At 40.3% G+C, this 131,030-nt stretch overlaps 2 protein-coding genes across 5 annotated transcripts; one reads left to right on the top strand and one right to left on the bottom strand.

Annotated features, from left to right (window-relative positions):
* The first annotated feature begins 19,053 nt into the window (after positions 1–19,053).
* LOC139629109 (A-type potassium channel modulatory protein DPP6-like) lies at positions 19,054–93,173 on the top strand. Of its 4 annotated transcripts, XM_071491498.1 has the most exons (27): positions 19,054–19,407; positions 19,707–19,782; positions 69,078–69,192; positions 71,432–71,530; positions 75,818–75,912; positions 76,006–76,080; positions 76,172–76,224; positions 76,701–76,782; positions 80,804–80,924; positions 85,236–85,390; positions 85,856–85,953; positions 86,074–86,200; positions 86,923–86,961; positions 87,149–87,256; positions 87,347–87,438; positions 87,519–87,566; positions 87,663–87,775; positions 88,587–88,634; positions 88,755–88,853; positions 88,939–89,008; positions 89,475–89,669; positions 89,758–89,812; positions 89,974–90,076; positions 90,190–90,242; positions 90,383–90,455; positions 90,571–90,644; positions 91,818–93,173. In XM_071491498.1, the coding sequence occupies exons 2-27, from the start codon at positions 19,726–19,728 to the stop codon at positions 91,962–91,964; spliced, it is 2,394 nt and encodes a 797-aa protein (XP_071347599.1). In that variant the 5' UTR covers positions 19,054–19,407; positions 19,707–19,725; the 3' UTR covers positions 91,965–93,173. The 4 variants fall into 4 exon arrangements, with proteins under 4 accessions (XP_071347599.1, XP_071347600.1, XP_071347597.1 ...); XM_071491499.1 differs by lacking the exons at positions 19,054–19,407; positions 19,707–19,782 and adding an exon at positions 27,042–27,113; XM_071491496.1 differs by lacking the exons at positions 19,054–19,407; positions 19,707–19,782 and adding an exon at positions 32,210–33,160.
* A 123-nt stretch (positions 93,174–93,296) lies between these two features.
* Positions 93,297–130,830, bottom strand: arhgap21b (Rho GTPase activating protein 21b). The gene is made up of 24 exons (XM_071491495.1): positions 130,587–130,830; positions 129,359–129,563; positions 121,959–122,141; positions 121,764–121,785; positions 116,117–116,209; positions 115,512–115,590; positions 115,365–115,419; positions 108,840–110,400; positions 105,042–105,188; positions 104,476–104,578; positions 104,300–104,345; positions 103,799–103,924; positions 103,399–103,698; positions 102,057–102,118; positions 101,777–101,922; positions 101,546–101,688; positions 101,113–101,271; positions 100,908–100,986; positions 100,735–100,808; positions 100,551–100,640; positions 100,264–100,431; positions 99,649–99,754; positions 96,473–96,504; positions 93,297–96,354 (listed from the first exon to the last, which is right to left on the bottom strand). The coding sequence occupies exons 2-24, from the start codon at positions 129,428–129,430 to the stop codon at positions 94,777–94,779; spliced, it is 5,424 nt and encodes a 1,807-aa protein (XP_071347596.1). The 5' UTR covers positions 129,431–129,563; positions 130,587–130,830; the 3' UTR covers positions 93,297–94,776.
* Between the last annotated feature and the right edge of the window lie 200 nt (positions 130,831–131,030).

The following is a 131,030-nucleotide window of genomic DNA, read 5'->3' as shown; positions in this document are numbered from 1 at the left end:
GTCGGTACTACGTGTGTTTACGTGTATTTTGCTTTTTTAGGTGCTTCTCGTCACAACTTGCTGTTTCTCTCCGAGTGAAACCCTCTGAAAATTAACTGGAAATAAACACAGCCCTATTCCTTTAAATGGTAAACCTGGCAAACCTTGGCACCTCTTTCCTATAGACTATGAGCTCCCCCTGCTGGCTCATAAAACGCAAGACATACAAGTGTTTGCATTAAATAAATAAATAAATAAATAAATAGGCGACAATTTAAACAAATCAAAAAGCAGTATACAAATTAAAGGGAATATCTGAATAAGTGCGGAAATATAACCTATGCAGATGCTTCCACAAAGGCCTCAAGGAGTCACTGTTATGATAAGTATGAAAATGAATATGAATCTTATGCTATGGCCTTCAAGGTGATCAGATTAGATCAGATCAGCAGCGCTCATCAATACATCAATATGAAAGAATATCTTTTGGAAGAATAGTCCTCATCCCTTCAGAGAATATTTTTCAAAGGAGCACTTTTGTTCTGTTAACAACATTTTAAACAATAATATATAGCAGCAAATAACTATTTTCTATGCGACAGCGTCCTGAGCAGAGAACAAAGTCACACCTCCTGGGAATGTGTTGTAATCTGAATTTCTCTGTTCATTGTTTATGCTTTCTGGTCTGGTGGTGTGTGCATGTTAGTGCATGTGAGTCCCTCCTGTTAAAGTTGATGTTCTCCATGTTTATAAACACAGGGACCACCCACATGCAAGATGGCAGTGTGGTACACCACACTCAGGTGAAACTGACCAGTTTTTCTGCCAAAAAGGCCAGAGACAAAGAAAGAGATAAGACCAGAGCACAGGAAGACTGGCCATAGCTCAAAACTCGGTCTGCCAGTGGCCTGTCAAAACATCCATAAAGTGTAAAATTTTTACCACGGTGCAAGGCTCAATTTCTTTCCCAGTCTGACCATGGAGCCATTATTGGTCTGGCCTTAACTAGATGGAGAGCCCTTTGAGCTGCGTAAGGGTCCAACTTGATTCGGAACTGGCTTTTCTTCCCCTCACTTTGTAAGTAACTTGATAGCCACATAGTGTTACATGTTTGTTTTCATTAGTGACCGGCTACAGAGGGCAATGGTAATGGTAGCTAACTTGCTATTACCAGCATGCATTGGGCAAATGTTGCTAGCGCTAGCTGGCTTATCATGGCAATGCTAGCGTGGGCTAATTGCTGAGGCTGGATTGTTTTTGTTGGCTCCTGTGTACACAGGGTCACTGTGTGTAATTATGCTTCTTGCTCAAGTGGCAACCCACCGTGACGTCACCCATTGGCTTGCAAATTGCCGTTTTGAAGCCTTGAGTTTGCAATTTGGCCGCCGCCATCTTGATTTTTTGAAACCAGAAGAAACCATATTTGGAGAAGAGGGTGGAGCTGAGGAGGAGCGAGGGGTGGGGCTGACCTGAGAGCCGAGGTCACTGTGCCCGCCCACCTGAACTGTCGACCTGACAACGGCATCAATCTTTCATTCAAGTCATTTTCCATAAGTGAAGGTGAACTTTATTAGGAAGTGTTAACGTACTTTTAATAGTTAAGAGTTAAAAGGGACTGCTCTAGATTGACAAGCCAAAATGTGTCAATCATACGTTAGCCACGGCCCGATGCATACCCTACTTTATCGTCTATTTTAAATTAAATGGGACTATAATTTAAAAAATGAATATCATGTTGTATGGAAGAAGACTTGAAACTAGCGATTGAGACCATAAACTCGTTATGAAAACGTTTACTGGGGTCATAAACCAAATGAGAAGTAGGGTCATTTTCTCATAGACTTCCATGCAATCGGACTTCTTTTTGCAACCAGTGGTCTCGCCCCCTGATGGTCATTCGATAGAATGCAGGTTTAAGGCACTTCTGCATTGGCTTCATTTTCTGGAGCCGGCGTCAACGTCCATTTTTATATACAGTCTATGTTCTTGCTGTGTGTTTAGTGGCACTTTCAATGGGCTTCCTAACACTTGAATGTGAAGGGTCCGGCCAAAGCATTTGTTATGGTCTGAGTGGCTGGTGGTCTAGTGCGACATCTAGTGGCAATTACAATCACCTACACAACCTTTAAGTTGTTCTGGCAAGTTGTGTTGGACCAATAACACCTTAATATTAATGTGAAAAATAAAATATGGAAAAGAAAAAGGGATAGAAGTTATATGCAGTACAATCTTTAAAGAAGTGTATACAAGTAAATCATATAAGTGCTGTTCACAGTGAAATCATACATTCACACATAATTTCCAAGCACTGAAATGAGAACTGAGAGAGAAAATGTCCCACAAGTCAATGAAATTTTATTTTTAGATACATCATAAACATATATATATGTAAAACATTTGTCTGTCTTTTACAGTAAGCACAATTGAGTTTTGGATGGTCAGAATATTTATCTTGTAGCACAACCCAGAGTTTAGAGTAGAAATTTCTAGTTTTGCTTTAAAATCCATGGATGAAGCAAAAAATGTTTTTCATCACCAAATTCTTTCTCAGCATTGTCTCATGATATGGAGAGAACGTGTACAGCAACTTTAGACTTAATAGATGTATTTAAGTGATCAATTGCAGTTGAATTAATAAGAATACTGTTTGTTGTTGGTTCAGGAGTTATGGTTGTTAAACATACATTCATAAACACTTGACAAATGTCCTTAGTATAATAATGCTGCTTATACCTACATTTTAGTTTGTTCTAAATCATACTTTAAACTTATACTAATACTAAGTCGTCAGTATTGCCTGGTGTCAGCGAAGTGTGAGACACAGCGTGGACAGGAGTCACTTTCTAAATTATGACCTTTGAGCAGGTGTACATTTACACCACTAACCACCATTGACCTAATTATCTTGAAACACACCAAGCTGCTGCTTAGTGATGTATAAGTGATACTCTTGTGAGCCTAATTCTGAGCCTAAAGCTGCTGTAGACCTACTGACCTAGACTCAAGACTGTAGTTACTATCAAAGGTGGTCAATACTTACAATTGAGTTGAAGAGACTGAATACTTATGCAATAAATTATCTGATGTTTATACTGGAACTCAATTTAGACCAATTTATAGAGATTTGCTTCACTTCAATGTATAAATGTTTTACATTTTGTTAAAAATCCTTGTAAGTTTTTTTCATACATGACATTTCAACATTTCGTCTTAATAGTACAAGCAGAGGTGTTAACGTTATTGATGGCTCCATGGTTCTATTCAAGTGTCTTATTAAATTATGACAGTATGACAATGAGGCAGCATGAACAACAAACAGCTAAATGGAAGTTAATTAATTTGATCATTTACAACTGTGCTTTTCTTACTGTGAAATGTCAAAATGGCTTTTTAAACCTAAAAAACCTCCATAAAGGCATTGTACTATATTCGTATTTCCACTTTGTATTTACTGGTGACTGTAGATTAAACATTAGTCCTTTACATTATAAGGCACACATCACTGCATAAAACATATAAATTACACTGTAAGATTTAACAGCATATCATTTAATTTACATGTGGGAAAACAGACTAGAGCAGAGGTCTCTCCTCAAATAACATCAAAATTGTTTATTTGTTCAGAGGTAGAGATGTAGTTTGGTAAATTATAGATAGAGGGCAGCATGACTCTATTTTATACAACACTGGGTACAACAAACCTGCCAAGTACAGCTCAACATAAAAAAAAACCCAAAACAAAACACCCTCTCTGTCTAAGACCATTTTTAAGTCTTTTTTTTGCCTTTGTTTATCTAAACTTTAAGGTGATAAACAGTATTTGTACCCAGTTTGTAGTGTTTTTTTCTACACTTGGGAGGCATTCTGTCCATGAGTGAGACATTTCTTTATTGTGAGATATTTGACTGTTAGAGATGAGCAGCTGGTTGAGCAACAATAAGCCACGTGGAAGGTTTTATGATGTGTCTCACCAAAGCCATATCACCATATTCCACAAAGTTTTGCACTTGTTGAGTGATGTTCAGACATTTAGTGGAAGGTAAACCCATCTGAACACATTTTTACTGACACATTTCTGTATAGCACTCTCTGCACCACCTCATGCTCATCTGAATCTCTATGTACATTTATAATGTAGGTTTATATAATTATTAGCAGACAAATGTGTTTTATTACAATAAGTCATTTCAGCAAAAATAAAACATAATTACATGCTGAATTGATAAATGCTTGAGGATCTCTTTTTTAGCCGTTGAGTTTAATTGATGCCCTTTGGCTATCAGCATAGAGGACTAATTTTCAAGAGAATACCAAGGCACTGTATGAGATAAAATAGGCGTTTTCGAGGCTAATGACCTACACTTTACTAGCCATGCAAGTCGTTGTGTGGGTGTAAAGCCTTGAAATGCAATGGATCTGCTATGCTGTTCTTTCTAAATAATTGCCATGTGTTTATGTTTGTGGATGTTTTCCTGATGGTGATTTTGAATTCATGCCATACATGCAATTTACTGATCATTATACGCAACCCTGACATTTGCAAAGCATACCGTAATGCAGGATAATCAACATGTATAAAAGATGTCTAAAATACACCATTACTGAAAAGTGATGCACAAAATTGTCTTCAGAAATATCAGGTCATTATTTTGCTTCTGCAGCAAGAATGAAACTGCTGAAAACATCAGAGTGTCAGGGTAACAAATATCTTACCATTCAGTTCCCTGCATATTTCTTATAGGAGGCTTTTAGAGACAAAGCACTGACGCTGCTCGAGGTAGGGCAAAAGGCAGCTGCAGAGGCAGTTGCAGAATAACAGGACAGACAGCTACCAGGTGAGTAGATGGATCATATTAACATAATAGGAGAGACAAGAAACATGAAACCAGATGCTGGCTGCGCTCTTTGTCTGCAGAAGAGCAGGTATTGTAGTAGCTCATATGAATTCACTGCACACCCAGATAATAATTTTCTATAATTACATGCAGAGCACACTTCAAAACTTTAGTATGTTGTAAAAATTAGGCTCAGTGTGAGTGCCGAAAACCACAGAGAGTACACAAACTTCAAAAAGCTCCAGGAAAGGGAATCTGTTTTAATCTTTAATTTCAAAGAGATAAAATGTTTAAATATTTCAGAAACAAATCTGCATCATAATTTCTTCTGACGACTGGGAGTTTAAACTCAGTGTGGAATGACTGTTACTTACCTTTAAATAGAGAGGGGTTTTAATCACACTCTAATTAAAGAACAAAAATGTGAACTTTTAAGAACAAAACTTTCAGAGGGACTTTGTTTAATTGGGCTACATTAAACAGGCAAAATTGGTAGAGTAGATGTGAGAGAGAGAGAGAGAGAGAATGAAAGAAGGAAAGAGTGTCTCTTCTTCTGGCCATATCTCAGATATCAAAAGCCTTTGGTCTTGACAAGCTTTGACTAAGTGGAAAGAAGTCGGGATTTAAAGTTTTAGGTCTCAGTGAAATAACAGTGTGTATCAAATGTGCTTAGATGTTATGAACAGATATTATTACTGTATAGACATTGCTAAGTTACGGAAGGCATCAAGAAGCAATGTATCAATTATCAGCCAATCAGTGTAGAGAAACTGGGTGTGTTGATGGTCAAGCACTGACACTCATTATAGTGGAGTAAAGGTTTATAATATAACTGACTGCATTTATTTTTAAATTTTAAAACTGTAACGCCATTACTTCGTGCCACAACACTGTCCTCTGATTTTATGTGACTTTGAGTCATAAGGTTTAGTTGACCTTTCTTTGTCCTTTTCAACCATGAGGGAAATTGATTGCAGTGCAGAATTATTTGTGAACTGATAAAATATAGGATAATTAATCCCTGCTTTGCAGAAAAAATTAAATTCAGGCAGAGGGGATTTGCTATTCTTCTGACTTTTGCACAAGCTTTAATGTATAAAGGCTTCTGAGTGCAGTCCCCACTTGATGAACAATTCTATTGCCCATGGCTGGAGGAGCTAATTAGAATCTATTTATAATCATAGGGGAATATATCCAAAGAGCTAACAGAGAGAGAGGATAGAGAAAGAGAGAAGGGGCTAAAGGGGAGGGTGGGTGTCATAAAATCAGTCTGCATGCTGTGATATCTGAAACCAAGAAGTACGCATTCAAGGAGCTAACCAAATTAACAGGTTCTCACAGATAACACAGTTTCTTTTCTTCTGTAGGACCTGAGCAGCAGTTTACAAGGCATTCTTGCATAGCACAAGGGGCGTAAGTGCATTGATGAAGGGGAATCACTTGATTGCTTTAAAGTTACAAGTTTTAGAAACTTCTCATAGCAGCTTTCACTAGTCAAGTCTTATGTGAAAAGAGAGGCCTTTCTCACGAGGACAAGAAGAAGAAAACATTAAGAAGCAAAATGTGTTGGCCCTCATTATCAACCTATCACAACGCATTTGCCAAGATAATGTTACGATACTTTTGCATATCAAACAGATAATATTGTAATTCTGTATATCTCTCGGACTAACCTTCATTTGCACTCAGCAGTTGCATCATCAAAGAGCCAGGAACAGACGCAGCTTCACTGCTTTGTGCAAAAAACATGACCGTGCTGTCGGCTCTCTGCAGCCAGCCACTTGTGTTTATGTTTGATATGACCCAGAGCAGATGCAAAGCAGCGAGTTCAATGTGGCCCACCCATCATCCACTTAGATGGGGGCATTAATAGTCTGACTGGACTTGTCAATCGCTAAAACTAAAACTCGGTCACATGAGCACAGACAAAGTGGGACACAAGCATGAGCAGACAGGTCAATACACTATGCTTTAGTTGCTGTCATGAGTTGTTCATGTCACATTAATATAGATGAAAAACATATAGGTCCCTCTCTCAGCCAGTGCTTTTTTTTTAACCCTCTCAAGTCATCAGCGAATACGCTTAACATGTTTTATTTACAGTAACATAGCTTTATTTATATATCATCAATATGTCAATTGCTGACATGGCGCTTTCACACGTTACGTGATTTATCTCTGTGGTCAATGAATTTTACAGGCATGAAGTCAATGAAAAGGGCACAAAAATGAGGAATTGGAATAAAATCACTTAACATGTAAATAGACTGTATTATGATTTTATTTCTTCCTGTTGAATTTGTGTGCATAAATAGTAAAGCAATATTTTTTTACAACCCAGACCTAACCTAATTTTCGAAAGATTATGACAAAAGTTTTTAATTTTCACAGACGCCTGTGTCATTTTTCTTGCATATTGGGTTCCAGGGAGCTTTATACTTTGATAAATTGACAAAATGAGAAGTCAGAATAAGTTTGTGCTGAAAAAAAGGGATCCCATGTATGTGGGGTGAGGACAGTTTAGGTGCAAAACTGAGACAAACACATTCATGCACAAAAAAGTTAGAAAAAAAATGAACAAAAGTCTTTTTTAGAAGGTTTATTTAAAGGCAGGGATACACAAATAGTACAAACTGAAATAGCCTCTGATCCACTTTTAACATCCTGATTTGCTCTGACATTCATTCATTGATAGACAGAGTGAAAGCCAGTTTATAAAAATGGCTTTTTTGTCTGTCAAAGGTTCTTAATCATTCCTCCTTGTCACATCTCTCCATGTTTTCATCTTCTCTCTCTCTTACTTGAAGTGTCCCTCTGTTCCACTGAGGAGAGACTCAGCCCCTGTCCACTTTCTCTTTTGGAAAAGAACCAAAGGGTTGGTAGACAGTGGGCTCCCTTGCAGGCACACCCAAGAGACCTTATTAGAGCCAAGGTTAAATCCCACTCTGTCTTACATTTCATACTGGTATCCACTCAAAGAGTTCTCTAATATACTGGATTCTCTGCTGCACTTGAACTCCCCAGAGACACAGAGAGAGTACTGTACAGGATGATACAGTAATCCTGGTGGTGTTACAATGAGCTGAGGTGAGATGCTTCTCTGTTTTTGCTCTGAATACCCACAGGAAAGGAAAACAACAGGCCATCTTAAACTTGTCTGGCTTGGATCAGAGAATATTTCACCTAATTCTGCATTATGAGAAGTTGTTTTTAGAGAAAGGGAGCAAACAATATTCTTGCAATCCCAGGCCAACTTTCAAAATTGTCACCTTTCCTATAATGATTTGCAAACTCGTGAAAAACTGCAACAGAACTCTTCCCTGCGAAATTCTCTTGTTCTAGCATTATCTCATGTACTATATCTCCAGAAAATTTCATTTGGTCATATGGCTCCATAAAGCAGCCTCTGTGCTGCATAAATCAGTTGTCTGACTCAGATAATGCCTTGTGGAATTTCTCGAGCCAGTAGAGATGAATTCATAGGGCTCAAGCTCCCATATAAACCCGGGAGAAAGGGTAGTGGGCCGTGAGACACCAGAACTGATGCTCTGTCCTCAAGCCGAGTGAATGTGACAGAGAATATTGAAGTGGGCTTTGCTCTGAGATCCAAGGCCTGTTGACAGCACAGGGCTCTCACTCACTCATCAGAGGAGTGTAGAGGGGGCTGAGGAGGGGTGAGGGCGTGGGTTGTCTGGGGCACCAGATAGTATCCTATTATTCACCCTTTTATGTCTCTTAGACGCTGAGGATTTTTACGCATCAGCATATAAAAGTAAAATATTTTTTGTTTATTTTTGAGTTGTTTTACGTGTTAATTCCCAGCACCAGTACAGTCAGTGAGCTTTACAAGTGCTGGACAAAGCGGGGCTAGCTGCTCCTCTTGGCTGCAGTCTTTATGCTAGGCTAGGCTAATTGCCTCTTTAGTTATCCGTAGTTGTGAGAGTGGTACATGTATCTATCTCTCTTCTTTTTCTTTTCTTTTCTTTTTTTTACCGTTGAGCTGTCATGAATTCCTGAACATCTGCGCTCTTCAGGCTTACCTTTAAAAATGTAGTTAAAGTTCTAAACAACACCCCTGCCTGTTGAAATTTTAGATAATTTCAACCCTTACAGTCTGTTATGACAGCCACCTGATGTGTTTTCATAAATAACCAAAAACATCAAAGGGAAATTGGATGTATCTGTGTTTACAGTTTCTTTTTTTCCATGATGACGAGAGTCCAAATGCATTGAATATTCACTGCACAGATGCTTGTCAAACCTTTTGGAACAATGCTATAACATTACAGCACAGATCACACTTATGCCAATATCAGTGTGCCACAAAATGTCAGACCATCCCTCAATTTGCTTCTGTTATATTCCATTTTTTCTCTCCCCAGAAATATGAATCCTGGTAATAGGCTTGTCCTGAAGGGAGAAATCTATGACAGTTTGCTGCAAGTGTGATACCGAATACTTGACAGGAAATACAGCATCTCACGCTTTGTGTTATCAAGCTGTCATGTTGTTTGTTTACATAGCAATGAGCTATGATGAAGTGTGGGTATTGTTTTGGAAGTGATTTACCGACATTCGTATTTCTTCTCATCACTGTTCTAGACTGGGAACAATGTCAGAAATGATAGAGAAGAGATTGATAACTGTTAAAGCTTGGTAGGACAGAGAAAACCGAGGTGTTTAATATATGTCGCTTTGTCCTATGCTCCTGTACCTTATACTGTAACTGTCATTGTTGTTTGGATATAACTGATAGGTCAACATGACTTATGTCTAATAGATTTTGGTATTGTGTAGAGAAAGTTGAATTTTTTTGGAAAGGACAAGCAGCCTAAAAGAAAATACCAGTATCCATCTAGCCATCTGCTTATGGAGCCTTTCCCAGCACACACTGGGTGAGAGATGAGGTACATCCTGGGCAGGCTGCCAGTCTACCACAGGGCTAACACAGACCTCAGTAGAGCCAATTAAATGCTGTGTGTTTCAGTGGTTCACCAAATCTCCATTGAGAGCAGTAGCCACAGTATTAGATGATGGTCTTTTTGCATTTGAATAATTTGCAATTGTCCACACAGCTTTGGGTTTCATTCTGTTATTTGATGAAGTGCTTTTCTTAAATTATGGGTTGTAATAAACTCTGACTGAATGTTCAGAGTAATAAAATATCAGACACCAGCTGATGCATTAACAACATTCAGCCACATTAGAGAATGTAGGCTATAAAATGGTTCACATTGCAGTAAGATACATAAAACCAGGCAATGATATGACTCCTATGTGATATCATCTTATAGGCTAGAGGGATGGGGAACACCATATCATGAACCATCATGGTTTTTACCCATCAAATTCTTTTCAGTCATGTCCCTCTCAGGATTAAATGTAATCTTTGGTGATCCCTTAACCTTTCCTTGTGCACCTATTTGTCCCACACCTTGGTTTTATACTTGCTAAACTAATGACATTCCTATTAGCCTCAACTGTACTTTGTGTTTAGTACTAATTAACAAATGTTAGCACACAATCATGCTAAACTGAGATAGTGAATTCGACAAACATGACACCAGCTTAAGCATTTAGCTCATTATAGCACCCTACAATTGTAGCCTTGCAGAGCTGCTAGCATGGCCGTTGACACTCAGCCTTTTCATACACTACAGCAAGTTCAGTGAATAGTTCCTGTTGTTGACAATGTGCGAATCAGTGAACGACAACAGATCCACAGATCCTCACATAGCTGTGGCGTGACTCCCTGTCCTTCCCGCAGGTTAGTGGTGCAGCTTGTGCATGATCAAACGTTTCTGTTTGTGCCAGCGAAATGAAGAAAGGCATACATTTTGAGGGCGTTTCATTAAGTTTTGATATCAGTGCTCAGTCTAGCCAGTTAGTAACTGATATCCCTATTCCTGTTCGACTGTGGGTCAGGGCACACTAATTAATCCAACCTTTCAGTGACAAGCTGACAGTTGTACGACCATTTGGGTCATGAGTGTTAGATTATGTTTTCATCAATCTCCATCTTGTTAAATTTGCCTCCCCTTTACTGTCTGATCTAAGGGTCCAAATGGATTATTTCCAAGGGGAACAAAGCCACCCTTCAAAATAGGCCAGTTTCTTGAACCAGTAGATGCATCTGTCCTAGATATCTCAGCTGAGAAAGGGAGTGAGGATTCTATCTGTCAATAATGTGTGTACCCATAAGAAATGAAGTTTGCAGGTAGTATTTAGGTTGCTTAAGGGTTGAAAACATCCTTGCTTTTACTGTAATCTATCTGAAAAAAAAGCAAAAATCACAGGCGATTCAATTTATGCACTACCAAAAATAATTTAGCAAGTTTAGTGCACTCCCAGCCAACTATTTGGTAATAGGGAGAAAGTGCAGCCCAACTCAGAAATCCTTATGAAAAAGAACAGGCACTGCTTTATCGTTCCTGCTGGCCCCTAGATATAAATCATTAATCAGTGTCTGTATTTGTTTTAAAATTTATATCTAAATATGTCTGTGAAGGTAAATAGAATTATCAAAGAGACTAATTAGGATAATGTACAAGCTTTTTAAATTAGGTCACTTGAGTTATTTGCACAACTCTCTCAGCAAACTGTCAGAAGTCCATACTACAAACCTACATGTTTTCATGTATTTTAGAACAGGCTCTTTGACAGTCCAGGGAAAGATGCAGTGAACCAACATGAAATGGGTGAAAACTATCCCAAATTCAGGTGCTGGGCTGAATGTGAGACTGCTGAATAAGTCATGGTGTCCAAGTCCATTAGGGAATTGCCAGAATTCTCTTTGCTGGCTACTGAGGGATCACTTCAAAGTTTGATGAGGCAGGCGATGAGACTGCACACGACACAAACCCGATAAAAGTTTTTTCAGGTGTTTCGAAGTCGTCTGAGATGGAAAGTAAAAAAGTGTAATGATTGTTTTCAGTTCTGCTTTCATAAATGTATTCACCTCTTGTGTTGACTGACATAGCTAGAGTTAGATGTAATAAAGAAGGTGTTGATAAAGACAGGTTGGTCCCTATGTGTGCAGCAGTAACACACTGACAGAAGGAGAAAGAGAGAGACACCTCTTCAGATTCTCCTGCTAAGGTTCTGCATGATGTCTGGAAACAGCCAAAAGAAAGCCCTGCAGTTTGGCAGATTCTGGGCTCTTTGAAATGTTAAATATAATCTCAGACATAAAACAGTAATGGTTTCTCTAATCCTCAGACAAACAGTGTGGTTATCAGGCCAAAAATAGTGCAAGAACAGTGTAAGATATAAACCGTCTGCAGCTGGGGTATATGCAAAACCCCAACTGATTCGAATTAAACTTTCTTCAACCAGCCATTATTTTACGTTTGAACAGAAGAATAGAGGTTCCCAACCTTTTTCACTCATGACCAGTTAAAGTAAAACCACATCTGCTTACCATTTGTCACTGTTTCAGTCAAAGAGTGATTATGCTAGCAGCTTGGCTCCATGGATGGCAGTGTTGGTCTGCTTGTTGGCTGACCAGCTGATCAGTCCATTGCTTTGGTCTGAAATATATTTTTCTATGTCTTGTCGATATCGTCTTCTATATTTTTGGATGGATTTCTATGAAAGTTAGTACAGACATCCCTGGTCCCTACTGAATGAAGCCCTACTGGTTTTATCCTGTGAAATATCTTAACATCCACTTGACAGAATGGTGAAATGTTGCAGATGTTCCCAGAGAAAAAATCGTAATGTCTTTCGTGAGCCCATGTTTTTTTTCTCTAGCACCACCATGATGTTGCCATTTGTGGTTCTGAATAAAATGTCTTGACAACTATTGGATGGATTGCCATGAAATATGGTACAGACAGCCATGTCCCCCTCAGGATAAAATATAATTATTTACTTTGACCAAATACTTGCAAAAGTAATAATCCTGTCAGCATCTGCTGATCTTGTGTTTAGTGCTAATTAGCAAATGTTTGCATGCTAACACACTAAACTATGATATTAAACATGGTGAAGAAGATATCTGCTAAACATCAGAATGTTATCCTAAGGCCTCAATTATACTCCCTTACTGACATACACATGGACAGCTGAGTATAATTGTTATTATACTGTAGTCCACTTGAAATCTGCATGGAAGAGTGCTTTTATAATTGCTGCCCTTGTAGTAGTGGCCATGTGGACTCAACGAATTGGAGGGTACACTGACATTCACACAGAGCCTAGCGTATACCCACTGATGAAGAAATTTATGTCATGCTGATCTTCACGTACTCACAGATGCGGAAAGTATAATAGTAGCTTTACTTGAACTTTGTCGTACTACATCACTTAACTTCCTCCTTTGCTCCTGTCATAATTACTATGGCTGCTAGAGGTTGCCTGACAATAAAACGTTAACTATGGGTCGTAATAAGCTGCTTGTACAAACGACCTACGGGATTGTTTTTTGGAGGAGAGGACAAGTCTTCAACATTGTCACTGTGATGCTTTCAGCTTTAAGAATCTCTCATGTCTGTGGACTTGTTAGGATTGCTAAAAAATAAGATTACCTAGTAATGACAAGAAACAAAGCAAACATATATTCTTTCTAATTTCTGTTCCTGTTAATTATCTCAAGACCCATCAGAATTATCTTACAACCTCTTGTGGTGGTTTGATTGTGATGATAGTATTGTAACAGGAGTAATGTGAATAGCTACAGACCAGGTGTGGTGCCCCTGACCTGTTCATCTTACCTCACCTTACAGAGTACCAGCTTTTTTAAGAGTGAAATATTTACCCATTCAGGACAGGTTTGTTTTCTGAACCCAAAGAATCATAAATCGTAAACCACAAATCACCACCATCGAGCCAAAGATCCGGCAGCACTGACTGTGGCTGAATATTCTGAAGTAAGGTACAGTAAAAATTCAGTGTCTCCCTCCATTCATAGTGATGAATGGTCCCCCTCTTTTTGTCAAAACAACAAAGCACACAGAGACAAAAGGTTTTGATGATGAGTAATTGTTTTTGAGCTGGAATATAACCTTTGTGTGTGCAGCATATTTCTGTTAACGTGAGGTATTTGGCTCACCCTTTTTAATTTCGCTTTATAAAGCGCACAAAGCTTAATGTGCTGCCAAGGTGATGCATGAGGGTGGGTGTCCACAGAATAATGTGATAGAGCAACAGTATCAGAGTGATACTTTCCTTTCTGCAAGGATCGGATTGGAGTGCAGCTACCATCTTGACCTCTTGACACCTGTAATTGAGAGCATTTTAGAAGCATTGTAGCAATGGCAAATGACTGGGGATGCAGCTCAGATGAGAAAATGGAGAGATTTATCCGTGCCGCATGTACCTTACATGACAGCCACTTACTCAGTGTGTGTGTGCGCACATAACGTTGTTTGCCTTAGCTCTTTGGTACAGAACACAATGCTCTGATCCCACACAAATGTGTCCAAATCAAATCTCTAGCAGGCTCATTTTGTGTACTATCTTTCTCTTCTCATCCTCATGTTGACAAATTCTATAATAAAATATGACAGTTTGCACATAGACCGTGGAGATTATTGAATTGTTGGCTCATTTTGAAGATTAATCTGGGCCAACATATTCCTTGTGGCGTTGTGAAACAGCATAGCCACTAATGGCATGATTTATCCCTCTAATACAACCACAACACTGACTCTGGGTTGAGAATTCCTCACACCGATGTAAGATTGTCATATTAAACACGATTTGATGAATGTGTACCGTACAGAACAACCATGAAAGCTCTGACAAAATCCCATAAACAAATTTGACTGTGCCTCACAACAAATGGCCATACTGCATGTGATTGAGCATCGCGAAGACTCTCCGGTGGCACAGACACACTTCCACCTGAGCTTTAGCTTTTCCTACTCTAGACTGTTTCTAGCATAGGCAAAGAGTGCGTATTTGTATCTCCCAATGGCTAATCTTCTCATCTACTCTGCAACAAGCAGATCAGGAGAAGTTTCACTATCCGCCAGGCGCCAGAGGAAGATGAAGATGCACATTTCAAATTGAATATACAGACAGGATATATGGACTCGCTCCTGCACAGCCTGCGTGCAGTATGTACATTTCATTTCAATGTAAATTCTGAGAATGTTGCCCTTTTGGGGTCAGTTGTAATTACTGTATGGATGTCAGTGGAGTGGTAATCAGGTGCTGCGTGGAAATGCTCGACTGAAAGGAAATACGGCAGGAAGGCTACATGTCACTCTTGACCACAGCCTGAGATAAAGTGGCTGGAAGTCTGAGACCTGGCCCTGAAAGCTGATGCAGGCTGTGGGTCTTTGTAATGGTGTGCATGTGTATGTGTATGTGTGTGTGTGTGTGTGTGTGTGTGTGTGTGTGTGTGTGTGTGTGTGCTCTTGTCTGTCTATCTTTGTGAGTCATTCAAAGGACTGTTGTAGGGTTAAGACATAGTTTTAGGGTTAGAATTAGGTTGAGTTTTAAGTTTAATTAAGTTTTGTAAGTTAAGAGTTGGTTGTTCTTTTAAATATGATATTTAAGGTTACGGGTTGGAGATGCATTGTGGCATTATGTCAATTACTCGTTTTTTTTATTACTGATTAAAGGAATAGTTTGGCATTTTGGGAGATATGAGTACTTGCCTTCTTGGCGGGGGGCAGTGATTTCCTGGAGTCTTAGCTTCACTGTAAGGTTGCTACAGTACTAAGAGAGTCACTGGTGCCTCCCAAGAAATAGTCCAGCACACAATCCCCTATAAAGAGCACAACATGCTGTTTTACAAATTGAACAAACAAGATGTAGAATGCTAATTAATAAGCTTTAGAGGTGCTGGTCGCTGGATTTTATTACCTTCAGACAGAGTCAGGCTAGCTGTTTCATGCTCTTTCTGGTCTTTATGCTAAGCTAAGCTAACCATATCCAGGCTCCAGCATCGTACTGAACAGACAGAGATTCCCATGATAAAAATTACTTTAGATGATAACTCAGGTTATATTCTATGAAAAGACCAAAATCAACAATGAATTTATCCTACTAACGAGTGTTACCTCTACTTCCAAAACTCTTATTCCTCTGTGCTATTGAGCTCCACTTTTGTCCAGAAACCATGAGAACACATCATTGCCTAGTGTCCTGCTGTTTTAGGGAATTGTTTAGCCTTTTTTGTAAAATAAATCTGTGACCTTTTCTTCTGTAGGAACAAATGGGCTTGTTGCTGAGAGCATTGAGACTGACATACGACCGACTGTCGTATGTTTGGTTTTGGTCTTTCTGTAGGTTTTGCTGACAATAAATAAAATCCATAGAATATGAACATTTTTTTCCCTTTTTTCCTACAAGTAGAGCACTTTTGAACTTTTACAGTAATACAGCTCTTTTGTCTTTTTGGTTGTTCTGCTCCTCTGTTACAAGTAGGTTTTTGGAAAGTGGCTCGCCCTCTAAAGTGCTCCTCACCAAGTCAGGCGCTACAAATGGATTTTAGTGGCATCATATGACCCATGTTCCTGCAGGCAAATGTATTAAGTAATTTCAGGCAAAGTGGAGGAGTGGAATTGAATGTCAAGGGCAGGGGTGTTGCTATTGCTTTCTGAATTCAGCCTTGTGTCAGTCCAAACTCATGTCAGCCCTTCAGCATCCCACACATCATTAAGTGGAGGAGCTTTTTAAGATGATAGCGCTGCTTCCCCTGGTCATTGGGTTCATTATCACTATGGGGCCTGGCTTTCCACATGATGCCAGTGATCCCCAAAACGTACACTTCCAACCCCTGAGTTCCTCAGGTTCATTAAATCAGTGGTGCTTAAAACAGAGATGTATGTATCGCCCCACAGCTCATGTGGTCACTTGTTGATATTCTAATGAGAACGGGGGAATGCCAACTGAGAGAAAAAATGTATTTTCAGCAAGAAGTCTATGATTTACTCAGCGTCTAGACTGCTGTTTCAGAGGTGATGATGGAATAAATAAGTCATATGCAAATCCATGAAACTCATTTTCAAAATACACTCACTTTAGCAGATATTTTTGTGTCTTATCTTGCCAGTATCAAAACTGTAGGATCTTTGGATGCTTCTTCCAAAAGATGAAATCTTATCAAAGATTTTAAAATTTTGAATGTTTTCGAACTGAGCTGACAAAAACACTGATCACTGCTGATTGTTTTGAAAAGAACCCTCAGGATGACCTATATCTTGCTGTGCTAGAGGTCTATTTTTTCATGTCTGAAGCATATTTAGCTTCGTCCAGTGCTTGTAGACCACAGGGACTGCAACAAGATCTGAAAATGCAGCACAGGATTCACAGCTCTCTGACAGGAAATGTCTTATTGATAACAGGATGTTGGGAACAGTGATACTTTGTAATAGTCAGCTTATTTCTTGATGTAAAGATGTAATTCAGTACAGATAATCCTTCAGCTGACATAATGGCACAAGAAACAGACAGTGCACAGTAACTGTAAATGAAGTCTTCTTAGAGATGTAGTGATTATTATCAACACACTTCTGCCCTACAGTGTTGTGAGTTTTTCTGAGAAATTATGTAAACAAACAAATAAACTATGAATATATAAATGCAGGATTTGATTTGTTATTTTAGCGAGACCATCTTAGCTGGAGAGAGAATCATAAAATTACCACATTTTGAATGAGCTTTTGCTCCAACCTTCGATCATGAGTTCTTGAACATTTCATTATCTTCCAAAGTATTTGACCCAAGTTTAGATTACTTAAGTAATACTGGGCTCTGGTGAATATGCTCTGAAAGCTGTCTCCTGAGCTTCAATTATACTTTTACGGTGTTTATCTGCTGGTGATAAAACAAAGCTGGTCCATTAACTCACAAAGAGAAAGACAAAAAGAGGGGGTCATCACGAGGCACGTTTCTTATGCAGATTTCCTCCATTCAACCTCCTCCCACCCTGTTTCATTTGGCTGATTTCCAGTTTATCTGCATTCAGTGTGTAATTCACTTCCTGGTCTAAAACCTCCTCTGCACTCGAACATTTCCACAACAGTATAACAACTGTAATTGGTCTCCTGCGGCTTTAGCGCCCCTTGCCTGTTCTTCCATTAACACCACCACAGAGCTGCCTGGCTGCTGTCCATGGTGGTGATCTGTAAATGATGGCTTTGTGATGGAGGATGCCTCCATGCTGTTCAGCCCTCTGTCACACACACTTCTTCCTACTTTCTCCCTCTCATTCATGATTGTTATAAAGTGATATTGTGCCATATTATAATAGCATCATAAAATGTAGTGTGGTTTTGTACTGGTATGGTTTCCATATTTGAAATTAAATGAATCTGCATCTGGCACTTGGAGGCTGCCACTGCCAAAACAAGACCACAATTTGTACATTTGTTGTTTTCTTCTTTAGGCGGGAGGACACATGAGTGCGCTGTGTGTTGCCTTGTTGCTATTTTGCCAACGCAGCCCAACTGGGAATTGTCATACCTATGCTGTCTCTTTGGGTATTATATACAACATTTCACTGTTCAATTATTTATGTTCCAACACCAGTGCAGTGCGGCAAAGAAATAACAGAAGAGGGAGAAAGTTGAGGGTTGCAGCACAGACTTTATTGTTCTCTCTACACTTCTTCAAAGCTCCACTGAGAGCAGAATCAAGGTTGTCTTTACTGGCCACCCACTGTAATCGGTCATGTGCTTCAGTGTGATTTCAGCCTGCCTATATGTGTTGGCAGAGGGAAAAGGAAGAGGAAAAACAGGCCTATCCTTTACTGGATTCGCACAAATACCCATCACTAAATATCAATCATATATTTCTTGTTAACAAAAGAAAACTCTGTCCTTTGTTCCTTCTAATTAGCTGCAGCTGAAGTTGGAAGAAATCCCTGCCACTTAGCTCCCTGTGGTTTCACTAAATTCACACTTGACTCTCTTTAATGAACCATTTTGCATCCCCTTCCTCATCAGGCCTTTGGAAAAAATATTAAGGGGTCAGAGGGTGCCGTATTATCACCTCTGACCACCACCCACCCGCTACGCTGTTCATCCAGCTCACAACTAGATCAGAGAAACCAACGATTCATAAACGAGATGTGAGGGCAGAGTCTTAACCTCTCCAGAGAAGCAGCGGCCACTGAATCTGGCCTGAATTGATTATTTGCCCCACAAAAGCGTCCAAAGATGTTCTGACAGACTAGATGGGGCGTGAACATTTGAACAGAGGTGGTGATGAGATGGCCAGTAAAGACTCCTGTTCAGCTAAGCAGGATTCAGATTCACAGTTAAACGTGGATTCTTTGAGGTCTGCAGTGGAGACCCCGCTGCGTGGGGCTGAAACGCGTGTGCAATGTGCTGATAAAGCGGCTGCTTCCCTTCTCATCGGCTCTTTGTCTCTGTGAATGCACATCCAGATCTGGAGCGCCAAAAACTGGCCGGGGATCAGCTCATTTTGAGCAACACGTCTGCACGAAACTACAAGGGAAACTTCACTTGCGGAGTTGAAATCGCAGCGACTTGACATCGTGCGGAAACTTTCTGCTCACCGCAGCTGCAGGCAGACAGAGCACGGTGCCGCCGGTGCGCAGCATCTCCGGAGAGAGGCTGCGCCTATAGCGCTTTGATTGGCCACTGGACAACTCTCTTAAATAGCGTTACTACAGGTGGGTGGCGTTCAATCCCTCTGGAATAGCTGGAGCTCAACTGCATTCAATTTTCAGAGAGCGACTGTCGCCACATGAAGCTTTCCAACTTGCAGGTTTCGAGAAAAAAAAACAAAAAAAAAAAGACGCAGGCACTCTCCTGGTTATTGGCTCTGAGAGTGCGTGTGTGCGTTCGTGTGTGTGTGTGTGTGTGTGTGTGTGAGAGAGAGAGAGAGAGAGAGAGAGAGACAGTGAGAGAGAGAGATTGATATCAAAGTTGTTTGTTCGGGCGGCTTCAGGTGAATATTTTTGTATTGCAGACTATTGCTATATGGGACCATGAACTCATCAGCAGGTGCGGGAAACTACCGTAGGGGATCCGCCAAGGGAGAGAAGGTAAATTACATTTTAAACCTCCTCTTTCCACTTCTTGTTCCCATTCACCTGGCGTTTCTTTTCCTTGCCATTGGGCTTAAAATGCATAAAATGTCAAAGCATTATTGGAGTATCAGTTCTGAAGATGCACTGATGCGCAAGGAGACAATTTTATTTCCTTTGCTGTGGATGTAGGTGTTATTGAGATGTCGAGGTGATCCGTTGCTCAGTTTTTTAATTTTGATATTAACTTTAGGTACTTTTTCAGATCAGATTCAGAGATTCCGTGTGTCAAAGTGTCATTCCAGTATCATACCTGACAAAAATGTATTTCCAGTGTAGGATCATTTGTACAATGAGTTTTCTGGAAACATGAAGTGTCACTATTATGAAACAAACCCCTCTGCTGGTATGTACTAAGGGAGAGACACTCGATTTCAGAAGCTGTCACCTCACTGGTAGTTTTACTCTAGATCAAATCATTTGATGAGATTCTTGTTTGTTAAGTTCATGGCCTAAATGGAGTGTCTGTTCACAGCTTCTCCATGTGCAAACAAAATTAGGTTGTCCTGATTAGAATCTGCTTATCATTTTCTATTCCCTTACAGCTCTGATTTGCTGTGTACTTCTGCCAGATTGTGTGCTGCCTACTTTGTTTAGCTGAAGAGATTGTGCCTTTTTTATGTTCTCACAAAGAAAACATCAACATAAACCAACACGGGGGGGGGGGGGGCAGCTTATTTTATCTAGTCTGCTCAGTAATACCCCAGCAATAGCACTCCCATAATGCCATTTCCGAGCAACACTCACAGGAACGATCCAAAGTTAACTTGAATTACACAGGGGGATGTATTGATTGTGCTTTCAATAATGGACAAAAATATATTCTGGTGTGAATCAGCATGTCCCCATGTGTTACTCTGAGGAGGAGCTGTGAAATATTTAAATTGTGACAAATGTGTCTGCCTCTAGAGGGTACGTCATCCCAAAAAATGTTTTCTGATCACAGGCTGTAATAGGCTATTTTTAGATGTTTCTAAAAGGTGAGTCAGGCTTATAGTGCCACAAACAAGATTTCATTTGTTTAAAGATATGGTCTTTTAAGCATTAGACTAATTTATCTAACTTGTCATCAATCTACAACAGTCCACATACATTAGCCCCATGAAGTCAATGTATCAATGCAATGTAGTTGTAATGTAATGTAATTACATTTCTGTGTGCTGTGTTATAATAGTGTGTAATTCAGCGTTGTCAATTATGGAAGTATGGCTGCTTTTCGTGAGCATTCACTCCTCCGTCAGTGCTGCTGTATGGCCATAGGTTAGACTGAGACTGGCTCTCTGAAAGACTGATACTCAATATGTTCAGGTCAACCCATGCTGGAGTTAGTTTGCCCTCTGCTGGAAGCTCAAAGTCACATACTCACTCAAGATCAGATTTCCCTGCCAAGCTTTTCCAATTTGTCGGCAACTTGACAGATTTTTCTCTCACTGCTTTATAGGCTTTACAAGCCTCCAGTCTGTTCCTTTCAAACAAATTTTCACCACTGAGAAGAGAAGCCCTACTGCTGTATGTCACATATTTCCGCTGACACCATATACTCTACAGCTGAGTATTGTAAAAGCTTGCACCCTAAAGTCATGAAGTCTTAAGTTTCTGTGACCAGATTTTTGACTCTTTATGGACTCCCAGGCACAGCCTATTAAATTCTGCCATAATCTGTGGTCAATTTGCATAGAAAAGAAATCATTAAGTCTGGCTGTGGATATCCGAGCTGCCTACCCTTCTCTGGGGGCAGAACAAATTTGGAGGAAATGCAGACATGTCTTCACTAAAACTCATTATGTCTGATGTGGTTGTTATGATCCTGCCCTGAGAATGAGAGAGCACTGAGTTACCGTGACATACAGAGTCTACTGAATCATAGTTTTCTACTTGTTCTTTTCTTCTTGCCCTATTTTTTTCTCCCTTTGTTTTTTTTTTTTTTTTTTTTGATAGATGTATTGAGTAATTACAGCAATCATCAGTATTATAGTTACAGCCAAGAATAAACCTGCTGCTCTTGACAAAGACTTGTCAGAATCCCAGGTCGTCAGTGACTGTGTTTCAAGCTTTTAATCCCATCAATTCTTTTATGTTTTTACATATCACTTGTAATCAAACCCTTTTCAGTAAGGTTATCTGTAGTTTTTATTAAAAAGTTGAAACTTTTTGCAATGTATGTAAGAAATTTATATGAGAAAGATAACATAGATGTTGATGGGAATTGGAATAACCAGAACACAAACATAATTATTTTTACCATAACATTGTGATTAGGGGCTTTTATCATGCAGCATGTGCTAAAATGCATGTGTTTTACATGCTAACTATTTCCAAACCTTAATTTTGAGCCACTTGAGTGTCTCCGCATTGGGGTGTGAATTGGTGTTGTTCATAACCATGTTGCATAAAGCTTTTTGCAGTGTTTGTTCTTCTGCAGTCAAGTGTTTTAGATGCGTTCGGTGAAGATTATGCCCATGACAGCTTTCGTAATGAAACATCACCCAAGAGGATACACAAATCCAAAATAGCCAAGAATGCTATGTGGAAACCAGACCGTCACATGAACCTGGGTATTGAAAGTTTCTAGTATCTTGCTGTGTTTTAGGACACCAAATGTCACAGAGTCCAATTAACAACCAGAATTCAAAGTGCATAGTAGAGCCACGATTATGGAAATGCATTTAAATCAGGTCAAATGGTTACTCGGCATCATTTAATCATATTGAGACCTGGCCTTCATCCGCATTCATTTGTACTTCACATACCATGGAGCTGAAAATACGCTTCATATTTTTGCCTCACGGTGTCTTGTCTCATCTGTTGCGCTGGCTGCTTCTGGTGTTGATGATGCCTGACGTTCTCAAGGCCAGTACCTTTCTCCAGAGTCTAGACTTCCATGATTTGCATTTTCTGAGAGACTGAGAGGCAGTCAGTCAGCCGTCAGTGCTCTCTGTTTCCAAGATACGAGCGGCATTGTTTCACCCTCTGCAAAGACATTAAAGCTGTAGAACTGTTTAAAACGTTCAGGCACACAAGAGTTTGTAAAATGTTTTATAGATTTGTTTGTATGGTCATGTTGCATGTTATTTATTCAAGTGTATTTTTGTGTTGGTGGGGAACATGATCATAACTTTAATCTGGTTGATATGGTTAGTCTGGAGAGAATCTGTATCAGGGCTGTGTGTCACATTGACTGGTACCTTGAGCTGAATGTTAAGGTTTCCCGGAGTAGGCAAACTTTCACCGGAGCGATTTGTATGCAGCTGGAATATGTACGGATGGATTGCCTTTCAAAAGCATTCTGTATTCATCTGGTGGGTCCTCTGTATTTCTGCACTGAACCATTGCACTTTGAATCGCCTGCTTAAAATGTTTGTATTGCTGCCCACAGCCACTATTAGCTGTTACAAAATGACTTTCATTTTCCTGATCCGCGCATACAAACGCAAACTCCGTTCGCATTTTGATACCATCTGTTTATTTTATCCAATGACCGTATTGAGAGTGATAATGCAGTGGTGAACAATAGCACATTGTTCAACGAAATGAAATTCGGAGACAGAGAAACAACCAGGGACGCCCAGCAGCCAGGGACAACAGCATTCAACAGCAGTCATTTGTCACCGCTAACTGCTGTGCTGAGGTTTGGCTCTCCAGGGAAGGTTTGCTGTAGATGAGAACCATGTTTATGAAAGCTGTACAGGTTTTGCAGCTCCTGGCCACCCTTGAGCACCTAAAGCTCTTCATCCTGGACCCAATCATGTATCTTGCATTTCTCCCTTGGGTGCAGGGTTCATCTGTACCTGTCACTTGTGACAGATGACCTGATAGAGCTCTGTCTGTTGCAAACCCCCGCTTGCATCTTGCTGATAAAGACACATCGTCACCCGATATGCACATATTCCTGGACTCATTCCTATTCTGACAAACAGCGTTGTGTTCTCTATTCATATCCTTGCACCACTGCCCTTCCCTGAGCTCTAAGAGGAGCTGTTCTGAGAAGCATACCAAGTACAGCGGTATGCATCTATGGGATCCACAGGGAGGAGCGCCGGAGGAGGAGTGTTGGGGGCCTTTGAGTCACTTTGCCAGGGACAGGTAGACGTCTGGCTGAAGGTCAAGATCAGAGCTGGGCTATGGACATAAAGGTTTGATGGCATCATGGGACGAGGTTGTGAACTGAGTTTAGATTGTACGCCCGCACTGCACAGAAGCGCACACAAAGAAACACTAATGCACATCTGCTCACATGCTCACTTGCACACAGTCACATAAATCCTGTGAATGTGTCTGTTCGGGTTTAGACCTCTGTTCTATGATGTTGTCAAGCCTAATCTTTGTTGCAAAGTGCTCCTCACAGAAAAAAAAGCAATAACAACACACTATCTGGGATTATTTGCTCCTTGCAATCCACATAGAGATGTCTGGAATTTACTTTATTTATTGATCAGTTTATGATTGATCAATTTAATTCAGGAGGTAGGGACACTGGTTAGGCAGGCACTCTTAGATAAGCCAAAACCTAAACTGATGCTTTCATTATCTCCACAGTATTGAATAATAAATCCAGCTTTCTCTACACAACAAGAGAACTATATATGCTTTAGGCAATTACCCTGAAAATGCTGATGTGTCTGCTTTTGAAAGACCAAAATGCACACTATCATTGGGATTTTTAAATTCTGATATTAACCAGTGTCCCTTTCACTTTGTCTGTGCCATAAATCTTAGACTTAATTAGTGATTTTGTTTTGACATCAGCTCTTGAAATGCTTTAATGGCAGCTCACGTTCTCAATGTTGCCAAATCAGCAAGAGGTGACAAACGGAGGAAATTTGTAAATGGATGTAAACAGTGCTCTACAGGAAAGTAAATAAGTAAAGAAATTCGTGCATTGTTAAGCTTCTGCCAGTATGATAAAACACTGCATCACCTCTGTGCTCTACAGCAATAACAGTGCTGACCTTCTACACTAATTGCAATTACTGTGACTTACTGTGAGCCAGCAATGTCCATGATCATAGGAGTGTATGTCATGGCTGTAAATGTGACAAAAATGAATGCAGAAGATGACCAATCAGGGGCCTGTTTAAAGGACCCAGGGGAAATGTCATGGCACAAAATCAGCTTGTTAACAGCAGTGGCTATAACTACAACCAGCATGTATTGTGTTAGCTCAAAAGACTTTATTATTCCCCAGTTTGGTCACCCAAGCAATTATTCTCTCAGATGAAACGTTATCTCCTGTTGTGTGCCTGGAAATATTAACTGTATTTCATCTCTAACCTCACTTTAGAGTATGGCTACACATGTTGGCCTGATTAACACAGTAAAATCCTGTATGTGCAGCTGTTCTCATTTGTTCTTGTGTTTTTTAATTAGCTTTTTAAAAAATTTTTTTTATCTTTTTATTGTCTCATCTTCTGACTTTACTGCCTACCTTTAACGAAGTGCAGCTCTTTATCAACTCTTGCTGTCGCTGTGGGTTTGTTGTCTGCGTGCAAATCAAACGTAAAATATGAGCTGAAGCCTGGCAGCCATTAGTGATAAACTGCTGCAGCTGCAGGGGGGAAGACTTACTTTAAACGGGTCCATGAGTCACAGTTGAAAAGAAATTCTGCTGACTTTAAATATAAGTATTTATGAATCGCTGTGAAACCTCAAACCACTTCCTTCCACAGGGTATAAAACATACCGCTGTCCATGAAATAATAGGCATCCCAACTTTACTTTATTCACTTTCCCCATGAATAATTGGCAAGGTCATATTGAAATAGTGCACATTTTGCTCATGAATGTTAAATTAAATCCCAACTTCCATAGCTGTGAAGTGTAAAATGTGAGGCGCTGTTCTGCAATATGATAGTGCCTTGATGACCTTGCACTGCATATGTCTTCCATGCTCACACCGCCTGAGCATCTCGATTTCACACATAAGCCAAATGCTGGACAGCAGCATCAATACAAGCCATGATTCAGCTCCTGAGTCCATAACTGACTGGGGATTGACTGTGGCTCGGCTTGTGATTCACTGCTCTTGGAGCCCTCCGTGAACCATTTTTAATGAATGAGTTATGAATGTTTTGCTGTTGGTGCTGTCTGTGCCGGTCTTCTGGAGCTACGCTGCCTCTTTCCTCTGGCTTGTGTTGTATTCAGTTGAGCAGATGAGATTAAGGAGGGAGAAATATCACTGCTCCTAAAACCATTTTATTCCCTCTTTCACATGACTCCATGCTGTGGTTTGGTTAAACAAACTGGTTACTCAGTTTCAGCCTTGGGGTTCAATACACGAGGCACAAACTCTACATAAATAAAGCAGCAGTGTTGCCCATGCCAGGCTTCTGTCCTGTTAGCATGGCTTGGTAGGCGTGTGTGTGTGTGTGTGTGTGTGTGTGTGTGTGTATGTGTGTGTGTGTGTGTGTGTGTGTGTGTGTGTGTGTGTGTGTGTGTGTGTGTGTGTGTAGCAGAGGGGTTGTATTTTATGATGTGGAAGACAGGCAGCATAAATATTACTTGGGCTTAATCACAACCCAACTGCAAAGCCGGCTTGAATTGATCCATTTCTTGGTAATATGTGCACGCACTCCAATTGGGAAAACACACACCTACTTACACACACACACACACACACACACACACACACTCAAAAGAAAAAAATGCCTAATAGGCAGTATTGGTACTGATGTGCTGAGGAGAAATTTGTGTTTATTGTTTATATATACAGTGTGTGTGCATCTGTGTGTGTGTGTGTGAGTATGTGTGCTTTTGTGTGTGTGTGTGTGTGTGTGTGTGTGTCTAATCCACTTACACTATTGGACTCTCCACCTTTGCTGAGAAAAGTCTTGTTGAGAGTTTACGTGTGTGAGAGAGGGAGTAAATGAGCAAGGGAGCGAGCCAGGGAGGGAGGGATAAGTAGTGTTTGGAGCAGCCTGCACTGCCCCCCTCCCCCCGACCCTCCCATCCCACCCTGTCCCCCCCTGTGGAGGCGATGCCAGTGCCTGTGTGATTGATTCACCCTGGAGAGGAGAGAGGGAGGCGTTCTGGTCGGGCTCCTGGACCCCTGGTTCATCCTCTCCCTTAGCTGTAGGGGAGGGAGGGAGAGGAGAGGAGGAGGAGGAGGGGGGAGTGGGGGGGGTGGGTGGGTGGGTGGGTGGGGGGGAACTTCTCAGACACCTCCAGCAGCCCCAACTTCACAGCACAAAGGTGTGAGCACAGCGAAGGGGGGAAGGCAAGTGGCACTTTTCACCATGTCTGTCCTCATAGCCACCCAGCTGAAGATAGACACCAGCACTCCTTCCAGAAGGGTAAGGGGCCCCTTTTTAGCATGCACGGCACGCTGTGGGGGGATGTCTGTGTTTATGGGTGAGCCTCCTGCTCCTGACAGAAAAGGCTGCTGGCTGTTTCTGATAGCAGCTGGACAGGCAGGGAGGGAGTGGCAGGTCCCGATGCCCCCTCTGAGGATCTTGATGGACAAACGCTTCGTCCGTTTAATTTCCTTTCAAGCGCTGACTTCTAATGAATGGTTGGTAACATATGTTGTGCTGAATGCTTAGTGTCTCATTGTAATTCTTTGTGATGTGTTGCCATCTAATGACTTCAGTGAGAACTGACCATCGTGGGGAAAAGTTGGATAGAAGTACGCATGCACTGTGTTATGAGAGATATGGATATTTCTAAATGATTGGTTTGTATTCCTCGCTGGCATGTTCTGCATTTAAACATTTGTTCATGTGAAAATCCATAAGATGGCTCTGAGGTCAGCTAATTGCTCAGCTTTGACTAAATGCTGACTTGATGCTGTTCTCATGCTTGCATGCAAATGGACTGTGAGGGGGATTGATGAAGAGTAGAAGTTTAGGATAACTTTTGTTGATCTCAAGCAATTAAAGTGATAAAGTATAAAAACAGACACAATTATTTGAAGTTTCTTGTTATTAGATAAAGGAAAGGCTGAATCTGTCTCCAGCAGAGAAACACTTACATGTACAATGTTCTCTGCGATTGAGAGGGTCTTTGCTGCACTTAAGATCACAACAGTGCATGTGAATGATGCTGTAAGGAATATTAATGGCCAAAGAGGTTTTACAGTGCATTTTGAGGCAACAGAAAAACCATGCAACCAATAACTGAAAAAAAAGAGCGGGAGAGGCAGAGTAGTTTAGATCATTTCTCATGTGATAAGCTCTTTTCTCATTTCATTCACCACATCCCCTTTTCAGTCCTTGTTTTGCCCCACACACCACACGCAAACACACATGCGACAATAAATTTTTTGAGACACGCTCCCTGGTTCAGTTTCTCCGCTGCCTATCTCCCTACTTCCTTCTTCCTCCTCCTCCTCCTCCTCTTCCTCATCATCTGCTGCAAACACAATCCACAATTGTAGTCTGCTGCTCCCCTCAAACGTAGCCACAGTCTATTCTGCCACATCAGCTGACATAAAACTCCATTTCCTCAGTGACTTATCTGCTGCCATTTCAATTACTGCTCACTACATGGCTTCCCTTCATCTGTAATGTACTGGAAGATTCAGCACTCATTCTCTGTAGAAGATAATATGCCAGCTCCAATGGGCAACATGCTCAGCTAGTTTGAGTCATGGAAAGCAGAAGTTGAAATTTACACAGTGAAAAATGGGTTTCGAGTGAGGAAAAACTGAGAACCTACTAGAATATTAACATTTTTGTGAATTTATGGGAGGATTTTCATAAAAAATTCATATCTATCTATCTATCCATCTATCTTATCTTATCTTTCTTATCACTATTTGAGGTTCCCATGTTTAGAAACTACAGTTCCCATAATTTGGGGGCTCTAAACAGGAAGTATTCTACAGTATAATATCACCAGTGAGTCAGATGCGGGTCACAATTTGAACCTCATTTTTTAGATAATTGTTTTTACACTTAGGCAAACTGGCACTGTTGAAAGTATGCTGAGTTAGCTATCAGCAGTTTGTGTTTGCAGTGTAGCTCTGGATGTACAGAATGGACATCAACAATGGACATCAGAGGTGATACCACATCTGAAAGTGTAAGTTACACTGAATCAAAAATTATTTGTAGTATGTCTGCGTGCTCAGATTTGACTGAGAAGTGAGATTTCCAACGATAAGTGAACCAGACGGGCGCTACTGATTGTAACGTAACTTAAATGCCTCCATGAATTATGTGCATCACAGCCGCTGCTGCTGGTGTTGACCATGTTGGTAAGAGGGGCAAATCAGTGTGGACACAAAATAACAAAATCCTATTGTTTTATAGAAGATAGCCTGCAGCTATCTCTTTCACCTCATGCTCTCACATCTCTTTCCCGCGTCCTCCTTCGACTCGCCCGTGCTCCCATGTGGAAGTGCTTTGAAAACCTCAGGTCCAGAAGTGTTATGATGATTTATATTGTATAATTCCTGCTTTAAGGCTAGTTCTGATAATTGAACAAATTCAATGCACACGACTAATTTTAAATGGACCTATGATTATTTCAATTCCATACAAGAGCAGAATACTCACAGCCCAGTAATGGACTGGCTCGAGAAACATCCTTAAGATAAAATACACGTGTCCAGTCCACAGCAGAGCTGGGCACGTAATCCAACACAAGCAGCAGGGTGATAAAGAAACTTGTTGCCATGGTTGGCAATTCTCAGCATCAAGGGAAATCATTAATGTCCAGCTAATACCAAATGGAAAATTGTGCAAAAATGCGATTATGCTGGACTGTAACTAAATCCATTCTGTTACATGCATGTAGAGAGGCGCAGTCGTTACCTTGTTCAGCTGAGTGATGTCTAGAGGAAATTAGATATTACTGCGCTCCCACTACACATTGATTGATCTGTTTGCTCTTCCATCCAATTAATTTCATTGTGGTATGTAGCATGCTGATGGAAACAAGTCGACTTGTAGTGACATTTCGCTTAATGCAAATGCATTAATGTGTGCATTTAAAGTGAATTACATGATATTATGAATCATGTACAAATGTGGCTGTAGTGTGACACAGAACTGCACCTCAAGCCATTCACCCCCCTTATACGTCTGTTTTAAATGTTCTTAAACAAGAAAATAGCATAAATTGGCTCAATAATACTTTATACATTTTCTCAAGGTCAACAGTTACTTTATTTGTTAAAGCTTAAGCAGAAAAGAGCACCACTTTCTTTTGCATGCCGCATGACAGCTTTCTTGATTTCAGTCTTTCCTGCTAACAGAACTGACAGAAAGTTACTGTATCTTTTACACAGAGGTGGGATTTTACCTGCAGGCTGCCTCAGAGTATGCCAGCTCTCCATGTAGCACACACCGATCATTAGTATTTTGGCATTATTTCATGTCGGCAATGAGGAGAAAGTAAATGGCTTCCCTCTGGGTCTCAAATAATAAAATAACATCCGTGCATTTTCAGGTTGTAAATTTTCTGGTAACTTTTGTGCATAAATCCCTCATGAACATCAAAAGTAAACTCACCCTTGGGAGTGTATTGCATAGCAGAGCCTAATGGGCATCATGTCATTTGGATTATAATGCATCTGTTATGTCCCATATCACACCCGAAGTAAGTTTTAACTTGTACTAGCTCCAGCAGCTCCATCAGCTACCCGCAGAGGTATTATGTATGCTCCAACTATCATCACCATTATAGCTGTTATTAAACGCCTCTCCGAATTTGTACCACCTATAATGCAGGGCTTGACTGCAGCAATGTTTGCGAAAGGCGTAGCTCCAGTCAGCTGTTGTATCTGCAAGGAGGCGATATGGGGAGTCAAGCTGAGCCCAGGCTCCCCGGCAGGGTCCTGAGGGGAGCGTTAAAGCAGCCAGGCAGTTCACAATAGCTCCCCAACAAGGTGAGGGAGATTAGAAAACATCTATCAGACAGGCTGAGATGGATGTCAAGTGACTTGGACCTATTTCCCCTGGGGTGTGCAGACCCGGGAAAGGCATTTATGAACTAGAGAAACAAATGATGACAGGGACGGAAACGAGCCACTGTGGAAGAGGAGGCCGCTGGAAGCCCAGATGTTCAACCCACAACATAAATCTCTGCTGAAAGTCCAATTAACAAGCATGCAAAAGCATCAAACCAAGTTGTGATTCAATTAATTTATGAACAGTATTCACAGTCAAAGAAAAATTGATTTTACAACAAGAAGCGAAGGAGGGATGTGGATTAACTTTAATTAGGTAAAGGCAGTGATCTCCTATGTCCTTGTTTTTGAATAAATGACCAAACCTTTTGAAATCAATGTTCTGTATTCCAAATACATATCCTATTATAAAGGTTACATTCATAATTCAGGCCATGAATCAATGAGCCTCCGGCAGCACTTTCAGAGTTAAGATGACTCACCATTTGGAAAAAAATTTAATTGAAACCTACTCTTTGTTCAGAGTTGAATACAGAATATTTCCATTTCTGCTGTTGTAGTCACTGACCTTGATTACTCTTACACTGTAAATCATTATGAAATGAACTTGATTTCACTACTTGACATATGCAAAGAAGTGGCGCTCAGCAGAATATGTAGGGGGCTGTTTTGAGCTATGCTGTAGTGCTGCTTTGAAGTTGTACTACCCCTGTGAAGATGACCTATTTCCCAGAAATACAGCTCAGGCCCTGGCGGAGTGATAGTTTGAGCTGTCACGGTGGGAGGCTGAGGGGTGTTCGCCTGTGGCATTCATGACAGGGATGGCACTTTCACTCAAGACCCCCTTTTTCCACCCTCGCCACCACATATAAGCCAATATTCTGCATTTACCAGAGAGCAGCATTGCTGTGGCCTTATATGAGCACTTCAAGCTTGAAATCACTTGCAATGTAGTGTATGAGCTGAATACCACTTGTGAGTGTGAACTGACTGATAATGTGCGATAGAAGGAGGGAAGACGCATAAATTAAGGGGAGGAACAGACACTGTGGTGGTTTGGATTATTGCTGTTAGATGGGATTTAAAGAAAAGTATTTATGAGGCTTGAAAATGCTGAAGGGGGGTTTATGTCAGTTAGCATAAACATCAAAGATAATTTTCCTTTCATTTTATCCTGTTGTGGGAGTAAAACATTCGCAAAATATTTGTGAGTGCATTTTCTGGATGTTTTGAGAGAAATGGAAAGAATCTATCGGGTTATTGATCTCTACTTAAGCTTCGCGTCATTCACTCGATTTGAGAGATCTGAGGCTTTGAGCAACAAGAGCAAAAACACAAGAATATCTGTTGTTTCACATGCGGAGCAGAGTTCTCTGGAGGTGTGTGGTCAGCCTGCCCTAATGCAGTGCGCCACGGAGAGGCACTCGAGATCCGTCCTGGGACCGTGTGCGATCATTTATAAATGTATGGCCCCGTTCATGAAATCATAAATGAGTGCGACTTGTCGGCGCAGTGGTCCCAGGTGAAGGTGAATTCAGGTGAAACCTGTGCAGTGATGGCGCATGTTTGCGCGTAAAACGGCACAGACTCACACATGGAGAGGGGTGCTGCATGACAGTAAGCGCTAGAGTACAGCTCCTCTCAGTGCTGGTCACTTCTCATGCAGAGCGCGTCTGCGGAGAGTACACCGCCGGGCTCTCTGCGTCCTCCACACTCTCCATGCGTGAGGAAGGAGGAAAACACAGAGGCGAAAGTGTGGACACGTTATCTATTGCTCTTTTGTTTAGTGGACAATCGCTGCGGGAGGGGGGTCTGGTGGGGAATCGAATATTTTGATCGGAGACTCGGCGCATCCGCCTGCTATCTTGGCTGTGAGGAGGCATCGGGAAACTGAAGAGGGCAGACAACGTGTTGTGAATACAGAAGAGAGCAACTATTGACACCTACAGTCCACCAGTCTGCTGTGCGCCTGGACAGAGCGAAAAGGACATCGGCGCGAAAGGACTCCGCTTTATATCGGTCTATCACTTCAGGCTGTGACTCATCCACTATCCATCTATCCATAGAGGCTTATTTACTTAGTATCTTCACCCCATCTTTTTTTTTTTTTTTTTTTTTTTGTGCTCCATCCCGGAGGTGAAAGCTGGCTGTCTGCCATCGGCTCGCTTCGAAGCGCACAGAAAACCAATAGATCTGCCAAAAAAAAAACCAACAAAAAAACAAAAACAAATCAGGCGATATCCGTCTGTGGCTCTGTCATGCTGTAAGTTGTTCCACCTGGACTGGACCTATATTATGGCTTCGTTGTATCAGAGATTCACAGGGAAGATCAATACGACCAATTCCTTCCCGCACCCACCTGAGGCCAGCCATCTCCTCGGTGGACAGGTCGCAGACGAGGAAAACGCAGCGAAGACCACTCAGCAACTCGTCGATGGCAGACCTCACGTCCAGTATCGCAAAAAATGCTTGAGGGAGGATGAGGATGTAAGACACTTATTCTTTACTTGCCAACACCCCCCCCCCCTCCCCCACCACCACCACCACCACCACCCCTTTATGAAAAATATCCAGATGTGTAGTTTGGATAATTCCCTTAGAAAGAACACACTCAGACAAATGCACACTTGCACAGGCCTGTATAGTCTATCCCTGGGGGATGTGGAAGCTCTCTCATTGGTTTCACTTTTACAGGTTGTCCAAGAAAGTTTTGCAAGGCTGATTCTTATTCAAACTCAGCTGCATGTTTGCTTGAATTGATGTTGTGTGTGGCTGGATTGCAATGTTTTTTTTTTTGTTTTTTGTTTTTTATGTCAACCTGTTTTTAAATACACCTAAAAGTGGCTTGGCGTGGTCGCTGTCTGTATGTTTTGTCCAACATGAACATCGCCATCTGATTTTGCAGAGCTGATGATGGGATACTCTGGAGTTTTTTGTGTGTCTGTCTGCAGGGAGACCGTTGCTTTTACTGTGGCGCTGTCTGTGGTGCTGAAATTGCAAAGATCACACACATTGTGGCAAGACCGGGATGTAATGTCTGTCACATCACTCGGAGGTTCACAAAGCGACCTTCTGTAGCATTGATTTTAGTTTAATGCTGGTCACCATCTTGGCTGTAAGACTATTGGAGCCAGAAAATAAAAATCTGGTTGAGACAGAGGGAAGAAACCCGTGTGGCAGAGTAGGCCTCTTCCTCTTGGAAGAGTGTTAACATCCTCAAGACCAAACACCAACTCCAGAAGCCTTTGTCTTGATACTTCTAGTTGTCTGGTGTGTATATTTTTTGGAAAGAAATCCTATTTTCTATTTTTTTTTTTTTTTCATTGCTAGAATCAAGCAACAATGAGGAGACTGGGCGTTCCTACCTAGCCCAGCTGGATTGTGCTCAGCTTTGGTTCATTGTGTTTTCAGGATTTGTCATTGGTACGTTATCGCTGTTGTAATTATTCTCATGCTGTATAAAGCAAAATGTGTTACTGAAAACCTTATACTTTAGACCAGTCAGCAGCAGATTCTCTGAGCCAAAGAGAAATAACCAACACATGAAATCAGTTGCTTTTTTTGCGGTTGATTCGCCCGGAAACTTGTATCCTCTCTGCCTCCCTACAGGCCTGGTGAAGCGACTTGTTTACACATGTGTTGCTTGTTGCAGATGACACCAGTTCAAACCTCCAGCAAACACCAGTATACTTCAATGGCCTTTTATCTTCAAAGGGCTGCCAACACTGCGATGATCCTCTGAATTATTGATATCTGTCACATTGAGAATCAAGCGATAAGTTTGGCAAGAGCCTGAGCGCTCACACTGCCTGGGCTGTCAACAACAACACCAAGCCTCTGTGTTCATTTTATGAGGCACTTGTTATGAGGAAAAATACAAAATCATGACAGTTAAACCTTGGGGTTGCATTTTTAGAGTGTTACCAGCTGTTATTGTACTGCTGGATATCCAACATATTTATTAGCTTTGCACTGTTAACCTTGAGGTCACCTTTCATCCTGATGTCCCCCTGAGTCGTGCTGAAGCATGAAATTGCCTTTTGCCTCAGGAGAAGGGCAGACCATTTCAAGGAATGTTATTTCCAACCCCTCCCTCCTCCAGTAAAAGTTTGAATGAGCTATTGTTGTGTGCATTTATTTTACAGAGGAAAAGGGTAAAAAATTGACTTGGAGATAGGCATGTGTTTATTTTCAATCATCCACATATTTACCTGCACAGTTTTTCAGCGTGTTTCTAAAATCCTACAGTTCCAGGTGCAGGCTGATAAAAAAAAATGGAGAGGATTAGATATTTTTTGTAAACAACTGTTTAATTTGTTTACTGCGGCATTTTTCTGAGCCCACAAAATGCAGGCGCTGCATCTTTGTTTGTAGAAGAGGTGAGTGTGTTGTAGGATTGATTAATTATTCCTGTGCTCTGTGTGCAAGCATCAGTATTTTGTGGTGTAGTTTGAGTCACAGAGGGGGATATCATCCTCGCTAGCCTTTACTGCAAATTGAAACCCTCATTTCCCTAATTGTTGTTTCATGTAAATATTCAATTTGTTGTGATTTTACCTTGAGACTGGTGCCTAACGACATCTTCATGACCTCCCCTGTATTGATTTTTCCTGTATGGACAGATAGCAGCAGAGAAAACGTAAACACTTATCTTTTTTTTTCATGTTGTGGTAATGAAAAATGACACGTGACTCTGCAGCAGTCATAGTCAACACACTGTATGTCCAGTGACAAAATATTGATTCATGCAGTTTTTCTTTGAACTGTGAAACATGGCTGAAAACATAAATATAACCCTAACCCTAACTTCCAGTTCGATTAAATTTTTGTAATTCAAAAAAATTTTAGTAGCTTTTTCAACAGATTGTGATGCAACAGCCAACGACATCTCAAAGAACAGATAACAGAACAAATCTCTGGGGATAGCAGCTAATATCAATAAAATAAGACAAACCAGTGAACATAAAAAATACAAATGAAATGTGATGTAAATACAACACTGTACTTTTTACAATAAAACAGTAGGGATATTAGCTGTTTCATTTCCTTCTTTATTTCAATAACAAAAAAAAAATTAGACCTAACTTGAAACTTGAAATTTCCTTTAAAATTATTAGAGATTTAAAGTAGGCACTGTCTGTCATTTATTTTAACCATTCTGTAAAAGCAGTCTGTCTGACTTTTCTAGTTGCAGAGAACAATAAAGAAAATAAGACTTAGACTCCCTGTTTTTCAAACTTTGTTCATTTCAAAGTGAAATTCCTCATCATCCTCCATTGTGGAGTCTTATATTTCTAGGATTTGATTAATTAAAAAGTCTCTGCTAAGGGAGGCTGTGTTTCTAGATGTATGATCTTGTCAGTTTTTTAAATGAGTTTAACATTTTACTGATTACAGTATAGCTAATTAAGGCAAATAACAGCTCCCTCCCTCAAGCTACATCTCAAAGCGTTCAACACCTACTTTACTTTTAATCACTGATTTCAGCTACAGGCTCATATCAGTTGATATGTTTATACTTGATTATATAATATTGATTTTTATCCTGGCATTTAGTATATATCATGAGCAAACATAACATTTTTACTCAACATGGCTAAAATTTGCTACTTGCTTATTATGATGTGAGTGATAGCAACTGTGAATTCATATGTAACTATAAGCAGGAGACTGTAGCGATAACCTCATTTCCCACAGCGGCAGCATAATCTGAGACATGCATGCTGCTCTTTAATGCAGCAGTCATTTTCTCTCCTCCTAGGCAACAGATTTTTTGATTAAAAACGCGCTGGAAAAAAATGTTTTAATTTTACTCTTGATCGGCTGTTTCTGCGTAAAATTTCCTAAGCCTGTACACCAGTGTTCTTATAACATAGAAAGAGTGTGATACGCTCCCTGAGGATGCTGGTGGCAAAGAAATGGTTTTGAAACAGCTAGGTTACACAAGCTTTATCTCTGGGGAGGAACACAAAGATCTATGAGCTCCATGATTTCTTTTTAGAGATTACTGGAGTGTTTTTTTCAGTGTAACCCTTGCATTTTATGATGTATTTCCAGCCTTTAAAGCATTATTATACCTGCATGTTTGTCATCTTTTAATTAACTTAAGTTTCATGTTAGTAAAACTGTACTTTATCAAAGGTAAATTCCCTGTCTGCATAATTTTGTTATCCCGGTTTGGATCTTGGGGAATTAGAGTTCAAAAGAAGTACATCATAAATCACCCAGACTGTGTGACTTAAGTGTAAAATTTAATTCACATTAGTACACTTTTGCTGACACATACACACACACACACACACACACACACACCGTCTATGCTGATATGCACTTAACTGTGCCTTCTACTTAGAGATACTCCAGATCTGAGTTAGACAGTTTGGCCCGGTTCCCAAGTCTTAGTTTAGCTCTGTGCTACAGCCTTTGTCTTTAAGGTCCGGTGCTTGTATAAATCAGCCAGACGGAGCTCAACAGGAACAGCCAGATAAAAGAAAGAGAGCAGCAAGATATTATAGGCTGTCCTCATTATCTCTGTGGCCAGGCTAATTGTATGCTCCAGGTGATGGCTGCTTACTGAGGGCTGCCTCTGGCCTTATTACCTGCTGCAATCAAATGATGATGTGTCCTGAGATAACCCCTCCCCTCTTATAACACAGGCGGTGCAAAAAGCCAGAATGTGCACTTTAAGTGCATGTGCTCTATGGACATAAGATGCTGTTCAGTTTTTTGGGGGGATCTTTATGGCTTTGTTTGCATTTGGACGATCACAGGAAGTCAGGGGAAAGAGAGAGGAGGAATGATGTACAACAGATGTCCTTGGTAAGATTCAAACCACCAGTGTAGCCGTTCAAGATTTGAGTGTGGCAGTCATAAGGAAGGTGCTGTGGTCCCATTTTACCTATTGTTTTATCTGACAATTTCACTTGTGTCTTTTGTCCTACCTTACTCACACAAACACACACAGCAGGGAAAACAAGGTGCAAACACAACATTAGCATATCATCACTCTAAATTGATATGGGGAAATTGTTAGCAAACAGTTGCATATTAACACATCCAGCAGCATTAGAATTTATTTTGTGCCATATTTGTGTCGATATGCACATATACACGAGTCGTATATTCACTCTCCTTTTAGCTCTGCTTTGGTCTTCACCAACTCCTGAGGGAAATATCTGGTCCTTTAGCTTCTAAACGCTCCACTGTTTTCACCAGCTCGTTGCTAACTGTGTGTATGTTAATGGTTCGGGGCGGGTTGTGTGATGAGAGGTGTGAGACTGAACCATAACAGTAAAGCTGCAGGACATCACACCTAAGCAATAAGCTGAAAGACTGTAAAATGCTTCATAGACCTAAGAGGAACTGCAGCGTCAAGCGCAAACTCTCCTCAGGTTCGTTAATATGAGCGTTAATAAAAAACATATAGACTGCAGCAGGTTGAAGGACCTGGATCATAAAGCTAATCTCAGAACGGAATAATCTGGGCTGAAATGCAAGATGCAAATGATGCTTCATACAAGGCAGCAAATTAAAAACCAAACCTTAAAGGCTATATAAAGGTAAAGAAAAGACAAAGTGGGTATTATTAAACATAAAGTAAATCAAATAAATTACATTTAAAGAGAATTAAGGAAAAAAGCCCAGTGCAAGTCACTGACCATTCAAACCAGTATAAAGCAAAGGCCACACAAGGCAAATCTGCTGTCACCCAGTGCAGCTCCTCCCCTCAGGACAGCACAGCATCCTCAGCAGGACCTCTTGCTCGGCGTTACCATGGTTGCAAAGGTGGAGAGGGTAAGGCAGTAAGCTCTGGGAGCGCGCACACATACACACACACACACACACACACACACTGCTGCTGCTCGCTGGTGGCTCTGTCTGCCATCTGGAGATGACGCAGGTCTCACACTGCACACTGAGCGTCCTCAGTTGCCGGTGTCACGCAGTACGCTACGTCCACCGCAACAGGCATGACGTGTTTGTTTTTTCCCTTTCAATCAGAAAACAGTTGCTTCCCTTCGGCTCCTGATGAATATGAGCTTCTATTCTTGTCTCGGTGTCACGGTTGGCTGCTGCTGACAGACCTCTTCACTATTGACCCGTTATTATTTATTTATTTATTTATTTATTTTTTGCTCCTCTGTTCCCAAAGGGCTTCTCAACAGGTCATCCATCCCCCGCCCAGCACCTCAACCCTCTGTTGACACACCATCGATCATCCTCATCCCTCTCTTCACGCTGCCCTACCCCCCTCCATGCGAATCCACAGACCTGTCAACAGCACGTCAGCAGGCCGCCTCTGCTGCCTTGCTGTGAGACTGTCCCTCTTCCTCTTGATGATTTACTGTATTATTACACAAGCTGACAGTGGTATTAGTCAGTGCTTAAATACAGAGAAGCTTTATTACCCCATGATGAGATGAGGATCCTACTGAACAGCTGATGCTGAGCTACAGTCTCTTGCGGTAGCTTTATTTGCTCTGAAGATTTAAACACAACTTCTGCTGCCATTAAGCCTCCATTTGGGCATTTTGATTTTCAGTTTTATTCACATTGCGCTTTTAATCCTTTACACTTTTAACAGAAATTTACATTTTAACAGCCACTATAATCTGTGTGGTCAAAATTTTGCTGATTAAATATACATGCGGCAAAAAAAAAAAAAAAAAAAAAAATCTACCCCTTTTGTCAGCCTTTGTTTTTGATCTTCTGCTTCTGGATGGGAATCACATCCTCACTAGCTCAAGAGCAGCACTCCACAGATGTAACTTCACTGTGAATCTTAAAGATTTCTGCTGCTTTTAACAAGTTTATGAGTGTGCAGCTAAATATAACTGTCTCTTAACCCAGCTTGTTCCCATTTTCTTTTTTCCTTGTGTTCGTGTCTCTGTTTTTTGTTTTGTTTTTTTTTATTTTTTATTTATAACTTCATTTTTTATTTTCAGTGTTTTCCTTTTGAGAATTAGCTTTACTCGTTGCATGGATGATGATCAGCAGTGCAGCTCCTGTTAAGACAGGAGGAAAGAGCAAGGTATGGTACATCAAGCATTAGTTCATTTCACTGTCTGCTATTTGTCAAAACTACAAAGTTTTTATTCAGTGTCATTTCATTGATGTTTTAAACACCAAAGATGCAGGAAAACATTTTTTTAATCATATTTCCATGCACTGTGTCTGTTTTGCCACTAGAGACTGTTGTGTTCCAGTCATTGTGCCAACTCTACACTGTACAGTACTGTACACATATGTGAGCTGAGGCTTTAGTTCTTGTGAAAATACCATATTAATAAGGGAATGTGCCATCTGTACCAAAACAGCAAAAAAGGACAAACACAACCTCTGTAGTGATAACCAACCAACTGGCACAGCTAAAAATGTCTCATCCACATCCAAGAAGAGGAAGATAAAAGTCACCTCTCATTAGGATTGGAAAGGTTATACGGTCACCTAGCAACATCAGCCACATTGAGGGATTGCTCTGACCTGTAAAGACCTTTTTCTGATGGAGAAAGATCAAGAAAAGAATCATCAGTGGCGATGCCTAATTGCAACATTTAATTCAAGAGAGCGGAAAAGATCGCATTATCATGTTGGTTGCACAGGGTATGTAGTGAAACCACAGGGTGCATTTCAGCGGCCAGCGGCTGCGGTGTGCTCTGTTGATGTGCCTTTGAGCAAGGCACCAGAGCCTCCCCTTTACACGACTGCGTGCTAAAATCTAGACTCTCGTCTTCTGCTATTGTGCAGCAGCACGTCACACTCACAGATGTTAGTTCTTCTAATGAAAAAAGAAAATTACTCCAAAATAAATCATCAATAATGGAAACAGATCTTTAAAGCAAGTGAAGGAAATTTCTGCTACAACCTTTCTGTCAGTTGGAATTAGAGCAACAGAGTGGAGCTACCATCTCTCCCGAGTCCTCTCGCAGTCTTTTTCTGGGCTGAGACCAGGCAGCAGTAATCTGTTGTGTCACACGGGCAGATTCTCTTATCGACCCTGCCATGATACAGCAGCGACACACCCATGGGAGACACATGCACACAGACACACAACCACGTAATTTAACTGCTACGTAAAACACACGCAGAATTTGAAAAGAAAGGCAACCCTGCAGAGTCAACAGGGTCATATTACAGCATAGAAGCAACAAGTTAGCGTGTGTACATTTGATGCAACAGTGTCACTCCAGAGAAATATAAAGTTTTTGATTCTGTTAGATCTCTGTCCTGATGCGGTGACTGTGCTTCAATTCAAAATCTTGAGGCTGAGAATGAGCTGTTGAGCCATGTCAACATTTTTTGTCTTTGCAGCAATACCCTTGGCCCCATTGGCTCATGCACATAGAGAGATAGTGGAGCTGTGAAAGAATACAATCTAAGCTAACAAGCTGCTGGTAGTGGTTTCATATTAACTGTACAGACTTGCATTTGTCTTCTCATCTAACTGTTGGCAAGAAAATACATACACGTAATTCTGAAAATGTCCAACTATTCCATAAAGCACCGCTCTGTGAATGATTTAATAGTCCATATAACTGCAACAAAATGACATTAATCATGAATGAAATGAGTATAATGAGGACTATACTCTGAATATATGCAACATGTACACGCAAATGCTGTACACTTGTGCAGCTCTAGTAGATACCGTATGATGATATCTTGTAGACCTTGTCACTACATAAAAAGGCACAGATGTAACTAATAACATTGACAAGGGCTGTGTTGCATCAAGACATGCCAGTGATCCATGCCATTGAGTCAACATGCACAATACCAGGACCCTGGAGCTTTAACGCTTGACTGAAAGGCAGCCATCATGATTGTAGTTAGTTACACCTGTGTTTGACAAGCCAAAAATGTCTGCTGTGACACAGCTCTGCCAGTATTGGTTCACTCACAAAATGTTGCCTCGACTAAGCAGGCCTTCTCCTGCCTCCGGGCTCTGGTTTAGTCTTCTGATGAATAACACATGAGATAGGTTTTCACGTTGCATCCTTGCCAGACCTCCTGTGTGCATTCTAGTCTGGCAGCCAGCGACAGAAGAGAAAAGTTTTGTCCCTGCAGTCATGAAGGTGAGGTTTCTAGCTTGTTACTTCTGCTCAGCATGAAGTTGGCTTCAGCACAGAGTAACAAGTTGTTTGCTGCGTCTCAGCTCTGAATTAGTGGTGTATTGTGTGTGTGAGTGTGTATATCCACTGACTTACTTCTTGTGTACAGGCACATGTAGGTCGTTGTCACTCTGGAAGGCTTTCTCTGTCAGGCACATTCAGTATTGCAGAGCTTTCTCTGCATGTACATCATCATCATCTCCAGTCAATATTTCTTTCCTGTTCCTCTAAGCCAGGAGTCAGGAGTCTGAATGAACCCAGAGCTCTGGGAACGCGGGGAAGAACATTGCTTTTCCCCGAGCTGAGAGTCGAGTGCTGACTTCTCTGATGATGTTCAGTGTGGAGCTCACATGGAGCAGAACAGAGATGGGGGAGATAATGATTGTTTGATGTAGCAGAGGTGGAGAGAACGGGAAGCGCTATTGAGTGATTTGCTATTCTGAAGCTGGCAGCCTGTCAAATACTGTACCCCACCAAAGACAGGAAAGCCAAAGCGTGATGATTGATGTTGCTCCTCTCACCAGAATGGCTGTTGCATCATGGGAATACAGAGACTTTATTGCTGGATGTGTTTAAGAAGGCATCTGGCTGTGCTCACATTATGGTTGATGCTTTGAGACAAACATACTCATTTTATTGGCTTCAATCTGAATAACAGCTGATTTGATTTTGGTGGGGATCTGATTCTGGACATTGTTTGTGTGACCTCTAATTCTTTAGAGCAAAGAAACTTACATATAAACCTACTTAATAGATTTCTTGGCCTCTTGGGGGCAGCAGAACAGGCTATGAACACAACAGTGACATCTTATCATTTTATAAAGTTAAGTTGCTAACATGTTAACAAACATGCAATATTCATTCTCTTTTTAGCTGTGTTTAGGTCTCGACCAACTCCTGAGGGAAATATCTGGTCCTTTCAACTTTGATGAAATTGGTGGAACCAAACCAAAACAGTATATTGTGGGCTGAAAAGCCAAAACAATGAGCTGAAAGATGCTAAAAATGTTGAGTGATAATTCACTATGGATGACATCTTTCACATTCCACAAAGAATATTTATGTTATAAATCTAAAAATATTGATTTGTGCAGCTTTAAGTTATCAGCATGACATCTGTGAGTGCAACATCATTTGTAGAAGTTCGCGCTTATTAAGTGATTTTTACTTCACCGAGGCCAGTGTCTTTCTGCCTGCATCACTCACAAGTAAAAGAAACTCAACACGGAGAATACAGCAGCTCACATCTCACAATTCATTTAACATTCCTGCGAAGCCTTGAAGACACAGATAGTATGTGCATTTAATGATGCCTTACAGGTGTTAGCTTCGTTGGGTCACGGTTATTCATCCATTTGACCTCCCAAAACTTAAAAGAAATTCTAGCCTGCTTCAGCCTGTAGCTGTCCGAGCAGCACTTTTATCAATCTAGAAAGGTGGTGTTGTGGTTAAATTGCTCCGGGGAGAAAAGTAGAAGGGAGGCAGGATAAACAACCCTGGGTAAAAAGCGCCATAAAGTGGCCCAGCTCTGCATGCAGTGTGTAATGCTGATCTGTGCTGAACGGCGAGATTGCAGCTAATGGCCCAGGTAAGTGGTTCAGTGCTGATTGTTGTGAAGGGGGCTGGTCGCTCTGGCTTCATCCCTTCTCCCTCTCTTGTGGGGTTGTTTTCCAGAGATTAGTGTGCCCGTCAGTGGCTGTAAGACACCATGTTCTGTAAGATTCTCCCTCAGTGACCTTACCTCACCTCCTCTGGTGTGACGGCAGCGGTGTCAGGTTCTTGAAGGCCTTCTGGGGTCTCCATGATGACTTGGTCTTTACTTGAGGAAGCAGGGCAGTGTTTCAGTTGGAAAATGCCCATGCCAGCATCCACAGCCACACACACACACACACACACACACACACACACACACACACACTCACAGGGGCATTCGCTTCAACTATAGTGCTGAGATGCTGACCATGGGATTATTCTTACTGAGAGCTGAGGTGTGTCTCGTTTATGGCCAGGTCATTATTCACCGTCTCTCTCTGCATCCACATCCCTCCTCGCTCTCTTTCTAACATTGACACTCATATGCAGCCGCTCCGTCACAATGAAAACACGCAAGTTGTCCCGGGTGGAGAGACTGTGGAAGGTGAGTGTGTTAAATCTTTTTTTAGGGACACACATAACTCGTGTTTGCATTTGTCTAATCTTGAAGCATGTTAGCATCTCTATTCTTTCTAATTATGCTTTTAATCAATCTGTTACTGAGCACTTGAAGGACATTCTCAAAAGAAATTACAAGCTGTTTCAAGGTTTGAGGAAGTGTCAGCACTGTTTATTTATTTATTTAGCTTTCAAATTGTCTGATGAGCACTTCAGATGACAGCCACTGTTGTAAGTTGTTGTTGTTAAGACTTTGCGGCAAAATCATAGTCATTATATACAGAAACTTGTCAGCTGGTAAACTTAATCACCAGTCTGTCTCTAGGGACAGACTGACGGTCAATTCGGTGCTATAAACGTATATTAAATAGCACTGCATTACAGTTTATATAAAATGTCATGATGTGAAATTAATTTTTGATTGAGTCAGTATCAAACTCGCTTTTTTTTTTTTTTTTTTACTGCATATGCATCTCCACCTGTGTGTATAAATGTTATTTGACATGTTTTTTTTTTTCCTGAATGTCATTCTTTATCACTGCAGTGAGATGTAAAATCTAAAACCAGACAAACAGGATCCACTTTAATGCACTTTCCTTAAAGGCATTAACTGTGGTTAAGCAAAGGTTACAGTGTAATGCACAGAGTGCTTCCTCATTCCTATCATGCATCATCAGCTTTTTTACTAAGATACATATTTAATATACACCCTGTAAGACAAAGATGGACCGCAGCTAGGCAAAGATGGATCTCAACCACACAAACACTTGGTATGAAACAACAATTGATGGAATGAGTTAATTAGACTTGCTGATGTTTGTAATCAAGATAAACCTCTCTCGCAAATTTTGCTGAATGTTAAAGCAAAATCAATTTCTTCTCAAAATCAATTTCTTACTTGTGACAAACTCTGCCTCAGTTCAGGATGTACTGAATCTAGTGACTGAATAGACTTGTGTAACTGAAGTGGAAAAAACCTTAAATATTTCACCAAACCGCAAACCTTTTGTACTTATTTAATTACATTTTGGTGAGTCCTGGTTGCCTAGTAGTTTAAGAAACATTCCTGGTTTGAGTTTGACCAAGGACCTTTAAAGTATGTTATTCCCCATCTCATTTTCTTTGTTTCCTGTCACCTCTAGGCTGTCCTCTCTCTAAGAAAGAGAGAGGGCAGCCAATAAAAGTAAAAACAATAATATTCATTAAAAGTAAAAAAAAAAAAAAAAAATCTTACAGATGAAATATTTTTGCAGTGCATTTTTGTGCATTTGTGGTGCATTTACCATTCCTTGGTGTTGGTACACACACTTTGCAGCTCAGCAGGGCATGATGTTTCACTTGATGCTATCAGCGTCACACAGGGAGCGGGAGGCAATATAATGAAACACTGTCTGGCTTTGATAGACTCAGGCTACAGCTTAGCAGCTGATACTGATCTAGTTGGGCGTCATGTCCTGGGGTTTTGTTTTTGTGGCTGCCTTGATGCCTGAAATATGCATTTGCTTTGACATGATACGGGTTTGACATGAGTGTTTCAAAACTGCATCCAAATCCCCTGAGAGCCTGAGCTCTGGCAGAGAGCTGACAGTGCACAAGCTGTCACAATATTTTCACATTTTCTGTGTTTCAAGGATACTGCTATTACTATCACTTGCTGCTACAACCACTGCAACTATTGCTGCTAAGAATAATATAATATTCATTTACAGTTTGCAGCCACTCTAGTGGAGTGGCCACAGACATGGCAACGTCAGTTTGTTGATCCACCACTTTGGTCCAGAACTATCAGATCAGATGTATTGCCATGGAACTTTGTACAGGTGTCCATGTTTGCCTGATGTAGTTTCCTACTGACAATAGCGACCCCCTGCCTTTTCCTCTTTCCCCATCATGATGTTGACATTTGTGGTTTCAGGTGAACTGTCTCAACAACTGCTGCACAGATAGGTTCAGATGTTAATATCTGCCTCACAGTGAAATTGAATAGCTTTGATGGACCCTTGGCTTTTCATCTATTTCCATTATCAGGTCAAAGTCAAATTTCTCCAAAAACTTTATTTATGTTTATGGATTTTGTTTGGTGCTAATAAGCAAATGTTAGCACACTAAATTAACATGGTGAACATGGCAAACATTGTACCTGACATCAGCATGTTGAGCATGTTCAAATGCTGACGTTAACATTTAGCTCCAAGCAAAGTAACAGACATTAGTATGGGTGTAGACACATTCTTTGATGATCAAGTGAAAGGACTGGTTCTCTCTATCAGAACTGCTAGTGACAGATCGTTTTGGTTTTGTTTGATTGAGTTTAAGTACATGGGTGCAGACCCAGATGTCACTCTGAAGCCAAACATTATTGACTTGAATTTGATTCAGGTGGCCATGGATAGCCAGTGTAGGTAGATATGCAGCGGAGTGACGTGTCCTTTTGAATTGATTGAAGACCAGACAGGCTGCCGCATGCTGGACCATCTGTAAGGGTTTCACTGAGCACAGACAAAGGCCTGCCAGAAGAGCATTGAAGTAGTCAAAGCTAGAGATAACCATGTCCTGGACCAAGAGCTGGGTGGCGTCTTGATGTTGTAAAGAGCAAAGCGGTATGACCAAGAGATGGATGCAACATGGTTGGAGAAGGATAACTGGTCATCAAACATGACACCCAGGTTCCTTGCAACCTTAGATGGGGTAAGGGATGAAGAAGCAATTTTGATATCAATATCATGATGAAGAGACTGATTGGCTGACTAGGACTTCTCTCTTTGAGAGGTTTAGTTGAAGGTGGCGTTCCTTCATCCATGCAGATATGTCAGAGTGACAAGCTGAGATATGCGCAGATACCATGGGGTAGTCTGGTGGGAACGACAGGTATAGCTGGATGTCGTCAGGATAGCAGTGGTATGAGAAGCCATGGTATATATAGCAAAGAGGAGGGGTCCCAGAACCAATCCATAGGGGCACTCCTTGGGACACATTTGTAGTTTTTTTTTTTTTGTTAGTTTTTTCGAAATGAAGATTTTAAAGTAGCATTTTATATTTTTCAAACTGTGACCACCACAAACAGAATTCTTTTTACCTCCATAGTTTTGACATGGAGGCAGAAATGTCTAAAAACCTGGGCTAAGAAGGTCAAAACTATTTGCTCTAGAAAAACATGTTTGTTTTGTTTTTTGTTTTTTTTTTGTCATTAGGTTGAAGGAAAGTTGATGATGGTTGAATGACAGTAACACTAGAGAACCTTGATTATTGCTTATTCTGGGAGGGAGCTTATTGGATTTGTCTTTATCACTGTATTTGGATGTACGTGTGTAAGAGAGTTACAAGTTTGTGTGTGTCTGTGTGTGTGTGTGTAAAATGCCTCATTTAGGCCAGAAACACTAATAAAGGGAGATAGGGAGAATAATTAAACATAAACTAGATTGGAAATTTTTAGTTAGTTGGCAGGGGTCCTTGGAGATATGGAGTAGCCTGATGATGAAAACCTTTTCAAACCTGCAGTGAATGAAGCACTATTCATTCAGATGCTTCTAATTTGCTTTTAATCACTCCCCTCAGTATCTCTATGACACCCATTCTTAAGAAGAATAGAAGAACAGCACTGATATATTAATTACCCTTCCTTGTATGTGATTCATTATCATTTGGCCCACTGAATCACATTTTTTTTTACACCTGTGACTTTTGTTTATTTGATGATTTATAACTCCCTGATCTGAATGTACAGCACATGTTGCTGCTAATTCCTTCTTTATTGCCCTTGTGGCTGTGCTTCAGCTCCAACAAATTTCCATAACTACTTGTAGTGTAAACTTTTTTCTTCTTTTCATTTTATAACCCTCTTGTAAGTCATTGATGAGCACACATGAAGTTCATGAGGCTCGTAAGTCTGCTTTATGAGTACTGGATCAGCAGATGGGTTAATGCTCTGTCAATGCATGCTGAGTCACCCTGCCCGTCTTTTATATGTATATATATATATATATATATATATATATATATATATATATATATATATATATATGCCAGCTGCCCATGTGCTATACTTAATGAACAACTTTACTGTTTCCTTGTTGACATAATTTTCACACTGTTGTGTTTTATTATCCGACTAGTTTCTGCTCAGAGAACCAACGCTCAACTTTTGTTTACTCAATTTATTTTAGCTCACAATTCCATAAAGGTGCCTTTGGGTGTTTTTGTGAATTACTGCAATCTTCAAAAGACGCGCTGATGAAAAGACCTCATGAAAGACATTAATGTGTTTTCTCAGTTGCTGTAATTTTCCGCACATTGGTTTAGGATGATTTACATGGCCAATGTGCAGATTTTGATGCTAGAAGACAGTTTTCACATTCATTTGCTGAACTTGCTTCTCTGTGCTGATCTTAAATCTGAGTTTAAAACGTATATAAGTGCAGGATTTGTGACATTACAACTAGTTTGGAAGTCAGTCAGACTAACACAAGTGTAATGTGGAAACTGGAAGCTGGGGGTGCCCTGGTGGCTCACCTGGTAGAGCGCATAGCACAAAGGCTAAGTCCTAACCACAAAGGCCTGGGGTTTGAGTCTCTCTTTCTGACTGTCCTCTCTCTCTCTCTCTCTCTCTCTCTTTCTCTCTCTCTCTCTCTCTCTCTCACTGTGTTTGTCAGAATAAAGGCGAAATAATGCCCAAAAAATAACTTGATAAATAAAAAGACACTGAAAGCTGCACAAGCACCGAAAATGGACTCTGTGTGTGAAATTTTATCCCGTAGTTAAACTTTCTAAATGAACAGATTTTTCATATTCATAGACTCTTTTTTTAATGAGGGGGAAGGAGCTCATAAGATTTTTAATGAGTTAACTGAACTTTTTTTTGTGGAAAAACTCAAAATATCACTCAAAACTGAATATTTTTCTGTCTTGTAACACGTCTGAAGGAGATCATTAAGGAGAATTCATATAAACAAAGCATGACGTTTGTTTGTTTTTTAAATAAACTTAAGGAAAATTAGGTTCCTGCAGCCTTCAGATAAGATTGTAAGTATGTTGGAACCTAAGGTAACAGTGGCAGTAAATGGAGGATTGAGGGTCTGGATGTCCTGGACTATTGACATCTACTGTGGAGACCAAACTGGGGCCACAGCGTGAGCCTCCAACTATAATACTGCTTCCCCTCACACTTGTTTCCTCCATGGGTGCAGTTTTCCCTTGGCAGGGTCCCATTTTGATACCTGAGGCTGCTGTTTTTGTCAAACAATGTGTATAGATCTTTTATTTCTGCTTGAGTTTGAAGGCATTTGCTGAAAAGCCACCACGCTGCTCTGTGTCATGTTGTGCGGACGAGATAATCTTCTTCCTCAGGAGAGAGTCTCAGGTTGAAAGTTCTGCTGTGTGCATAGCGCTGATAGAGCTGTTGGGATCGTGTTGTTTAGGGTTCGCAGGAGCGAAATATCGTGGGTTGCTGCATATGAGATTATTTCTATGGGGCACACGGCAACACAGTAGAGTGTAAAAAGAAACTATAGTCATGAACCTGAGTCACTCAAAGTAGGGGATGTGAAACTGCCACATAAATGCAACTTGGGGGAAAAATGAGTAAATAAAAATCAAATTTATCCTCAATTCCTTTGTTTATCAAAAAGCACTGTATAATGTCTAGAAAAAGAATATTTTGTTTTGGGTCTTCAAAATATATAAAATGCAGTTCAAGTAGTAATTTAAATGGTGAATGAACATTTGTAGCATTTGTACTAAACAGGAAATTTAAAGTGTGAACTGACTGAAAGTACTAATGATTAAACTGAAAACGCTGAGTTTCCCTTACCTTTACCTTTTGTGTAAAAAAGGCTTCCTTGCAAGATTTGGATCTTAACTTTTTTTTTTTTTTTACCATCAGATGGGAATCAGGACAGCGGTGGGAGGATGTAATTGCCTCTTTCACACCATATTGGATTTAGTGTAAATGTCAGGAAACCAACTGGGGAAAAAGAACATGTCGGCCTGTGGAGGAAATTACAAGATGTAAGCAAAAAACAAATAAACAACATAAAAAAACAGCCATATTAACACATTTTAGAGTAGGCTTGGAGTATGGCATGTTCAGCATTGTGCAGCAGCGGACTCCATATAACAATATTGATTTGATACTTATGAACTTGAAGTTTTACTTTGTACAGTATGTCATACAAAACCCCTACAGGATTAGTCTCACTGAGTAATGTGAACCAACTGCTGCTGTTGTTATTGCTTAAAGACTAAGTTGACCAATGGGGTAGCCTTCCCAGAAGAACAGCTAAGTATTGATGAGGGTGGAGGAGTGAAGCTAAGAGGCTAAGGAACGATCCAAAGTTAATGTAATTTTTTATAGCGTGTGTGTGTATGTGTATGTGTGTATGTGTGTCCAAAAACAATCCAGATGAGACAATGGTAGATTAATTGTTTCCCCCTGAAAGTCCTCTCTTGGTAAAAGACCAATAATGAGTCTGATTAAAGGCTTGTGGACTTGTTAATTACCCCTCTGTAATGTCCAGACAGTGAAGAACTGCCTCTGCCTGCAGTCTGAAAACTTCTCTGCCTTTCATCACTCTGCGACATACGGAGGCGTGTTTTCTCAGGGCCCGAGCGATGACCTTTAAGTACAGTAATGATCTGTGATGAACTATGAAGCGCACAGGGAGGTTCTATCCTTAACCTGTGATTTACAGCTGCAGCAGAGCGGACAGCGAGTGGAGATGTGAACAGCAGTATTTACATTCAGTGAGGCCGGTGTGCTGCCAGTTGGACAGCTGAAGGAGTCACGGCAGGCCAGAGGGCGAAGGGGACGTGACTGATGATTGAGTTGGCCCGGGCTGACAGCTGGCAGCACGGCTGAATGGAAACAGCTTGTTCCTAAATCAGCAACTTTTGTTGATTGATAGGATTGTATTGGCATTGTGCATGAGAACATTTTAAATTTACGGTCATGCTGATTTATTTATTTATTTGCATTTGAATAATTTATTCAATTTTTTGCATTCCAGCAGATGACAGGGGTCACACTGCCTCAGAGAGCAGGTCCTATTTAAAGTTTCCACTGGCATCACTTTCAGTGGTCTAAACACTGAGGCAGGGCGATGAGTTCAACTCCCCTCAACACATACAACACCCCTCAGAAAGTTTTGGCAAGACACCCAAAATAAAACCTCTAAAATGTTTTATTTGTATTGCCCCTTGGCTGAGGACAGTGGCTGAAATGAAAACATTTTTAAAAGCTGCAGCTCTTGAGAAAGTTGTCCATTCCTTTATTACTTCTCACATGCATTAATGTATCGCCCTTCACTCCGGCCTCAGCCACAAGTCAGCTGCTCACCCCCAGCTCACACAAACTGCTGCAGCTAGGCTTTTAACAAAGATTCTCAGGCAGGGGTCTCCTGCTTGTTTCAATACTTGCTTTGTTGAAGAGGCTTTTTCAGTCTGTGGCCCTCCCTGCCTGAGTATCTCAGGCTAGCTGCCTCAATTTTTTCTGAAAGCCTTTTCTCAACATTCACTCTGCTTTTGATCCTGTTTTGGTTTTATTCTTTATTATTATTATACTTTAATTTGTTACTTTTACATCCTGTCTTATGTTTCTAAATTCTTCTTGTATTCTAATTATTTAAGTTTTTTTAAATTTTTAAATCTGTTTGGAAAAATACTTTATTATATTATTATCATGATTTGTTATTGTTATATCATTTAGATAGATAAATAAGTCTCTTTTTGTTCCAGGAGGGAAATGTGTTTTCAGTGTTCCAACATATTTTTTCGTCTGAAACATACAGACACACGAAGCCATGAACCTTTGGTTGTAGTGCCAAATATATAACATACATATATATATACATTATATAATTTTAGTGTATAATTCTCCTAAATTGCTAGAATCCAGTCAGATTCCCAGAAAAATACTGAGGGCATGACCTCAGTGTTGGCTGCAGCTCTGCCAGGAATAAAGGACAAATACTGCTATGAAAATGTCCAAATATTGACTGTCAGTACACAATAACCAAATCCAACACCGTGGGTTGCTGATTAATTATGTATGAAATATTAACACCACTACAACAGCAAAAACTACGATATAGATGACTTTTATTGCAAAGCTGTTGTAATGTAATGTATTATATTTCACAGGTGATGATGTTATATGATGATGATATAATGTGCACCCCTTGTTTATCACAGTAGTGTTATTGTGCTGTCTGTGTATGCTGGAAAAAACCCCCAGGCATGCATTTACACAAAAGCACAGAAGATAATGGTTTGCTGCCTGGCATTGTTGGTTTGAAGTGGTTGCGGCTGTGTGACGCTTTCTGCTCTGCTGTCTGGTGTGTGGAGAGAGCACCGATGATAACGATCGCTTATCAAACAAAACTGTCCCGGCCTTTGTCAGGTGTCCTCTTCTCTCTCTCTCTCTCGCTTTTTTCTCTTTCTCTTTGGTCTGAACTGACAGATTGATGGCCACGAGCATCAGGGATTCTGACTTTTATATCCACTACTCACAATCTCCATCATAACAACACTTTTTCTGCCATTCATAAAGTGAAATGATTTGTATTCATACTTACTGTATGGGCCTGCAAACCTAGAAGTCTTTATATTAAAACCTAATTTGTGTCTGTGTTTCTGTAATAAAATAAACACAGGCCCCAGAGAAAAAACTATTAAGAGAGGAATTGTATTGTCTTTACTTATTTTCGACCAACACAAAGATGTCGGACAGCTAGTCATCACTGGGGGGAGCTAGCATGCAGTTGAAGACTTTTACACTGTTTACTGACAGATAAATAAATGGCTGTTTGTTGTTCCCCAATAAAGAAAGAAAAAAGTCAAACACCTTATATTCATTGGTTGGTACAAAGTTGCTTTTGAAATCCTTTGAAGACAGGATTTATTTGACAAGTGCCGCCTAGAGATGCTGTCTCAGGCAGCACATAAACCATTACATTGTAAAAAAGAATATAGATGAAAATGATGTCAATTAGCTGAGAGAAATGTGGTTTGATTGAGAGCATGTGTCGTAAAAACAGTCTCTGCTGGCACACTTTGACCCCACATGGCTGCATTTTCTTTTGCTTCTCCAATTAAGCCTGATTGTCTGTTGTTGCCAGGAACCTAAGTGTAATGTGTTGTGATGATCAGTCTTTGTACCGCTTGCTGTGTTTGGGTCTCTTCTCTTGTTTATTAGAGCTTGGCTGGTCTCTTGGTGTAGTTCTTATCTTGTAAATACTTTCCCGTTGGCTTTCATCTCTGTGAAAAACTTTGCTCTCATGTTTGTGCTGCTAATTGTCACGAACTTGTATCCTCTGACAGAGAGGTGAGTTTAATCTTTCGCTGAGCACATTAGCACGAGCGAAAACAGATAATAAGGGGAGGAAGAGTGGCTGTCACTGATGGGAGGATTAAACTGTAATCGTCAGTTGTGAAATGTATTTAATTTGACGCAGTTTTCTGATATATTACACTGTCTATGCAAAAACAGACCCAATTACACATGATTTATATCTGAATTAGAAAATGTGGATGTGTTTTGGTGAGAGCAAATCAAACAGGCTTTCCTGCTCACGTCTCAGTGGAGCTGTCCACAGCCGTGGTGCTGAAATCAGACTTGGCAGTGAGCTGGTTGGGCAGCTTCCTCAGGCCATGTGTGTATCTGCACAGTGACAGCAGAGCCAAATGTTGGGTTTGGTATGATACATGATCTTTTAAGGTTGAGTGCCTGAATTGTTCTGCCACCGAAATATGTCTCATCTGCAACATTATGAAACTTTATCTTTGTATCCAACTTCAGTCTTAATATGTTTTTTCTACATTCATTTATCTTTGGACTGTTATTAATTCTCTGTTATTGTGATTTCTTTTGTGAATTACTTACATGTAGCAATACACTGATCTGACTATTTTCTTCAAGTACTGATTCTGATACCTGAACTTCAAGTACTGATATGATACCAGCATGCTCTATAATTCGAGGAACTAATTTGGACTACTTTTATGTAACATCACACGTTAACATGAGGACGGGGATTTGTTATGATGATAAAAACTCAGTCAGCCTCCCACAATGACTCAATGAATGTAACTGATGGTGGAACCTGAATTTTTAATGACATTAGGCAGAAACTGTATCTAATGGACATCATTCACAGCAATGTCCGATTCGCTTAATAAGGTCAGTCTTGGTTGAATCAGTGTATCTGTGCTTACATTGGCTTCTGCAGTCAGAGCATCTCTGTATGTCACTACTTTCAATTTAATTAGAAATTGGCCAAAAAAAAAGAGAGAATCATTACACGTTTCTCAACATTTACAACTCTATATAAGATTAAAGAGATCCTGCAAGACTGTATTGATGGAGGCCAGTTAAACCACTGAGCTCTCTCAGTTAGGTGCCAAGTACATGTTATCTGATGACGATAATTACAGCGATCAGAGCGTGAGAGCACATAAATTTTGACCATGTTGGCCCTTATGAAGATTTTAGTCTCACATTCTGAAGACATTTTCTAAAAGCTGAGAAACAAAATCTTCAAAACGTGGATACAATAAACTGGCTTCTTTCGCCAAGTATAACCTCGGTTGATAACAGATGCTTTTTCCTAATCTGACTATGTGATCTGGCATTACCTCATATCCTCATGTTCACAATTCCCAAGTAAGTAATGAACATAGATGTAATCGGAGACTGCACAGTTTAATTTCCTGGAGCAATGAAAACATTTCATGATACACTCCATCATATATTATATTTGTCACGCACTTGTATGGTTTTAGGATAAATGGATAATTTCCTCTAACGTTTAGAGGTTGGCTCTGGTTATTTATGTCAACTTTTAAAACCACAAATGGCAGAGAGAGGATGCACCATCTCATCGCTGGCTGTAAAACAATTATTAGCCCTTTGGGTGATAATAAAGGGACTGCTACACATCACGCTGAGGACATTATGTTAACAAAGCCATCTTTCCTTCGCACTGAAACATATCCTCCTCTCTGATGGTGACTCACATCAGAGACTTCCTTTATTTCTTTCTTATATGAGATTTTTCTGTTCTTTTCCCTCCAACAGATGACTAGTTCAAGAGGCCAGGAGCTGTGCAGAGACTGTGCATGACTTCTGATCTGAAGAAACTCTCTCTGGGTGTGTGTGTGTGTGTGTGTGTGCGCGCGCGCCATAGACTGTAGGTGCGCGCGTGCAGCACAAATAGGAAGACAAGCTGTGCTAACAAGAATGTGGATTGCGTTTGTGTGTGTGTGTGTGTGTGTGTGTGTGTGTATGTATGTGTGTGTGTGTGTACAGAGATGTGACACACGGTGAGAGAGTTGCAGCACAAACAATGTTTTGTTAGGAACTGGGACTATTTCTGCTCTATGTGGGAGGACGGTAGCACTGCTTCTCAAGAGCCAGGCCAGCAGCAACCCTTTGTTTTATTGGCAGACAACACAGCAGCACTTCCAAACAGTATAGTGGAATGAATATGATTTTTATGGGTATGGACACACTTTGCAAATCTTTTCTCTCCAACTCCCGAAACTGCAGTTCACGGAACGTTGTCAAGATTAAGACTAAAAATCCCTTTGGAAAGGAACTCTGCTGATACCTAAGTATTTTGTTCTTCTTGCATTGATTCCTGTTTCCATTTCCCATGTAATGGACTTGCCAGTAATGAGTGCACACTGTGATCTGATCCAAACTGACGGGTCTCCATATTATCAGTTGTGCGAGCTCGGAGCCAGCAGTGGAGCCGGGTAAACTAAATATAGGTCCAGGTGGAAGGACAGAACCTTGAGCTCTGCTTTATAGTGTGGCGGGAAAGAAAGACAAGCAAAGAAATGAAATGGTAAAGCTTTGCAGTTTCAGACCGAACTGCAGAGGAGTGTGAGAAGACTTATACACTCCCTGGTTCTGCTAAGTTTTGTTAATGAGTGGATTTTACTTCAGTTTTTGCTTCTTTCGGCTTCAGTTTCCTATTTAAATTCGATTTGTGTGGTTTTACTTAGCTGTAAAAATGGAGCACACCTTTTTGAAGATAATGACAAAAAAAAAAAATCTGTTGATATTTGATTTGCAGTTGCCTCTGACATTTATTTTTATTCTTTTTTACTGCTGAAAGAAAATCTAATCCTCTATTCGCTTAAGTGTTTGATCCAATTCACAATCTCTCCGAATGAATGCTTCTCAGCCGCAAATGGTGCAAATTCAAGACTAAATGCTAAAAGGGAAATAAATCAGGTAGCCTATAGAGTTGAGTTATGGGAGGTGCGGGTGATGACACCGTCACTCTGAAAGGTGATCTGAACCTCCCTCATCGCAGCGGCGCACGATTTCCTGCACATCAACAGCGGATCCCCGCGCTGTCTGCACCCACCCACGGTCTCTTCTTTATTTTAGCAAATCACTGGATACCCTTGAACGCTTTGTACGCCTCTCTCTCTCTCTCTCTCCCTCTCTCTCTCTCTCTCCCTCTGCATCTCACTCCGCTTCATTATTCTGCACCTGTCAGCAGCAGCAGCAGCAGCAGCGGACGCCGGCGCTCTCTCTCTCTCTCTCTCTCTCTCTCTCTCTCCTCTTCCTCTCCTCTTTATTTATCATCATGACTTCTGCCAAAGAAGCGAACGGGCCCGCGAAAGCAGCTCAGCAGCAAGATCAGGTAGGACTACAGGCGAGCTGTTTCCTGGCACATTATCCAGCGCGTTTCCTGCGCTCCTTAGCTCTCACAGGGATTTTCGAGTGTTTTTTTAAATTTTATTTATTTAATATTATTATTATTTTGCCTCCTCCGGTATAAACCGGGTGCTGACCAAACAAATGAATCGAGTATTTCGAGTTTTCGAGTATTGGGTCTTTCACCTCTCAGACCACAGGGCGCACTCACACCGTGTCGGTGTGAGTGTTTCGCAGTAAATAAACAAAACTCCAACAACTCCCGTGGCAATATGTTGTGTCTTGATAGCAGCAGGAGACAATTTAAATATTTAAAACAAAATGCAAAAACTTTATTAACACTAACAAGCTCTCGGCATCAGGCCGGGTCGAGTATCCTCGGTGCCGGTTTGTGCGGGACCGAGCAGTTCCACTTACAGCTACGGTAAGCCCCGAGGGTAAAACATGTCAGTGTCCAACCGCACTGCTTAAAACAAGCTAAACTTTGTCAGACAGCAGTGAGGTGTCATTGTAACACTCCTTAATGGTTGTATTGTGTAGCTGGCAGTTAGTTTGGTAACAGGTGAAGGCGGAGTGGGCGGGAGAGCTGTCACTTATCAGAGTGTGGGTGCTGTTTTCTGTAGGCAGTATGTGGATCAACCAGTGTGAACTCAGTTCCTGTTGAACCAGTAGAAAATGAGCTGCCCTGTGATTCAGAGCTTTTCTCTCAAGGAGCAGTGGAGTCAATATCTGATTTTAACACGATAAACCAAAAATATTCAACACGACTTTATTTACGTTTGAGAATTTAGTCACTGTCGCTGTTTGACTTTTGAATTTTCTGGCTGGTAATGGTTCAGTGCTGCAGTTTTGAATGTGTGCACCAACAAAACACAACTTCTAAACTTCTGCCTAAATATTTAATGACCGGCTATTGTAACCTCAGCCCACAGGTGTAGGCTCTATACCAATAACAGCCAGTGTGGTGTCCTGTTTTCAGGAACAACTTGACTCTGCGAAAACAGCTTCTAGTCCCAACAGTGGAGCATTTTGAATAGTTATGGTTTTAGGGATAAAATCTTATTTTTGGCTCTGAACCAAAGATGAAAGTTTGCAGAGCCAAAAAGCAAATGTGTGTGTGTGTGTGTGTGTCTATCCATGCATGTGTATGTGCTGGAGAAAAAGAGAGGGAGAGAGGAGGGAAGACAAAGAGTGGGTGTTAATTGCTCTGTATTGTTCTGTCAACTCATTGAGTTTAAATTTTGCTTTTTATGAGGCCATAGGGAACACTGAAGTGATGTAACGACACTGACACACAATCCTCTTCTGGTTTACATAACTGAGCTCCTAGCACTGATATTATAAGATAGGTCGAAAGGTGCTTCACTGAAATAAACTCGTGTTTACTCAGATGGAATGAGAAAATCTTGACAATACTTTAAGTTACATAACAGTTGTTGATTTTTGAGTATTCGGCTCTTACAGAGCATTTTTAAAGACTGCACTCAATATGTGGGAATCCGAAAAAAGTTCACTGGTTCTGGTGAAGGCTTTCCACTGAACATACTTGTTGCCCAGGTAGGATATAATTAAGTTTCATATTTGTCAAAGTGGGAGAGGTTATGCTGCAAAATTTTCAAAACTTGCATTGTAGTGTCTCTTGCTTTTAAGTCCCCTTCCTCATCACCATGAAGATGTGTTTCTTGTGTATTGAATGCAGTCGGTTCCTTTGAATATTTTAAGTGTACAGTCATTATTTTGTGCATTCATCCATTTATGAAAGCTGGAGTGCAGCTTCCACAGCAGCACAGCAGATCTTCTACCATGATCAGATAAAAAAGAAAAGGGGGGAGCGTGAGCTTTTGAGAGGAAATGGGATGTCAGACTTGAAAAGCGGATCTCACAGAGAGTGAGATGCACATACGCTCATCAACATAATACATAGTCACCATCATGCACATGCAGCTATCATTTCACCTTTGTCAGTGAACGGAAGGAACATTTTTGTTTGCTCCATATGATTTTCATATGTGACTGGCCTCGGCTTCCTTGTTTTTTTTTTTTTAGTGTGCGTAGTTTGTACAAACAACACCATTTCCTGTCGGAAGGGGAACGCAGAAAATATATACCCCCCCCCACCCACCCCCACCCCCCCACCCCCCCCCACCCCACACACACACACACACACACACACACACACACACACTGATGCTGTAGCTTCAGCAGTGACCTTGCTCAGTGGTTATATCAGTTTCAAATGCGAACAACCAGCCTGTGTGTCAACTCTTTGCTGATGCAGAGACAGAGGCAGAGAGATGAAGATATCATAGCACAGGAAATACTGTGCAGCTAAGAAGCATGTATGAGATTTGAACCACAGCCCTCTGGACTGCGTCATCAGTCCTGCTGATGGTGGAGGATTTAATGCGTTCAGGCGATGTGTTGCACTCGCTATATCAAGCTTTAATCTGAAATATAACTTAATAAGTAGATGGGAAATTCAAGCAATCTTCTTCTCCATTTAAAACGCCGCTGTCTTCATTAGTGAAGTCATTACAGACTCAGGAAATACATCTCCATGTTTTTTATCTGATACGCCATCACTGTCACATGCTTTTTTTGAGCACAACTGCAAACAGCCCTCACATTGCTGCTGCTCATGATTCTTTAGAAAGCGCATAGAATTTGCAACCACACAAGGCTTTTGTTGCTTTCAGTTTAGGATCCTATCTCCCCATCACTGTACTCACTGTTTTGACACTTCAGGTCGTTGTCTTGTTCAAGGTAGAATCCACTTTTACTGTATTTCATTTTCCAACTGCAGGGTAGTCATATGGTTACAACGCTGTCATTGAAAGCAAAATCCAGACTGAGGGGAACAAAGGTGACTAATGCAGTATAAAGGGACCAGTTACAAAATGGATGAGATGGGTTCACCTACAGCACACAAAGGTTCTCAAAAATTCAACTGTGATTAAATTCAATTTATAATGTTTTGGTGATTCTTTTTTCCTCCTAAACTTTCATGGTGGGAGATCAGTTTTGTCTGCACATAACTGTTCTGAAAGGATAGTGAGTTTCTTACCTTTCAGTTACCTCAGAATGGATTTTAATTTTCAGGGACATTTTGAGGGAAGCATTCGGTTTAGAAGAAAAAAGAAAAAAGGAAAACAGCAAGCGTTACTTTGAATTGATCCATTCTTCAGTGATTTAAATTCAGTCACGTTGTTGTGCACTATGGTTCCTCTGATGATTAAAAGATACTGTGTCAGTTTTGTCCAGAGGCAGGCGGTAATTCATGTCCTCTGAGAAAAAACCTCTTTTCCGCAGTCTTGCCTTTTTCCTGTCAATAGAGTCAGCAGGAGCTAACACCACCTCATTTTTACTTTCCTTACTTCCATCCCAGTTTCACATACTGAGTAAGACATGTTATTAAGAGACTATTAAGACCAGTGAGGAGCCCCACAAAACGCAGAAAATATCTGCTCATGTCTCCATGTTTTGTTGTCTTTTGTTTTTTTTGTCACAGTAATTCACATTTTCCCACTTTTATGCATCTCTTCCCGCTCCTTCTCACTTCTGATCTCTGAAGGAGACACTCAAATATTTATTTATTCCACACAGATTGGGTTGGATTTCATCCTGATCTGTTTAATGGATTCTTACAAACCATTAACTTCAGGAAGGGTCACCAAGGAAATTTATACACTTTCAATTATAGCAACACTAAGCCTCTGCACTTACTCTTTAACAAATACACTAAGCCATTTCGCTATGGTTTTCTTTGTTGGAATAACATTACAGATGGAAAATTTTGAAACACAGGGTCATAAATGTCTTGTCTTGTGTGTGTGTGTGTGTGTGTGTGTGTGTGTGTGTGTGTGTGTGTGTGTGTGTGTGTGTGTGTGTGTGTGTGTTTGCGTGTGTGTGTTACTCATCACCCCAACCTGCTGCAAAGTGTTTGACAGTAATGCTGCCTAAAAGAGTAACAGACTTTGGGAAACATTTTGTTCTATTGCCAAATAGAAAATGACAGAACAGTATTATTATTACATTTTATTAGATGTTTTTCTGTTGTGTCCTCTCAACATGAACTAATGGTTTTTCCTGGCTCTCTGGTGTAATTGCTGGATAATTCCATGCAGAAAAGACTTTTCAGCTGCTGTTTTTTAAAACATACTATTCGCCCGTACGTATGTATGATTTACTGTAAATTGATGTATATAGACTTCAGTATGTGTGTGTGTGTGTGTGTGTGTGTGTGTGTATGTACGTGTGATGACATTTTTGCTGAAGTTGATGTAAGCAAAAGGTCTGAAACTATTGGTTTGCTTTATAATTTGGTACAGACTTCATTTTCCCCATAGAATGAGTTGCTTTGTGCTTCAAGTCCCGCAGATTTACTCTGAACGTCTGCCTTTAGTTTTTGTGCACCAAACAAATGGAATCAACAACACACTCTCAAGATCGACAGGCTCACTACCCCCGGACAATTCAACGCAATGCTCTCAAACCACTTCACCTCAGTGTGCAAATGCTTTCACTAAGTACTGTCCTCTCCCCCTTTTTTTTTTTTTAAGTAAGTGAAAAAAATAATGATTATGATGCTGACATGCTAAAATAAACTGGTGAACATGGTAAACATCAGCATGGTAGCACTGTCATGTTGAGCATGTTGGCGTGCTGACGTCAACAATTAGCTTAAAGCACAACCTAAGTACAGCCACACAGAGCTGCTAGAGTGGCTGTATGATAATGGTTAATGGCTCCCATTAACTCAATGATGATGACTTTCACACTGCTATTTTTACTGTTGTGTATGTTGTACTGCATATTGTTATATATATGTTACTAAATTCTTTGCTGCTTGTACAATTTGTGCACCTCGTTATATAAAATGTTCCTGTTTTTAACTCAAACACAATTTAAAAAACAGCAGCTAAAAACTTGACATCAAAAATAGCACAATAGGAATAATCCAGCTATTACAGCGGAGAGCCAGGAAAAACCATTAGATACGTGATCACAGAGCCTAACAGAAAATCATTTAAATGATAACAATTATTTAAATAATATTTATTTTAATCATTTATTTTAAGGCTGTTGCTCTTTTGGGCACCAATATTGTTGTCCAACATTTCACAGTGGTTGAGGGTGATGAGTGAACACAGAAACACACACACACGTACGCACACAGAGATACTGCATAGAACAGATCCCTTGCAGCGCCTTCCTCTCCAGTCTAGTGGGCTAATGTATCCATTCTGATAATGAGACGGATGCTGCATTTATGGTATTTTTAAATGAGACTTGCTGACTGGGTATAATTTAATTTAATTTAATATTGTCAACATTCAGATTACTGAAGCTGACTAGAAGACTTAAAGTGTCTACCATGGAGTAGCAAAAAGCATCTCATCATATAGTGAATAATTTATTCCCAGGTGAAATCAGATATTGGTATAAAAGGCAGCGGTCTAAATCATTTAATATTATTTTGACTCATTGTGAAAGAACAACACAATGCACTTGTCTCTCACATACTCACCAGTATATGAATGGTGCCACAAGTAATATGACTGCAACCACCACCGCCACCACCACCACTACTACTACTACTACAATTTCTACGATTTCTACTACTACTACTACCAGTCATCAAATAAAGTACATACCTTTTAAGATACTATTTTAAAGCTGCCAATCAATATTTTTACCTTAACAGTGGGTCAGATGACTATGTGCCAAGTAAAAGATGTTGCTCGTAGTGACGATCCAACAGAGAATCATTATCTGAGTGTATTCTGCCTGTGGAGCACAAAACAGCATACAGAGAAAGTTAGCGACTAGCTGGTGAACATAGAGGAGAATTTTGCGAATAAAGAGCCAGATATCTTCTTCACTGCACTGTAGACCCACATTTATTAGGGAAGACTCTCAACAGGACCACTCTGCCGTGCAAGGTCATGTTACAGATGGAGACAGCTGAAGCTATCAGTAGGCTAACTTAATTTTCGAACCACACAGAACAAAAGTTAGAGAAACGTCAAATGGGGAAGCACAGGAGAGCTTGTCAGTCAACCTGCCTTATTTCTGTATTCTTCACCTTTATTTAGTTTTGATGCATTTTGATTTGAACAGAGCAACAATTTTCCAATGTAAAATTGATGATCAGGAGAGAAACAAACCACGAACTCGTAGCAACACGGCCTCCCTCCAAATTATAACATTATACCCATGACATACTTCTAGATAATCATTTAAGGATCCATTACTTTTCAATTATAATTATCACTGAATTTTCCCTTTATCATAATAATCATAATAATAAACTTTATTTATAGAGCACTTTTAGAGTTCTTTACACAAGGCAGCAAAATATAACATTCAAGTCAAGGAAATTTATATCATTTATTATAATTAAAAACAAGCAATCAGAAATACAATGACAATTAAAGTGTCTTAGTATCACTGTAGATAGACTAAATAGACTGAAGGCAGTTTCACCAGCACGAGGGTGACTAGTAAAAATCAATAAAACCAAAAAATAAAAGCAAAAGTAGTCAATAGAATTAAGTAAAATTAAATTAAATAAGGAAAGGCTCTACGATAAAAGTACATTTTAAGAAGACATTTAAAAGAGCTCACTGATTCTGCTGACCTGATTTCCTCGGGCAGCTTGTTCCAGAGTTCGGGGCTCTGACTATTAGAGCTCTGTCACCTCTCGTTATTGGCTTCACCTCAGGAACATCTAAAAGACCTTTGCCCGAGGATCTCAGGCTACGAGCTGGTTCATAGCTGTTACAGGGTCAGATGTATAGCATGGAGAGAGGCCGTGAAGAGCTAATAATACAATTGTAATACAGATTTGCTCATAATCAGATTCAAGCTTGATACTTGGCTTCTTGTTAGCTAGTTATGGTACTGTAACAGTGTTACAAGTAATGATAATGTTCCTCAGCTCCTAGTACACTGTACAGAACACCATGGAGTCAAAGATGAGCTTTTACGTGACTTCATGTATCCTCAACTTACACTTTACATGTGCAGCAGTGATTACTCTCTCTGTCTCCTCTTCTCTTTGTCACTTTTTCCCTTTTCTTCAGTTTCTCTATTACGACAAGAGACTCTGGTAAATGTTACAGAGGATAGATCCCACAATTCTATTTCCCATTTACTGTTTTACAGTACTTTTCCTCGATGTTAGTCATTCATCACGTGTTTATCTATGTGATGGTGTTTACAGCTCCATGGCTTTAATTCCCAATTTTGTGCTTCCGTCTTCTTATCAGAGCTGATCCCTTATCAACGAACATGTCTGCAGGTTACAGTATCTCATCTACAGAACAGTTTCTTTTTCTTTGTCTTGCCCCAGTTAAGTGTAACTCACATACTCCACATTTTCCAGAGTGGACAAAGACAGGTTGGATAGATAGAGACGGGCTGATGCTCGACGATCTATGAACCAAAAGCCAGTTGGCATAAATTCTTAATCTCGCTCATGAATGCCCATGATTTATTGATGCTGTTCCAGAGGAAAAGTTTACCCCCACGTCCAAAGGCTACTGAACACTCTATGAGTTTGACTGCTCAGACAGCGCCTACTTTACAGCGGAGTGATATATCGTGTGTCGAGTGTCCGATGTCTTTACGCAGCTGAGGTTTGCTTTCGTTTCAAATGTCTATATTCCCTCGTGTTGTATTTGAGAGTGTCTTGTTTTCTGAGTCCTAAGTTAATTTCTTGAGGCCCCTCCAGGGCAAATTTCCCACAAGACACTCACAGCAGTAATATTAGTCCCCACTGTACTGTACAGCAGCCAGCGCCGTCTTCACTGCAAATGTGACTCAAATGGCTCTCTTGGTTCCCTTGGAAACCAGGTGCTCAGAGATCAGGAAAGATCCATTTCACACTTCAGCTGCAAGCAGAGAGACAAAGAGATGGTTAGACAAAGGGAAAGTGGAAGGGAGAGAGGATTAGAGAGAGAGATAGAGAGAGAGTGGGGGGGGGGGGGCAGGAAGCTTGACCTTAAAGGATGCTTTATTCTTATGGCCCCTTTGTCTCAAAATAGAATAAAAATAGTGGCAAATGGATTGAAAAAATGTTTGTGCTTCCCCTCATGGGATTTTCTACCCTTTAGAGTTGTCGGAACTGAAATGCGCAGGGTTTGTTTAGATTTGGTGTCTGTAGAGAAGAGGGTGAAAATAGCTTCAGTTGTCATTTATTAATGCAGCTTTTATTGTTATCAGCTGTAAGGCATGCATGCCTGCTCTTCACGCAGACTAACAGAAAGAGATGGCTTAATGCAAACAGCCAGTTATGTCTCACCACATCTGAAAACGCTGCCAAAGGTCGAGATCTCCTCTCACTCACAGATGCACTTTTTTTTTTTTTGCCTTGTTAAGAGCTCTTCAGGAAGGTCAGCATCCAGAGAATACCGAAGTTTACAGTTGCGCAGTTTGTTATATACTAAAACATGAGCTCAACATCAGGGAAATCAAATCAGAGGTTATATTTTGTGCAGTGTATCTTTTTATGGTTTTTATTTGCTGGAAACAAAGGAGGTGCTGGTGATTTTCATACATTTTATGAGAGTGAATTCAGCCTGAGTTTGGAGCTCTCTGTTCATTTGAGGTTGAGTAGGTGCATGAAAGCTTCCACAGGGATAAAGCAATCAGAGCTAAGACACTTTAATAACAGTGGATTGTATTAGAGAGCTGGGCTGTTTTAAAACAGGTGAATGAATAAAAGTAAAAAGAATCAAGCCTCCACATAGGGAATCTATATAATTTGTAGATACTAGTTGTAAAGAAAGGTACCTACTTACATCACTAAAACCTAAAATGACACTTGGATGCTTGGATTTCGTTTGTTCTTATGAGAAGAAATATTCACAAATATTAGTTGACTCAAACATTGACGGTACATTCAGTCTTGTGTGTTTGACTCCATGGTCCTTTCCCTCAAATCAGTCTTCACTCTTCAGACAGTTCAACCATTTCTATCTGGCCATTAAAGAGGGTTTCAAACTGTCTGATTTGGCAGTGAAAGGGTCAGTGAAGAACCTTATCTGCAGGCTTTTTACTTGTAGAACATGGAAACTAAACCTCTCAATTCTCTTGGAGAATAATCAGTGTTACTTACTGGGCAATTTTCCTCCTACAACTGTGACTTCCTATCAGTGGAAACTTGTCCATATGACACCAGAAATGAATTTAGGGGAATAGGCCATGCACATAACTGAATTTCAGTTTATTATTTTTCATCAAAAATCTTGCATAGCTAATCTTCAAGGTCCAACAAACGGTGCTTGGTTTTAATGTTGTACCCTACAATAGCTTTTGTTAATTCAGTAGGTGGTTTAAACAGCAGGGACTGCTGTTCTAACGGCTCTGTTGACCATTGCTTAGCCTGTCAGGTGAAGTACAATAAACATTGATCACATCTTTCTCAAGTGGGTGTTGATACACAGTATCCAAGCATATTGACAGTGAAGGTTAACAGTTGTATCCATTGCAACTCTTTTATTGAGGATTTTACAGTGAGAAAAGGCAACGTCCAACAGTATTTGACTGTCTATTGATTAGAATTGTGGAAAAGCTCGCTGACTTCGTTGAATAATTGGGTGTCTGTTTACAGAGATGGGGAGCACAGGAGGGAAGCTCGTCAAGTTGTCTGCATCCTACCTTTTCACAGCCTGATTTAGCCCACAGGGCCTGTGGGAGATGTATTTAAGATTCAAAAAGCAGGCTGTCTGAAATAATTTCACCTCGTGCCCTTTGTGCTCTGGCACAATGAGTATGCTGGGTTTGTCATGGGTGGCAAAATGACTGGAACTAAATATTTACTCACTTGCCTCCCAGGCTGGCATCAAAGTGGTGAGAGGTACTTTAGCTCTGCCATGTGGTATGAATCCAGCTGTCGCATTTATAGATCTGCACCTCTCACTGAGGTACAGGCTGCACTGAACTGGATAGGGGATGCATTTAAATCAGCTGCCCGCACTAAATGGTTAGCCATTTGCAGCACAGGTATATAGAGAAGATGCAGATACAAAGCTGTTATCTGCGTCCCTTACAAAGTATCTGATTATTTTATTTCTCTCTCGGTCAGAGGTATGAAGCGATTGTTTGATATCGAAGGTATCTTCAACAGCGTCTTCTTTTTTCGAGTATGATAACACTGGGAGATTAATATCTTGTGAGTCCAGTACACAAGTGCATACATGTTATCGCGGAAATCCTTACCTCTGCAGCAACAAATCAGCTTATTGATGTTGCTGCTGTTTTTCTATGTGTACTCACTGCCTACAGTATTGATTTGCTTTGTTGCGAGACAAGCTGTGAAGAGATAATAGGTGTGCAGGTATTGTAAATGCACACACATACACACAGGTACATTTAAATAGAAATTAACTTGCAATGTGGCAATTCAAAGCCTTCAAGGATATGAAAAGCATCAACTATGCCCAAGAATTGAGCCGTCTGTTTCGCTCTCACATGCACACGCGCATGCATACTCATACACACACACACGCCCCTCATTAACTTGTAGATGGTTCACTGAGCTGCTGCATGCTGTGTGGACCAGGTCTAATTGGTTACAAGGATATCAACAGCTGGACTGATTCGGGTGGCTGAAGCTGCTCAGTTTCCTCACTGAGTGTGACCAGAGATGTTAATGTGTATTTCTGTCTGTCTTTCTGCGCACACACATAGACTGAGAGGACTAATGAGATAGGAATGACATCTGGGGCAAATTTAATTAATTCATAAAAGGTATCCTAGTGCAGTGATTTCCAACCAGAGGTTCACAGGTTGTATTCCTGTAGTAACGAGGAAATGCGTGGGAAGACTGTGGAGTGACACAACTAATTTGTAAAAAAAAAAAAAGAAAAGAAATTATGATTTTGAAAAACTATTTCCGCATACTAAGTAAGCTGTAATACCTGAACACCAAGTCTAAACTCCAATGAATACAAGATTGAAACATATATAAAGTAATGAAAACAACAAAGAATTGTAAATCTAATGGATAAATAGTTGAAACAGATAGCAAAAAAGTTAGCAATCTAGTATTTGATAAACAGATGAATGAGTTAGCTGAAGTATTAGATAAATGGTTGTAATAGCTAAAAGTAATGAGTAAACAGTTAAAATAGTTAAGTACAAGTAATGGGGAAACAGTTACAACAGAAAGCACAAAGTATTTTATGGGTAAGTTGAAAAGGTTAGCTAGATAAACAGCTGAAATAATTGGCACTGTGAGTAAGAAGTAGTGGATAAATGGTTGAAGCAGTTAGCTACAACCATGGATAACTAGTTGAAAAAGTTAGCTTAAACTTATGAATGAATGGTTAACATTCAGCCAAAAGTGATGAATAAAAACTAGTTAAAACAAAAACAACTAGCTAAAAGGCATCAATGAGCAGTTGAATAAAGTGTTGAAAAAGTCATCTAAAGGTAATGAATAAATAGTTAAAAATGTCTAGCAGGACTGAGCTAAACATGGACTTTTTATTTGTATGAAAAGAACCACTGTAACAATATCCACTTTTATTAATTATATAGTGTTAAATATAATGCTGTGTAGAACCTCATAGACTGTATGTAAAGAGGTTCAAATGACAAACAGATGGTGCAGAAGAAAGTCAATCTGTCAGGGTTGTGGGGTTCAAATAACAAAAGGTCAGGAGCCACTGCACGAGAGCATCTGAAGTGCCACTCACATGCTGAGTGATAGTGTTTCAGAATAGCCTAACCTGTCCTGAAAATAACAATACGACACGTGTGGCTGAGAAATGTGGTGAAGGCAGCGAATTAAGAAAACAGTCTGTTTGTTTGCTGCTTTGGTAAAGACAGTGTGTGTCAAGGAGCAGATGTAGTTTGTGTTTGTGTGTTTATGCCAGAGAACTCGCACCGTGAAACCCCTAAAAGGGCTTTTAGACCAAAAAATTTAAGATAAGCGTTCTTGAGTATCAGGCAGTCTTCAAGGACACCTGATTGCTGCCTTCCCAACTTTTGTTTTATATGTCCTGTGGATTTTTGCAGTATATGTTTCAAATATAGCTGATTAGCTATCTACCATCTGCTGGGTTGTGTGAAGAGAGCAGCTCATTATTCTGCCTTTTGTTGTCTGAATTGAAGCCATAGCTCCTCTTCAGCTATCAGGCAAAGCTGCAGGGACACTTCGTATGCGAGCAGCGGGGAGCAGCTTGAGGATGCAACATTACTGCACACAAGTGGCTGAGTTGTCGGCATCTGTCTGACATAGAATGAGCTGTCCTCCGGCCAATCTTTGCCTCCGACTGTGATAGTACAAAATACATCTGTCTTATGTTGGATGAGATGAGCTCTAAAACGCTGTGTATCCATTTTGAGATCAAGCCTACAGGAGAGAAATCATTTTATCTATTACTGCTTAAAAAGTGATATTTTGTTCCCGTGTTTGTGTGTGTTTGCATAAGCGTAATGTGTGTGATATGTGTGGTTCAACTTTCAGGACCTTGTGGGCAGCGCTCCGCCTCAGAGAAACTGGAAGGGAATAGCCATCGCCCTGCTGGTCATCCTGATCATCTGTTCGCTGATTGTCACCTCCGTCATCCTGCTGACTCCTCGTATGTACAATACACTCACAAACACATATGCCAGGAATCAGATTGTATGTATCATGTCTGGTATGTTATTGGATAAACGTGTGGCATGTTTGACTTCCATGCAGGAGACCAGAATTTACCTTCATATTAACCATAAACACAATCGTTCTCTAAATTTATCCAAGTGTTTTAGTTACCAAGCACTACCCATACCTTAACCATTGTATATCTACCACAACCACCATCTTACCTTAACCTCACTGTAGGTGCCCTGCACATACATCATAGAAAGCAAGGATTTAAAATCCATTAGCATTTGAGCATTGAAGGCAAAAAAAATAAAAATAAATAATCTGGGGTTTTGCAATTCACAGCATTGTTTGACAATAGGGTTACATTGTGCCATTTCCAGATTTTGTACTTTTGACTCATGGGGAAATAGTTCGAATGTTCAAAAATTCCCCATTATGTGTTCTTATAAAGAAAGAAAGAAAAGACAGATTAAAACCAACAACAAATCATTGTTTCTTAGGCCACAACCTTATGTTCCATCAAACTTCACTGCAGTTTTTGAGACATTCTGTTAACAGACAAACAAGTGAGATCCAAATCACAATTTCCGTAATGGAGGCAACAACAACACACACAGTATTCACTTGCTCTCACTTGCACTTGTTTTTCTGCCTCAGCCCACATGCAATCTACACAGCCTTGACTTTAGAAACATTTTATACCTTGGATGAAACTGAGCGACCACATACCTCTGCCAAGAATCTCAACTGATTAAGTTAATAGTGGCAGATTTTTTTTTTTTTGATCTGTGCCCCGAACTGAACATGCATCAACATAAACAAAGTGGGAAATGTTGCCAGATGTTGCAAACGATGCAAAGAATTAGAAAAAGAAAACTGCTGGATTCTCATCATAAGCTAATCATTGTTGTTCTTTGGCCATGGCCTAATTTTGCACCAAATTCCATTAAAATGTTTGAAGTTTTTTGATTTTCTGCTGAGTAACCAGTGCTTGGAGAGAGAAAAGTATTCACACACACCTGTTATCGCATTTGCTGCCTCAGTACGCACATATCCTACACACATGCTGGGCTTTAAATTCAGTATTGCAAACACATCTTTGATAAAATCCCTGTCTTTCTCCTCTTGGTAGCAGCATTCAGCTTTTATTTCGCAAAGCAGGCAGCTATTTTAATTTGATAACCTTGTTTCAATAAGTTCAAGGTTTTACAGATGACATGGTTTCCCCGGGTTGGTGATTGTATAACGGTTTTATATAGAGGCAGGGTCATCGTCTCACTAGGTAATGGGCCTTTTAATGTGTAATGCCATTCAGGCCTGTTTAATGGAGATGATTATGCAGTAATAGCTCCAGCCATTTGTCAGATTGGAACAGCATCAGATACCATTTGCCTCGTGTTGGAAATTAGCTTTCTCCCCTCACCCTGCAGCTTCTTGCCAGACAAGAGTATTTCTACTGAGTTTTCAAGTCGATAAACACTTGACAATGTCTGACATGGTATTTACACACTCAGATCCCTCCACTCAGTCACACTGTGAAGCCTGCCGAAGAATCTGTCAACTCACCATCTTATACACTAAGACTGGGCTGTCAGCCATTGTGACAGCTTTTCTCTAACACTTGTTTCCTGACTAAAGGTGTCGTAGGAGACAGTTAAAGGGCGCACACTCGCTGCATCTCTTTCCTCACATCCACACTAACTCATTTGCATCCCCCTGGCATCTGCTCCACCTGCAGTTCAGCTGTCAGCTTCAGATCTCATCTTGAGTTTTGGGGATGGAAGAAGTTGCCCGCCCGCTACTGAAAAATGAAGAAGGCAGATGTGATCTGATGCTCTTAGATCAATAGAGCAATACCAGCGGCCCCTTTCTTGTTTGCACCTTGTTCCAAATTGCTTTACCTGTTGCGGGGAATAGTTGTTGGAGGTGCTATCTCTAGAGATGGAGAAGTAGTATATTATAGTGAAATGGTGACAGTCTCTGGTATGAGGCCGTGGCTCCCTGAATAAAGCAAGTTACTGAGGAAAAACTCAAAAGATTTTCATTTATTTCTCAGAAACTAGTAAACTTACTTGCTTGAAATGCTGATAAATCTCAAAATACTGAAAGAGAGCTTCTTTATGTTTTCTTCAAAAATCAGCAAGACGTTTGTGAATGTTTATGTGAGCTGCTGTGCATCATATTTAATTTATGCAGGTTTATTTGTCTTTTCTTGATGCACATGACAGGTGAAGATGACAGCCTTGCCCTTAAGAAGAAAGTGACTGTAGAGGATGTTTTTGGTCCAGACCTTCACATCCATGACCCAGATGCCAAATGGCTCAGCGGTGAGTGAACATTTTGTCTTTGACATTTAGGATCTGTCTCTCATGTCAAAACACAAAACATTTCCAGATGCATTGTGACAGGCATCGCTGTTGCCCATAACTCAGAATATCCAGTTGTTTGCACGTGTTTGGGCTCTCCTGGACAAATTCCATGAAAAGAAAAGAAATAAATACAACCCCTGCAGCAAACAGACATTAAAAAAATAGACTAGCTACTGTACTATTATTTTTTTATTTAATTAAAAAAACAGTAATTGTGGTATATGTAAAAGGTTCTCCTTGTAAAATCTGTCGATAGAATAGAACTGCCACCAGGAATTATCAGCTAATGATAAATTCTCTGACTCTTCAAACCTTCTGGTAACACTCAACAACCATGAGCTGAGGATCTGAAGTGAAGGTAATTGATGCTACAAAGCAGGGGAAGACTATGAAAAGATATCAAAATGCTTCCAGCTTGAAATTTCTGCTGTCTAAAATGTCAGTTATGGGGAACTGTGGGAGTCAAGACAAGACAGAACTTTTAGATAAAACTGCATGTCGTCTGCTGGACAGAAGGGCAAAACAAAACCCCTGTATGACTGCGGAGGGGCTGGAGGAAAGCTCACCTGTGCAGAGTTGACGCACAAAGGGTTCACATGGAACCTTACCTGCAACCTCATCACAAAAGTCAACATCGGAAGTATGCAAAGAAACATCTGGATAAGCCAGGGTTGACTTGGAAGTAAGTGCTATAGACAGATAATAGCACTTAGGCCATAGTAACTGAAGGTGTGTTTGGAAGAAAAAATGAGTGTTTGATGAAAGATCATCTTGCCAACTATTTAGCATGGGGGTGGAAATATTCTGCTTTGGCGTTTTATGTCTCTTTGTTGCACATATTGGTATTAAAATCTGTGGTATTTTCTTGGTTTGTCCAAACATTAGTTGTAGTTGTGTCAAGGATATACAACACACAGCGATATATATATATATATACAACAATACCAATTAATAACATAACATTGCAAACAAGGAACTGTGTCTCCTTTTTGAAGCTCTAGAAAGAAAAGATGCTATGATAATAATTCCCTTCATATTGCACAACTAGCTGAATAACACAAAAGCTTTATTTTCTAGACATCCAATCGGATGAACTAAATCGTGCAACAAAATAGAAATACGTTTCTCAAGGTTGTTTGCAGTTCGTTCCATTTAAAAGGTGCACAGTACCTGAAACTAGTTCTGCTAAAGGTAAGGCATAGCCTGTATAGGATATCAAAGGATACATAGCTGTTGGGCTCAAGATTTAAATGAACAAAGAGATGTGAGGTAAGAATAATAAGAAACTCACTTTGTCCACAGTCTCACTTAAATCACACAACAAACAAAGCCTTTCCTCTGCAGGGAGGTCGTTAAACCTGTCTTTTTCTGTAGCTAATGCTAGTACACCTGAACTGTGCACACACGTATTTTTGACTGTTAGTTACTATCTATCCTTATTAAAAAAAAAAGTAAAAAAATCACAGCCTGGTTGGGATTTTTGTTTCCAAAAGAAACAGATGTTATGCAACATTATGTAGATTCGCATTAACTCATTCCAGCTATGATTTTATCCGTCTACATGGACAACAAGTACACCAGTTTTCCAGCCCATTTAGCATGTTCGACAAAACCAGCATGCTGTGTACTAGGCGAACAGTAAGATGGTCTAAACTGAACAGATGTTCGGTAGAATGAGTTTACTGTGGCCTCTCTAACCTTGACAAGGTAGCAAGTCGAAAGCTCCTGGCTGAGCTCATAAATGTTGGCTCAGCTGGCTCAGTGCCCCCTGGTGTTCAACAGGAAAAGTACTTGATGTCATTCTCAGCCTCACTGATCAGTGATACTTCATTGTTAAAAGGATTATGAGATGCTGCATTGTGACCAGCACAATTACTACCAGTGAATAATATGTTCTTGTTAACTATATTTGTGGTAAGAGATATTAATAACTTCATTTGCCTGGAGAATATTAACAATGTTTTAAATCAGCTCAGGGGTGATACTGACATTTGTTCTGGTTGTCACAGTACAGCACCCTGAACTGAAGATCTCTTTATAGCAGCTTTATAAATCAAAACTGAGTTCAAAAAGTACATCATCTAGCAAACAGAGAGGAAATTAAAAAATTATAGATGTGAATGAACAGTCTGCCTGAAAAGAATATTGTTATGTCTATCAACTGAATAAGTCAACTGAGTTTTTAGCGATTTTCACAACAATGTGGAAAATGGTCTGCACAACAGATACACCTTTTAACATCTGGATTTGACACTGGTAGGTTTGGGGTTCTCAGGGTTTGCATAAACAGAGCGGATATTGTCAACCAAGTACTTTTTGTTGTTTGATAGTCATTTGAATGTGGATATTTTTTATTTTACAAAAAAATCTTAACCAACTGTCCGCTTCATAGCCTCTTCAAGAGCTTTCAACTCACAGTCTTCTTGGGTGGATGAAGTTTGCTAAGGGCAAAAGTAAATGCTCCAGAAAAAAGTTTTGAGTTTTTTTTTTTTTTTGGTCAAAATACTGTTTCCAAAGTTGAAAATGAACTTTCATGTTCAGTATTCTGTTGGACTAACCAATTTTGGTTTTGTCTTTTATCTTAGTAACAAGGAGTCTCGGTTGTAATGAATGCACATGATAGATTTTTTTAGTAATTCATCCCCTCCTGGTCTGAGTTACAAGAACTAATCTAAAAAGTTGCCCAGTGTCGAGATTTAAAGTTCTTTCTTTACATTTAATGCAACTGATTTTATAGATTGCATTGCATTACATTGCAGTAATCAGATGTTTCAATAACCAGACTCACACATTCAGAGACAATCAGCTTGTGCATAAAATACTCCTGGTGTCTCCCATGTATACTTTTGAATGCAGCTGTGATAAATTCACATTATCACCCATACATGTGTGAACTCACAGCTCCTCAGTGCTGACAGACACATTACGACCTTACATCTGTCCTTCTGTTCTATGGTGCAGACTGTTCCCCTGATTACTTACATTACAGGCTTATTAACATATAATTAGTTAAGTTCCTGTGTTTCTTTGCCCTTCATTCACAACAATGATGAAAACGTCCTCGGCACCTGACGAAACCCTGGCAATCAACTGTGTGACATTGCATCTTGTCAGTTAAGTTAATGCAGTCAGCTCCCATTTGGTGCTAATGACCTTCTGATAAGAAGCCCAATGGGACAACTTCACACTTCAGTACTCCTCATCAATATTTTGTGGGCTTCATTCACAGCAGTGCGTAATTGATCCCCGTTGCTCTTTGATCACCGCTTGCCTCTGTAGTCTTTGGACTCACCTCTGTGTTTCTCACACAGACTCAGATACAAAGACAGAGGATTCAACCTTCAGACTGCATTCATATTTTTGAGATGTAACAGAATATAATATTGCCCAACAATGAAAACAGGCCATCAACATGGAACATCTGTGGCTAAATCTACTCATGAAACAAAAGCAACAACTTTGGCAATTGCATCACCACCACATCTCTTTATGACTCCCAGTTTGGCTTAATCACAGTTCCCATCGTAGACCCAATATGCACCAACATTATCAACTCTTTTTTGTCACTAAAAATTGGTAATAAAGTGAAACTGCATCTGCAACAAGACAATTTCCACTGTCACAAACAGGCATCACCAAATTTGTTTTGCCGGTGTGTCATGGCCTGGGCCAGGAGCGTTTGCTGAGCAGTTGTTTTGCCATTTCTCTCTCTGAAAGCCAATGTTTTATCACAAGGCAACACATTTGAGATATTTCCGAGGAAATCAATCTGTCAAGGAAAACACACTTATAAAGAGAGTTTGTGTTCCAGGAAGTTTAGTTTGAACCTAAGCTCTAAATGATAGCAAAACATGCACAGTTAAATCTTGTGCCATAATTTTCAAAGCACTGTCTTTTTAGTGCTGAGGTAACAAGAGAAAGCAATTCTGGCATTTAACGGTCTTTCTCATAGAAGATGAGACGGTGTTGTTTTCTACACAGCGGGATGGTAAGGACAACAGCATTACAGCAGTCCACAGGGCAGACACCCTGTGCTGAGTGCTGGCATGGACATAACACACACCCACAGTCTTTTTTGGTCTGTCTTCCAGTCACTATCACTTTAAACGGTGGTTTTGATGATGGTGCAGGTGGAGGACAAGACACTATAAAGACACCACAAACTGAAATCTAGGAGAAACTATATGCCAGTGCAGTTTCTACCGTCTCCATCTCTGATGCTAGTTTTTTATTTGCCATTTACAGACAATGAGCTGCTGTATCGTACAAGGGACGGGGACGTTGTTAAGCTTAATGCTGACACAAAGGAGAGAACGGTCGTCGTACCCAACCAGTTGTTTGTGAGTGTCATCATACCTACAATTGACCTCAAAAGCAGTGAGTATACTTTCTACTGAGTGTGTGTGTGTGTGTTTTTTTTTCCTCCCATCCAGGACAGGTCCAGAGCCGCCAAGTACCAAGTATCTCCAGACTTGCAACATGTGTTGTTTGCCTTTGAAGTAAAACCGGTGAGAAACCCCTGAGTACTACCTCACACTGCACCATATAATTTTTCCAGACTTTGTCCTTCTTTGACTGTGATGCTGTTTGTTTCCACAGATCTATCAACACTCCTATGAGGCCAAGTACATTATTTACAGCCTAATGACACAGTAAGACTCATCCCTGTTGTGTCTTCCTTTATTGTCTGTCGTCTTTTGGCACCTTGTGTGTCCTCTTCCCCTCACACACCTCTGACTGGACAATATGCCCTCAGCCTGACCTCATGTAGACAGTCCACTGATGCCAGCCCCATTAACCTGCTTTGGCTTCCACGCTGTGGGAATGCATTTAAGTTCAATTTAGTTTTATGTGCTGCATTCGGCCCAGCCCGTTTTTAGCCTTTCATCCATCTATGTCTGCTTATTTTCCCACTGTTCTGTATTTGCAGGGAGCCAAGCAAAGTCAGCTTGTGCTAAAAAAAGGGATGTGGATGATTGATGAAGCCTACAGTGAGGGAACAAGCCAAAAAACATCCAACTTCCTCGCTCTGACTGTGCATTTGTATTCAGTTATACAACATGCATTGTGGATGTAGTGTACATACTCGTTAAAACTGAATTTATTCTCTAATCTGTCGCCTCCACAGGGAAACTTGGCCACTGAACCCCCCTGAGGTGCATGAAGCTGCTCTGCAGTTTGCTGGATGGGGACCTCGAGGACAGCAGCTGGTAAGGAGGCCGAACCCTTGAGATTACACTCACTAAATTCTGGCACACTAGTGGAAATCTGTCAGATTCAGTCTGGCATGGCAGAGGAGGCTGAGTAATGATTTATGGTTTGTCACAGTGGAACAGACCAATGTCGTGGCAGTAAGAGGTGTATGTACACTAATGACTACATTAAGGATCCTAGGGTGAACTGTCTTTGCTTTGACCTTGGTCAATGTCACAGCAAAGCCAAAATATTTTTTTTCCTTTCACAACTTCACAACAACATGTGAGCTGCTAAGAGTCACAGTGGCAGATGGCATCGAGGCACCACAACCCGTGGCTTGGACAATCTGGAGTATCTGCGGGGGAGCAAACACATGGCACTGACATGTGGGGAGGGGGGGTTGTAAAACCGACCAGTTGATCGGAGACAGTTTGTCCAATTGTGCAAACAAAATTTTGACAAAAATTTGATTTCACTATAGTTCTATTTGGCATTTCCATTCATTCCTTTTTTTCATTGTGCATTGGTATTAAGAAATAAAATGTTTTTGTTGCTTTGAAAACTTTAAAGAGTGCAGAGATATCTCTAGAAGAAAGCCTGACGACAAACAATTTGGCAGGTGTCCTTGGATTCAAAACAATTGGCTTCTCTCCACCAAAAAAGTGATATCTTTTTGTTTATTCTCAAACCTTCATCCCTCATTGTGTTTGTAAAAAGCTGCACAGGAAGCCCAATTAGAATAGTGCAAGCTTTTATAAACTCGACAGTAGCAGAACTGTTTTTGGTAAACTCAATAAAACATGATTTCATGAAGAACGTCAGATCAGGTCGGTTACATGGTATATTCCAATCTGTAATTCATTTGCCCATGTAAAGTTTAAACACTACATTTTCACGCAAGTTCTCAGTCAGAGATGAAACTAAAAATGCAATTTTGCGACTGATTATACATAAACATGAAAATGTTTCACTGTTCTTGTTTAGGATTTGTTGTCTAGTGGTATTCCATGTGTTAAAGGACCTGTTGGTCAGTTTGGGAGTGAGCGCAGGTTGCAGTTCTTTGCTCTGAACTTTGGGCATTTGAATGGTATTTTTCGACTGAGACTTTCCTTAGAGTTCCTTAGAGGTATATATAGTCGTATATAGGTAATGGATGGGAGGGTCAAACCAAATGTGACAGCATTTGTTAATGATTACAATGGTCCTTTATACAGTGGCAATTTGATCAGATCGTAAACCTGTGTAATTTTTGCAACAGTTACTTGGTTTCAGAAGGTACTGACAAATGATGTTGTTCTGCCAAGAGGACAGTCAGATCAAAAAACACTTATTGTATATGTGTTGTTATATGTATGTGTTGTTCTGAAGGGCAGTTACAAATGATGTATTTTGTTGTTTCAATTTGAGGGCTTATTCGTCTTTATGGTGTGTTTTGTTCAGGAGCTCATTTATGTGGTCTTCATCATTCAACTTTTTTTTCTTTTTGTCAACAAATCCAAAGGAAAGACCAAATATCAACAATACATTTATCCTGTTGTCCTAAAACTCTTAAAAACACATCAGTGAGACACAGTATTGGACTTGGTGACATGTTTCTTTGCTACAATAAACAAATACTCAGTCTTGCATCAAATGTGTATTAATCCGTGGTTGTAAATAGTCCCTAAAAAATGTACTATTTACTCCAGAGAAAGGTTGACTTATATCCACAGTGCCCAGCTGTTTTAGGAAATTATTGTGCTTTTTTAAAAAGAAATTAACTATAAATTTGTTTCCCATTTTGAGTATTAGATATAAGTAATGTTGTTGGTTTTGGTCTTTTCATGGGATTTGTAAGAAAAATACTGAATTATGCCTTGTCCTTTAACAAGCTTAAAAGTGCCATTGATTCAAGCATCTTTTGGCTTGTTCTCTTGTCTAATCCAATACTCCACTTTTGTTTTACCTTGTTGACTTTAGTAGATTCTGTTTGGATTGCTCTGCTTAGACAACATTTACATCAGCTGTTACTTAAAAGCTTTCTCTACCTCCATAATTGCTCTTATCATATCATTTGCTTAAATTACAGATACACTGCTGTGAGAAAATATTAACATTTTAAGTATGTGATGAGACTTTTCCTGCTGAGGGAAGAAAGTAGATTAATTTGCATATGGTAATATTGTACCTGATTCTTCCTTTCTCAAAGCTGCTACTGTAGCTCCGCATTTGATTTAATGAACAGCAGAGGTTATGCGAGAAAAATTATGATGAGCTCTCGTCTTTTGTCTTTGCCTGACCCGGCAATCTTGGACATGTTTTCCTTTTTTTTTTTTTCACTCACGGTTTGTGAATCTAATGATTTCCCATTAAGTTTATCAGAATTGGAGCAATTTATCACCAAGTGTTTCATCAGCACGTATAAATGAAAGGTGTGTGTGAGTGTTTGTGGCAGTGCGGCTGTGTGCAGTGAAGCATCCGATGTACAGTGAGAGGAGCGGGGAGATGAATCCTGCGACGCTCCCCTCATTAAACCGCAAGCAATTACTCTACTGTGACAGAGCAATCAGTGCGGCTGAGTCTACACACACACACACACACACACCTAAGAAAGAGGTTACATTGAGACAAAAAAGGAGGGGGTGGACAGAGAGGGATGCATTTAAGAAAAAGAAATTAAAACAAATGAAAGTATCCTTATATTTCACATGAAAAAACACCCACGCACATGGAGACACTCAAATACAAATAAGCAGCCCTGCTCTTTGAGCTCCACAGGTATCTTTGATGTTGTTACTTTCATTTTGCCACCCTTTTGAAATGACTCTTTTTTTAGCCTTGTGCTTATTCTCTCTTTTCTTTCATCTAAATCGGTTGAAAATTTATAAGTCAAGCAATCACCACCTACTTGACAAATTATTCCAGTTTTCAGAGGCCATTCAGGATCATTTACAACTAAATGCTTCGGGTTCTCTGCTGACAATGAGTCCTTTGAACCTGAAGACAATTCTTGAAGCAGCTTTTGCCAGGGTATAATTCATAATAATTAAAATCCTGAGAATTGAATTTTTATGTAGCTCTTTGAAAGCTGCCTATGATTTTCGTTACGTCCCATGGCGGTTTTGCAACATTTGCCACCCACCAGCTTCCTTTGCTTTACACAGCTCTTCATTGATCTGTTTTCCTCAGATGTTGATCCCACAATATAAAACTTTGATTTTCTCAACAGCAGCCATAGATCAGAGTGAGAGGGGCCATGTCTTTCTCTTTTCTGATTCTTGTGGTGGCGATTTGAGGCTTAGATTTAACTGAAGAGGTTTCAGCTGACAGCCCAGTCACGCCAAAAAACAGCCGGAGGTTTAGATACCAATCAATCCCACATTCATCTCTCTCATAATGGCACCAGGCGAAGCAGCGAAAACACTGGAGTGGATTGACAGAGGGTTTTAAGTGTCACACACTCATCTGCCAGTGGTGTGTCTTAATTCTTTCAGCCGATGCCATCATTGGTGCTGAGGGCTTAAATCAGCAGTCTAACCCGCTGTTTAGCTCTGCCATCGTCCACCCCCAGAAGACAGCATAATGTCTCAATAAACACTGGGGGAAAAGGGTGTGTTTGTGCTTGGGTATGTCCTCAGTTGTATGTGTGTGCCTGCAAGGCCTCAGCCAGCTCCAGCGCCTTGATTAGCAACAGAACAAGTTTCATACTGCTTTGAAGAGGAATCCAGCTTGAACCATAATGAGGCAAATATTCGTTAGTGCAGTGCTTAAGGCAGGTGTTGACTGAGACTGTATTTGCTTGTAAGTGTTATTGAGTGGGAAGCTGTTTCTATCTGGATTAGTTCATGCTGTGAAAAGAGCCACAAGTGGGTTTGACATAAGGGCTCGTACTGTACATAGCAAAATGTGAGATTCAGAGGCTGAGGAAAAAACGTGCCCAGCTTTACACTGCAAGAAATTAAAATTTAGGTGTCAGTCAATTGAGCAATACACATGACCATTTTGGATTACAAGCGCACACTAATGATAGCCACTGGTCTGTGTTTCTCCCTCCAGATCTTCATATTTGAAAACAACATCTACTACAAATCAACGATAGAGAGCCGAGCCATCCGCCTGGTTTCCACTGGCCAAGAGGGAGTTGTCTTCAATGGCCTCGCTGACTGGCTGTATGAGGGTAAGACGACTACAAACAGTTACACCAAAATACAACAGAGCCCAGGATAATATCACGTTTGTCATTTCTATTTTGCAATTAGTGGACTCTCTTCAAAGTTTGGAGACAGGGTATAGATTTGTGTCACTTTCAGAATTAACCAAAATGAAGGAAGTGAGTGATGTTGGGCCAACGTCTGGAGTCTAAAAATGCATCACGTGGTTAAAAGTACAGTATGTTGGCACCTGAGCATCAAAACTTCCACGTGATTATTGAACATCTCATTTCAAACCCATGGGCATGCATGTGCTGCTAGAACAGCCTCCCCCCCCTCAGGGAATGCTCTCTACAAGAATTTGGACGCTGGCTGCAGGGATTTGCTCCCTTTCAGCAACTAGAGAATTAGTGAGGTTGGAGACTGAAGTGGGGTGATGAGGCCTGGCTCACAGTCTGCATTTTAATTCATCTCAAGGTTGCTGGGTTTTAGGTCAGGGCTCTTTGCAGGCCAGTCAAGCTCTTCCTCACAAAAACAACTTGGAACTTGTTGCCTTTCAAATTAATATGGTGGACGTATTATCGAACAGTTGTGTATTTATGCATCCCACAGACACAGAACAAGATTAGAATTTATGTGTAGTCCTGTTTCCTGCCACCTAATCGTTGCAAGTCCAATATTCACTCTTCTTTTTTCTTTTTCACTCTCTTTTTTCTTTTGCTTTCTACCCACTCAAGAAAATATATGGCTTCACTATGTTCACCAGTTAGTTGCCAACTTTATCTGTGTGCTATTTGGCACTGAGCAGGTAGCCTGCAATTTGTTTTTAGAGCCATTTTGAAGTACAGCTGAGCTTTAAAAGCAAATCAAAGAGTAAATTTTGCATTCCCAAAAACCAAAACAATGAGCTGAATGTCGCTACAATGCTCCATAGAGCTTTGGGGAACTAAAGGGTTGGGTGATAATTCTCTGTGGGTTCATCCCTACAAGTGACACCTTTCATATAAAAGTATGTGTTCCATTGTTAAAATAAAGATATAGATTAAAGCAGCTTTAATTTGAACTAACATGCCAGGACTGAACCATGAAAAACAGTTGTAGCCCACAACAGTATGTGCTTACTACTGGTCGGACGTATCCGCAAACTTTTGGACATAAAGTGTATTTAACCAACTAAATTTGAAGACCATTTTAATCCAGTCTTATGACACCTGCCCTGTACTTCCCCCTCCCTGAGGCGGGGTGTTTGTTTGTGTGCATGATTCCATCTGAAAGAGCACAGCTGGCTACGTTTCAGTGCCCCTCCTTCACGAGACTTCCCATAGCTTGTCTTTGTGTTCAGGCAGTTTTTAATTAATTCATGTCTGCACTGCTGCAATCTCACTCAGCAGCTGTTCAAGTTTGCTTGTAATTGAGTGTGAAACATTTTTCTGCATATGTGAGACAGACATTCCAATTACATACCACTTGAATATGGCTTTGTTTACGGATCCGCTGCCTTGTTTGAGACTAGTATTTCCACTGTGTTGTCATTTATAATACAGTTTATAGGTGTCTTGTTTAGTGACTGAAGACTTCTGTTTCTGTTATTATATTATTCATTTTGTATTTATTCAGAGGGCGGTTTGAGATAATAATTGCAGTGTAATTGTATAATGTAATTGTAAAATGCCAGTTATTATGAGAGAAATTCTGTTACAGTGCATGGACTGCTTCAGGGTTGCCTCTAATCGGTTTTTCATTAATGGGATTATTTCTTTGTTGCACACACAGAACATGACATGAAAGAAGTAATCCATTTTCACTGCTAAAGAAAGATTTGCCTTGCTATATTTTTCTGCTGTATTTCATGGATTTATCAGCGGATAACAGACTGTCTCACAGAAACTGAGATCATGCAGCATACGGCTTTTACACACATTGCTTACAGTGTTAGCAGTATGAACTGCATTGTTCTGGCGAGATGAGTTTGGCAGAAGTTGTCTGAATATGGTTCAAGGTGAGGTTGTCTCTTTTCTCTCAGGTATTCAGTAAATATCCTCATCCTTGATTGAAGAGAATTTGAACTTTGTTCCTGTGAGAGAATAGGTAGCTGTTTGTTTTTAAAGAGGTAAAACATCCACACATTTCATTAAAAAATTACATAATTTTTTAAAATATTTTCAGTCATTTGTTTTTATTTAATTTTTGATTTAACCACCTTCTTAGACTCTAAAACTGTACTGTATATAAATCCACTTCACTGAAGTTAAAGTATACACACTATATTGAGTGAAATATTGAAACAAATAGTGCCATTGTTACAGCTGCACCATTTCATCAGATAGAATATCTAAGCTGACTGACTGACGGCTTCTGAATCAAATTAATCACATTTTTATGAAATATTTTTCAAATATAGACCTATGGGTTTAAGGGTTTAAACCTGGCCTTTATTACATACATACATACATACATACATACATACATACATACATATATATACACACACACATCAACAAACTTGAGTTGTAGCTTTGATCAACCGATTGAAGATAGTGAAGTTATGGGAAAGACTTTCACAATCTCCTGTGGAGCCACAGGGTTGGGAGATGGGAGATGGAAGGGATGAGATGAGCTCTCCTAAGAATCCAATGTGTAGGTTTGACTTTTCAGTGCAGTCATCTCTACATACAGTATGAAAGGTTTTGGTCTGTACATGTGGTCCCTCCCCTGCTGATGGAGGTTTAGACAGCTGTAGGCTTGCACAGAAGACACAGTGTCACATCAACCTCACAGCCAATCATCACAGTGGGTGTGTGGGGAATTAGAAGTGTTTTGGTCTTTGTCTTTGAGCTGCACATACATTGTGTATCCTGTGGTTGTGGTTAAATGTCAACAAAGGCAACATCTTAAAAGAACAGCATACCAGGAGTCTTACTCAATGCTCTGACCTCCAGGAATTAATACAATTTTACCTCGTGCTGCTCCTATAGAAGAAATAAGAAGGATAGTTATTAAAGAAATAGCGAAGGCTTGGGCACAGGCCTTGAAAGTACTGCTGCACTACAAAATTGTTAGCCTTAGAGTAAGAAATACATCACCTGTTGAGAATTCAACATTGAATAGTCTCCTTTGTCCCCGCCAACCCTGTTAAAACACACTTCACCTTAAAAAATGATTGGTTGGATGACATCAATGTTGAGTTGATCATTTTTGCTGGAAAAAGCTATTGTTTGGGTCTTCATATGTAGGCACAGTGTATACTATGAGTGCCTTTCATAGAGTTCTTCTGCCCCCTGCTGGATAAAAGTCACTCATCAGAAAACTGCTGGAAAAATAAACTAATCATAGAGGGAAAGTGGTTTTACACTGAAATGCCAAGCACAACCTTTCAAAATAATCACATTTACCTCTTGAAGAGGTGTTTTAGGTATTTCTGCACATTTTGTCTTGGTTTCTTCCAAAATGTCAGCTCCCTTAGTTACAGTACGGCCATCAGTCGATCAAAGTCCACTTTTGTTTTCCACCACCACCTACGAAACCATAAACAGTAGAATTAGGCAAAGGGAAGGAAAGCTGTATTTGTATAGCATTTTTCCAGCCACAATGGGAAAACACTTTATTAAAAGATTATGACGGGAGGAAAAAAAAGGTGCAAAGCCACCTGCAATTACCTGCAGACAAACAGAGACGTGTTCAGTGGGATAGTTCTTGATTAATGAAAATGGCAGTCATAATATAACAGCTCTAGTAATCATATTTATGATGATTTGTATTAATTTGTCATTATTTCATTCACAAGCATAGTGCTTAAAAAAACAGCTTCTAGTTTCATGTGTTTGGATTTCAAACTGTCAAAATTTAATATGAGTAATTGATTTATTTTCCCCTGTTGACAGGGCAGGGATTGGGCATCATAAATCATCCAGGCTGCAAATATTAAAGTAGTGTCTGTTCAAATCGTGACATATTGGAAATATCTTTATTAGTGTCAGAATATTAAGTACATAAACATCAACTGATGGACACACAGCAGACAGAGCAAAGCAAACTTTTTATCTGAAGTATTGCATTGCAGTGACTTGGCAGGGGCATCAGGACCCCAACATTACATTTTTAAAAGGATTGTCACATGAATTTGACTATTTTTTCCAAGATAACACTGGGATGCATCTGCATAGTCAGTCTGAAAACATTAGGTCATGGTCAAGGTAGAATTTACTGTCATTCTCCTCTTATACAGGACTCAGTATACAGGGAAACCAAATTGCATTCCTTCGGTGCACCAGTGTACAGTGCACAAGTGATTTTGTTCCACATCTGTGTGTGTGTGATCTGGTTGGTTTGTATTTCAGAGGAGATCCTGCAGACCCAAATAGCCCATTGGTGGTCTCCAGACGGGCTGCGGCTGGCCTACATGACCATCAACGACTCGCTGGTGCCGAAGATGGAAGTGCCGTTTTTCACGGGAACACCATATCCCACCAACCTGGAGTATCACTATCCAAAGGCAAGTTGAATTCAGCAGCACATTGACTACTACTTTTTGATGGATGCCATCATGTTGATGTTATTTTACACAGAGATCGGTGGATGGAGTACTGTACCAATGGCTCAATGAAAAGAATACTCTTTGTTAAGTAAAAGTCCAGAAGTATTTGAAGAAAAATGTACTTCAAGTATAAAAATTTAAACTATTAATTATGGAAAATGGGTTGTTTTTTTTTAAATAGCAATAACTATTATAGCTGTAGTAGAATAGAAGTATAGATGATCATAAAATGGAAAGTACCTCAAAACTGTTGTTAATCATGGTATATAAGTAAATGTACTTGGTTACATTTTACCACTGTACACAGAAGACCTTTATGGAGCTTGTTTGCCTCCCTCCAAAGACAACAAAAAAATAATTCCTCACTCTTGTCCTGAACTGAAATCCAGTCTGACCTATCTAATTTCCTCTTGGCCCTTGCAGGCTGGGGAGGAAAACCCTATGGTGCACCTGTCTGTGGTGAGCCTCAATGGTCCCCTGCACACAGTGGTGATGAAGAAACCTGATGACCCCCGAATAGGGTGAGTGACAGCTCGATGGTGCCTTATTGAAGCACCAAAAATAGCCCTGGAGTGTTTTCTTAAGGTAGTCGAGACAGAGGTGGTCAGAGGTCATGTGATCCCACCTTCTGGTTTTTCCAGGAGGGAATATTATATCACCATGGTGAAATGGGCCACCAGCACCAAACTGGCTGTGAACTGGCTGAACAGAGCCCAGAACAACTCCATCCTGACACTGTGTGAGGCTACGACTGGAGTCTGCATTAAGGTGAAACATTTGGCAAAGTGTGAAATCTGTAGCCACTGTGTGCTTTGTGTCTGGTTTAGAGTGGGTCTGTGGATATTCTGTGTTTCTCTTACTCTCAACAAATCCCACAAAAAGACCAAAACCAACATTGAGTTTAACCTGATAACAAGTATTGTCTGTGTAGCCTGTTATAGCTTATTCCTCTGTGCCATAGATGTCTCTTGTTAATAAAAAGATATTAAAAACACATCAGTGAACCATGTTTTTTGCATTGGGCTGCACTATTTGGTCCTGTTTGTGAAACGTTTGCAAAAAATTACAGTACCCTGAGGCGTTTTTGATTTGATTTGATTTTTTTATTAAAGTATATTTTTGCTGCCTGTTTTTTAAGGGAATTGTTCAACATTTTGGGGAATGTCTCAGTCTCAGTTGCTATCTGTTGGAGAGTGAGAAAGAAGATTGATACCATTCCCACACTGTCTATTAAATAGTCTGCCACATAACCTCGCATTTAACAGACAGATATAAAGTATTAATCTTCTCATCAAACCCACTGCCAGAAAGTGAATAAGCATATTTACCTTAGTGCCAAAGAGACAGACTAACACGCTCTTGCTTTGGATCTTTTCATATGATTTGTTGACAATAACAAAAAATAAAGACCACTGACAGATTTATCATTTTTTTAAGTGATTTGTTGGACTCAGCAAAGCTTTCAACTCATGCCCTCTTATTATTTTCAGAAACATGAGGATGAGAGTGACAGTTGGTTGCACAGACAGGTAGGTGATCAAATGGCTGCTGCCCCATTGGTGAACAGCTGGGTAAAAACCAGACCGTATTTGCTTTATGTGTCTGAGTTTGAACAAGTAAATAACAGGAAATGCACCGAAAAAGCCCTGCAGGCACATTTGGACACAAACTTCATATCCACATGCAGGTGTTTTGTTTTTTCTCTCCTCTCTGAAGAATGAAGTGCCACTCTTTTCCCAAGACGGACACAAGTTCTTCTTCACCCGGGCAATACCTCAGGGTGGGAGAGGAAAGTTTTTCCACATCTCCATGTCCACTTCATTGGTAGGTAATGGCCAAATGATCCTTATCATATGTGTTCTGTGAGGCTTGGTACAGATTGTTTAGTGGACTTCCTGTGTTATTCCTGCCTAGCCTAACACTAGCACAGACATACTTCAGTCCCTGACGTCTGGAGACTGGGACATCACCAGCATCTTGGCCTACAATCATCAAAGGAACCTCATGTAAGATCTTTTGATATTTGTGCATATTTTTAGTCGCACGTACTTTGTTATTTGATGCTAATGTTTGGCTGTTTTTCCAGATACTTCCTCAGCACAGAGGATGACCCCAAACGACGGCACTTATATAGGTAGGGTTTTAGGGTTTTATTTTTAAAAGTGCATCTATGTTTTCTATGAGTTCTTTTCAGGGTATATAATAATGCTCACTCGGTGCCATCCTACAGTGCCGACACAATCCCTCCATTCAACCGCTGCTGCCTGTCTTGCGAGTTCAAGTGCGGCTATGTAGACGTTTCCTTCAGCCACAATATGCAGTACTTCTTGCTCAACTGTAAAGGTGAGCATCGTCGACCTTGAATCTCTTGAGTCAAGGCTCAGTTTTTTCTTTGTAGCAGTGGACTGAGAGTGTTTTACATCGCAGCACTCCTGAGAATGGAAGTCTTCAGGGGGATGCAGAGAGCTGTGTTCAGTGGAAAGTGTAATTGAATTAGTGCTCTGTGTCAGGTTGAGAGCTTATATCGAACTGGACATTAGCAGATAACCTCAAACCACTGCTGGATCCCTCTGATTAGCCACAGAAATAAATGTCTTGTCTGACTGCATGCCAACAGTGATGTGAGTACTGCTGAGCTGCTGGCGAGGAGAGTGTGGCTCTCTGCTTTCAGTATTTGATAAATGGAAAGGAGACCAAGCTCAGTGGTTAGCACTGTGTTGTTGTTTACCAGATGTATTCCTGCTATTCCTCAGAGACATTCTGTTATTGTTTTTTTTTACCCTTGTGGCTTCAGCAATGGGGCATAATAACACCGTTTCCATGGGAACTGATTTGTTTAGGGCGCTCACTCCAGAGAGGAAAAGTGCCAGTGGCTTTCTGCATTAATTGGATCTTTGGAGAGTTGCTCCATTGTGAAATAATAAGCTACTTCATGGGACGGAAGTAGATTAACTGTTGAGCTGAAGTCTGTTTAAGATAAGACGTAGATTCCTTTGCCTAGGGGGGTTGTGTTTCAGAGTCGTGATAACTGGTTTGATGGAGGCCTTTTAGCCTTTTGTCAGAGTCTTCTTACATGATATTTTATCGTGCTAATCAAATTAACTTCTGTAATTACATTCGTGCTAATTGTTTTTCCCCGAATTGTTCTTTATAGGCCCAGATATACCAAGTGTGGCTATTTATAGCACCGAGGACAAACAGAGTGAGTGTTGTCTCCGTAGTGTGGTCCTTCTACATCAGCATGTACAATAACCTGTTCTGAAGTCACTGCAAATATCTTTTCATTGATTGATTTGTCATTGAGTTTCCTCTTTCACTGCAGAGGTGTTCGATGTGGAGACGAATGAAAGAGTAAACATCACGTACGACAACATGCAGATGCCCAGGGTGGAGTACGAGACCATCACCATAGACGACTACAGTATGTGTCCACTTTAGCAAATACAAAACCTGCCAGTCACTTTGTATTATAAGATTGCCATGAACCATCTTGTTGTCTGTTGCAGCACTGACGATGCAGATTCTGAAGCCAGCTGGATTCGTGGACACTGCCCATTACCCCTTACTGCTGCTGGTGTACGTATGAATACGCATGACTGCAACTACCAATTACTTTCAACGTCATTTAAAAGGAGTACCACAGCCATCACTTCCCTAAAAAAAAAAAGACTCATTTTTTTCAGCACTATGATATGATGGAATATAATGGAAAATGATATAAACTACAATATTCTGCATCCAATGTTTCATTTATGAAAAATACAGTATAAAATTTGAGATAGGACTCTGCTCATGACAAATTTATGCGAGACTGCATTTATTTGCCTGTGCTCTTGTTATTTTGTCTACTCTTTTTGTAAATTCTGACTGTGGAGACCATTTTTTCTAATTGTGAATTTTCTCATTCAGGTTTTAAACCTTCCAGTTGACCAGTTATAAAACTTAACATGTAGAAAATGTCTCTTTTTATCAAGATCCATTCACCCCTGAGAAGTGAGTCATTCTTGAGTGAGTTCATCATCCTGTTGTACGTTTTCCACAGGGATGGTACGCCCGGTGGGCAGATGGTGACGGAGCAGTTCCATGTGGACTGGGCCACAGTTCTGGTCAGTAGCTTCAGCACCATCGTTATCCGCTTTGACGGCCACGGCAGCGGCTTTCGGGGCACCAACCTTCTCCACAAAGTGAGGAGGAAGCTGGGAAAGTTGGAGGAGAGGGATCAGCTGGAGGCCCTCAGGTCAGCCTTCTTCTAGAACAGGGAGCACAACCGTAACAAAAGGCCTAGCAGCAGTTTTTAAGGTTGACTCGTTTTCTTTCATTTTCAGGTTCATATCCAAAGAGCCTTACATCGATAAGAGTCGAATGGGAGTTTATGGAAGGGTAAGGACAACATGCGCTCAAAGGGGCTCCTGTAATTTTGACTTCAGTAAACTGCATTCCCTCATAGAGATGCAGCAACTGCCTTACATGTAAAATTATCTCCACAAAGTTTACCTAATTAGATTTCTTGATGTGTTTCTGTCTCTTCTACCTTTGCTCAGGCCTATGGAGGATATTTAGCCACAATGCTTTTGAGCTCTGAAGAGTTTACCCAACTTAAATGTGGAACAGCCGTCTCACCTATCACAGACTTTGAGCTATATGGTATAACTTTCTTGATATTCTTCTTTTGTGGATGTCTTAAAGACATCTTGGGACAGCGTCTAAAGGAACCTGATCTTTCTACGCCTGTGTTTTCTTTCTTTCTCAAATTGCAGCATCTGCATTTTCAGAACGATACCTGGGCTTAAAGGATTCCCGAGTATATGCGGTAAAGTTCCAACACTTCTATGTCTATATCCAAATCATGCAACAAGATGTTTTGCTGGACTGGTCGAGGATGGATTAGAGGGTGATTATTCAGAGGATGTTGATGACATGGTGGATTTTCCACTTCCTCTTTTCCTTCAGATGACGAATTTAGCAAACAGAGCGGGTCAGCTTCTGGAGAAACAGTACTTGATAATTCACCCAACTGCTGATGGTAACGGACATAGTGTCAGATATGTTTTTTTTTCTCAGTACTGCAGAGAGTGGAACACAAACTTGTTGGTGACTAATGTGTCTCTCCAAACCTGTCTTCACCACCACCTCCACAGAAAAGGTCCACTTCCAGCACACCGCCAAGTTCATCAACCATTTAATCAGCGAAAAGGCCAACTACACTCTACAGGTGAGCTGCAGATTCTGAAATCACTGGCAGATCTACAATGAAACAATTTCTGGTTGCTGTAAATGTTCCTCCTCCTTTTCATACTGACTGTGAAGAAATCACTTCATAACACGAATACAATTTAAGAGGTCAAGTATTACATACCAGTGCACAGGTATAGGCAGAGATAGCTGGTTCTGGGTGGGTAAGGTTGGAATCAGGGCAGCAGAAACAAGCTATGCACAGAACACAGATCACGTTTAAATTTATTATGATGAAGGTGCAGCAAACATTTGCTTATTTACACATTCGTTTGTCATGTTTCTGCAAATCTGACAAAGCCAGTAAGTTCAATATTCACTCTCCTTTAAGCTCTGTTTTGGTCTCCACAAACTCTGCACTAAGCACTAAGACTCAGCCAAAACAGTTTTCAGTTAACAGTTATCAAGGTGTAAAGTGTAAAACTAAAACAATAAGCTGAAAGACGAGAGAGGAACTGCTGTGGTCGTCACAACAGGCAATCCTTTTCATGTACAATTTGTCAAAGCCACATGAACTTTAAGTACTAGGTATAAAATTATTTTTTGTCAAAGTACTTTCTCTCTACTACAACTCAGTAAGTAAACTGAGTGAAATCTGCACTAAAAACAAAAGATCTGCTTCTGAAGTCCAAGTTAGCTTCTACACTTTTTCACAGAACCACAACTGTGGATTTTGACCCCATCTCTTAAATTGGAATTGTGTTAAGATGCTTCAGTGTACAAGAGCTGGCAAACCAATATAACCACAAAGTCCATGGAACTTAAGACTGTGTGCTACGATTGAAAGCTCCAGAACACCTACTAATGGACTTTGTGGTGAGATTGTTTTGCCCACTACTGTTTCAAAGGTCAATGAAATTTCAGTCTCAACGTTTAGATATACACGAAATGAAAAGTGAACTTAACCATTGTTAAGTCACTGTCGTGTTTTTCTGTTCTATATTATTATAAAATAAATAACTTTGGTTTTTTTATTGATGACAAAGGGATTTAAAAAGTGTAGAAAATTGTGATGGGCAATTTGACCCTATTCTCTCTCATTTTGTAGCCTACATGAATAAGTAAAATAATGAAAAAGATTAATTGATAATGAAAGAACTGTTAGTCTCAGCTCTATGTTATAAATCTACCATCTCTGTGTATTAATCGACAGATCTACCCAGATGAAGGACACTTCCTACACAGTGACGGGACACAGCAGCACCTCAGCCAGTCTCTGGTCAACTTCTTTGAGGAGTGTTTCCGGGTGCCGGAGGAACTGACGGACGACCAGCAGGAGGAGGATGAGGACGACAGTTAAGCCTGCTCCTGTGAGCAGCCAACCCCCACACCCCCTCTCCTCGGCCAGCTACTACAGCACAATATGCAACAGATCTTTCAACCCGATCAACCCACGACACCTGCACCTGTCCAATCTGATTTTAGCTCTACTCTGAAGCGCAGCACCCGCATGTGCAAGAAGGGCCTCGGCCTGTGCCCCCTCTCCTCACCTCGTGCTGACCTGGAAACCAGTCAGAAAGACCTTAAACAAATCTCAGATGTGAACAGTCATATCTCTCTGCTATTGGAATAAACAGACTAGTACTCCCTCTGGTGGACAAATGGAGGATCAACATAATGTCCATTGAGCATTGTCACCATTCCAAACCAGGTACATTAACCGAGCGCTTTGCAGCACAAATTATCCCCCTGTGAGGATCAGGTCATTATGTTGAGATTTAACTTTTGAAAGGCTGCCAGTTTCTGATAACCTTTGCCAACCAACTTACTGATTATTGTGTTCATGAGTATGATTACTGCTACTTGTTTCTCAGAATTTCTCTGTTCAGTGTCTTACAATAGTACCGTGTCTATGAGTGGATGTCTGGCTGCATCAGTCCTTAGTTGCTTTATAAAACAAGGGCACAATGTTTAACTTTGTGTTGTACTCCAAAAAAGTGTCTATACAAAAATGGTTTGAAATCATATTTTCCCTCCTCATATATCTGGTTTGAACTCTTCTTTTAGTCACTGTGCCTTACTGTGGGTGAAATGTTCATGTTAGGAGCCCACATGACACTGACAATGAGTAAATATGGGTAGGCCTTGTCTAAACTGTGCATTCCATTGATAACTCGAACACAGATCATGATTTCATTCTCGTGATGGATAAAGTAAAAAAATAAAAAATAAAAAAAAATTTTAAAAAAAGGTATGGCACATTTGATCTCAGAACAGGGAAAAAAACTGAATACAACTTTGTTTGAAAGATGGCATTATAATGTTAGTTTGCAAATACAGTTCTTGATATTTACCTTTCAGACTGGTGAGTTAACCATGCTGATTTATTTCATTATTTTGTGAGTTTCTTTGTCTTGTGTGTTTAAATGGCTTGACACTCTCCCCATGTCACTTCTGTTAGTATTGTCAGTGGTTTCTTAGTCAGCTGATGTACAAAGTGTATAAATCTTATATTGTTTAAGTCTTTATGTTGTATGTGCAACTTGTATATAAAGCATTTTGAAATGTATCGTCTGTCGGCTTTGTCACTTTACATCACTTTAGTGAGTAAACCAACAAAGTATGTGACTGGTACCTAGTGCTTCAACATTTTATTTCCGGGCTTTTAAGGAAGCGACAACAAACATAAGAATTTGCCATTGACAAAATTTATTTCCAGTGTTTCAGGAGTCTGTGCACACCCCTCTCACAGTCAGAGGAACACAGCATTGGTACAAATGGTCCAGCTCAATGAAGTGTTTCCTGCAGGGACCTCTCTCCACTGAGAAGTACCTGACTGCCCACAACACCCACACAGGCCTCATGAGCATCCTCATCTCACAATACTGTACTTAATCCTGCAATCTGATGGAAATGTAAAGCAGCTAAAACATGGCAATTATATGTACATTTAACTTACTTATTTTACAAGGAATATTTAAAATTCAAGTTCTGTTAAAATCAAAAAAATGAAAAACAGGAGGAAAAAAAAGTATAAAACATGTTAAGACCAGAGTGGAATGCCTAAGGAATGGAAGCTCGGCATTTTGTTACATAACCTGTAGAATGACTGAGAGTCGACAATAAAAATGTCATTCACAGTTACATCTTCGTGTATATCAACAAAGACAATATGGCACCCTTAACATTTCATTGTGAGGCACTTCCTATAGTGAAGAAACATGATTTTTCTGATGTGATTTCCATTTTCTTTTTCTTCCTCTTTGCCCGTCACTGACAGATGTGTGAACCACAAACACTAAAACACAGCATAACATTTGCATCAGAGGGATGTTGTTCACTGCTCTTTAAACCACATAGCAGGGATGAATAATAACTCTTGTTTTCCATTTGCATAACTCCAGTGTCGCCTAGTCACCTTTGTACCTTTGGAAAGGCCCTTTTGACAGCAGAGAGCTTGTAGGCAGTCCACACACAGGCTGTACCAAAAACACAATTCAAGTACACAGAAAAATAGGGATATGTACACTTTAGAAGGGAACACAAGCATCTAAAGCTTTTAGTCAGTATTACAGCAAGCATGTCTGTACATTCTTCATTTGGTTACTGAGAGACTCACTGACTTTGAACATCATAACTTTCTTTACACAAAAATAGTTCCTCTGCAATACTAAAAATCTTTTTTACTACTTCCTATTCATCCTAGAAGTCAGTTCATCCTTAAAGCCACTTAGCTAAACCTTTATAACAATCTTAACTCCGCGTGTTCACACGTCCTTGCACATACTTCACAGACTCAATGTTACATGAGCAACAGGTCCACTCAATCCTCAGCATAACAGGGATTTGTGTTAGGAGGGAGGAAGTCCTCCTGCTGACCCAGCCCAAAGTCATTTGTCATAAGAAAAAAAAAAAAAAAAATTAAAAATGGTATAAACAACAATTTGTTCCATGCCTTATATGTGAGCAAGATCAACGATCCCTGTGTGCAGTAATTCTCTTTTCACAAGCACACACACCACTTACAGACACACACTCCAGACATTTTTTTTTTGTGCAACATGCTCATTCACTAACATTGGTCACACAACAGACATTATACTGACAGATTTCCACGTAAGTACACATCTCACAGACGAAGAACACACACAGTCACACACGTCCAACACTTCTCACAGGTACTGATAGAATCGTGAATGGACCACCTGGGAACTGGTGAGTTTATGTGGGTGAGCGGTGGCTGAAAGGCTCAGATTTTTACTCGGGGGGACGTCCCCATTCAACACCTCAGCTGGACGATGTGGGAGTTCAGAAGAGGACGAGGCTCCGAAGTTTTGGGAGTTTGGGCTGCACAGCCCCCCCTGCTGTTCAGGAAAGTCCAGGCTGACCTCGGGATTGCTGGTGCGGTGGCGCTCGCGGGCAATCCAGTCCCCGATGGAGAAGTCCTGAGAGGTGCACTTAGGCTTCAGCCGGTCCACAGCTGACAGCTCCGACCGAGAGCCTGAACCAATGCCAATCTGCTGTGGCCAGTCTCCCAAAACAGACAGCTCTGCAAAGTCCCTCTGACCGCCCATAGTGTGTCTGCGTCTGATGTTCTTTTTCTTACTGCGGCCCTCCGGGGACCGGCTCCTCTGTCTGCCCACACCAAACATATCATCCACAGACATTCGCAGGCGCACCTTCAGACGGTCAGTGATCTTGAGTTTCCACGCAGGCTCCGTCTTATCCAGCTCACTACGAGACGAGGAGCTGAGGCTGCCAGTTGAACGGCCTTTAACTGACACCAAAACACGTGACAGTCTGTTGGAATCTTTATCGCTCCGAGCTCCGTCCAGCGAGGACTCACTGTCGGTTTTCTGTTGGGCAGCTTTCTTTCTGGAGAGTGTATCACATTCAATGAGTCTGTGGGAGGGGAGAGGTCGTGGAGCTTCCTGCAGTTCTCTCTGATCAGCTTTCCCGACAGTAAACACAGACAGGTCGCTCTCGCTGTCCGTCTCCATTGCCCTTCCCTCGCTGATGAGCTCACTTCTCTCATCGTCTGCATCGTCTCCACCCCGGCTTTCAGCCACAGACTGCACTTCAGGACTGAGGGTGTTGAGCTCAGCTCCAGTCAGGAACGTCATGGAGGAGGTGGTGGAGTAGTCGGAGGTGATGGAGCAAACCTCTGCTCCCAGCCCGCTGGGGCCTGCTTCTGGTCCCAGTGCCACTGTCCTGCCGCGCCTAACTCTGGGCACTGAAGCCTGAGAGCTGGTGCTGTTCATCGTACCGAGGTCGGACACTGTGTCGTCGTAGTTGGAGGGTGGGTCTGACAGAGAGGACTGGTGAGCCATCGTCATGCGGTAGCTGAGGTTTGGGGAATGTGAGGGTGAGGTGTAGGGGGAGCCACTTTGGAGGGTGGAGGAAATGTGTTCTGGAGGCAGGGGGGGAGAGGGCTGCGACATCAGGCTGCTGGAGAGAGACTCTTTTCTGTTGGTTTTGTCCAGCTGTTCCTCTGAGCTGTGTCTGTGCTTCTCTTTCTCACTGGTTTCATCTGTCTCCTCCTCCTCCTCCTCGGTCCGGCTGTCTGGGGACCAGAGGGGCTGCTGCTGACTCTCCTCCGGGAGCTCCTTCTTGGGGAACACAGCGTCCAGGTCGTCGTCTGAACTGCTAGGGTGAGCTTTGTCTTTGGGCTTCTTACGTTTACGGCTGGCAAAGAAGGAGGAGCGCAGCATCTCTTTGCTACACTGATCCTTCCCTGACCCCCACAAGCCCTGCGGAGACAGAGCCAAAACAGCTTTAAAATACTTTGCAAGACAGAAGAATATAAGCAGCAAGATGAAGGAATGAAGGATTTATGTGAAACAAAATGAAACAAAACGAGGATATTACCTTTGATTTGGAGGAGTCACTACATGCTGAATCTGCATTAAAGAGAAGAAAGTCATTAGTAAAATATCATGTCACCTCTGTGACTTGCTGAAAACAGTCAACAAGATAAAGAAAGAGAAGAGGCAGATTAAAAGTTTGTTCAGAGTGAAACTGACGGACATGATGAGAATAATGAGAGCAGCTTGATGACAGCGGATGACACTTTTTCGGCTCAGAGAGAGAGAGAGACACAAGAGGATGAGAAACCACACTAAGCAGTATATGGAATAGTGGACAAAGCAGCAGAAGAGGCCTGAGATGAAAGATGAGGAGAGGAAGTGGAAACCCGGCAGTAAACCAAGACACAAAAAGCAGCTCATGCTCATGTATCGATGGGACGACGGCACATCACAGACAAACACGCCAGTCATAGAGCATCACATGTAGCCACCAACCAGATGTGGGCATTCTTTCCCAACTCAAAGACGTCACAGAGGAGAGGGAGTGATGACTGACTGAGAGGGGCCTGAGCTGAACAGATCAGTGAGTGTGTTGTGGTGGATACAGCTGACGCAGGCAAGCCGTAGTATAACAGAGATTGTTCTTACTCCAAGCTAGATAAACTCCTGTGGTGCCCTTTAACATGTAGCCCATCATTCTCAGCAACATAAAAGGCAAAACAAAGAGTTCACAAAACTTTCTTTTCTCACTGTTCAAAAGAAGAAAACACGCAACTTGCAGCTAATAAAAATAAGCAGACCAATAGCTCTTTTCGACCAAATAGTTCCAGGAACTATGGAACCACAGGAACTAAATTCAGGAACTCAAAGTCCCATATGGCCACTTGTGTTTGCTTTCCACAGCATCTGAGGAACTGTAAAGATTAGGCAAATCTGATGGACAGCAGATTATGTTAAGACAGCAGTGTGTGAGGTGCAATTTAATTTTCACACTCAGTGAAACAACACTGAGTCATTGTGTTGTTCTTTGTATTTACTATGGCTCTCATATTTAAATCGATGTCACGAATGGACGAGGAGACCTGCAGAGATGAAAAAGAGAGACTGAAAACTTCAGACCACCTGTTTTAAAAGTAGGTGATCTACTGAGAATTTAATGGTTATGCATTTGTGCTTTAAAATGAAACCATGATAACATCCTGCAAACTTTTATTTTCAACCAGTACGGAAGCTAACAAAATGACAACATTTGTTTGTCAGACATGAGAAACACCCAATCCTCATCCCAATACTGTTGCGAGTGGGATCCAGAACTTCCTTATTGTGTGAATTAAGCTGCAAGACAAGTCGACTGAGCTGAAAGGTTTGATCAATTGGCCATATTCTGCACTGGAAACTCGCTCTGATTGTTCCAGGCCCATCAGAAAGGACTACCCTTGGAACAGGGACTTTCTTGGCAAAAAAGACACAAAATTTAGTCAGTGGCTCCTCTGATCAAATCGCAGGTAAAATTTCTAAGTTCCTGGAATGGTTCCTAGGCTCCTGAAAGAGTTCCTGCAGTGGAAATGGGCTATTGATTATCTAATTTTGGTTCAAAATGTGTGCATCAGTGTATACAGCCTTGGGTTGGGTAGGGAGACTGTGAGAGACATGTTAGGGACTGATGTAGGTGTTATACATTATGTGACAGTAGGAGATGAGGAGGTATGTGGCAGTATTTGTCTGTAGTTGACAATATGATGTTTTTTAATGCTGAATGACAACAAAGATTTTGAAATAAGGACATAACAGACAACAAACCAAAAAAAAAAAAAAAAAAAAAAAAAAAAAAAAAAAAAAAAAAAAAAAGACACAAGAGGAGGCAGTTGGAAAAAAAAATAAAAAAATAAAAAAAAAAACTATCTGTTGCAGCAAGTGCTAGCACGGCTACCTGCTTGGAGCCCCGTCCACTGCTATGTGTGCCTCTGCATCGGTCACTACATACTTATCACTCTGAGACGTGGTTGCATGTGTAGGTTTGTTGTTGTGTAAACGCATGTGTGCTGGGGAACATCCAGCTCAGTCCCACCACTACGACCCCGCCCTCAGACATCATGACACATTATGCCACATGACCGGGAGAGAACCTGAGGTTGACCGTACCATGCTACTTGTCCTTGCGATCAGCTTAAGAGACAACAAGAGACAGCAGAAGGGCTTTCAGAGAAAGTACAGCAGCATCGCTCTGTATCCCCTCAATTTAGGGTATTGGTTTAAATATGAGACGTGCACACCACAGGAAAAATGACAAACATCGACTTCTCTTTCTTTCTTTTTTATCTTTTTTCCTCCTTTCGCCCAAATTTAAAAGAGCTGCGGGTTTCTGCAGACTAGGCAGCTACACTGGGCACAACACTCGTCCTTCTTCCTACAGTCCCAGCTGTCCATCACTGACAAAACAGAGTCCATCAGTGACATCATCGAGTGATAGACGCCGCCCACTTGGCCTGTGTCAAGATTGGGTAATGTGTGAGTGCTGGACAGGGAATAAGGGAGAAAAACAACACACTACACACAGAAGGGCAGAGGTCAGAAGGGTTAAAACTTCCATTGTTTCTTTTTGTTTGTTAGATTTTCTTTGGGAAAGAACATGCCGGGATTATGTGAGAGACGAGGAGGAGGGGAAGAAAAGAACTGAAAGAAAAGGAGTCGTCGTCTCAACACAAGTAAAGCACAGGGAGAAAAAATGACTTGAGCAAGAGAAAATCAAGAGTAAAGCAAAGAAATGAACAAAAATAAAACTTGAGGACAATTTTATCTCTTTGGGCAAAAAAACGTCAACATCAAAACAAAACAGACTTTTATCCAAAAATAGATAAATTAATAAAAAAGAAGGCTCAACATACTGCAAGGTATTTTTCAACAATTTTCCAATGGTTAAAAATTTACTGATTGAAAAATCACTGAAAAAACTTGCTTGAACAGAAACACAAATGAAACTTGGCAGACTAGTTTTTGCTCAAAGCATTTAAAATTAAGGAAAACAGGCATTATGCTCCTCATCTTAGCATAAACGACTGAGACACAACTAACATTACTTATTACAACCAACACTAACAAGTAAATAAGTCTATACAACACGTTTTTCACTTTAATCTACTGTTATAATGATAGCTGAATACAGTATTGCTGTTATGTTAAAATATCTGTGGTGATGGTGTGGGACTGAGTCCTGAGAGAAAAATCCCAATGAGTTACCTGAGACTTCGCCTGGTGATGGTGCGGTCCGTCCAATGTTGGAGAGCAGGTGGTCGATATTGGGCACAGGCTGAGACTGCACTGTGCTTTCCTGCTCAGCTGTGGTCTGGAGCCACACATGCAGGGAATAACAGAGAGACCAGAAAGAAGATAAATGACTGAACACAACACATAACTGGAGGAAACTAGAGAATAACCACAAATAGGGCATAGAGTTGCTTTCTATTTAAAGCTGGATTGAACGATAAACTGAAAAGACTCATTAAATGATTTCGCTGTGTTATGAGGGAAATATCTGGCTGTTTAGGTCTACTTGCTAAATGTGTCTGTCTGCTGTTTGGTGCTGTGTATGTAGTGTATACTGGGTTTATCAGAGCTTTGTCACCAAAACAAAGGGAGGAAAGAGGGAACCAAAACAGTACAGATGTAGGCGGGAGTTAATAAACACAAGCTTTTGCCTCTTTCACATTACACATGGTCATTTGAGCCATTGTTCATACAAACATACTGATTAATGCAGCTTCAAATACCCATATGTATGAAATACACATCCAAAGATTGGGTATGAATTATAAATGTGATAAAGAAAATAGAAGAAAATGAACTGGCACATACAACAGGGTCCTCGTCACCGTCATCAGTGAAGAACCAATCGTATTGTTGGATAAGGTTCTCAACTATCTTGCACTGGTCCGGCATGTGATTGACCATGTTGGTCATGTTGTCCTCAGAGGTTCTGACCAGCGTAGGACCAAACACTATAGCCAGGTTACGAGGCTCCATCTAAACAGATTGGGTTTAAACAAGTCAGATGTAATGAAATAATCCTCAAAGGGATACTGGATTTACAAGAGAGAGCAGGTAATGGCATTAACACTGACAGATCCCATTAACAGTCATACCTTGTTCTTTTCACAGTTGTCAGAAACCCTCTTGAGATGAGCACAGAGGAATTTCAGAGTTTCATAGTGATGACCAGGTAATTCATGGATCTGCGAGAATTGACAATAATGAACAGAGTTTCAGAGTTCACGGTATGCCTAACTGTAATACTACAAATGCTCCTCATATTAGATTTTTACTTACCAGCCTCTTAAGCTCTTTTAATCTCTCCACGGAGTCTTCTGTTCTGTTGGCCTCAATGAAATCAGCATACTTTTCTGTTAAATAAAACAGATTTATTTTAAAATCTGTAGTTGCAGGACTACTACTGTAGGAATTTCATTGTAATAATTTTGATAAACATTACAAGATCCTACCATTTGTAAACAGAGGTTCTGGAAGTTTTCGGAAAAAGGACTTTAGTAAGCTACTGATGACATTAAGGTCCCGCCATTTCTGCAGAGAAGGAAAAGATCGAGGCAGCATTATAAGTCGTTCTTACAGTACAAATCAATCACTGCTAAAGGTTGCTGTCAGTCAAGTGACGCACTGTACTGTGCAACCGAACTGTCAGTCACTCACGTCTTCCTGGATGTCGATGTCAGTCATGCCCTTGCTGTTGAGCTCCTCCTGCATGCTGGAGATGGCAGCATTGTTCCCAGGAACCCTGTAGATCCCTGTGTACTCCAGACCCCGCTCCTCCACCACATTACAACATACCTCCACGATCAGAGGAACAAACTGCACAGGAAGGCATCACATATGACAAATGAATAACTATGTCGAATTGGGAATTTTAACAGAAACCTACACACTGTGCAAATAAGCACTGATGTGAAGTTACGTGTCAGATACATCACTGTCTCCTACAGTCAAAGTGAGCTACTCTAGGAAGAAATAACAACCACTGTGGCTGACAGGCTGATATAAAAATCAATCAATGCTACTCACATCATCTGAATGCTAAACTACACAGCATTTTCTCTAAAATACATAAACAGAGATGGAGATTCACCCTGTTAGTCTGCGCAGGTGGACAGTCATCAAGGCGCACGCCGAATGTGACCCCAGCTGGAGTCTTTTTTTCAAAGGGCTTCCTCATGATCCCTGGAATACCAATTTTCCAAGCAGCTCTGTCCCTCGGTGGACTGGAGTCATCTGACAAGGTTCATACATGTACATATATAAATTATCCAGATGAGATTAGAAATGTCCACTAACCACACTAAAAGGAGCTGGTATCTACCTTTCAGTGTCCTACGCTCCTCTCCCGTTTTAGGTGAATGGGGGCTGTGGATCTTGCCGTCTGTTTTACCCCCCAGGAATGCTTGTTTGATGCTAAGGGACTGGCGGGAGGTTTTGGGGGAAGGTTCAGACCTGCTGCTGGGTGCACTGACCCACACAAATGGCAAAAAAAATACACATATAGACAATAAAAGCATTAGGTTGGCATTAAATTAAACTGGGTGGATCTGTGGTTGAGTACTGTGAATGAACCCTGGGGGGCAATGTGGAGTCCAACAAACCTCATCATATTGTATTCTTTGATCTTTCGACTGATCAAGTCCTGGCTTGTTACAGTAGCATTCTGTAATGACAGAAAAATATAATTAGGAATGTTTAAGACATATAAAGTTAAAACTATGTTTCTTCAAATTCATTGCAGTTTAACTATGATTTTTATTTCTAATATGACTGCCAATTATTACTTGATATTGCCTTTAAATCTAATAAAATCATTTTCTGGAGATACAATGCAAATCCTTTAATATTTCAGTAACAACTGGATATCTAAAAACTATGTGGCAATCAGGAGGTAGTCTCTTGTTTGACAGACTGGTTGACAAACATACCAGGACCAAGCCCAAAGATAAAAACAGAAGGCAAACTCCTGACAGGCCAATAATTGTACAAATTTCATCAGTTTGCCTTCAGGGCCAGGCGTCCAGCTATCTTCTGAACCCAAGACAGATTATAAAACAGCATCAGCTTTACCAATATATCCAAAGAAGACAAGACTGCCTACACTGTATAGTCTTACAGCAGCATAACTCACGGCAAGGCCTGATGTTAAGAGGTCTACTGTAAAATTATACTACAGCACAATATTCAATTCAATACCCTACAATGGGCCTTTTATTTGAAAATACCACCGCCTGATTGGATTTTAATGTTTTGTATCAGTACTCTACGCTGATAATGCTATGCTAATATTATCATTGGTCTAATGGGATAGAGCAGTTTCACTACAAGTGTCTTAATATGTACCCTAAATTTCCTCTATTCTTTCCAAACCTTTCCTACCTAATCACATGCTGCCAGACCTCCAGCTCAGATACCAGAGTGAATTATTGCCAGAAGATATCAGCTAACGAGGTCTTACTGAAAGGCAGCTCCTGGTCTAAAATGGAATTTTCCCCCCACAGCCCAAGAAGTGCCACCTTCTTTTTTCTTCTGCCTGAGTAGGACAAGTTTCCAATGACACCTTATTTTACCTTTTGTTAGGCATTTTATAAATAAAGGCTGTAATCCTCTCCTCATCACTGTCACATTCATTGTATTTAATTCAAAAACAGACTTTGGTTCCTTTTGTTGTTCACCTAATGGGAGCGCCTGTTTCTTCTTTCAAAACTATAGTGAAGTCTGGTTTAAAGGTTCTTGTTTTTCCAGTCAATGTAAGCAACTGACCACAAGCACTAAGCCCTGCCCTGATGACAGTTTAATGGATGGAATAATGACGACCAACCGAGGAGTCGCAGTCCTTTTGAGATTTTAGTCCCTATTCATTCGAGTTGGAGGTGACATGCAGTAGTAATCTTGATTTGGCTACTCAGTTAAGCACACAACATGAGCCTTCATAGAACACACCTCTTCATCTGGATTACTGTTCTCCTGAATGACCCTGATCCAGGTCAGCATGTCGTCCCTCCCTTCTGCCTGGAACAAATACTCGCAGTCTGAGGTGGTTAGTCGCAGCACATTCTTGCGTCTTGTATCGCTATACGAGATGTCAATCAGACAGGCCTTGATGCTGATTCGTAGTGGTTCCTCATCAGATTGTGACGAAGTGTGAGACAGAGCATCCTTCCTGTCTTTGTAGAGGGTCAGGGTGTGACCTTGTAAAACACCATACATCTGCTTCCATGATCTCATTCCTCCACTAACACGCTGCAGAGACAGAGAGAGACAGAGGAAGAGAAATACTTAGACATCAAAACATTATTGATATGTATGGCCATTAAATTAAGGCATGACTGTACATGCATACCTTATTTTTATCTGTACTAAGCTGCCTAAAGTTAAGCAACCCTTCTTTGGAAGAATCAGCAAAGACATCTGAAGAGGAGTCCCTTCGAGATCCAGAATCCCCAGATGATTTATGTCCGTCCAGAGCCTGCAAGTGTAAATAGATGAATTTTTTTCTGGCATTAATAGCAGACAATAGAGTGTGACATTTTGGGAAAGTGGGAGACGAACACAAGACAACATGCAACAAAGATTTCCAGGTGGACTCTAACTGGGAATTGTACAGTTTCGTGGTCACCAGGAAACCCCAGTATCTAAAAACATTTGGGTCTCAAAACACTTCAAGAAAGTTGGAGAAGGTTCAAATTGTTCATAAAATATGATGATGATATGATGAATCTTCTGGTGTTACACTCAGATTTTTAATTGCACACGTGAACAGATTGCTATCTGATCAATAAAGATGCATTTCAGTGCCAGGTAAAACGAGGCCAATGTCAAAAATTACAAAAAAGTTTCTCACCTTTCTCAGGCCCCTGAGACTGGGCATATGCTTACTGGAAGATCTCCTTAAGATGAGGAAGAACAACAGAGAAAAGCAGATTTCAAGTCAGAGACAAGGCCAGACAGATCCATAACTCAATAACAAGGATGAAGGATTAAAAAGAGAGCAATGACCTAGTACTGCTATGCACTCACCCTCTGCCCTCGTCCTGGTAGTTATCTAGACCTTCATCATAGGATTTGGACCGCTCTGTTTTGCTGCCTGATTCAGACTCCAGCAAAGCACTTCTCAGGGACTCTATACAGGGATTAGAAATAAGAAATTATGTTATTTGTAATGATATCCACATTACACGTCACATTAATACCCCAGAGGTGGCTTTTGTCTTTAGCTGTCGTCTAAAGAAAAATTAAAGAATACCAGTGAAGACAAAATATGTCAACAATAACACCATAGACTGGGTTAAGATGATTCATCTGTATTTACTGAGCATGTGAAGGTGGGAGTGCCCATATTAATGAATTGAAAGACAAAACAACACTAAAACTACACCCAAAATTGCAAACAGCAGCTAAAATTATTAGTAAATTGAAAGAAAACCAGTGACAATTTTGGCGTAATTATTTAGGACTTTCCATGGAAAAATAAACAAAAAAAAACCTAAACAAACATAAATTTCATTGACATTGACTGACAGTGTTCACTCTGAGCCAAGCCTTGACTCACATATGCTTCACCTGGCCAACCCAATAATGTTTACCTTGGTCATGAGATAGCTGACGTCGAATGGTGGGGCAAGGTGAGCCTGGACTGGAGGGACCTGTAGCTATGGATGGCGCAACAGATATCACAGCGGAGGGTGGGATAGGAGCAGCCTCCCGGTCGACGCTGGGGCTGACAGGCTCATCTAATAACAATAAAACATTCAACCTGAGCACAGAACTGATATACAACTTGTGTCAAAGATGTAACTATATTACATTTGTTTGTGTGTTTGTCAAACTAAGCAATACTATATTTGCATACTCAGTGTCTGATTAAGAAAAGAAAATGCAGGCCTGCTGTATTAGGACATCTTTATATTATCTATCATCTGTGGGAACAATTAAAACAGTCTTCCAGTCACTCCCATAGCTAACATGCCACAACACAGCTGAGAGTGGGAACAGATCATCTTCTGACATGATTTTATGAGAGAGAGGGAAGTTCTTTACTCTTGAGTACCGCCCACTCCTAGCACTTCAAGCCAGAAACAGCTCAGAGTACAAAGCTGCTCTCTGCAGCCGAAGGGCTTTTGGAGCTAAATTTGAAAGTAACTGTCCTAATTCCAGCCTGTACCCAACTTTGAAATGGGGCAAAGGAAAAGCATGTCACCAACTCCCTAAAAGGCCTGACGGGCTACCTTACTAAGGTTCTGTCCATCACTCACAAACATTATTTAGTAGTAACAACTTGAAAGTCTCCCATCTTTATCTCCTCTCTCCAAAATATAAGACGACCTGTTTCCTTCTGTTGTAGTCTGCGTACATCCGAGTCAATAACATACCCAAAGGATTTAAACTCAAATGAATGCAGTGACCTTTTACATAAGAGGAACAAGTATATCACAAAGAGAAACACTGGTTTCTTCAGCTGCAATTTTGACACTCATACTCTTCTACCCTGGGCCCAGACTGTTCATCAGTAACATCATAAAGCTCACTTTCTTGTTCTGTATAGTTATAAAAACACATCACAACAAATCACAATTAACGAGCAGGGGCCAAATACCAGGTACACTGCAAAATAGACTAAGATCAACCATGTTGGTGGATTAGCTAAATAAATGATAATTTGGGTTGAAGGACCAAATGTCCTCAAGCGACTAAGGTCCGGACCAGGGGGCTTTCAAACAGGTCATTGATGGAGGCCCAGCGATCTGCTCAATCAGGGCACTGTTCTCCTGGGTCAGGGCACCAGTCCCAGAATGGTGGTGTTGTGGCATCATCACTGTCACTGCCTGCTTTGTCTGCACCTGGACTCTTCGGCCTCCTTAACAACCAACTTTATACAGATCGCTAAAGGAACAACGGAAACACTGTTGGTGAACCACAAGTGTGGTGACCTCACTGATACTAGATATACTGTAAATCCAACTTAAAACTGTCACATTCCTTGAATTCAAGAACATAAACTTCGATCATAAATTTAGTACTGTGTTTAGAGCCTCACACTGTCACATAGAGTTGGAAAAGGTGCAATAAGCATAACTTCAAAATCCTTAATAAATCAATGGCAACATGAACACTGAGAAGCCTCAGCTTATCAAAAGGTTCACACAAAACATCTGTACTGACTCACAACCGAAGGTACTCCTCCAGCCTACTCCCATTAATATGAATAAAAAATAATCAAATATTGAAGAACAACTCTCAGTATAATACAATTCAACATCACCGCAAACAAAAGCCAACAAGGTAAATCAGTTTCAATCTCCATGAAGGTATATGCAGGGGTGTTGTATTAGACTGCATTACAATCTTTATTTTTAATTAAAATTATTTGAGACACTGAGAACACTCCAAAATTGAGACACAGAGGGACACTTTAAGAAAAAGTGGAAGTGATTAGCCACAGTACCTCCACAGGAACTCTAGAAGACAGTCTGATTAGAGCGGCAAGTCTTTTGAGCTGGAGTTCAGAAGAATCGAATCACAATGTTCTAGCTGAATTCTCTCAAGAAGGGAGAGCTTGTTGTTAATCATTGCTGTCTGCAGATCCTGTCTCATTTTCCTATGTTACTGTGAAATATCCCTCGTTGCCTTGAAATTTCTTGCCAATGAAATCTCTAATTTGTAAATACCAAAAGTGATCCTGATTCTGCAGGTTTAAATTGTCCTCAAGCTCAACACTGCACCTCACAATATGCAGTTAGGCCATTTCCAGTCCATGAAGTCTGGGTCACTGCCAACATTTAAAGATTTCAACCTCACCCTTTGGGTGGTGCCCTTTAATTATCTCATTCCATATCTTTAGGGAGCTACTTATCTTAGAGTTGTTGAGATCTGGGATTACTTTTAGCTGGTGTACCTATTATAAACTGGAAATTGAATATAGATTAAAAGTCTAAAATTAATATAAGTGAGCAGGCCTCTGAAGATCTACCTTAGAGATTTGTGAATTAGAAACCACTTTCAATTGAAATTTATTTTGCAACATATGTTAGATTTATCTTACATTGAACCAAAGACCCAAATTTAACTCTAAAAACAAACTTCTCTCCCATGGGTCAAACTAAAACTTTCCAGAACTGTCGCTGCCTGTGACCTAGTTCCTCCTCTCAGTCTACCTGCAAAGTACAAAATGTTTCCTTTACGTCCTTTCCAAAACAAAAGTAGATCAGCTATCAGAGGCAGTTTACTTAAGGTAGAACCACAGCAATATGCTGACTTATGGGTTTCAGTTTTAAAGTTTCTTTGTGCTATCAGGGACTGATCATGTCTCTGAACAATCAGCCTAACCATATAAAAGTAACACTAAGAGCTAAAACAAACACAACATAAATAACTATGAATAATAGTATATCAACTCTTAGAAAGCCCTTAGTTTAACATGATTCAAAGTGGTCTCACAGAGGGACCGGAAGTGACAGACACCCAAACATACACCATCCATATATGAAGAGAGGCAGATGGAGAGAGAGGGAAAGACAATACAGAAATATCTGAACATCAAGTATTTTATAGTTTTTTGACAGTATATTTCAACATTTAAGAAGTCTTAAGAGCCCCTCCATCTGATACTCACTTTAGCCTCCAGCAATGTAACTATAGCAATGTTCTCATCAAGGCACGCCAATACACACACAGAGCTCCCATTAATTATGAAAATTTCTCACAGCTGAACTGATTACAACAGATTCTCTATAACAAGCCTGAATATACTGAAAATCTTGGCAGTAACAGTCAGACCACATTTAGAAATGTGTCTGGTGCCTTTTCCAAAACCTGATACAAAGCAACTAAAAGCAAAACATTCTGATAACCTCTCAAAGGGTATGAGTTAAAACATGTTTTGAATCTGCTCTGAAAAACACTTATGTTGATGGTGAGACAGTTGTTTTTGAGATGAAAACTAATTATTCACCAGAAAATGCATTATGGGACTACTGGAGCATAATGCAATCCATTCAGAATTCAATATATTCCAAAAGGCTTAAGCCATCCTTTACTCTGCCCCAGTTAAGCCAAACATCCCACAAACCCTCTATGAATGCCACATAACCAAATTAATAATATCTTCCCAGGAAGATTAGGTTATTTGTGAACATCAGCCCTGCAACATATACACACACCAATGATATGCTGAATCAGATTTACAATAAAACTATAGTGGCCTGCAGATTCCACAGTCAGTTTTCCATCCATCTATTTTAAACTGATTTCTATTAGTGTCTATGGTGGAAGCCCTTTAATTAGCTACAGCGTTAGCTCTACCAGTCTGCCTCATGTTACTACTGCCTGCTATCGTTGCCATGACAACGTGGGCCGACAAGGCTTACAACTGATTATTCTCTTACCAATGAATGGAATTGAGTCCAGAGACTCATCCAGGTTGCTGGAGCAGGAGGTGTGACGTTGTTCCCCAAGGCGGCGTATGTGTATCTCTCGTCGTGCATCGTTTGGAAGCCAGCATGCCACCACATCTGCTGTGGAATCTGCTCCGTCCTCATTTACAGCTAGGATGTAGGAAGGGTGCCGCAGAGGGCTGGGGTTCTTTCCAGAGGGGGGCTTCTCCCTAAGGACCACCCCGGTCTCTGTTGGGCTTCGCCCGTTAACCTGACTCTGGGAGTCTGGATGGGGAGGTTTGAGGATGCTAGGCCTCTGAGGCATCTGTTTTGGGGTGGAGCATGAAGAAGACCTTTGTCCTACCAATGCCACATCTCTGCTTAAATCAACAGGCAGCATGGTTTCAGCCCGCATCCTGCTCTGGCCTTGTTGGGAAGTGTGGCCTGAGTGGTTTCCTTTGACTGAAATTCTTTGATCAGCAAAAGAATGTTCAGCACTTGTGCTCTTTCCAAAATGTGAGGGTCTGTCTGAGAGCATGGGTGAAGAGCGGGTCTGAAGAGAGTCTGGTCCTTTAGAGTAGAGAGAAGGGTTAGGTGCACCCCTCATGCCACCACTGTACCCAACAGAAGGCCTGTGGAGCATGGCGTGTCTGGGCATAGACTGTCTGCTGGGCCTTGTACCTTGGTCTGCCCTTCCATACCCTCCTCTCCTTTCACTGAGTCGAGCCAGCTCTGCAGGTTCAACATAGTCTATGGAGTGTGCCCGGGCTTTGAGCACTAGGCCATCTTGGGATACGCTTCGAGGGGCCCAGTTCCTTGCATGGCTCATCCTCTCTGCACTGCTCATGCGATCCTGCGAGGCACTGCGTGGAGCAATCTGAAAGTGGGGTGGAGGTCCTTGGTATGACCGTTCGTGGGAGGTACTCCTCCGTCGTATCCCCTTAGGGCCCCAGTCTCCCCGGGGCATGTGATGAGCAGCACTAAAGGTGGTCTGACTGGCAGCACGCAAATTGTCCAGCCTCTCCTGGATAGTCCGACTAGCATGGGAATGGATTCCTTTGTTGTCAATGTACTCCCTGTACGTCTGGTAAGTGCGCCAATCAATGTTTTGATGGTTGCCTGGGTAGTGAGGTGCCTGACCTCCATATGGACCACTGGGGTAGACATCAGCCTTTCGAGGGTGAGGATACTGGGCCAGTGACCCAGGTCTCCCCCTAACAAAGACGGGGTCCATGTAATCTATCCTGTGAGATGGACCTATGCGCCCCAGGTGGGCTGCATCAGGAGAGACCACCACAGTCCTCACACTGTCGTTGCGCAAGCATACTGCCATCTGGCTTTTTGTATATGATTGAGGAGGGGGAGATGGGGGCACGGTGATCTCCTTGCGATATCCATGGTCAGGAGGTGCTGGTGGCCCTCGGCAGACCTGCCCCGCTGAGTCTGTCGCCTGGGCCATGCCCGTAGGCTTACAGTCTACTCTGGGGTAGCATACTGGGGGTGGATCAGGAATGTGACAGGCATTTCCACTGTAGTTGCTTTGGCCACGGAGGTAGGCATCCTGGGAGTAGGCCTAAAGAGAAAGAAACAAAGCAGTGTTACAATAGATATAGTACAACTGTATTTGCAAGTGTGTGTAAGATTCAACATTGTGCTACTAGATGCTTACAGAGAAGTCAAGCGTGATATTACAAATGCTACTGGATGCATGTGTGGGCAGTTCATGTTGCAGTATGAGTGTGCGGAGGAGTTAGCAGTTCAGGGGTGTCAGTGGTCTTCATCTGCTCCTTATTTAGAGTTCTCATGGCTATGTTCTCTGTTTTATGGCTGATAATAGTCCAGTATGTAAACCTAAATAAAAAAAAATTTCACTAACGGAGACTTAAGATGGCGCTTTAAGCAAGAGTTTTATGCTACAGCAATCTTTCTGGAATATTGCTGCCTGTGTTCTCCAAACAACAGTTTGTTGCCACCCAACAACTGTGAATTTCAATATGAAGGAAAAAAAAAAAATCTATAGATGACAAATACCTACCACAATGGCAAAGACCATAGATAAGTGTGAAATGGTGTTTCTTTGTACTAAACTCAATATTTAGCCTGTACTGTGACAGTTTCAGCAATACACAGTTTATACACGGCTATCACGTAGTTAACAATCAACAGATCTGAATGAACATAAAATAAAAATTTATGTAAAAATGGACATAAATGTAGAAAGGTACACAGTGTTTCCATTTACGCACCTCAGACTGTTACTACTTCTCTGTGGGTAATCCTTTTTGATGAATACAAAATCAAAGCTAGCACTTCTTCCAATCCATACAATATGTGTTTGTACTTCATGTATCCGCTTTACTCATAACAGACTGTACATACAACAAGCGAGAAACGTGTAAAGGTATGAGGACTTTGATCCTGCTACAATCTGGAGTCAAATTACAATCTTACATAAAGCTGCATGTGCACTACCGATTAGTGCCAGGCTCTGTTCCTCCCTTTGTAAGCATGAGGAGAGTTCAGAGGTCACTGGCCTTTATCATACTAATGACATATGGCACGGAGGATGAAGAGGGGCGAGGCTTCACTAAGATGCCAGTTGGATGCCAGCTCGAGTGCTCAATCTAACAGGTACTGCAGGCACAGTGCATCGGCCATTTCTCCAGTCTACATATTTGATTCACCAACACAGAGCTGACCATTAAACAGTCATCCAAGGCTACTAAATGGACCACATCCTATAATGATGATGCTGACATGCATGACATATGCAAAATGAGACAGCAAGCACAACATGTCAACATCAAGTGGCTACCCAGTCTGCTGTTTGCTTACCAGATTAGTAGTTTCCAGAGAAAAAGGCTGCCGTTACAGCATGTGAAAACAAGAGCGTTTAGAAATCAAGGGAGAGAAGGTGGAAGAAAAAAAGATGCCAGCAGAGCAAAATCCATACATTGTAAAAAACAGAGCTGATTCAGTGAGGACAGGACGTTTAACAGCCACAGCATTGCCTGGGCTTGACATGCTAAAAATATACTAGAGCTGCAGCAGTAGAGAGGGATGAAGAAACAGAGATGTAGCAGGGGTTGCCACGTTACGACCTGCCTGTGCCAGTCTGTCCTGGGCGAGGTGGCAGGAGCAGAAGCTTGCCTCTCTTGCTGCTGTTATATCTCCATGGTTCTATCCATCTTCAGCCAGAATATTACGCTAACTGAGCAAGGTGCCTCCAGTCTATGTCTCTCTCTCCCTCCCTCTGCTATTGCTCACATGACAGAAGCAGCAGCTGCTGATTATACATTCAGCTGTGATGGTACAGCTCCCCCTCCCACTCCTTCCTTCTCTCTCCTTTTCCCTCAGCATCAACCTGTTCTAAACACAGGGCAGTCAGCTGATTTTATCTACTGGTTTCAGCTCATCATTCATGCTGTTCCCTCTTTTTTCCCTGCTCAATATTTCCTCTGCTTTCCCTGTGTGCAGTTCCCTCCCTTTTCTGCTCCCTGAATGTACACTCTCTCCCGTCTCTTTGCCAAGCAACTGCTGCCTGTCTCCAAGCAGTCAGTGTGTGCTGCCTCCTACAGTGTAAAGTCATGCTGCTATAATTTCTCACAATCCTCTTGTTCTCATAAACAGCGCTCATCAGTCTGCCTGCCTACATCAATAGATATTTTCGTGTGGCTGCTGGCCATTTACTGTGTAATACTGTAACCAGTGATATCACAACACACGTGTAAGATATAGCAGATGGGTAAATAGGGAAAAACAGTCAGAGAGAGGGAGGACCTAACAGGGCAAAGAGGTGGAGTAACAGTCAATTGGCTATCACAAAGCAGAAAATTAACTGATATTAGACGAAAGAAGAGGGTAAGTGGATGTGAATATTTTATTCTTCTGTGAAATTACAAGTCTCATTTAAATAAACCAAAGAAACTCAACTAAATAACAAGGAGCATTGGCACCATGTTTTAAATAAATCACTGCTTGTATATTTTTAGAAGGATATGCTGTTTAAACAGAGAGATGACTGTTTGTTTTAACAAGACACATTGATATTACAATTCTGCATACCATGCTCTATGTTTAATTAAATTACCTATCAAGCTAATTGTGAGGATTCAATGCAGCAATAAAAAATCCACAAGGGAAAATTTCAGGTAAAGCAAACAGCCGAGCTCTTTCATTATATAATTCATAAACAGACTGTCAAATAACAAGAAGCCCTTGGGAGAGGATCCCTGAGCATCTTGACAAAGCACTTACTGTGATTTGCTATAGATATGGAAGAGATGAGTGCAGCTTTGTCCTGAATGTGCAGAATACATAGTAGCTGCCAACAACTGCCTGCAGCATGCATTAATGGCTAGTGATGAGATGTTAAATGCGCACATATGATGGCTCATCTCTGCACCGATTATAGTTTTTTTGAACATGCAATACACACAATAATTGTTTAGAAGAAATAAGGAAAAGGACAAGGAAAAACAAAGCCAATATATGAAACCTACTTTGACTAGGTACAAAAGAATCTAAGTGTCAAATATCTGTATATTTGTAGGGAAGAACATTGACATTTGTAATTTGACACTTAATTTAAGATTAATAATGACAAAACATCACTCATCAATTTTAAAAATGCTTTCACACTAAAATTCATTACCTAAAAAAATATTGGACAACCCAAACTAGAAAAACATTTCTTTGAGCTCCACACAAGTATCTCTGCACTGAATGTTACATTACATTAACAACTGAAGGGAAGCAGCTAATATACAGTAAGTCCACCCAATTTCCTGTAATGTAGCTTTAAATTTGAAAAATATTCAAATAGTAATTTCCTTCATTAAAGACTCAAATTCAGTTCACTTTTTCATATCCCTAAGGCATTTAGCTTATTTGACAATTAGCTTCCACCTAAATTGTTTTATTAAGAAATACATATATTCTTTTCTGATAAATAATCTATAGCCCTTATTTTAATAATTTAACTTTCAGTATTTAATGTGGACATCTTGAGCTATTAAACTGTCATGGAATTCAAGTATTATGGCCACTTTTTAAACCATCTACTTTGATATACTACAAACAACAATAACTGTTTTATCAAACTGCTCTTTGAAAGTAGTAATAGCTGCCACCACCAGGCAAAGAGAAGAGCGCATCACTCCAATTTCACCTCATGACGACACAAACATTTGATGTAAGAAAAGACATCTTTGTTTAGCTTAATTTCCTACTGTATTTAGGTAGGTATAGTAAAGGCCGTCCATTTAGGTTCTTTGATGGTCTACATCAACCAGACTTATTGTACGTTTCTAGAAACACATCCAAAAATAAAACACATGCATACGTACATAACTACACAAATCTCCCTTCAAATTCCGTTTTTAGCAGTTAGTGGTCTTTTTCAGTAGTTAATCTGCTGCAGGCTGTCACATGTAGGTCTGTGTATGTTGCAGTCATCTATATTGTCTAAGCATGTTGATAGCACAACATTAGCAATAGCACAACAACTTTTCTAGTAGTCAGCTCTTTAATGTAGGTCTATTCTATGTAGAGTTTGAAAGCATTTTTTGCATAATACACTCCCTTTTGTTAGTCAAAAAATTTAATCTATATGAATCGGATTGGGTATGAGCTGAGGCTATTAAATAAGGATACTGGACTTGTGTAACTGTAACCCCAGCATGCATGCACAAACCACATGGTATACATTGACCAATGGGCAAGCATAAACTCGCGTTTGTTGTTATAAATCACATGAAGTAGATATGTTTGTCTGACGTCTGACATGCAATGTTAACTGTTTAGGATGTAAGAATTGGGTTTCAGATGCTGCAATAGTGAACCAACACTATTACAAACAAGTTCTAGAAACGTTACGAGAAAGGGTCACAAGAAAGAGGCCACATTTGTGGGAAAATGGTTTCATCCTTCATCAAGACAACACGCCAGCACACTCAGTACTTCACCATCTTCCCTGTTCACCTGATCTAGCACCGTGTGACTTTTTTCTTTTCCCTAAAATCAAGCCTGCCCTCAAGGGAACCCATTTCGAGTCTGCTCCAGAAGTGAAGAAAACGATAGAGGTTCTGACAACTAATGGACCTGCTGCACCACTTTGATCTGTGAAAGACCACAACACAGTGGTGTGCAGTTGCAGAGGGGGGATATATTGAAGGGGAAAGAAACTGAAATTTAAGTTTTCTTCATTAACATTGAATTACAGTATTTGTCTCATTATTTAATAACCACACCTTGTATATTAGTCCATACTTATACTTGCTCAACCACTTCAATTAGGCCATTTCAGCAGTGGTGTCAGCAGCAGTTTTGGAGGACAGAAATGCTGCTCTGGCCTGATTAGGAGGCCTAGATAGAGAGCTCTGATGGGATAGGCACGCTGCCTGCATCTTATGACTAGTGTCCCAACATGAACACCTTAAACTAGAGCAGCTCTAGTTTAAGGCTCCAAGCTTAGCATGGGTGGTAAAGTATGAATTGAATCCCATTTATAAAATGGGATAGTAAAGAGAGACTTACCAGCTGAAGTATATCCTCATCTTTTGGCATCACACAAAGTTCAAGAAAGTCACCACTGTTGGGGAACAAAACAAAAAAATACTTAAAAAAAAAAAAAAAAGCACCAACCGACCAAGAATCAACTAAAAAATTTATATTAAATCTCACCTGTCTTGGATCAAGGATATAACCTCACAATAGGCTTTCCCAATGATGCTTGCTCCATTCACCTTCACGATGCGATCACCTAATAGGCAATAGAAGAACAGTAGTAATGACATCAATAACAGAGAGGGGTAGTAAAAGACTGTAAGCTTTTTTTTTTTTTTTTTTTTTTTCCCCATGCACATGACAAAGAAGATAGTGCGCCTTCAGAGAGATAGTGGAAAAAAGCAAATAGCCTAAAGTCAGTCACCTGATGTTGAGGTTTCCAGTAACTATATTGCAGGTTCCCTCTATGCACTAAACCATAAAATCGCTACATTAGCTACCAAATAAAAAAGCAGAAAAAAGATCACTTCCCTTGTCCTTGCTAGTGTTTTGCCTCAAAGCAAGAATAGTGTCAAGCCACTTGCAAAAACTGCACTCCTTTAATTTTTTTCCCTTTGCTTTTGCATAACATCAGTGCAGTAGCTTAGAGAAAGTTTTCTGCTCTGTATGATATCATTCTCCATTGCTGTAATGTTATGACTTCCGAGTTGTTATGCTCCCAGTCAATCACAAGTAGGTTTTGGTTAATGAAGGAGACACATTGATTGATATCTGATTATTACCTGTACAGAGCCCAGCTCCGTGAGCAGGGCCACCTTCCTTGACTTGCTTCACGAAAATGGTGTCCATCGGTTCTAGCCTATTCCGCTGTCTCCCTGATGATAGTAGAGAAAGATATAAATTAATATAAATGACACCAACAGTACACAATGTAAGCACATAAAAGCATATAAAATGTATTCTAGGTGCATTTTCATCTGGTTCCCATGTCAAAAAGCCCTCACTTATTTATAAAATTCAGAGCAAAAACTGTAAAACTTAACACTGAGTAACAGACAGTAAACTGTTACACGGCATTTATGTGAGGAGAGAATGGCTATGTATGAGAATGAGAGAGAAACTGGGAGGTTTGTCACAAGATTTGGAGGCATGTGAATCAACATTATGACAGCAGAACAGGATGTGTTCTGGCTGGTGCTTGCCCACATTACAACAGTTTTGAATAGTCATGATCATTAATTGGTTCAGAGAAAAAAAATCTCAATAGGGGGAAATTGTGTGGTTTTAGAGAAGGGGATAAAAGCAGCTAAAGAAAGGAAAACCTGTTTGCTCATGCTGCTCTTGTCTCCTAGCAGCTGCATGGCTGCAGAAAAAAAAGAAGGAAAGAAAAGAAAGAGAGAGGGTGTGAGAGAAAAAGAGACTAAGAGAAGGTAGAGTGACAGTGTGCTCAGCTGCACAACTCCCACTCTTTCCTTATAAACTGAGAAATAGCTCTGGGCATAGCCAGAGAGCAGCTGAAATGCTTCCCCAGTAGTTAACATTCTGGTAGTGAGTCAGTGCATGATGGCTCACAATCTACACTGGCCAGCATGAGAATAGGCATGATAGTTGGGGGGAAAAAACGTAGCACAAGTTGTTTAAAAGTTCAATATTCTTACTATCATCAGAACATTTGAATAAATAAGAAACATGACTTTTGGCCCTCTAATAATTACAATGTTACCAGTAACTTTTAAATGTTTTATGTTGGTACTGGAAAAAAGGGACACAGGTAAACAAAAGGCTCAATATCACTTAACGGTTAATTATTCTCTTGAACCAATCTTTTCAAAAGCCTCATGAATACAAACTCACTTGTGCCTCCATTTTTCTCTCTTCCACACTTGAGATTACTCATGCAGAATCACATTCTAGAGACTGACATTACGTAACACTGCAACAGGAGTCCCATACAACTATAGCCCTGAGAAGGCTCCCTCTGGTGGTATAGTGTGGTACACTACATCTCCATTTCCACAATGGAGCTGTTCATGAAGTTATATGAGCCACCATACACATTTAAATGTATGGTGGAGTTTAGTTGTGTTCCTCTGAAGCAGGTAACTCACCATTTTGCCCTTGTCCAGGGACCCAAATGTCTGTGCATTAATAATTTCTATTCTTCAACATATACTTATCATCTTAATAAGAAATAACTGTACATTTTGCACAATGGTGCTTTCTTTTTATAGCATTATATATAATTTCAACTAGATTTAACTTTGCTCTACAAGACTACTCTGGGCAATAAAAACATTTTCATTCTTTACACGTTTAAGCACCACCCAACCATAGAAATCAAACTAACTCATACTTGGCACGTAACAATTTTTAAAGAAACACTCCCAACAGCTTTGGAAATGCTTTGTTTGCTGTATTACCAAAGGTTAGATGTGTAGATTAATATCAACTTTACTTCTGTGTGTTCAGTAACAGTGTTCAGACAAAAAATCTAAATGTGGGAGTGTTCCTTTTGAACCAGAGAAAATCTTGTCCAAGAAAATCAAACATTGCCAGGTTTCATTTGCACCATTTCATTTACTTGGCAATTGGAGAGAGAGAGAGAGAGGCTTGGTAAAGAATATGATTTGCCTGAATTGGCTACAGTTGGCTGATGTTAATTCCCATTCACTGTAAAGATAATGAACACTATTTAAAAAAAAAAAAAAAATTGCAGAATAATTTGTAAGTTAAAACTAAACTTACATCAGCAAATGAAGACTGTACAAAATGACACCACTTAAACCTAAAGAAAAACTAAATGACAGCTGCTGATTGAGGTAAGACAGTATTTCTAAATATAAAAAAGAAAAAGAGTGGCGAGTTGACCAGGGAACATTAGATCACAAGTTCACCCAAACTTGACCCCGGAGTTGTGACAGAAGAGCTCAGTCTTGTTGAACACCAGACTCTAACACAATAAGTTAATTGATGGTGGTATGGCACTGAGGAGGGACAAGAGCAGCATACTCATAAATGTGATGCAACTGTTTTCATGCTTAAATCCATGTTTGAGCACAAATTGCCTTCAATTCAAATCAAACCACACTTCTTCTGAATGATCAGTTGCGTCAGTGGGCAATCAGCACAATGACATCATTGATCTTTCCAGCAACCAATGGTAAAAGAAGGAGGTCTAAATTTTGTTCCCACTTTTGTTGGCTTAGACTGTAGATTATGAAATACAGATAGAGCACATTTAATTCTTGAATAGAAGCTATGAATTTATAACAATCACACCGTGCCACCTGGGGATCACATAGGTGCTGCTATTGACTGAAAACCTAACTCATAAGATTTAGGTTAAATTTTTCAAGTCTTCAAAATTTCCAGGAGGTATATTAAAGATACCCATGTGATTTGGATTCTTATATGCCATGTTAAGTGTACTTTTATTCTGAAGAGGCCATTAAGTGGCAAAAAAGAAAATGTAGAAATAAAAAAAAAAAAACTCAATTAGAGGCATGAGAGTGGAGCTCACTCCTTCAACCGTTTGCTCTCCACCTGTTGCAAGCCAGTATTTGTGTCTTTAGGGCCCAGCCTGGACTCAAATTATACCAGGTTGTCTTTTTTGTCTTTTTTCTTCTTCAATTCTGGCCTCATGCCTTCAAGCTCCTGTGTCCAGCATTATGCAATTGCCAGGATTCTTTAATATTCTCTTTGCTTACTCAGTCCAAATGGCAAAGCTACTCACAAAAAGGTCTTCTAGAGTGTTTCTGTTTTTGGGTGAAACATAAATCCTGACAACTTTAATGGGAGCTGGCTCTTCTATATTGTTATGTGAAGTTCAAACAGCAACACTGAGCAAGCTGTGTGTATGCTTTCCAGCTCTTGTTGATGAAGAAATCACAAAGGTGATCACAGAAGTAAGAGTTCAAAATTGGAGCAGAGACAATGCATTAAAGTCATCTGCTATTCAGAGCAGTCATCAAGAGAAACACCTGTGTTTAAGCAGAGATTTTCAACTGCGTGTCTGCGCACATCTACATAATTCAATATGTACGTACGTCACATACAGTCCATTCAGGATTTTAATTGGATGAAAGCAATAATTATCATTAGTACAGGACTGCAAACTAATTCAAACACGTGTTGGCAAGTATGTGCAGATGACAATGCGACTGTGCATCCTGCTTTCTAATGAACAGTTCATTAACTCACATCTATAGCTGGGCAACACAGTGTTACAACATCAATACTGTGCTATTGCACAAAATAAAATCTTATATTTTAGTTATTGTAATATTTCTCGGTGTTTCTTGTTAAAAAGAATATATGGTTATAGGTCACAATTTTTCAGTTGCGCATATGAACATTATATCAGATTTTGCTTGCTGTAATCTTTCTTCCTGTTCATATTGGCCATTAAAATATCTATTCCTAACATAGTGCTAATGTAAGTGATAGGGTAACAGTACCCACAGTCATTTGTCTGTGAAAAAAGCTTATATCTAACTACAATGAGGCCTCAGCAGTCTGACTTAATTAAATCAAGTGGGTATTTTCCAAAGCTAGAGCATTTAATAAGAAATTCACTGTTAGTGTTTCCCTGGAAACACTAAGAGTGGAGGGACATTAACACAAAGAGGGAATTTTATACAAAGACCAACTTTGGAAGATATCAACTTGAATTGACTGTCAGTCCGCTGAGGCCTCATTTTAACTTCTGATGAACTGGAATGTATATTTACAAAGACCACAGACTGTGGATTTTGTCTCCTATCCATTTAATTGGAAGCACATAAAGAAGGGCTCTTTAAATGGCCAGTTTCAGCAAGAGGAATACTGCTAGCTAAAACTGTATCAGTGTAAATACAGGCACCTGACCATAGTTTTAAGACGAACTTGGAAAAACTGAGCAAAGATAAAGCCTATATGAACCCAGCAGACATCAGTATGAATGTCTCAACCTGTAAGGTCAAAATATCAAATTACTGATTTTTTTTTCCCTATAAAGATTTTTTTCTTGTGTGGACATTTTTTATAAAAACCATCAACAGTCCTATAATGAAATTATGTCAAGTACATAGATGTGGTATTAGGTTAAATATATTGTGATAATAGACAAACACTTTCACAAGCTGAGGAATGTTGAAAAACAGATTTACAGGGTGTTTAGTTGTGCCTATAATAATTACTTCCTCAACATGTGCAAAATGAATTACCATATTGTTTTTCTACAAAAACTAAGCTCTCTGAGTAATGTACTTGTCTAACAGAATTACCTATGTCCACCTGAACGAATTCCACTCATAGCAACCTCTTCATGGTCAACACATGGCAGCAGACGAAACAGAGAGTAAAGCCCACAAACAAGCTACTAAGATATCACCTCACTGTGATGACATCAGGATGGGACAGGCAGTTACACAGCTAACTCAACCAAAGAGAATTCCTGACAGGAAATTATAAATGAAATATAGTCTGGTTGGGGAATCCCAAACAAGTACAGTACATCTTTTGCTTCCTTCATGAAGAGTCTCATGCAAGATTTCAAAGGTTTTAGTTGGCAACCACAGGGTAAGAAATTAAATTGAGACTTTCAAATTAGTTGTATATGAGAGAAGGCTTGCATGATCAAATTCAAATTGTGATGTTTTGGTATCAGACATGACAATGGTCAAAAAAAAAAAACTGCTTAAGATGAATCTGATGAGTCGAGATGTATTCAGCAAAAGCAGAGGCATGACAAATGAAGGTGTTATTTCTATAAAACATCAATCTTAAACGTTAAGTATTTGATTTCAAAACCCTTGAGGTAAATACTTTTTTTTTTCAAATCTACAAACTTTAAAGTATTTCCTGCAACTGCAGGATCCTTTACAAAATTTATAGAACATGACTGCTGGCTCCCACCTTTATTGTCTTTTTGTGAAAAATGACAAAGGAGTAATTACAAAAACACTGCTTTAAATGCATAACCACAGGATTTAGAAACTATGTTGGAGAAGGTATAGAAGTAACAAATCAACATCAACTCATGCCATAGATTTTATATCAGGAGTCTACATGATATAAGTGAGAAAACTTGAGTAGTATTTAGGCTAACATGAAGAAAGAGGGTCAGATAAACATAACCCAGTAAAAACTGAAGCCATCTCTTTCTGACAACCTTTTTATGGTGAGACTGAAAACCAGCGAGTACAACAAAGTGAAACAATATGGAGAGGTGGGTCAGTGCAGGACAGAAACAGGTGGTGCTGACCAAACCTTTCATGCCTCCACAAAGGTCAGTGACACACAGGTTCTATTGTTTTCATCGCATAAGGAAGCAAAAAGAGCCAAAGAGTGGATGGATTAAGAGTCATTAGGAGTCAGAGGCACTGCTCTGACTCAGCAGTGTTGAAGGGCAGGCATGGAGAAGAAAAAGTGAAAAGGTTTTCTGCTTACCTCTGCGGCCATAATCTTCCTCCTGTAAAAATGTAGAAGTATTCAAGTGAGTTTGTTGCTCATGGTCACAGAAATAAGGTTATCAGGCTTTTTGTTGACTCTGTTATCTTTCGTGCTAAGCAAACAACACTCAGGTGTATGAAACTAATGAAAGCTTCTGACAAGTTTAATAATAAGAAGAATACTGAAATTTACCGGGAAGTAGTGCATGGTTGATTCCGGTGGGTATACAATGAAGTGCCGCAGGGTGAAGCCGAACCCTTGGGAAGTGCGACGTAAATGCACGGTTTTAGGTCTCGGCCATGAGAACGTCTCCTCCTCTGTTGGGTTTTGCGCTGCAGGAGAATCAGCCAAGCTTTTCCACTCTGGACAGTCATTCTGCAAGAACAGAAAGGTGGAGGAAAAATGTTTAAGTTTTAAAATTCTAAGTAGTCACAATTTCACTTTTACACACAAAGATATCAAATAGATTTCTGCTTAAAAAAATGTAGGGAAGAAATCTTGAAACTGAAAGTGAAAATGCTGGAAAACCCCACATGCTGCAATCCAAAAACAATGTTACTACAACTACACTTACACTAAAGCCATCCCCAATTTAGACAAATCAACAAACTACCTTTTCAGTGAAGTGAGTGCACAATAACACTAAGTGTCAATCAATCAGTTAGACAAAGTTAGACATGGTTTAGAGAAGAAAGAGGTTTTGAAAAACATTATTGGCGGTACTATGTTTACAGTCAAGTTGTCATATCCCATTTTCACAGCTGGAGAGTAGAGCATGTCAGGCTTCAGGGCTTTGGACACCCACTCCAGTGTTTACTGACTATTTATAGCCTGACACCTTTGTGGTATAATGTGTGCAGCAACACCCCCGCTTTACTCAGATCTCCCCATATCATATTCCCTTGTCCCAGTACAAATTTCAGTAACAATCTTGTATTTCCACACTGAAAAATGTATTTTTCCACATCCTGTCTCAACCCCCCCCCCCCCAAAAAAAAAAGCATAGACTTTCCCTGACAAAGTGAGGAATTTGATGAGCGTGCATTTGCACTATCTCTGCCTGAGCAAATATGTGTAATGAGCAAAATGTCACAAGTGAATTATCTGTATATTGTAAGTATTTATAAGAGGTTTGTCCACTTGTGAAGGTTAAAAACTCTGCTGATCTGACTTGATTATTTTAAATAAAAGAGAAATATATAAATATAAATATAAATATAAACAAATAAATCTGGATAGCTTCCTTACTTGATTCAGCAATTAAAGGGAGTAGTGAATGAGCCAAACCATATTTCACATAACAAAAATGAGCAGCAATTTGTTCACACCAACTTAAAAACAACCACCATCCCATTCAGTTGGTTAGAGTTTTTCACAGTATGAACATACAGCCTCGTTCTCAAAGGCTCATTGGAAATATATTGTGTGCCTGGAGGTGTGCACCAAGTTAAAGCATGTTTCACTGTGCTCTTTGCAGAATGTTTTGCTGCTTATTAGCAACCAAGCCTTTTTTGCTTTTCAAACTTATATTACTGAAAGAGACAATAACATAAACCACTTGAATCAAAGCATATTTTAAGTGGCAGCCTGAGCTGATGAAAACACAAAAGGAGTTTACATGAACTTACCATAGACAGTAAGGACTCACAGCACTACTTCGGCTGGCTGGGAAACACAGCTGCAGGTGCAGCTGATACGCATGTATTTTGATGAAACTAGCAAAACAGGTTTTACTGTGTATAACCAAGCTTTGGCTGTTCTCTGATACCTGCGCTTTCATGTTGAAGTTTGTGTCTGTATGAGCCTTGGGTGCCTTCACACAACCAGAAAACCTGCAAATCCATACCCAGAGAAGCGCATGTGGTGGTGACAATAGATCAACTGAATGTTTGAAATGCCTGCATTGCTCCCCTCATGTCTCCAGAGCAAGCCAAACCCAGTATACTGGATCTGATTTAGCAGCCAGTAGACAGGGCAATTCCCAAGCCTCTGATCTTTAGATGTAGACGACAGAAGGGGGTGTGGGCCTCCTGACAGACACATGCCAAGCAGTGTTATCATTGCCACTTGCATAGTTAATTCTGCTGTGACATTCCAAGTCAATAAATTCCAGACCCACATTTTCCCCCAAGGTTTCGCTTTTCTCTTATTTAAAGGAGCTATGCGTAAGTTTTGCTATTGCAACATGGCAAACATTAGCATTAACAGCAGTTTTTTATTATTACTATTATTATCATTATTATTATCATTATTATTATCATTATTATTATTATTATATATAGTATAGAAGAAATGTTGCAAGTTCAGCATCAAACTTCATCCCTTTACTCGCCAACAACTGTCTCCGGCGGTGCAAAGCAATGCCCATGTCAACTCTTGTTTTGCATCTACTTCTATTGCTTACGTTCTTCTACTGAAGTCAGAATGCTAAGCAGCTAGCCAGACCGTCTCATCTTTCCAGTAGTGAATCACTGTAAAGCCCTGAAGACGTCGCACTACTCAGAGGGTGTATTATAACCTCTTGTATTCCGAACACGATGGCTGAAGCTCTCGGCAAGACTGGTAAGTAAACAACTGTTAATGCTAATTGTGCCACTGTAGCGTTAGCAAAACTTATAAACAGCTCCTTTAACGAAAAATTTCAAACGATTATTAATATCAATTACTAAGAACAGAGATCAAAGCAAGACTTGGGTGTAAACCCGATAGACCAGATTAATAATGCTTTCAAATAACCATTACAAGAGGCCAAAAGAGAATCAGCATAAAAGGAGAAAATTATGAGATTACTTTTCATGAAAGGAGGCTAAAGAGAAAGCCACATGACAAGAACACCCACATCATGCCGATCCTCTCCCGCCCACAAATGAATGACTGTCACCTATTTATGAATCACTAGAATGCCAAACTGATATTTGTACTGGGTGAGGCAGCTGGGAGAGGGTTTTCAGCAGGCATTTGTTCCTCTACTGGATTACTCTTGGATTTGAGCAGGGACTATGCCGGTGTCTCAGAGAAGGAACACTGATTTTAACCTCGAGTTCAAAGTCAGTCTGGTTGTTGTCAACAAACCCCATATCAACACCCAAACCAAAAATAAACTGATCCTTCCAACAAGTACTGCCTGCATAAAGAGAGCCTGATTTAGCTTATTTCTCTGTGTTATGGACCTCTATTGTTGTTGAAAACATCTATAAGCCACACTGTAATGGCTGAAACGTTCCTTCATAATGATGAACAAGGGTGCTGTAATTTATTTTGAGTAGTTCCCCAAGAGACTGATACACTGTTTGTTTAGGTCATTTCCTGAACTTTGTTAAGCCTTTTCCTTTCAATTCATCCCCGATTCATGAATCAGTTTCTGCTGCTCTATATGCATAGCCATCATACAACAGCCAAGACATGCCAGCCATGGAGCTCTGTGGAGAAATTTGTAAGACATTGTCTTATATGTGTTTTACAGCACAGATATGTGACCAAGCCAGACCAATTCTCGTCCTTTTAGATTGAAATTCTCCACTGAAATAACCATTTTCAGACATTTTTTTCCTTGCTTAACAAATGGTACAGTTTGTGTCGGTGTGCATGTGGTCATTTTCAGAGATGTTGTAAAGTGAGACTACATGAGTGGTTCCACTGCCACAGAGATTAGAGGGCAGGCCAGCCAATACCACCCACTAACATCAGAACCTTTAGGGGAAGCACTGTACATGCACAGCTGTTTACACACCACAAAAGCTGGTATCTGCAGGCTAGCAAAACACTGAAAAAGAAACTGGAATTTCCACCTTGCTCATTTTTAACAAATATTATGAAACCACACTGCATGGCCTGTATGTTTAAAAACCTCTGCTGACATCACTAAATGACACATTACAAGGACCACATGACATCAGCTCTAAAAACATCAGACAAGTACACAGGCTTAAAATGCGAAGAAACCTCGTTCTCTGTGGGCTGCTAAATTCTACACCACATCCCATCCAAACCAAGCACTTAACTGTGAAAAGCCTAAGATAATGATACAAAGGGCCACTGGTGAGCCCAGGGCGTTTCAGTCTTGTAGTGCAGGACAAGTTTAGGAGTATCATTACTCAGCCTATGTAGACACATGGTGTGTTTTGTGCATGACACAATTCTAGCTGTAACATACAAGGGGCCCTTGGCATAGTGCTGTGGGGTACTGTTCATACTGGATGTCTCTTAACTATTGGTAATTTTTCTAGTACAACATTTCTAACATCACTGTTTAAAAAAGCAAAAACATGACTGATAAACATGGTTAGTAGTTCTGTAACACAGGAGAGTGTGACATGTATTTTGACACTTGTGGGGCTGAGCAACACATTTTTTACTAAAACGGATATTTACATTCATAAATCGTGCTTCGTAAATGTTGGTACAGGCCTATGTGGTGCAATCAAATACATTCTCCCTGAAATATTACCTTTGTGAAGCTAGTAACGTGTCACTATGATATTATATACACTGACTCAACTCTACAGGCATTTTTGAGGCGGTACATTGTGGTGATGTTGTACTGGACAAAAAGGTGCCTCAAAACTCCCCATCCAAAATGTCATGGACAAATATGGAAAGTAAGATTGTGCTTATTCATATCAGCAAAAATATCCAATATTAATTTTATATTCCATTATTGTATGCGAGTACACATACACAAAAAAAAAAACATTTACACTTTCGAGAGAAACCAGGAAAGACAAACCAGAAGCTCACGCATAAAACATATGGATGCCATATGGCATGTATTGGATAAAGTAACACTGAATTAATCTAGGCTGTGTATCACCCTTGCAAAAGTCCAAATGCAGAATTTATACATCCCACTCTGCTCTGCAGGATGAAATAACTAATGCCTTAAGCTTCCTGAGGAGACTGGTTTCAAAAATACAGTTGTCAAGTTATTTCTCTCACAAAGCTTTACGAAAGCTGTATGTTGAACATAAACTTTTGTGTCAATAGATTGTTAAGATGTTTTGCTCGTTTGAAATGATAATACTCAAAGATTTATGACTAAAATCATTTGGGCTGTTGTTTTTGTCTATACCACATATCTCTAACCTGTCATTCACTTGTAAGAAGCAGATTAAGTTTGCAGTTGTTCTGACAAAAGAAAACAGCTGTCAGGTCACTAAAATATCTCACTCAGTGTCATTAATGTTGAGTGATTGAGTGTTCAACCTAATAAGTGAGCTATTTAAACAAGAAATACAAAATGTCACAGGCTCTCCGCCTGAGATGACATGGATCTTTACACTGAGTACAGAAATCAGGAAAAACTGAATCACATAACCCATCTCTCATGTTTTCCCCTGAGACACTGCAGACACAACCATAAGGCAACAGGAAGTAACAGACTTCTTCTATCCAATTTAAGGCCAATTTTCTCTTCCGATTGCCATCAGTTAGCCATATGATGCCTGTGCATGGTTCTGTAAAAGGCAGCCAGCCTAAATGAGATAAACACTGAGCTTTAATGAAGACTGTGGGACCAGGGGGGTCTGTTTGTCAATAGCCCCCTACAGTGCTAAATATGGATCATGCTTCAGCATCAATAATACATTTCTCCCCATTCCTATTTCTGTTGTTCTACTGGAGCATAAACAGCAGATATGCAGTTATTAGGAATCATGAAAAAGCTACAAGTCTACTCATCACACAGGAGTTTCAGATTAATCATATGATATAGTTTGATACAATAAATACCCGAGGCTAATATAGAAAATCTTACCACAGACACAGCAGACCGATCTAAAACTTTAGATTGGACACTGAACACTGAAATTATGTTCTGTGATATGGCACAATTAAGTTGTGATTATTGTAAGATCTCTGTTTCATTTGTTTTCGCAGTTAATTGCTGGGGGTGTCTAAATGTCCTTTACTTTGCCCGCCTGGGACAGTAATCCATCCTCTTTTTTATAATCACTACTGCTTGATTACAGCAGCAACAGGGCCATACTTTCTCTGAATAAAAACAAAAGGCACACACCCATTTATCATCTACATCCTTTCACCCATCTCTGTCAACAGAGACCATCACAAGTTGCCTTTGTGCAAATTACACATTTAGAAAGTGGTTTTAAAACATTCACTTTCAAATTCTTCAGTCATTAAATCCATGGTGTCATCATTTCCAGAAAATTCCAGGACCAGAGACTCCAGGGGGTTTCCGGCTCAAAATTAGCACATGAATTGGTTTGTGTGGTAGGCTTATTAGAGGGACTGCTAAAAGAAGGATTTCCACTGACTGACTTTTGCAGAGGCTTTCCCTCACCCATTACTAACACTTTTGCAACAATTCTATTTTGTGTTAGATGATAAAAATTTAAGTCATTTAACATCTCTCACAATAAATACAGACACCTATATATATTGTCTGTAGTGATTTTCTGTATCAGAATTATGTGCTTTTAGATTCATTCATTCAACTCTTTTAGAAGTGTGCAGAAGTTAAGATGGTCTATCCAGATGGTCAAAAAGACAGAGGTAAGCACATTATCTCAGTTTGTTTTTTTTAGCTATGACAGTGAAAAAGACAAGGATCAAGCACAAGCTGTGTGTGCTTTAGTGTTTTTTAGTGTGTGTTTGCATAAAGTTAACTGGTATATCTTTAAATATCATTGTGCTTGTTTTTTTTCCTGTTTTCCAACAATGTTTTTTTGTTTTACACTCTTTTGGACCTCCCCTAATAAATTTCTTTTAGGGATATGATATTTGGCATATGACACCAAATAAATTCATAACAAACCGTGTACTCTATGCCTGTTATTGGCTAACTGCTTTAATATCTTGTTGATTACTGAAGGTCCTACTCTCATGTGCTTTGTCTAATGATCAAAAAATCTAATTCAGTACATCTAGCCTGTTAGAGGTGACAAAATAAGAAGCTTTAGAGCCCTCTTTACAGACTATTCACATAGAAGCAGGGAGGTTTAAGTGAGGAATGAATATTAGATTAAAGGCAGTGGAGGAAATGAAAGAAAACTACAGATTCTATAAATAGGTGTCCTTCCATTTCAAAGAGTACGAGGGTGCTCCTTCATTTACTATGAAGGTCTTCATTCAGGCGCCAAGCTTTCAGAAGAGCAGATGGTGTCCTGTCTGGTATTATACAGCTTAAAAATCTAAGAGACTGGGCTTGAATAAACTACTTCAATGCCATTGTCTCCTCCCATTTCCACCAGTGATGAATTTGATTAAAATTTCAAATCTAATTAAATGCTGTGTTGTCTCTTCATCTACTATGATCAACCCTAGCTCTTACAAGAAAAAAATAATGAAGCACTCAGACAACCTTGTGACATAAATCTGATGGTGGTAATTATCAAAACAACCAAAAGAATGAAGCACTAGTGAGATAAAGGACAAAACAACCAAAACAAACCCAACAAGAGCTGTTACAAGCACAAACAGCTGGGCCAAAGTGTCAAGCACATTACTCCCCCTCTGCACCAGATTGAAAGCATGGGGGGGACACTGAAACCAGAGAGTCAGTTGCCCCCAAAACCACTTTCATGATCAGCATTTTAAAAATTTCAAAGTCTGAGGTTTGATGTGGTTGTCTTTACCTCACAGAAAGAAGATCTTGCTTGTTGTCTATCATCATCTTCACAAGAATTAACCCAACGTGATGCCATCATTCAACTTCACTTAAAATCCTGTTATCCGTAAACGCCCACATCGAAAACGCAGCTCCAGCAGGATGCAAGAAAATATATGATGTTCCACTCTGTCCAATTTACACCTCCATCCTTGCTTGATTTTTTAGTCCATCTGTAGGAGAGATGGGGGAGAGATGTTATTACAGCATTTTGTTTCGTTTAATAACAGGCACATTTGTGAATTAACTCCTCAGATATAGAATCTCACACTGTTCAAAGGTCTGCCAAACAACATGACTCAATACCGCAGTTGTTTAAGGCACATAATAGTTGACCATCTGTGCTTAATTTTGGACAATCAACATTATGCAACAGGTCCTAATGCTATTTTATACCTGGTGTTCTTGTGCCTTGTCTTTACAGAGTTTTACACTCAGATACTGGGAAACAAGCTGACTTGGTATAATAATAACAACAATACATAAAACATATAGCACAATTTGACCAAATGTGAGCACAGGTCGCTTAACAAAGTTGCTAACTGTTGCAAAAGTAATCCAAGCAAATTGTGCATAAAACTGAGTGCGTTTTTAGCACATGCAGACGACAGTGATATGACGCACGACATCATCGCCGCATTATTCATGCAACAACAATTTGGGCTTGTTGTCATCAGCTAGAAACAACAACGTGCATAGTCAACACTGCATAATGAATGACCAGCAACAAGTGGACCACAGACGGGAGGCAGGGCAAAATAAACGTCATTCACATTTGAAATCCTGTTGTAACAAACCTTTAGAAGCGGGGTTACACAGTTCAAGTCGCTTAAGTTCACTATATTGTTTGTATTTCAATGATGAAGCCACAGAGTTTGTGCGTTTGTGAGGGTGAATCTAAATTCCTCTTTTAGACCTCGATGGTCAACTGAGGCAAGAACAGAGCGTGTCGAGCTGTTGTTCTCCAGCGAACAAATTAAGTAGCTTTTTCTTTGTTATTTTAATGAAACATCAGCACAAAAAAGTCGAAAGGGCGATGTGAGACGCTGTAGCCATTTTCCACGTTATTAACCTTCTGTACGCCGCCCGTGAAGCATGTACAATAGGCAAAATCAACAACCAAACCAACTGCGGCAACAGGCTGCTAGCGCCGTGGCTAGCATCCATGCTAACGGCTGGAGTTTAAACAAAGTTACCTGTGTAGTTGAAAAGCGTCAGCACAGGCGGGCAACGGCGGCGACGGTTGTCCTTAAAAGCGAGTAGAAAAAGTAAAAACATAGCGTGGGAGCTCCAAGGTAGTCAGGCGTTGTCATAATTTAATATATTTTGAGTACAAACTGCTTCCCGGTGATTACTCGTTGGCGCATGGTGCAGTTTGGTAGCTGGAATTTTTTTTCGCTTCCAGCGTTCCCGACTCTCTGGGAGTCCACCTTCGGGCAACAGGACACTCCGAGCCAATCAGAAGCGGCGTTGTATTTGACGGGACCAATCAGCCGCCAGTTTACAAGAAGCGGCCGCTGCTCTGGTAAAAGGTGGCATTTTTTAACGTCCCGTCTTAGAGAGACACGGGGGTCACTCTCAGGAGGACAAAGGGGAAGTAAATTACTCGCACTAGATGGGATTTTCAGTTCTGCGTTTTC

Source organism: Trachinotus anak, unplaced genomic scaffold, assembly GCF_046630095.1.
Source record: "Trachinotus anak isolate AG129_WGS33_773 ecotype Australia unplaced genomic scaffold, CSIRO_AGI_Tana_v1 ptg000012l, whole genome shotgun sequence".
In the NCBI taxonomy this organism is placed as follows: Eukaryota; Metazoa; Chordata; class Actinopteri; order Carangiformes; family Carangidae; genus Trachinotus; species Trachinotus anak.
This window is presented reverse-complemented; position numbering and strand designations above follow the sequence as displayed.

Excerpts from the sequence above, each read along its gene's own strand:
- LOC139629109 (XM_071491496.1), top strand. The coding sequence starts at position 32,969 with ATGGCTTCGTTGTATCAGAGATTCACAGGGAAGATCAATACGACCAAT. Across the intron at positions 88,854-88,938 it reads CATCACCATAGACGACTACA|CACTGACGATGCAGATTCTG; the intron begins GTATGTGTCCAC and ends TGTCTGTTGCAG. Across the intron at positions 90,243-90,382 it reads AGGATTCCCGAGTATATGCG|ATGACGAATTTAGCAAACAG; the intron begins GTAAAGTTCCAA and ends CTTTTCCTTCAG.
- arhgap21b (XM_071491495.1), bottom strand. The coding sequence starts at position 129,430 with ATGATGGCATCACGTTGGGTTAATTCTTGTGAAGATGATGATAGACAA. Across the intron at positions 105,189-108,839 it reads GGACTCAATTCCATTCATTG|ATGAGCCTGTCAGCCCCAGC; the intron begins GTAAGAGAATAA and ends TATTGTTATTAG. Across the intron at positions 103,699-103,798 it reads TTAGTACAGATAAAAATAAG|CGTGTTAGTGGAGGAATGAG; the intron begins GTATGCATGTAC and ends CTGTCTCTGCAG.